The 135,951-nt window shown below is 42.7% G+C and overlaps 1 protein-coding gene across 7 annotated transcripts; it reads left to right on the top strand.

Annotated features, from left to right (window-relative positions):
- Positions 1-16,289: 16,289 nt before the first annotated feature.
- Positions 16,290-95,908, top strand: FAXC (failed axon connections homolog, metaxin like GST domain containing). 7 transcript variants are annotated; one of them, XM_044924334.2, is made up of 7 exons: positions 16,347-16,365; positions 17,361-17,482; positions 22,860-22,995; positions 32,994-33,190; positions 42,941-43,164; positions 68,228-68,344; positions 87,321-95,908. In XM_044924334.2, exons 2-7 carry the CDS (start codon positions 17,376-17,378, stop codon positions 87,608-87,610), a joined length of 1,071 nt encoding a protein of 356 aa, XP_044780269.2. In that variant the 5' UTR covers positions 16,347-16,365; positions 17,361-17,375; the 3' UTR covers positions 87,611-95,908. The 7 variants fall into 7 exon arrangements, with proteins under 7 accessions (XP_025150411.3, XP_044780269.2, XP_025150412.3 ...); XM_025294624.3 differs by lacking the exon at positions 16,347-16,365 and adding an exon at positions 16,663-16,882; XM_025294626.3 differs by lacking the exon at positions 17,361-17,482 and having other exon boundaries at positions 16,290-16,365.
- Positions 95,909-135,951: the final 40,043 nt, after the last annotated feature.

Here is a 135,951-nt window from a genome sequence, read left to right as displayed (position 1 = left end):
TTGAAATATATTTTTATGCTTCTTGAAGTATGATTCTTTGGCTTTTTCTGAAAGCCCAGAATGTATAAGGACTTTGATAGAGGGTGTTGACCAAAAATGACGTAGACTGAATGCATGCTACTCATGTAGAAGTCAGCTTTTACTTTTCTAGCCTTTTTCACGTTCTTTTTTTTTTTTTGGTGTATGTGTTTTATTTATTTATTTATTGGCTGCACTGCACAACTTTCAGGAATCTTAATTCCCTGAATGGGGTTTAAACCTGGGCCCCATGAGTGAAAGTGCAAAGTCCTAACTGCTGGACCACCAGGCAATTCCCTAGCCTTTCTCACTTTTAAACTCATATGTCTTCTGTATTTCTTTGTCAGTGCCTGTTGTATTGGGCTTACCAGACAAACACTTCCCAGTCACCTTAGCTTATCATTTGCTTGTTCTCAGTGGCATTTCAGGGAGGAAACTGAAACTTAAAGTGTTAAAAGGAATTTTAACTTCAGTTGCTAATGTCTAATTAGGATACTAAAAATCAGGAGTGCCCATTGGATTTCATTTAAAAGTTTGACTCCTACTCTGAATTCTACTAGTTTTATTACTAAACAAAGTCATTCTGTGTGTCAGGGGAAAAAAAGTACGGGTATTAGAGATTAATTTAAATATAAAATCAATAACCCTGGAAGAAAACATAGGTGGAATACTCTTTGACATAAATTACAGCAGTGTTTTTTTTTTGGGGGGGGGGGTCTCCTAAAACAAAGAAAGCAAAAGCAAAAATGAATGAAACCCAATTAAACTTAAAAACTTTTGTGCAGCAAAACAAACCAACAACAAAACAAAAAGACAGTATACAGAATAGGAGACAGTATTTGCAAATGATATGACTGATAAGGGGTTAATATCCAAAATATATAAATAACTCATACACCTCAACATCAAAAAAAACAACCAGGTTAAAAAATAGGCAGATGACCTGAACAGACATTTTTCCAAAGAAGGTATGTAAATGGCCAACAGACACATGAAAAGATGCTCAACATCACTAATTACCAGGGAAATGAAATCAAAACTACTTGAGATACCATCTGACATCGGTCAGAATGGCTATCATCAAAAAGTCTACAAAGAAATGTTGGCAAGGATGTGGAGAAAAGGGAACCCTAGTATACCGTTGGTGGGAATGTGAATTGGTACAGTCAATATGGAAAATGGTATGGAGAGTCCTCAAAAAACTAGAAATAGAACTACCATGTGACCCAGTAGTTTTATGCCTGGGCATATATCCAGAGAAAATGAGAACACTCATTCTATAAGGTATAGGCCCCCCAATGTCAAAACAGCATTATTTACAATAGATACGGAAACCTCTAAGTGTCCATCAACAGATGAGTGGACAAAGATGTTTTTATACACACACACACACATGCACACACAGAGGAATACTACTCAGCCATAAAAAAGAATGAAAATTTGCCATTTGCAACACCATGGATGGTCTAAGTGAAATAAGTCAGAAAGGCAAATACTATACATCATATGTGGAATCTAAAAAATAAAATTATTGAATATAAGAACCATTTCCGATTCTAACTGTTGCTTCTTGACCTAAATATAGATTTCTCAGGAGACAGGTAAGGTGGTCTGATATTCCCATCTCTTTAAGAATTTTCCACAGTTTGTTGTGATCCACACAGTCAAAGGCTTTGGCATAGTCAATAAAGCAGAAATAGATGTTTTTCTGGAATTCCCTTACTTTTTCTATGATCCAGAGAATGTTGGCAACTTGATCTCTGGTTCTTCTGCCTTTTCTAAATCCAGCTTGTACATAAATGGAGTATAACCTGTAAAAACTGTGAATCACTGTGTTGTACACCTGAAAATTATTCGATTTAATATACTGTTACAATTAATATATATAATATAGTACATCAACTATACCTCAATAAAGTTTTTAAAAAAGATTAACCTAAAAGGCTAAAATCGATTAAAAAGCCTCCCCCAGAGGCTTCCCTGGTGGTCCAGTGGTTAAAGACTCTGTGCTCCCAGTGCAGGGGGCACAATTGAAGTCCTGGTCAGTGAACTAAGATCCCTTAGGCCACATGGCAGCGACTATGGGGAAAAAAAAAACAGCCCCCAAACAAAATGTATTTATTTTGGAAAAAACACTCTTAACTTTCAGATATTAAAAATATACATTGCAAAGTGATGGAAATTCAGGATGACTCAGTTAGCCCTGTGAGGTAGGGACTATCGTCCCCACTCCATTTCACAGAGATGTTAAGTGTGCTGAGCCTCACACAAGTAGTAAGATGCAGGTCCAGGCAGTCTGATCGCTGAGCCTGTGCACTTCACCACTTTGATACTTACACCTGTGCCATTGTATGGTCATCGTAGCATAATCACACATGACTGGACTATTATCACTTATTTGAATTGTCTGTATGCAAGGTAATACCTTCAGAAACATGTAAACCAACAGTGTTACAAAGTCTAGAGTCTAGGTTATTTGCTTAGAGCTTCAGTGCCTTTCTGTGAGTAAAACAACTATATGCCATTGATGGGAACTTAATGAAATGCTTTAATGACACAATAAATTTATAACCTTACTTTGTATAATATAGTTACATGTTTTACTATTGTATTAATGATAAATTGAAGAAAAGTGTTGATTTAAAGTACTACACAACAAAAATATCTCAGTCAAGCAAAAACGTTAAACATTTTGACATTATTTGAAACGTCTTTTTGATGTGCGCCAGGGACACACACACATGGGTTTCTATGCTACTGTTGACCTGGAAAACACAATGTTGCTGCGGCTGCTAAGTCACTTCAGTCCTGTCTAACTCTGTGCGACCCCAGAGACGGCAGCCCACCAGGCTCCCCGCTCCCTGGGATTCTCCAGGCGAGAATACTGGAGTGGGTTGCCATTTCCTTCTCCAAAACACACTGTTACGAGGCACCAAGTAAAGATTTAGAGAGACTGCTCAGTAACCAGGCACAGGGGTAAGTTATGCTTGCTGAAAATATTTTTAAAATCTGGATTGTCAAGAGTCCCTGCAATTCCTTAAAATGTATTTACATCATTACAGACTTACAGATGTAAATCCAAAAATCTAAGAATCCTGAGAAAATGTCAGTGGAGAAATAATAAAGATAGAAACAAAACCAAATGAAAGTGTTAGTATAGTCAAAACATAATTGCTTTTATTAACTTACAATGTGACTCTATTAGAAGGGAGATTCTTACTTGACTATTAGAGATGCAAATGACATGCAAGCCTTCTCTGTATCAAAAAAACCATCCTGACACTGATGGTTTGTATGCAAATCAAACAAGAGAATGTATTGTGAGATCAATAAACCTCTTGTATCTCAGCAAGAAAAGGATGCAGTTCATATAATGAACCACTGTATAGGAGCTAAAAGACACCAGTTGAAGCCAAATTTTAAAATATGTTCTCGAGATGATGTGAGCAGAGCTGAGAATTGGGGTGGAGAGTTACAAGGTAAGTATGGACACAAAAGGTTTCCGCTCTGATAGATTTCAAGCTTTGTTTCCTGTTGACAGGTGGGATGTAAGGATCATAAAAGTCACTGACATCATGTAAGATCTCCACTTGTTTTTCTGACTCTGAAACTGGCTCTGTATCTGGGGTCCTAATACAGGCTTCTGAGGTTCCAGGAACCCCCTGAAATAGGGAACAAAATTGTGACTGTGTGTGTATTTTTCTGCTGAGAATGTTCCATAGCTTTCATCAGAGTCTCAAGACCATTCACTTCGGTTCAGTCACTCAGTCGTATCTGACTCTTTGCAACCCCATGAATTGCAGCACGCCAGGCCTCCCTGTCCATCACCAACTCCTGGAGTTCACTCAAACTCATGTCCATCGAGTCGGTGATGCCATCCAGCCATCTCATCCTCTGTCGTCCCCCTCTCCTCCTGCCCCCAATCCCTCCCAGCATCAGAATCTTTTCCAATGAGTCAACTCTTCGCATGAGGTGGCCAAAGTACTGGAGTTTTAGCATCATCCCTTCTAAAGAACACCCAGGACTGATCTCCTCTAGAATGGACTGGTTGAATCTCCTTGCAGTCCAAGGGACTCTCAAGAGTCTTCTCCAACACCACAGAACAAAAGCATCAATTCTTTGGCGCTCAGCTTTCTTGACAGTCCAACTCTCACATCCATACATGACCACTGGAAAAACCATAGCCTTGACTAGACGGACCTTTGCTGACAAAGTAATGTCTCTGCTTTTGAATATGCTATCTAGGTTGGTCATAACTTTCCTTCCAAGGAGTAAGCATCTTTTAATTTCATGGCTGCAGTCACCATCTGCAGTGATTCTGGAGCCCCAAAATATAAAGTCTGACACTGTTCCCACTGTTTCCCCATCTATTTCCCATGAAGTGATGGGACCAGATGCCATGATCTTCGTTTCCTGAATGTTGAGCTTTAAGCCAACTTTTTCACTCTCCTCTTTCACTTTCATCAAAAGGCTCTTTAGTTTCTCTTCACTTTCTGCCATAATGGTGGTGTCATCTGCATATCTGATGTTATTGATATTTCTCCCAGCAATCTTGATTCTAGCTTGTGCTTCTTCCAGCCCAGTGTTTCTCATGATGTACTCTGCATATGAGTTAAATAAGCAGGGTGACAATATACAGCCTTGACGTACTCCTTTTCCTATTTGGAACCAGTCTGTTGTTCCATGTCCAGTTCTAACTGTTGCTTTCTGACCTGCATACAGGTTTCTCAAGAGGCAGGTCAAGTGGTCTGGTATTCCCATCTCTTTCAGAATTTTCCACAGTTTATTGTGATCCACACAGTCAAAGGCTTTGGCGTAGTCAATAAAGCAGAAATAGATGTTTTTCTGGAACTCTCTTGCTTTTTAGATGATCCAGCAGATGTTGGCAATTTGATCTCTGGTTCCTCTGCCTTTTCTAAAACCAGCTTGAACATCTGGAAGTTCACGGTTCACGTATTGCTGAAGCCTGGCTTGGAGAATTTCGAGCATTACTTGACTAGCGTGTGAGATGAGTGCAATTGTGTGGTAGTTTGAGCATTCTTTGGCATTGCCTTTCTTTGGGATTGGAATGAAAACTGACCTTTTCCAGTCCTGTGGCCACTGCTGATTTTCCCAAATTTGCTGGCATATTGAGTGTAGCACTTTCACAGCATCATCCTTCAGAATTTGAAATAGCTCAGCTGGAATTCCATCACCTCCACTAGCTTTGTTCGTAGTGATGCTTTCTAAGGCTCACTTGACTTCACATTCCAGGATGTCTGGCTCTAGGTGAGTGATCAAGAGCATTCATGACCCCCCAAAAAGGTTAAAGATGACTGTGCTAACATACTGCAGTAGGGAAATACATCCTTTACTTACAAAATATGTCAGGAAAAGAAAAAAATGATCATTCTATCTTTTGTTTATATTTTGTAAAAATGAACATGAAGGCTGTCAATAGTTGTGAAAGGCGAAAACCGGAATATGATTTAAGTTGTCTTTTTCTGGTCATTCTTTTGATATTAAATTGAAAAGACATTCTGAGATTGTTTTTAGACTTAGTTTATCAGAATGAGATGGTAGAAGACCAGACTGGATTAATTAACAATCAGATTTATCCAGTGGTTAAAGAATTTCAACTCACACGAAAAAAGATTTATTTTATTTATTTGTTTTTGGTCGTGCCATGCATCTTGCGGGATCTTAGTTCCCCAACCAGGGATTGAACCTGGGGCCTAAGCAATGAAACACAAAGTCCTAACCATTGGACTGCCAGGGTATTCCTAAAAGATTAATTTTTAAATAGAGATAAATAGTTGGATTAGTCACCTAAGTGGATGGCTAGGTGAATGAACAGAAATGGATGGATGAGAAATACTCAACCCAATGTTACTAGAGAGCCTATGGGAACTACAGTGGGCTATCCCAGCAGCTCTCCCCCTCACCCCATCCTCACACACGCCACCATGTGGCACCCAGACCCACCACATGTAACCAGGGCTTTGCCCTCTCAGGCCTCTGCTTATTTCCCTGAGCACCCACAGACCTGGCGGTTTTGTGCCCGTTTTTCCCTGAGAACCAATCAGTGGATGCTCTCTGTGTTCTTGAGATGACGTCTTCCTCTGAGGTCAATCATGCTAGTAAAGTAATGCTCAAAATTCTCCAAGCTGGGCTTCAGCAATACGGGAACTGTGAACTTCCAGATGGTCAAGCTGGTTTTAGAAAAGGCAGAGGAACCAGAGGTCAAATTGCCAACATCCGCTGGATCATTGAAAAAACGAGAGTTCCAGAAAAACATCTATTTCTGCTTTATTGACTACGCCAAAGCCTTTGACTGTGTGGGTCACAATAAACTGTGGAAAATTCTGAAAGAGATGGGAATACCAGACCACTTGACCTGCCTCTTGAGAAACCTGTATGCAGATCAGAAAGCAACAGTTAGAACTGGACATGGAACAACAGACTGGTTCCAAATAGGAAAAGGAGTACGTCAAGGCTGTATATTGTCACCCTGCTTATTTAACTCATATGCAGAGTACATCATGAGAAACGCTGGGCTGGAAGAAGCACAAGCTGGAATCAAGATTGCCGGGAGAAATATCAATAACCTCAGATATGCAGATGACACCATCCTTACGGCAGAAAGTGAAGAAGAGCTAAAGAGCCTTTTGATGAAAGTGAAAGTGGAGAGTGAAAAAGTTGGCTTAAAGCTCAACATTCAGAAAACGAAGATCATGGCATCTGGTCCCATCACTTCATGGGAAATAGATGGGGAAACAGTGTCAGACTTTTTATTTTTGGGCTCCAAAATCACTGCAGATGATGATTGCAGCCATGAAATTAAAAGATGCTTACTCCTTGGAAGGAAAGTTATGACCAACCTAGATAGCATATTCAAAAGCAGAGACATTACTTTGTCAACAAAGGTCCGTCTAGTCAAGACTATGGTTTTTCCAGTGGTCATGTATGGATGTGAGAGTTGGACTATAAAGAAAGCTGAGCGCTGAAGAATTGTTGCTTTTGAACTGTGGTGTTGGAGGAGACTCTTGAGAGTCCTTTGGACTGCAAGGAGATCCAACCAGTCCATCCTAAAGGAGATCAGTCCTGGGTGTTCATTGGAGGGACTGATGTTGAAGCTGAAACTCCAGTACTTTGTCCACCTGATGCGAAGAACTGACTCATTGGAAAAGACTCTGATGCTGGGAAAAATTGAGGGCAGGAGGAGAAGGGGATGACAGAGGATGAGATGGTTGGATGGCATCACCAACTCAATGGACATGGCTTTGGGTAGACTCTCGGAATTGGTGATGGACAGGGAGGTCTGGCATGCTGCGGTTCATGGGGTTTCAAAGAGTCAGACACAACTGAGTGACTGAACTGAACTGAACTCTGAGATCAATCAGCTCAGGCCTCAGCGACTGGTACTCCAGGGATCTGCTGTGGCCAAATGTTTCTGCCACTCTTGTAGCCTGAGAAGACCCTCACAACCCTGAATCGTTGCCCAAGATTCAGACACCTCATACCATTACTTTTCTACAGTCTCTCCCTGAGACTCTTTCTTGAATTGGTCTTCCCTGACTTTACCTTCCACCGCTCTCTTCTACACTTTTCTGTTGCATTTCATTATCTATCAATTCCCTACTTCTGAAGTCTGTGTCCAAGTTTCCTTTGCTTCCTACCTTACTTGAAACCTGGCTTTCCTCTGAGGATATGGTTTCACCTGGACCCATTTTGAGAGGAAGTTTCACATTTTCTATGAACCTCAGAGTTGGGAGATGGAATTTGCGTCCCTTTCACTCACCATCATTACTCTTGAACAAAAGCTCTGTGTCTCCAAGCCTCAAGTCCAGCTCTGCTGTCTTCTGCTTCCCCTTTATTGCCAAGCCCTGCTTCTGGCCACTCCCTTCAATCACAGGGTCTTTATTCTTGCCTACGTCCTCCCAGCTTCCCAAGTAACTCCACCGTCTATGTGGATGGCGTGTGTCCTACATCATCAGCAGATGGACCTTGTCTAAAGAGGCCTCTACCTTTATGGTCATCACTTGGAGTCACCTAACATCTGAAGCCATAGGCTGGAACATCCCACTCAGAAGAGAAGCCCTCTCTGAAACCACCATAGAGAACTAAGGAGCCATAGAAGAAAACGTTGAAAAATAGCAAGCTGGGGAAATACCTGCAAGTTAATTTACAGAAAAAGAATTACTTTCCTCAATTAGGACCTCATATAAATCAATAAGGGCTTCCCTGGTGGCTCAGACAGTAATGTATTAATGCAGGAGACACAAGTTCAATCCCTTGGTCGGGGAGATCCCACATGCTGTGGAGCAGCTAAGCCAGTCCACAACTATTGAGCCTGTGCTCTAGAGCTGAGAGCAACAACTCCTGAGCCCTCACACTGCAACTACTAAAGCCTGTGTGCCCTAGAGCCTGTGCTTGGCAACAAGAGAAGCTACAGCAATGAGAAGCCCTTGCACCACTAGAGAAAGCCCGAGTACAGCAATGAAGACCCAGCACAGCCAAAAAGAAAGCAAGAAAGAAAACTACAACGAGACCCTGCTTTCTCACTGACAATTAGGAAAGATCAAAATATTTAAGAATATGTGTGATTAGGCTAAGTATGAGGAAAGAGACACTTTCAAAACTATGCAGAGTGTGTATTGCCCCTTATGGAGAGCAATATGGCAACATCTATCACAATTACAATGCATGGCTCTTTTGACCTAGAAATTCCACTGTAAATATGTATATTTTTTTAATATATATATATTTATATATGTGTACATATGGTATTACATGAAGAATGATAGAAAACGAGAGGGACTTCTTTGGTGGTCCAGTGATTAAGACTGTGCTCCCACTGCAGGGTTTGATTCCTGGTTGGGGAAATAAGATGCTGCATGCAAAAAAAAGAAGTAAGATGCAGGACAGGCAGTTAATACAATTTGTATAAAAATAGCATAAAACAATATATATGCCCATATATATTAATACAAGTCCGTGTATATATAGAAGATGCTTTTATAATACATAGAATATCTCTGGGAATAAACACAGAAGCTGACAGTTGTATTTGTCCCTGGGGAGGGGGCTGGGGAGCAGAGTTTGGAGGAGATGGTATCCTTTAGAATCCCAGCAGGAAACTGAAGGCACATGCAAAGCAGATATTTTGAGGACCATTTAATAAAAGGACTATTTACAAAAGTGCAGAACCTTAGGGTTAGCTATGGCAGGAAGCCATTACCAGCCCTCCTGCAGAAGGAGAAATGGGAGCGTAGCTTCTGAAACCCACAAAGGGAGCCATGTAGAGAGAGACACAGTGTGGGGGGACTCTGCAGGAAAAGATACTAAAGGTTTGTCATTCCTTCCTTTCTCCCTCTGGTCCTCCCCTCTCCATCACCAGCAAGCCTCATGGGCAACTTGGGTGCCCACAGCCATGCTCTCCTTCAGGCAGGTCAGCCTCTGGGGCAGGGAGGAGGGTGTATCCGGATGTGAGGAAACTGAGTAGAGACACTTTTCATTGTACTCTCCTCTGTAACTTTTGAACTTTGTACTATGTTTGTGTATTGAACTGAAAATGAGACTTCCAAAATAGGAAAAAAAAAAAAAAAAAAAGGACTTTCCTGGCGGTCTAGTAATAAGACTCTGCTTCCAGTGCAGGGTGTGCCAGTTTGATCCTGGTTGGGAACTAAGATCCCACATGCCTCCCAGCATGGCCAAAAAAAAAATTACATATATGTATGTGATATATATATATATATTACATGTAATCCCTTTTTTAAAAAGATTAAAGAAATATTTATTCCCCTCTTCAACTATAAATAAAATGATCAACTTTTACTTCCTTCTTTCACACCCAAATTCATTTTGGGTGTTTTCTACTATCCTGCCTTCAGTTTTCAAGCCTCACTTCTGATCCCCTGACACTTAAATGTGCTTGTCTGCCAAGGTCACTAATGTCTGTGCTCTGAGCTGCTGCTAAATTTAATTTACTTGACTTGTTGGGAGCAGTTGATGCAATTGATCCCATCTCATTCTTTCTTGAGACACCCTCTTCCCCTGGCTCCTGTGGCCCTCCCCTCCGGCTCCTCTTTCCTTCTCAGTTTCCTGGAAGGGCCTCTCTTCCTCTGGCCATCCTCTCACTGTGGTGTTCTCAGGGCTCTGTCCCTGGCCCCATCTCTCCTCTCACTTAGCATTCACCCTCATCTTCTCATGTCTACCCCTTTCAACACCTTTAGTGATCCCCACCCATCTCAATCCCAGGCCCAAAGCTCTTTTCTAAACTCACACATTCAGTCACCACTGGTCATCTCCACTTAGACATTCAATAGGCCATCTGACTCAATGGACATGGGTTTGGGTGGACTCTGGGAGTTGGTGATGGATAGGAAGGCCTGGCGTGCTGCAGTCCATGGGGTCGCAAAGAGTCAGACACGACTGAGCGACTGAACGGAATTGAGGCCATCTGTTAGAGTTTGCATTGTGTCCCTCTAAAGTCCGTATGAGTTGAAGTCCTAATGTCTAGTGGGTAAAAATGTGATTGTATTTGGAGGCAGTGCTTGCAAAGGGTAAAAAGAGGTTACTAGAGTGGTTGCAGTCTAATGCCCTGGTGAGAAGAGGAGATTTTGGAAAGACCATGTAAAGACACAGGGAGAAGCTGGCCATTAATAAGCGAAGGAGAGAGGCCTCAGAAGAAATCAACCCTCCCAACAACTTGATCTCAGACATCTAGCCTCCAAATACTGTTAGGAAATAAATTTCTATTGTTTAAGCCACTCAGTCTGTGGTGCTTTGTTATAGTACCCCTAGCACGCTAATGCACCGCCCAAGCTAAAAACCTTCCAAACCCTTTCACAACCCATCTTCTCAATTGCCCCTCACTTATCTGAGCCTGGCTGTTATTTGCATATCCTTTCTCAGTATCAAGTCAATCTTGCAGGAAGTGTTTTCTTAGAGTTACATACTGAGTAATAAAATGCCCAAGTCCAGTGGATCTGAAAGTAGACAGGTAAAGTCAACCTGTGACAAGTGGCTTCCAGCTATAATGTTGGATACCTGGGTAGGGGAGTATTAGACCTCTTCTCCACAGGTCGAGGCAAGAAAGCAGAAGCTTTCTTGTTCTGTATCTGTCCCTCCTCAAGATTGAGGAGTATCAAAGAAAAGGGGGGGATTGAAATGGAGCAGGACCATACGGTCCTTGCCCTCCCCCCCTGCCACCCCACCGTGTCCTCTGCCTATCTGCTGCCTGCGGAAAACTTTAGTCAAAGAATAAGTTTAATCTGAGAAGTGAGATAATAATGTAGTCATTAAGCATAGTCAAGGACCTTCAGTTCTTTCTCAAGGTCTGTAGATAATTCTGAACCATATCCTATGAGCTATCTTATAGATACCAAAGCACCAGGTGATGTTAACTACATGATAACCAGACTAGTACCCAGGACTTGAGCTGCCACAATTCCGAGAACTGACCACAGAGAAATGGGAACAAGTGCACCCTGCAACTGAAGACTGCTGTTGCGGCTGCTGCTAAGCGCTCCAGTCGTGTCCGATTCTGTGCGACCCCAGAGACGGCAGCCCACCAGGCTCCCCCGTCCCTGGGATTCTCCAGGCAAGAACTCCGGAGTGGGTTGCCATTTCCTTCTCCAATGTATGAAAGTGAAAAGTGAAGTTGCTCAGTCGTGTCCAACTCTTAGCAACCCCATGGACTGCAGCCCACCAGGGTCCTCTGTCCATGGGATTTTCCAGGCAAGAGTACTGGAGTGGGGTGCCATTGCCTTCTCCACAACTGAAGATTAACTGTACCTAAAACAACCAAGATGATGCTAGTCAGACCACTGATGACCAATTTGAAGATGACTATTAGAGATGACTGTACTGTTTCTGCATGTTGCCCTCTCCCACCCCTCCCCCGCCGACTCTGCCTATAAATGCTCTCACCCTCTGCTTATCAGGGGGGAGTCGGCCTTTGGACGGATGTCTGCCACCCTCCCCCCACACAGTTGTCAGCATCTGAAATAAAGCAAACTTTCTTTTCCACCAACCTGGCCTGTTCACTGGCTTTTGAGTGGCGAGTAGCCGGAACCCCCATGCATACCTTTCGGTAACAGCTTTACAATAAAATACAATGTAACGTTATCCAGTAAACTATTTTTTTAAATAATACAGAGATAGTTAAAAAAATAGCATACTAAATTTCATTACGTAAACCCAGCAATAATGCTAACATCACATCCTACTCAACAGCAGGATCTTAAATCTTTTAAGCTATATTTTGAAGCGTGAAGTATAAAATCGTGTGAAAATGTTTTCAGGGACAAAAAAAAAAACTTATAAAATATTTTACTCATTTGTTTATGCTCTTTGTGTTGGTTCCTATAAAAAGGTGCCGTGATACCACTAGTCCCTCCAGGACACCCTGGTTTCTCCCTCTTCTCCTCCTAACACCTCACCCCCACCTCACCTTCCACTTGGCTTCCATCAGATTATCTTCTCACAAGGAATATGCATTTCTCACTGTTCTAAATGCTTTTCTTGAGTCTTGATTCATTTTCTTTCCATTTCTGATTCTACTACTCCACTAACCCTTTTATCTGTGTGTCTGGTGTCCAAACTCATCAAGAATGGTGACTTAATGGGTTGGTTAGGAACCATTCAATACGGGGTTCTGTCTCTTTGGGGCAGAGTTTTCAATGCTACTTGTAAGCTAGTGTTCCAGATGATTGATACAGTGTGGTCTGGCTTCACCTGGAAGCTTGTTAGAAATGCAGAATCTCAGACATCTCCCCAGAACTCCTGAGTCAGAATTTGCATGTTAACAAGATCCCCAGTGACTCATATACACGGTAATGTTTGAGAAACAATGACCTAATTGCCCCTTTTGATCACTGTGGCAGATACCCAGATGACACGTATACAAGGTTTGGGAAGCACTGATTGAGTTGTCCCTTGTCATATTGTTATGACCAGGCTGCAGAATTACATGACAGAGGCATAGCACTGACTGTGTAAGGAACTAAGTCTACCTTTCTCAAAAGGTGATAGCGCAACAGGAAGGCATGTTTGAGGCTTTGTAGCCATCGGATTTAGACGTGGTTCAGAAGACTGAGACACAGTTGCTAAGCTGCTGCTAAGTCACTTCAGTCATGTCCGACTCTGTGCGACCCCATAGATGGCAGCCCACCAGGCTCCCCCGTCCCTGGGATTCTCCAGGCAGGAACACTGGAGTGGGGTTGCCATTTCCTTCTCCAATGCATGAAAGTGAAAAGTGAAAGGGAAGTCGCCTAGTCGTGTCCGACTCTTAGCGACCCCCTGGACTGCAGCCTACCAGGCTCCTCTGTCCATGGGATTTTCTAGGCAAGAGTACTGGAGTGGGGTGCCATTGCCTTCTCCGACTGAGACACAGACTAATGTCTTAAAGAAGAAATACCATGGACAGCGCTCGACCACTGGTCCTTGGGATGAGAGTAGGTGGTGGAAAGCCCAAATAAAAGGCAGCTGGTGTGAGACATACTGGGTTTGTCTCACGCTATCATTACTGGGCTCTGGGAATTGAAATGGTTACTTTACCTCTCTGAGCCTCAGTTTTCTCATTTGTAAAACAGGGACGCCAGTACTCATTTAATACATAGTTTTGGCAAGTTACTGAAAAATGTATCATTAGACAAATAGGTGTTCAATAAATGTTAGCCCCTTCCTCTTTTTTTTTTTTTTTTTTTTTTTGTCTTGTAATAACTTAGTAGTTAGTAAAATAGGGTCTTTGAAAAAGTAAAAATAAAAAGATGCCTATAGCTTGGAGTTAATGTCCATAGTTATGATGCCAAGGCTGTCAGAATTGGTACTGGTGGTGGGGGTGTGGAGTAAAGAGTGTGCCCACTCTCGCTGCCAAGGTCTTCATACTGTCTCATTAGCTGAAGGAGCTCTGGAAGGGGAGCTGGAGGACAGATGTGCTCAGATCAGCTCTCTATATCTTCACCCTGCAGTGCGGGGGGTGGGAGGCTGCACAGGCACTTGGGCTTGAGCCTGGGATCTGGCTTCACACAGGGGCCTCTGAGGAGCCCTTGATTGGGAATCAGTCTCCTCAGTTAACCCAGATGTGTTCACTCCCCCTCTGGGTGTTAATTATACTACCACCCTGGGGGCTGAGGCATTGCCCCTGAGACACAGTCTCCCTTCTCTCTTTGACCGGATTGCACCCCTTTGTGGTGCAGCCTTTCCATCTACAGCCCTGTCTGATTTTGCACAAAGTGCTGGCTAAGACTTGCTTCACTGCTGAGACTTTAACTCTAGCGGGTTTTCTTGTTTCTTCAAGCTTTGTTCTACATATTCATGCCAAACTTTTGCTCAACTTAGGTCTGTTGACTTCTTAGATCCTACTCTACCTTCTTTCACCTTTATTTGAGCCTGAATTCCAATACTCTTCTCTTTTCTATGCCATGAATCTAAAAGCTAATTTTAATCTGCATCAGATCATTTAAGATTATATTTTAACTTCTCTTACAGGATTTTATTTTACCTACACTTGCTTTTAGTGGCTTCCCTAGTGGCTTAGTTGGTAAAGAGTCTGCTGTAGGAGACCTGGGTTTGATCCCTGGGTCAGGAAGATCCCCTGGACAAGGAAGTGGCAACCCACTCCTTGCCTGGAGAATTTCATGGACAGAGGAGCCTGGTGGGCTACACTCCATGGGGTCACAAAGAGTGACTAATTTTCACTTTCACACCTGCTTTTAAAGACATTCACCTCAGGGAATTCCCTGGTGGTCCAGTGCTTAGGAATCCACACTTCTACTGCTGAGGGCTCAGGTTCAACCTCTGGTTGGAGAACTAAGATCCCACAACCTATGCGACTCGGCACCCCCCACCCCCTCAAAAAAAAAGACATTTACTTCAGAGTAGCTCTGAAAATTTAAACCATATTTGAACCAAAGGCCAGATAATGCTCATAATTATCTGGTACTCCCAGGACCGCAGCAGTGGCCAGTGGCCTCCATGAGTGGGAGTGTAGGTCTGCTGACAAGAGCAGCTGTGAGAGTGCAATGCATTCTGTGGATCTCAATATTAAATTTCATCTAGTTTCTAACTTGCTTTCCGGGCACAGGGTTTGCCAGTGTTGATTCTCTCTTTTGCCTTCCATATTCCTCCCTTCAAGGTAATTTACCCCCATCCTTGTGGCTGGACCCAGACACTCAGGCGAATAATTAGGGGGATATTAAATATTGGCCCAACATGTAAAGAGAGCAAAGGCTGAGTGCCACGTGAGAAGGACGCAGAAGAACAATGGAGAATCCCTGATGCCAGAGCTCCTTGTCCCGTCTCTGCACCAGAGCTTTTCTGCCCTGATCCCACTCCTCCCCACTCTGCTTCCTAGGCAACCAGCCTCCTGGTCCTCTCCTAGAATGTGGTCTGGTGACAACTTCTGTCTCTCCAGCAGGCCCTTGACTTCCACTCCTTGCAACCTGTTCATGAAAGGTTCCACCTCCAACCACACATTCTGCTTCTGAGAGGTCACCTAAATGGCTACCTCGGTGATCTGTTCCAGTCCTTCCTGTGCAAGTGTGCTTGGGCCCCAGCCTGGCCAGCCCCTCCCCTTTTCTGGTTGGGACTGACAACACGCCGGGATTTTATTAGCTATATGGCAGCACTCACTTGGAGAAGGCAATGGCAACCCACTCCAGTACTCTTGCGTGGAAAACCCCATGGACGGAGGAGCCTGGTAGGCTGCAGTCCATGGGGTTGCTAGGAGTCGGATTCGACTGAGCGACTTCACTTTCACTTTTCACTTTCATGCATTGGAGAAGGAAATGGCAACCCACTCCAGTGTTCTTGCCTGGAGAATACCAGGGACGGGGGATCCTAGTGGGCTGCTGTCTCTGGGGTCGCACAGAGTCGGACATGACTGAGCGACTTAGCAGCAGCACTCACTGCCTATTCTAAGTGACTGGCGTGGTATGGGAAGTATCAACAGAAAGGGGGAGTCCCCCTTCACTCCAATCTCCCCTCCCTCATACAAAAGCTTAGATTCCTATATCCATCGTTTCATCTTAAGAGTGATAACCCCCACTACTTGAATTTTTTCAGTTCCTTTTAACAATTTTAAACTATCCATGCACTTGCTAAAATTTGTGTGTACATCCTACACTTCTATGAAGCACGACCCTGTTCTTAGCACGAATGAACTTTTAAAAATAAAGTTAAAGGCAAAAACAGTTGAACACACGCACACACACACGTTTCACAGATTTTCTGCACCAAAAAGGAAAACCACCACTCCCCCCGCCCACTGCCCCTCCCCGGGCCCACCCTGCTCCATCCCTAAGTTCCCTGATAATGATTTCCAAGGGGAAAGACTAGGACTTGGGCTGTGGCTCTCAGAGGGTAAGTCTCTCTAGGGTACACTTTTGCTGTTATTTGTTAAACCAGACATCTCTCCGGGGGCACATGGCCAAGACCCAGGTAACCGTGTACTGTGATAAGAGTGTTTTTATAAGTTCTGCAAAGACACGGCGCTTTCCCGATGGCCAGAACAATGTAATTCGCGACCTGGCCCGGGCCCTGGTCGCCGGCTCGCGCGGGGCGGTGTCTCGGGGGAGCTCCGCGCGGCCCCAGGTGAGTCCTGCGCGCGCCCCGCTCTCGCGCCCGCGGGAGGGGCTGGAGCGGAGGCGGAGGACGGGCCGCGGAGTGCGGGCGGGGCCGGAGATCCAGGCCCGACTGCAGCTTCCTCCGAGCGGAGCCGCATTTCCAGCCACCTCCGCAGCCCTGCCCTCGCGCGCCGAGCCGTTCGCGGCCGTGCCGCCTGGAGGCGCGGAGCCCGCCCGGCGCGCCCAGCCCTGCAGCTCCGGCCGGGGCGGAGGCCGCCGGACCGCGGAGATGCGGGGCGGGGGCAGGGCGCGGGGTAGGTGACTTTATCCCGCCTCTGTTTCCCTGCCCCGGGGAGCAATGACATCACGCGGCCTTCTCCCGGCGCCGACACAAAGAGCGGCGCGGAGAGGCCGCTGCGGGGGGAGCCGGCGGCCGCCGCTGCCGCCCAGGGCCCCCGGGCCCCGCCGGCCAGGCCCGCCGCCCGCGGCCCGAGCCCTCCCTCCTCTGCCGTCGCTGCCGCCTCGGTCACCGCTGCCCGCGCCGCCCGCGCCCCCAGCGCGCCGCTGAGCCCGCGCCCGGCCGCGCCGGCCCCTTCCCATGCGGGCGGCGCGGGCCCTGGGAGGGGCGCCCGCAGCCAGCCGCGCAGCATGCACTGGGGGGTTGGCTTTGCCTCGTCCAGGCCGTGCGTGGTGGATCTGAGCTGGAACCAGAGCGTCTCCTTCTTCGGCTGGTGGGCCGGGTCCGAGGAGCCCTTCTCCTTTTATGGGGACATCATCGCTTTCCCTTTGCAGGATTACGGTGGGATCATGGCAGGGCTGGGCTCCGATCCCTGGTGGAAGAAAACCCTTTACTTGACCGGGGGAGCTTTGCTGGCCGCAGCTGCGTATCTGCTCCACGAACTCCTGGTCATTAGGTGAGCCGGAGAGAGGGCCCCGCGCAGGGGCGCAGAGAGGGGCACCTGGCTAGGGCCGGGCCGGCGTGAGGGGGGACCCGTGCCGGCCCCTTGGTCACGCTGCCCAAATGCCCGAGTCCTGTCCTTCCGTTTCGCCAGAAGACAGTCCGTGGTCACCCGGCCATGAGGGGCAGTTTCGAGTTGACAGGAGAATTAACCTGGTACCGGGAGGGGAAAACACTTGAATCCCTATCGTTTGGTGCTTAAGCAAAAATTCTCTGGGTTGTTATGGAGCATACTAGTATGTTATGAAGATCCTAAGTGCAGTGTGTTTGCGACAATAGAAGTAGGCCCTGTAGAAGTACTAAGTTACATTTTTATGAAACGCCCTATTTGTTTATAGATGATCATGCTGGAATATTAACCACTCCTTAAAGGTTAGTTTTTCATTGTCCCTCCCCAAGTGTCACCATCATCAAAAGGCTGAAATTGCACAAGCTCCAGAGAGCTCTGGGTCCCTGTGAGGGATGCATAGCGGAGTGTGCGATTTTGATGCAGCCTTAGCCCGGTTATCTGCTAACCTGGTTAAAGCTAAGCACCATCTTCAGGTTTAAATGCCATTGTTGTGCGAACAGTAGGGGATCTGAGGACTGAACGAGCACATGGGCGTGCACAGGAGTTGCCCAGTGCCGTAAACACTTGCATCTGCTGCCTGCCGCAGAATGTTTACAGGATTGACACGGAAATATCAGAAAATGGAGGCCCCGGCTGTTGGTACATTCAGCCCGACGCCAGATCTTTGAGTAGAATAATACCGTAGGCTCCTGGGACTAGTGGTTTGGCTAATTGGTACAATTTATGGTTAAAATTTCCATGCGTTTTAGACCTCTGTCTCTGGGAGAGGACCAGGAAGAGCAGTTTTCAGTATCTCAAAATGTCCCTCTTGGCCAGTATTTTCTAAAAAGTGAGAAAATGTGTCTGCATGCCTTTTTCCCATGGGGAATCCTACACAATAGGTTTATAAACAAAGACAGTGATAGGTGACCTTTAAGGGGCCTGCAGGGATTCCAGGAGGACATTGTGACAGCCTAACAGGTATTTGGAAAATTTCTAGTCTTGGAGAGGGGAAATTATTTAGGTCTGGGGAAGTGTATTGGTTTGCATATTTAGCCATAATTGAGAAGTTTTACTTTAAGCTTATCATTGAATTCTCTGACTTAGCACAGTGTCTTGAATATCGTTGAACCAAATTTTTAAAAAATTACATGAATCGTTTCCCTAGATTATTTTATATACTTGCCAGTTTTAGGACTCAATTTCAAGTTAGGTTTCAAGCTATATGAAAAACGAAAACATCTGTGCAAGTAACTAAAATGTCACCCACTTGTTCTGAAATTAGATACCTGTCCAAAGCCTTTTGAGGATCCTGAACCATGTGGCCTCTCACCAGTCTTCCACTCTGAGGATGGAGTGAGGCACAGCTTCAGGGGACTGAGTCTAAAACTTGCTTAAACGACCTTGCAGAAATGGGGAGGCGGGTAGGAGAACTCAGAGTTGACCCTGGGAGCAGGCCATACCGTGGTAGGTGTGGTTGCAACTCTCAAGAGCCCTCTGCCCACTTGGATACTTATTTGAGAAAGTGTTTTTGGTCTTTGGTTTATTCACTTTTGTTTCTTGACAGATGTTTATATTGAGTAGGGAAGCCCTGTTGTAATGCAAATAATAAATAATTGCCCATTTTGAGCCCTTAGTAGCGGGCTTTGCTTAGAAGTGCTTTACCTTCCTGATTGTGTTTAGCCTCCTCCTCTGCCACTACCATTGACTGCTTGATCTCCACTTCATAGATGAGGACATTCCAGCTGAGGGAGGTTAAGCGATTTGTCTGAGAGCACGCAGTAAGAGTAGTGGGATCCAGGTTCAAATCTGAGAATGTGTGTCTCCGGCGCCCACACTGTTACCACTCTCCTAACAAGCACCGATTCGGGAGTAAGTTTTGATGGTAGAAAGAAAGGATAACTGGGGCAGTTCCCAGGGAAGACAAGCCTGTGGAAGCGACCTGAGTTTTTGACAACTGCTAAGGGCACGGAAGGGATAGGGAAAGAAGACCCAGGAAAGTGGGGCACTGAGATTCAGAGGTTACAGGATAGAGTTGATGTGAAATCCGAGTTTCAGTTGTCATTGTAGTTTAGGCAAAAACTCAGAACAGTCTGAAATACATGGGATGGAAAACCCATCTTGCAATGGCTACACTGTCTGAGTTTACTGGCAATCATAGTCTTCACCGCTGTACTTGGATTTCCTGCTGTGTTGACTTAACCATAATCTATGGGTACGTCTCCAGAGTGGGTAGTAAAGTTGACAGGTGAGAATTATTTAGGATGTTTACTTAATGAGTACCGTATAATAACTAAAGCACGTACTTTGGATTTTTCTCATATTTTTCCCATCATGGTATTTTTAAAGGAATATAGTCCCAGTCCTTTACTTTATTCTCTCCTAGTGGAAAGAGACTTGCAGTTCTCCTGAATTCAGTCCAGCATTTGGAAATGTGTTGTTTGTAAATTGTATGATACTGAAATGACTTGTTACCCACACAGCTTGTCTGCACTTTAGGCACAGGGGCTCAGCCTGCCCTAGAAAACTTAGAGAATCAGAGCAGCCCATGGGTCATGTGATCTCTGTAAACTAACAGCCCATCGACAGTACACAGAGGCATGGTCATCTGTGATACCCTTCACCGTGGGAGTAGGGCTAGTCTTGCTGCTCAACAAGTGTTCTCTTGTACAGTCCTTATCATAAGGCCACTTTATGTCTAGAGTACCTGCTCCTTTGATCCCATGTTAGAGAGTTTCCTGATGTTGAGGGAGGGCTCTGGAGCCAGACTGGGTTCAAATTCATTCTGCCTTAAGAGTAAACTTGGTTACCAAGTGTGAAATGGAAGTAATCTGTGAAGTGGGAATAAGAACACTAGCCTTCCTCACAGATGTGATTACATAAGTTAACATGTGACATGCTTAGCAGAATCAGTTAACTGTCAAATCTACAGAGTTCCGCCTTATAGTGAGCATTCGCTAAAAGTTGGCCATCATTAGTTATTATAGGCTTTCATCAGAAAGTTCCAGGCTTGAGTGGTCTGAGTCAAACTGGCTACTTTAATAAAATTAACTGGGAAATTGCCCATTTTGGTGTAGTCGAACTGCTTGTGAGTTTGGGAACTAGAGTTATTAACAATTTGATCTTAAACTGATACTCCTTGGGTAAATTACTTAACCTCTCTGAACTTCAGTTTCCTTGTCTTCTATAAAATATAAGTATGGTATAATATACTAAATTTAGGGACTTCCCTGTTGGTCCAGTGGTTAGGGCTCTGTGCTTCCAATGAAGGGGGCTTGGGTTCAGACCTTGGTCAGGGAACTAAAATCCCACATGCTGTGTGGCGTGGCCAAAATAAATTTTTTCTAAGTACTAAATTTAAGCTATAATGATATTCACTCTATGGTGTTACTGTCAGAATGAAATAATATATATAATGTACACAAAGTCATTGGCATATGCTAGTCGCATCCATTTTTATTATGATAGGGCCCAAGTTAACCATCAGAATTAGGTTGTTCTGGCCAATGGGGCAGGGAATTTTATGTTTATCTTTTCTTCTTTCAGTTCTTTAATTTTTGCCTGGCTGAATTTATATGAACTTACTCTGACTTGAATTACTTGACTGGACAAGATCAGTTAATTGTCAAATCTACAGTTTGCATTTTCTAGAAACATAGTCTAAATGGCTTCTTAACTTTAATATCTGACCTCCCAAACATCTCATCGAAATGAAAAAGTTCATTTTATAGCAAGTATTGTCAAGAGGCAGCAAATATTTTTATTCTTTTGACCAGTATTTTCAAAGTGAGTTGTTTTTAACTCTTTAAGCAGGAATGACACTCACATGCTAAACTTCTCCAAGACTGTTTTCCTGGAGATTCTGCAGGAAAGGGCATCCTTGTATAAAGCTGATATGAAGAGCCTGCCCTTGCTTACTTGGGGAGAAGGATGTGTGGGATTAAACTGGGAACAGTGTGAGAGAACCCGAGGCTCAGGGAATGCCAAGGAGGAAGAGTGAGGTTTATCTGACTCAGAAATGGTTGGGTAGAGTGAAAGATGGAGGTTGCAAAAGTTTCCGAATATGGTGTATGAGTGGCGCTGTGTGGAATGAGATTTTGTTCCTTAAGGGGATAAGACCATATCTCTTTGAATGAGAATGAAGTCCACGGCTGGTACATAGTGTTTGGTAGCCACCAAAGGTTTACAGATATTGTCTTATTTAGTCCTCACGATGAAGGAGGCAGAATTGGTATGGTCCTCACTTTCCACCTGAGAGTGTAGACGAGGTCTCAGGTGACATAGCTAGTAGGAAGTAGGGATTGCACTTGACCCCACGTGTCCAGAAGTAGAGTCCAGCATTCCTTCTACTACATGGCGGCTGTTGAAAAGCTGTACCAAGAAAGTCCTCTTCACCCAGAGAAGTAGCCAAAGGAAAAGATAGGTGTGTGGATGAGAAAGAAGAAAGGGAAAGGCGGAGGTTCAGGGGTATATGCTGTGTGGTGAAAGTGTGGAGCCTTGAAGGGAGAGAGGAGGAGAGAGCACCCAGAGGGTAGGTTCCTGGGCACTGCGGGTGAAAGGCCAGGGGAGGGCACTAATGGTTTGGAAGAGGGATCAGCAGAGTCAAGTCTCAGGTTCCCTGCAGACTTGAGTCATGGCAGAGCAGATCTGCACTGTTCCTCTGAGGTCCTGTGGGTGAAGAGACTGCTTCAAGGTACAGACTCATAGTCGAGAACATAGGTTCTGACTACACGGTTTAATCCAGGGTCTGCCATTTACTAGCAATGGGACTTTGGGTAAGTTTATCTTCTGTGCCTCAGTTTCCTCATCTACAAAACGTAGATCATAATAGTACTGACCTCATAAGGTTATTGTGAAGATTAAATGAGATAATACCTGTGAAGCCCTTAGAACAATGCCTGATGCACAGTAAGCACAGATTACCTTTTTTTTAATCATCCAGCTTGTCCCTGGCAGGTAGATGTAGCCAGGAGAAGAGGTGGACCTATCCCAGAAAGTACACCTCCCATAGGTTACAGGTGCTAGAGAGAGGGTGACATATAGTTACTCCCCTGAGCCCATGCCGTGAGCCTGTGCCGTCATGGTAACAGCAGCCTTTGTGGGGTTCTCTTGTGTTTTGACCAAGCTTTCCCTCTCAAAGTGCTTCTGGGTGAGGTAAGGCCCTGTGACAAACAGATGTATTTATTCCTTGAGGAGCTGCAGCCTAGCAGGGACCTCTGAGGAACTAAGGGAATCACATGTATAACACACGGATTGTTCTTTTTTTCTGTTTTGGTTTTGACAGGAAACAGCAAGAGATTGACTCCAAAGATGCTATTATTTTGCATCAGTTTGCAAGACCTAACAATGGTGTCCCCAGTTTATCTCCTTTCTGTTTGAAAATGGAAACTTATTTAAGGATGGCTGACTTACCCTATCAGGTACTTCCGTGCAAATATGTTTTATCCTCGTGGCAGCAATATTGGCTGGCAAGGCAGGGTGGTGGGTGATGGGGGGAGGGGAAGTACTTACTCTCACAGTGGGGCAAGGGTTCGCTCTTGGTGCCAGAGGAAGTGGGTATGAAGCAGCGGTACCCAGTTCTTAGTAGATGCTCAGGAAACTTAGTTCCAGTCTTTTGATTTTTATATCCAGTTTAATGAGTGATCTCATTAAATCCAGAAGGGTCTGGATTTTTCTTAGGTCTCAGGCAGGGACCATGTTATTTTTCTCCTGACAAAGAGTATTCTTTGGTTAATAGTGTGGATAGGCCTGCTGGGTGGCTGTAAATAAAGGTGGGCCTGACATGGTTCTTTCCTTTAGGTTTCTATTTATTGAAAAAATTGTATTTATCTCTCATGAATCTTGAGGGCAGAGGATCCAGCAGGCCACCAAGGAGATATTTGTAGATTTTGTGAGTTTTTCGCCTGGAACTTTTCGCATTCTGTTTGGGTGACTGTCAGCGAAACGCTTGCTTATTTCAGCCGTAGAGAGGGAACGGAGGAATGAATGCATTGAAAATATACATGTTTTTCTGAGTAAGGCTGGAACTGTCTCACAGATTTGACAGGTTGTGTTTTCATTGTTGTTCAGTCATATTTTTTAAGATTCCCTTATGTTTTTCTTTTTCGCTTAATTTCTAGCCGTAGGCATCAGGAAAAAACAAACTTCAATTTTGTTATTTTTTTAAAATTTTATGGTCAAAGCAGGTAATCTTTGTGATATTAATTCCTTGGAATTAACTGACACTTTAGCTTAGTGTATGGCTACTTGTTACAAACATTGAGAATAAAGACATCTCTGAGAGTAGAGCTCTTTTTATATACTTGTTTGAGCATGTTTAATATATCATTTAGAACTGTTATATCTGTTTATTTTTTGACTGCCTCCTCTAGCAGTTTCTGGAAGGACTGAGTTAAAATATTCAAGTATATTTTTTGATTTGTCTCTTTCTTGTCATTCTGTCTATTCTGCCTTTAGGTAAGAGTATGTATATATTCAAGGTTATATTGTTTAGGGCCATATGATATGAAAGATTACATCTTTTACTGTTTTCTTTCTTTTTCTGGTATATAGCACCCATCTCTGTCCCTTATGAATTTTTTAACCTTGAGTTATGTATAATCAGATATTCAGATTGAGTCTCCAGCTTATTTGCCTGGAATATCTTTCTTCATCCTCTTTCTCTATTTTTTTTTTTTTTTGTATTTGTCTCTTGTAGGCAATGTATTAGTTATAACCAATTGGAGAGTCCTTAATTGGTGAGTTTAATCCATTTTTACTTGTAATGATTATTTTATTAGGACATATTTCTAACATCTTTAATATTTTTCTCCTCCCTCTACTTTTTTTTTTTTTTTTCATTTCCTGCTGTCTAATAGATAAAATTTTTTTTCTTGTCATTTAAAATAAATCCTATTTTTGTTCTTATGGCAGTTGCTCTTAAGATTCAAATTCATGTTTATTTATCCATACTCACTTCTTGTACATGTCAGAATCTGTGTTTGCCCTCTAATGATACAAGTCTGCTAGTAGGTTCATGTTAGTCTTGGGCTTCTTTCTTTTCAGGGCTCATTCCAGGTGTGTTGCTATTACCTCATGTTTTAATTCTGGAATTCTGGAAATCCTTTCTCTCTTTATAGGCCTTTTCTTGGCTAAGAAAACTTACCAAGTTATTTGACTAGCCTTATTTCCCATATGTCTTATCCTACAAGATTTACTTATGTTTTTCTATAAGTACTTCTTTGATGAATATTTTGAGTGAGCCTTTATGGGGCAAACCTTCAGTGGATTTGCATGCCCCAGAACATCTTTATTATGCTGCACTTTTGATACATCTTTGTCCAAAGTTCTTTCCTTTCGTGCTTTAAAAATATTACTCCATTGTCTTTTTGCATTGATGTTGCTGCTGATAAGTCTGATGTTCATCTGGTTCTCTTTCTTTCTTTTTGGAAGTTTTTAGAACTTGCATTTACACTCGACTCTTTTTTTTTTTTTTTAATATCTATTTATTTGGCTGCACCATGTCTTAATTGTGGCAGATGAGACCTTTGAGTTGAGGCATGTGGGATCTAGTTCCCTGACCAGTGATCGAACCCCGGCCACCTGCATTGGGAACATGGAGTCTTAGCCACTGGACCACCAGGGAAATCCTTAATCTCAACATTCTGAACTATCATCATTCTCTGGCTTGGTGTGGATTTTTATGTATTTTCTTTGGTCCTTTATGTACGCTTTTCATCTGAAGTCTTTAATCTCTTTTTAATTCTGAGAAACTATCTATGTTCTTCACGTATTTCTTTTTCTTTTTTATTTGTTTGTTTCTCCTTCTTCTTTCCTGTTCCTGATTATCCTGGAATCTGGATCCTGGAATCTCTGCTTTTATTTTCTGTTTCTCTGAACCTATCCTTTATCCTTTATTCTTTTCCTCTTCCTCCTTGGAGAATTCACTTCTCTGAGCTTCCATTGCATCCCTCTATTCTCTTCTCGTAACCATCCTACTATTTATCTCATCCATTGTGTTCAACTTTGCGTTTTTCTTCTTACTATTTCCCCTTGGTTTGTATTACAATCCCTTCCTTTATCCCTTGGAGGATATTTCTTATGCTCATTAATTAAATTAAATTGGTATTTCGCAATCATTCTGCCTTATGTTGTATATATTCGGTGTGCTGCCCTTCTCTTAGTTACTGTACCCCTTAGATGTCTAGTTAATTTGGTTTGAGATCTCCTCTTTCCAGGGACGTTAGCTTCCCTGCCCAGGACTTTGCACTGGGAAAGGTCTAAAGCTTAAGATGCAGGCTGTGTGCCTCTGAAGGAATTTAAGTAAAGTAGGGAGGTGAGCCCCAGGTATCCCCACACCACTGAGATTCCTCCAGTTTGCTGCGTTTCCTTCAGATGATCAAGGTTCAACATTAAGCTCTTACAAAGTAGTAGCATTGGGAGGGGTGGTCTTAGCAGGAAGCAGAGCAGCTGGGAGGTTAGAGAAGAAGTCCCTCAACTAGCCAAGCTTTTGGTTGCCCTGCTAATGATATTACTCCTCCAAGTCCTACCTCCCAGTGGCCTATGCTTTCTGAGCTTGTTTCTCTACAGAGAAGGCATGTGGGGTGGAGGGGGTGTGGCACTGATCTTCCTAAGGCAGGGCTGGGAGAGTTGAATGAAATGCTCAGTTTGGTCACTGGTCCTCTGGGAATATGACACTGAACCTGGATTTCAGGCTGGGAGATCTGGGAGAGCAGAAGATGCTGGAAAAGATTGAAGGCAGGAGGAGAAGGGGATGACAGAGGATAAGATGGTTGGATGGCATTACCAAGTCGATGGTCATGAGTTTGAGCAAGCTCTGGGAGTCAGTGATGGACAGGGAAGCCTGGCATGCTGCAGTCCATGGGGTCGCAGAGTCGGACATGACTGAGCAACTGAACTGAAGGTGATCCAGGTCTTAGACTCACAGAGGGTCTTTGTGAGTGGAACTGGAATGCAAGGGATGAGTCTGGACAGAGAAACAGGGAGATTATTCAGGATTTTGGAAGCCAGCAATGGAGGAGAAAATAGCAAAGACCACAGGGGTTGAATTAATGTTCAGTTGGATTTGAAAGACCCTTGTTCAGCTCGGTGTAGACAGTCAGTGCTTGAAGGTGTGTGTCACTGAGGGACTCACATTGGAGGGAGAGACTGCTCCCCAGCCGCCGCTTGCCCCTGGTCCCTCATCACTCCCCACCACATCACTGCATTTAGCTGTGACCGCTTCTGGGAATGAGGGCCCAAACCTGAGTTTTCTGCTCTGTGGCCTCTCCTGGCTTTCTATATTTCCTGTGCCCCCCATCCTTGATGAAGTCATCCTGTGGACAGCGGTGTGGCAGCTGCCAGGCTGTGTTACCTTTTCCTTCCCTGGTGGCTCAGACAGTAAAGAATCCGCCTGCAATGCAGGAGACCTGGGTTTGATCCCTGGGTCGGGAAGATCTCTTGGAGAAGGGAATGGCAACCCACTCCAGTATTCTTGCCTGGAGAATCCCATGGACAGAGGAGCCTGGTGGGCTACAGTCTATGGGATCACAAAGAGTTGGACACTAACACTTTTCTTTTAAAAGAATGAAGGTAGATGATACCATTTTTTTAAAATTATTTATTTTTGCCTGCACTGGGTCTTCACTGCTGTACACGGGTTTTCTCTTGTTGTGGCTCCTGGGCTCTAGGGAGCAGGCTCAGTAGCTGTGGTGCATGGGCTTCATTGCTCCATGGCATGTGGGATCTTCCTGGATCGAATCTGTGTCCCTTGCATTGGCAGGAAGATTCTTAACCAGTGGACCACCAGGGAAGTCCTGCCCTTTCCTTGCTTGCCTTCAAGCCCTCAAGCTCTAAGTGCTTGTGCTCTACCAGCAGCCTAACCACCTCTGGTCATGTTTCAGGCTTCTGCTTTTCATTAGTATAGCTGGAGCAGCTGGACACACGCCTAGCTCTGAAGCCTGGAGAAACCTTCAAGAGGGGGACTGCTTACCCCTTCTAAAATTATTATTTCCTGTTAAGTTATATTTTTTATGAAAGGAGTGATATTGGAGTGTTTCTTCTGTGAGGTCTCTATGGAAAATAAATGAAGTGAGTGTTCATCGGGGTGGGTAACAGGAAGATGGTTTTATGATTTAGAAAGGGATGCTCTGATCCCATCTTGGGGGTGGGGGTGGGGATCCTTTGAGACCTTGTGCGTCCTCAGTGAGGGTTTGTGTTGTTGCTGGTGGTGCCTGGGAAGTACTATTTGGGCCTTTGCTTGGAGGATCAGGAGAGAGGTATTTTGTCATCAATCCAGGGAGCACTACCCTCTGCCCCTTCTTTGCCCTGTGCCTTTTAAAAAAAGATTAAAATGTCATGTTCCTAAGAGCATGACTTTATATTTGAAGCTTTTTTATTTTTTAATCGAAATGAGACAGGGATAAATATTTGATGACCATTAGTAGGAACTCACAAGGGTTTTCTTAAAAAGCCTGATGTATTAGTTGCAGTTGTTAGCTTTTTAAAATAAGAATATAAATATTGGTAGATGAATTTTTTAAACTTCATTTTGTTATAATTATAGATTCATAGGAAGTTACCAAAAAGATGTAAGGAGGTCCTGCAGATATGGTTATTTTTTTTTTCAAAATGAAAACAGCTTTACCATTTGTTTTTCTGATTACATTTGGATGACATGGCCCTTATAAGAATTTTAACAATTTCAACAAAGCATCAGTGGAAAATGAAAATCGATGATATCTTACTAGCTGGAGATTATCATCACAAATACTTCTGAGCATCTTTCCATACTTGTTTTTAGGCATACATACATATATAAAGGGCTTCCCTAGTGGCTCAGATGGTAAAGAATCTGCCTACAATGAGGGAGACCTGAGTTTGATCTCTGGGTCAGGAAGAGCCCCTGGAGAAGGGAATTGCTACCCACTTCAGTATTCTGGCTGGAGAATCCCATGGACAGAAGAGCCTGGTGGGCTACAGTCCACAGCGTCGCAAAGAGTTGGACACGACTGAGTGACTTTCACATAAAGATACCTGAATCATTTGCCAAACTGATTGTATAAGAAGCATGTATTTCACGCAATCCTTCTTTTTAAATCTGAGAAAGAAAAGAGAAGGAAATGGCTCTTTTTGAAACTCTCTGCTCTGGTTCTTAGCCCTAACTTCTAATGTTCTATTTGTTTGCTCTTTTTGTTTGTACACCACCCTCCTGCCCTATACCACCCCACCATCTTTTTGTTTTGGAAATTTTCAGAGCTACAGACAAGTTAAAAGAATAGTATATGAACATCCATATGCCCTTTCCCTAGACTCACCAATTGTTAACATGTTGCCTTCTTTCCTTTACTTCTTTTTATGTATACTTGACTTCTTTTTATGAAAAAAATTTTTAATGCAACATTTGAACATAAGCTGTAAGAATCTCAACACTTCACCCCTCCATACTTTAGGGTGCATCTTCAAAACAGAAAGACATTCTTCTACAAAACTATAGTGTGTAGTTATAAAGGGAAGTACTCAGATTTTTCCTTTCTGTGTAGGGGAAACCAATCCCTCCCTACTGTGTGTTTCTCCCCTTGAGTCTCCTTTGCGACTCACATGAAACACTTCATTTCTGACACTTCTGGCCAAACATGAGGCCCACAGCAGTCAGTCCTCCCTGACACCAGCTGGACGTTGTTATTCAGTTGCTCAGTCATGTCCGACTCTTTGCGACTTTGCGACCCCGTGGACTGCAACACACGAGGCTTCCCTGTGCATCACCATGTCCTGGAGCTTGCTCAAATTCATGTCCATTGAGTCGGTGATGCCATCCAACTGTCTCATCCTCTGTCGACCCTGCCTTCAGCTGGACAACCTACACTTTAGTTCAATCCTGACGCTACCCAGAGGCAGCATCAGATTCTCTGGGTTAAGTCCCACAAGACTGCCCCCTGCTTTAGATGCTAGTCGCAAGCCCAGATTGTCACCTGTGCTTCTGACCAACCGACTATAGATCAGAGGTTCTAATGACCCCTCCTTAGGTTTGATTACTAGGCTAGAGCAGCTCACAGGACTCAGGGAAACACTTATGTTTACCAACTTACTGAAGGATTTGATAAAGGATACAGATGAACAGCTAAATGAAGAGGGACATGTGGGAGGGTCCTGAGTAGGAACGTCTGTTCTTGCGTATTTGGGAGTATCACCCTCCCAGTTGGATGTGCTCACCAGCCTGGAGGCTCTTCAAGCCCCATACTTAGGGGATTTTGTGGAGGCTTCCTCAAGTAGTGTGCACATGTGTGCTAAGTCATTTCAGTCATGTCTGACTCTTTGTGACCCTGTGGCCCATATGACCCTATGACCCTGTGGCCTGTAGCCCACCAGGCTCCTCTGTCCATGGGATTCTCCAGGTAAGAATACTGGAGTGGGTTGCCATGCCCTCCTCCAGGGGATCTTCCTGACCCAGGATTGAACCCGCATCTCTTAACATCTCCTGCATTGGCAGGTGGGTTCTTTATCACTAGTGCCACCTGGGAAGTCCTCCTCAAGTATTTATGACCAGTTAATAACTCCATGTCCAACCCCTCTCTGCTCTCTGGAGGATGGGGGAGGAGGTTGAAAACGCTAAGCTTCTAATTGTGACTTGGTCTTTCTGGTGACCAGTTTATCCAGGAGCCCACTCAGAGTCACTGCCTCAGAACAAAAGGTTTTCCTCATGCTCTGAACACTTAGGGATTTATAAGGATTTTAGGAGCTCTGTGCTGGGAGCCAAGGGCAGAGACTAATGCATTTATTTCTTATTCACAATAATGGATGCATGAATTTTTTTTCAACGAGTTATATAATCCACAAAAGGTGCTCAAATTTAGCTCAAATTTACCCAGTGGGGGACCTTTCAAGATGGTTCCAGAGGTGCTGTGAATGTAATGGATATAAATTTAACTGAAAAGTTTGGGGCACTGTGGCCAGTGTAGCATGTCAAAGTTCCAAGATTGGGATTTCTCTGAAGGTTGCAAGTTCTCCATTTTGAAATGGGGATGGTGATGTCAATACTTCTGATAAAGGCACTCTGTCAAACACATTGTGTGCATTTTCTCATTTAATTTTAGCCACTGCTATTATCCTAATGGGCTGCCCAGGTGGCACTAGTGGTAAAGAACCTGCCTACTAATGCAGGAGGCATAAGAGACGTGGGTTCGATTCCTGGGTTGGGAAGATCCCCTGGAGGAGGACATGGCAACCTACTCCAGTGTTCTTGCCTGGAGAATCACATGGACAGAGGAGCCTGGTGAGCTACAGTCCATAGGGTCGCAAAGAGTCAGACACTACTGAAGCAACTTAGCGTGGCATAGCATATTATCCCAATAATATATAGATGAATCCAGGGGGATTAAGGGAGACCAGGGAGGTTCAAGGTCACACAGTGACTAAATGAGGGCACCAGAGTTTTAAACCCAAAGCCTATGGCTTTCACTGCTGTGCTAATAATGTAGCATAAATGTAGATGCATTAATCTCATCTAGGACAGACTTGCAGGTGGAGACATCAGCTTGGCAAAGATGAAGAGGATTTACTTCTTCATCATTCTTCTCAAAACTACTTTCAGAAACTATTGTTGGTGGGCCAGTCAGACTCCAATTGCCTAAACAAAATTAGACCAGGAGTTCTTTAATATGTTTAAGGAAGTTAAGGAATATTAAGTATTATTTAAAAATTATATAGATTTATTTTAAAAGGAATATAACATTCAGAAAAATTGAAATTCATGGAAAAAAGATTACCGTCATCTCACACTTAGTTTTGCCAGTTACTTTTGTGTTTCTTTTTAAAAATATTTTTTTAATTCATCTAATCTTTAGATATTTTCATAGTATCTCTAAAATGTTGTCTCCTGCTTCCTGGAGTAGGAAGTGGCAACCCGATCCAGTGTTCTTGCTGGAAAATTCCATGGACAGAGAAGCCTGGTGGGCACAGTCCACGTGGTCACAAAGAGTCAGACACAAACTGAGCATAGGAATGTGCGTGTGCGCGCGTACACACACACACACACACGCCACCACAAGAGAGCATATGTACAAGTCTTTACATGGACATATGCTTTCTTTTCTCTTAGATGAACACCTAGGAGGGAAATGATTGGATTGAGTGGCAGGTGTGTACTTAACCTTTTAAGAAATAAACAAATAATTTCAAAATGGTTGTACCATTTTACATTCCCATCAGCAATGTCTGAGAGTTCAGTTTCCTGCACAGGAACCAACATTTGGCTAATAGTCTATAGTATCTGAACTATTGACTTGTATGAAGTATGAGAAGTTTGTAATAATCTGATTAATTTAAGCTGTGTAGACCACCCAAAACTGAATTCAGATTTAAAAATCAACTTTGAGGTTCACACAGTCCAAATTTACTGAGAAAAGCAATTGAATAAATACTATCATTATCACAGAATCTGCTCCATCAGTGTGGTTAAGATCTTTTTATACAGGGATCAGAAGATGTTACCCTGTCATTCTCAATGCTTATAAACTCTGTGACTCCACCCCCACCTCCCACCAACCCCGTTTTGGGATCAGAATCTCCCCTGACACACTATAAACTTCTAGTGTGGGTATAAATCAAACGGAGGTTGTCAAATGTACAGATTTCTGGCCACCTTTCCCTGGATTCTGACTCAGTGATCTGGGCGTGGGCCTAGGAATCTGCATTTTCATAGGCACTGGACTTGAATGTGTTGGGCACACTTTGTTATATCCCGCTGTTATAATTTCTGGGACCACTTGTTTGCAATATAGTGGTATCATGATAAGCATTTTCAAGTGTAAGGTACTGTTCCAAGTGAGGTTTCTGATCGGTAGCCCAATCAGTATATGCCTCCTTTATTTTCACTTTCTGCATTTTTGGATTGTTTATACATTATAATTAGACTGACTCTGACCAGGATGAAAATGATTTCAGCTCTCATCTTCCTTTCTGCTCTTTAAAAAAACAAACAAACCAGTAAGCCAGAACAGTAAGGGCTTCCCTGGTGGCTCAGATGGTAAAGAATCTGCCTGCAATGTGGGAGACCTGGGCTCGATCCCTGGGTTGGGAAGATCCCCTGGAGAAGGGCATGGCAACCCACTTCAATATTCTGGCCTGGAGAATCACCATGGACAGAGGACCCGGCAGGCTACAGTCCACAGGGTCGCAAAGAGTCAGACACAACTGAACGACTAAGCGCACACAAGCCAGAACCCATGATAAAATGTATGGGAGTATAGTAATATTTTCATGTGAGATAAGCCTTTTTTCCCCCAGATTAACTGTTTATCCCCTTAAGAGTTTTTATTCTGATTTCATTCACTTGAATAGTGCAGTCACTATCAAATATACTGTTGGAATGTTTGTTTCTGTTAACCATACAGTGAAGTTTAAATAAAACTTTGCTTTTCTCTTTACAATTTACTCTGCTTAGAATTATTTTGGTGGAAAACTCTCTGCTCAAGGGAAAATGCCTTGGATTGAATATAATCATGAAAAAGTTTCCGGGACAGAATTCATAATTGACTTTCTGGAAGAGAAACTTGGAGTGAATTTAAACAAAAACCTTGGTCCTCATGAAAGAGCCATCTCCAGGGCAGTGACTAAGATGGTGGAGGAGCATTTCTACTGGTGAGTCCCCCCAGGGGCCTGGGTGGGTGTCTAGGGCACGTCCCCATCATGTGAAGCAAGCCAGTGGTTTCACGTTTCAGCTCCCCCGCCCCCCACCCCCCCAACTGCTGCACCTTTTCCAAAGTGTTCTACATTCTGACCGACTTAGGGGTCAAACTATGACTGTTAAGTCTCTAGGTATCTAGAGCAGAATTGACATTTTCTGTTGAGGCCCAGCTAGGACATATGTTAGGCTATTTGAACTACATTTGTCTGTGGCAACTACTTAATTCTGCGATTTTAGCGCAAAAGCAGCCATAGATGATACACACATGAATAAGCATCACTGTGTTTAAATAAAACAACAAAAGCACTGACATTTGAATTTCATTTAATATAAAATACTGTTCTTTTGATTTTTTCCCCCCTCAACCATTTACAAATATGAAAACTTCTTAGCCCATGAGGGAGATAGACTGGGCTTTTTACAAATACAAACTCCTGAATTAATGTTGCATCAGGTACTCAAAGGAGGGAACAGAAGACTAAGGCAGATAGAAGTCTCAGGTGAAATAAATTATGCAAGCTTTGGCAGAGTACTGTCAGTTTTCCCTGTATGACAAGAGCTTCTCCCTGATCCAGAAGTAAAGCTTACTACTGTTTTCTGAGTACCTTTGCCTTGGTTGGCTGACTCCTAGCTTGTACTTTATCCTGATTGGCTGACTCCTAGCTTCCATATTCCCTGAGTTTGAAGCATTGCAGACACTGTGTGGGTCAGGTGCCCCTGTTTTGCAGGTTACCACCTGCTGTGACGTTGCATGAGTTAGGCAGACTTGGTTCTTCTTGCTTTACAATCTCATTGAAATGTGGGTGGTTTTTTTTTTTTTTTTCCGTTTATCTTCTAGAGTTTTAGCCTTTCTGTACACTCCAATAGGTAAGAAATATTTTTTCCCTGATTTCTGCACTTCATCTTGTTCTAAAGATTTAATAAAGAATTGCTGAGTCCACTTTTTTGGGGCATTAATTGTTACTACTAGGTCATTGCTCGCTGAGTAGCTTTCACCTCTTCCACGGAGACTTACAGTCAATGTGGGGTTGACTAGAAAGTTCTTTGCCTTCACATTCCTATTTCATACATTCAGCTCTTTCTAAATGGAAAACTTGCCTCTTGAATTTTGTGACCTTCTGCTTTTTTTCTTTTTCTTTTTCCGCTTTCAGTTCTTGCCCACTTTATTCCAGGACTGACCTGAAGCATCACTTTCTTCTCTTTCTCACTGCATAGATGAAGGTGGTGGGAGGAAGGAGAGAGTCAGGCAGAGGAGGCAGGGCTGCAGATCAGTATGGGAATGATCACAGACTCAGTGTGGTCTGTTCCTTATAATACTTATGGAGAACTGCTTGTCCTTCCCTCTCAAAGAGTGCAGGGGTTACAGGGTGGACCAAAATGCATGAGTGCAGGTGATACGCTTAGCCTCACACAAAAGCCCTTGGGGGACAGAGTCGTCTCACTTGCTCGCCTGGGGTCGCAGGTCCTGCTCTGCAGTGATCAGGAAAATGAAGAACCAGCATAGGGCCACCCAGGATCTCTGTGCCTTCTCTTGCTAAGCCGCCACCCCCCACCCCTAAGTGCTACTTCATTTGATGGATGGGCCATTAATATGGAGAGCTAGCACTTTTTCAGCTGCCTGAAAAGCTGAAAGCCTTACAGTTAAGTTGGTACTTTTGCGACACTCTGATTTCTGTGTGTGCTATGTGTGCGTGCATAAAATTTATGTTCGGCTTAGAAAGACTTTGATCCAGCAAGATTTCCAAGTACCACCTGTCACTGCTTCTTGCTCTGGGTGTTAGTGACGTGTTATATATGTTTACTTCCTGATAGAAGTTCATCTTCTGTTCTTCCCTTCTCTTCTTTTCCTACTGATGTGATGAGGGGGCAGGGTGTGGTGGGCAGGGTTGGGAGGGAGCCTTGGGAGGTGGTACTCCAGTGGGTGAGAATCTTAATTTTACAGATCACAAACCCCCAAGTGCTTGGGAAGTTGCAAAGGTCATATGTAGATTCTTCTCTTTTTAATTAAAAAATAGTAATTTTAAATTAGTACTTAAAAATTTTTTTTATTCTTTTGGCTGTGCTGGGTCTTCATTGCTGTGTGGGTTTTTCTCTAGTTGCTGGGGGGGCTACTCTCTAGCTGCAGTGTGTGGGCTTCTCGTTGTGGTGGCATCTCTTGTTGCGGCACATGGGCTCTAAGTTGCCAGGGCTTCAGAAGGTGCAGCATGAGGGCTCAGTAGTTGCAGTTCCCAGGCTCCAGAGCATAGGCTCAATAATTGTGGCACATGGGCTTAACTGCTCTGTGGCATGTGGGATCTTCCCGGATCAAGAATCAAACCCGTGTCTCCTGCACCTGCAGGTGGACTCTTTACCACCGAGCCACCAGGAGAGCTCTTAATTAGTATTTTTAAATTAAAATACAAATAGCTTACTTTTGGGGGTTAGCTACTGTTTCTCATTTGTGTCTCCTCAAGCGTTTATTTGAGAAATGAATAGTGAAGGTGGGAGGTCAAGTCTTGATTGTGATACAAATATCCAGTGACCTTTCAAAAAAAAAAATCCTAGTTCCTCCAATTTCTTTTAGTCTTCAGTAGCAGAAGGAAAAACAAACTTTCTCTGTTTCTTTAACTTTCCAAACCTTTAGCTAACTTATTGCTTTGGGGAGATCCTGAACAGTCTTTCTTGAGAGCTCTAAATCCCAACACCCACCCCCTTTACCCGGCACAATCCATGGTAAGAAAGTGCATGCCTGTGGAAACTGGGGGCCAGCATAGGGAACTGACCACAGTATGTAGGAAAATATTACAAGTATGAGCTTTCCATGAGAGCTTGTTGAATTTTGATCATCGATGAGCTCTAAGGTTGTGTTTATACTTACAGAAGTGTAAGAGGGAGAATTAATTATTGGACTCAATTGATTCAGTTATCTGGAGTTTTCAGATATGTCTGTCTTGCTCTGAAACTTTGAAAATACTCTACTTCAGATATGGTTTTCTGAAAAACAAAGGCTCCTGATATTATATAATGAAAACATTATCTAACATCATATAATTCTGAAGCTCTGAATCAGGTCTGTACAAAAAGCACACTCAGCTATAAAGTGGTTTTTTCTTGCGCTTGAAATCTGTACAATTATATCCCACTTGCATTATAAATACTATTATTGAAGATGAAGGAGACAGGTTTTTTATCCCCTTTATTTCACTGGATGCTAAAGTTAAATGCAGGGAAGCCAGAATAAAGCAAAGTCTGAGAGACTTGGGGTCACATCACTGGAATGAAATTGTTTTGGTAACAGATGCTATAGTAGCTTCTAGGTGACATACTGTCCCCTTGTGGACACTACTGAGTGTTGTGTGTGTGTGTGTGTGTGTGTGTGTTAGAAGCTCAGTTGTGTCCGACTCTTTGTGACCCCATGGACTGTAGCCCGCCAGGCTCCACTGTTCATGGAATTCTCCAGGCAAGAGTACTGGAGTGGGTTGCCATTTCCTTCTCCAGGGAATCTTCCTAACCCAGGCAATGAACCTGGGTCTCCCATATTGCGGGCAGATTCTTTACTTTCTGAGTCACCAGGAGTGTCTTAAGCTCTTTTAATCTCAATTGTCAAACTCCCTATAGTCATAACAATTTCACCCATAAAAATATAGATGTTAGAAAAGAGGATTCAAATCACTTCTAGGTTGGCTATAATTGAATTTTTTTTTTGATGTGGACTATTTTTTAAAGTCTTTATTGAATTTTTTGCAATATTGTTTCTGTTTTATGTTTTGTTTTTTCCTCCCCTTGAGGCATGTGGCATCTTTGTTCCCTGACCAGTGATCAAACCTGCACCCCCTGAATTGGAAGGTCAAGTTTGAACCACTAGACCGCCAAGGAAGTCCCATTTTTTAAAATTTTGAGCTTGGCTTTTGGTGAGTTGGAGAGATGGGATGCTTTAATAAAAGGACTTACCTGAGATTTTCTCTAAAAGCCAGGAGACTCTCTCTCCTTGATTACAACTCGATTGAAATGGTCCCCTATCCTTTCTTTTTTGTATCCCTCCCCCCAGTTTTAGATGTAGTGAGGGCTCCGTTCAGAGAGGCATTTCTAATACTGTGAAAGGTGGTGAAATTGCAGAAGCATATCATATGCTCCTGCACTCTAGAGCATCTAGACTACAAGTGAAAGGTGGCAAGGAGGTAGTAGCATGACCAGGAAAAGGGCATTCTCATGGTTGGAAAGGCCACATGCTAAGATTCATTCAGCAGACAGTAGGTTTGCACTTTCTTCCATATGTGCTAATAGTCATTTCGGCCACAGCCCAGGCTTCATGGGAGGTTATAATGAGAGATATCCTTATTAAAGCATCAGAGATCTTCTTTCCTTCCTAGCTTCTTTAAAAATGTCTCAGCTGGGTTTACTCTTCAGTTCTAAGATCATTGATAGTGGGGGAAAAAAACAAGCCTCTTTGACGTCATTTTGTAGGAAAGACCAGATATATCAGTTGTGATATATAAAACAAAATGAGTATCAACTTCCTGACAGAGGCTCTCAGAATGAGAAATTATTTTAATTGCTCAGCCTGGCCCAGTTTCCAAATTGGCCCTCACCATCCTCTCTGGTTTATAATTCACAATTCCCTGAGTAGTGGCCTCTTCCCAGCAGAGAGTGAAGAGACAGATCCCAGAAGGAGAAAGGGGGCAGCCCTTTCTTCCTCAGTCTCCACAGGCCTCTCTCATTGCATTTTCCTGCATAAATATTGTCAGCCTTTAGAAACACTACTTTGCAGCAGCTGGCTCAGAACTTTCCATTCAGTCAACATTCAGTTCATCCTTTCAGCAGAGTTCCAGGATGAATGACCACTAGGTGCTGGATGTCAGGGAAGACAAGGTGCCTGTCCTCAGCTGGCTCACAGGGGAGGGCGCCATCCAGCCTGCATAGCCAGGCAGCGCTGGGCAAGAGTCTGAAGAGCACCTGCTGGAGCGATGTGATGCAGGCTTCTGGAGGAGATGATGTCAAACAGGATCTAGAGCCAGTCAGAGTGGTAGGGGAAGGGATCGGCTGAGAGCGTAAGATGAGGATGTCAGGGGGAGGGGGCAGCAGTCTGCAAAAGTCTAGAGGCAAGAAGGAGGCAGTCGGGGAGGCATGCATAATTCCATGGGGAAACAGTGCCATTTTGGGGTCAGGCTGTGGCGGGGAGGTTGGGATGGGGGAGGCTGAGGTGCCAGGTGAAGCAGCTATGGGGAGCAAATGCATGACTCCGAGAAGCAGTGTGATACCATGGGATTTGTGTTTTAGGAAGCTTTTTGTGGCTGACTAGGGGAAAATGGATTTCTAGAAGTCCTTAAGGGGCCGTTGGGAGACCTGTGAGGAGGCCACCGTCCTCAGGGTTGGGCAGTGCTGCAGCCTGAATGATAGTGTCAGTCGAATTGGTGACAAAGCCACAGGGTGACTGGCTATCAGGAGGGAGGAGTGGGGAGCGGTGAAGAGGACCTCCTGGGATTCCTTCTGGTTTCCGTGCAGAGTGGCAGATTTGCGAGGAAGAAAGAGGGTGAATCCAACTTTGGAAATGTTGGTTTGAGTGCCTGAGGCTCCCTCAGTGTATCTGTGGATCTCAGGACAGAGGTCTTGTGGGCTGTGATATGGAGTTAGGAGTCCTCACTTTGAAATCATGAATGTGAAACATAGAAACAGCCCACGAATGAGGTGTAAGAAGGTAGAAGTGATAAAGATAAAAGTCTTGGCAACATGTAAGAGATGAGAGGAAAGTGGTAGAGACGTAAGCCAAGAGAGAATTCTAAGAAAGAGGCTGATAGTGTTGGATGCTGCAAAGAGTTCAAGGAAGATAAAGATGAAAAGAAAATGTATTTGAACTTTGCAACAAGAAGGGATTGTTGACTTGGACAAGAGTGGTTTCGGTGGAGTGGTGGGTACGGAAGTCCCTTTCATGTGGAGATGTTCAGGAAGCTTTCATGTGGGAGGGTGTGGACTTGTGGTTGTCAGGATATGGCAGCATGTTTGAGGGATGTCTTTGATCTGTAGAAATTGACTTAGGGACCCTTGAAGCGCGCATTTTCATTGACATTGCATTTTATACCCACTTCACAGGACTTGGCCATAGAAGAGCCTGCCTGGCCCTCATTTGCTTCTCTTCCCTGATACTGGTCTACAGTTTTGGGCACAGGGAGTGAAAGAGAGGAAGGAAAACGAGAGCAGGGTGGGGAAGAGAAGGAAAGAAAGCCAAAAGCTGAGGTTACTTTCAGCTGCCACATTCTGAATCAACTCAGTGTTTCTCCTGTGCCCTGCATCTAACCTGCTAATGCAGGTGGAGAGCCTTACACCATAGCCTGGGGCTGGGGATGGTGTGTGTTTCTCTTCCCTGCTCAGCTGTGTGGCCCAGACAACAGCCGCTTCGTCTGTCCCTATGGCTCTTCTAACTCATTAGTGTTCCCAGACTCGCTTCCCACTGCTGCACCCTCATCTTCTGCTCATGCTCTCATTTCCTGCTCTCAGAGGAGACCGAGTTCATGGGGCGGAAGCTTGGGACCTCCTTGCAGCCCCTTCTCCATCTCACAGAGAGTGGTGTCCCTACTTCTCTCCATGCTGGCCCTTCCAGCCTGGCCCTCTAGTCTTCTCACTTGCCTTTGAACTAGGCTTCCCCCCAAACCACTCCTTATCCTAGAAACTTTCTTAGGCAACCTCAGCTCCTCTTGCATCTTTGAAACTGCCACCGCCATGCCCCTGCCTGTAGAACCTAAACCTTCGGGATCCTCCCTTGCAGGTTTTATGGAACTTTCAAATGCAACAGGTTAACTCATCTTTCATCACCTAAATCTGTCCACTATGTGTGTGCCAGGACTGGTTACCATCCACGCCAACCATCAGCCTGGGAGATCGTGTCCTCTATCATTTCTCTACTTCCGGTCCTTTCCTCACCTTGCCACACATCGGATTATGTGTCTTATCTGCTTAAAACCTTTTGGTGGTTAAACTTGGCTTTCAAAATAAGTCTTAGTCCCTTTTTAGCAGGTGCATCTTGACCCAGTTCTTGCCCATCCTTCTGGCTCCAGCCCTTCCAGGCTCCCTCAGGCATCCCAGGCCCCACCTGCCCATCCTGAAGTTCTTGCCATTCATGGAGCAGCTGGGATGCTTCATGCACACGCCTCTGCCTCTGGTCTACCTGGTGAACTGCTGCTCATTCTTCTAGATCAGTTGTGCTTGTGATCAAACCCATGTGATTTGCCTACAAACAATGAATTCTTTTTCATACCAATCTATCTGTTTAGAGCCACCCCAGTCCTCATTTTTACACTTTAGATGCTTCCTGGATGCTATTATTACCTGGTCATGCTTAACTTAGGGTAATTTAGTTTTATTTTCAGATCACTGACTACTTCCAGAATAATCAAGGATGGAATTGGCCTTTGTACTGTGAATTTAAGTCTATTACTAGAATCAAAGTGCTGATTAGTGGAATATGAAAAGTGACACCCTAATTATTGCAGGTATAAAAAGAAGAACAACTAGAAAAACATTTTATTTGCACATTTATAAAAAAATGCGAGAATAAATGAAATCTTTTATATCAGAAGTTTTATTGACTCTCTATATACTAAGTAGTTACCATTTCAGTGTACTTTTTCCTCTTTTCAGTCAAAATTTCTTGCCTCCTCAATACGTTATTTTGAGATCCTTACTAAAAGAGGTGCACAAATCTTTCTAATGAGATTTGTAAGCATCTTTTAAAAAGCTAATAAAAAAGAGTTATAGTTTTGGAATAGAGTATGTTGAAATTGGTTGTGAGACTTTTTAGTGAAAATCAGGAAGACTTTAAAAATTAGAGAAATCTGTTTTTTCCCCCTTATTTTCATACTTTAAAGAATAGAACTGCATAAAATGATCAAAATATCAGGATCTTATTTTCTGCTTTTGTTTCTTTTTCTTGAGATAGAAAGTAGCTACAATTAGCTATCACCCCTTGCGTTCTCTCTGTAAAAAGTATTTTCACTCCTCTGATATTTTCCAAGTGACCATTGCTGCTGTATCAACCAGCAGTGGGAGATGACTCCAGTACAGCTTTTATTGCTCACTGTGAGGAAGAGCTAAAATATCTCTTTTAATTTTTAACGCCCACAGCTCTGTTTTTCTTAGCCTCCAGTAGGAAAACCTTTTAATTTCTATCGACCAACACTAGGAACCATAAAAACAGTCTGGTGATCACCCCAGGTTCAGAGAACAAAATCAGCAAAGGCCTGAGTATTGCAGCCAGCACACCACACAAGCAGCTGTTAACCACTTAGCTGTGCACACAGATCACACAGGAGCTTCTGGACTTTCTGCCGCAACCATCACCTAGTTGGGAAGAGTGATCCAACAAGTTCCTTTGGTATTTCTATACTCGCTAGGGTCCTGGAGAACAAACTGAAGCAGAGAGCTGCCTTTCTGGAGAATGAATCATTTGTATATGATTTATAATTTATATAGTTCATAGTAAACATGGACAGCTATAACTATTCCGTGAAAGTGAAAGTGTTAGTCGCTCAGTTGTGTCTGACTTTTTTTGTAACCCCATGGACTGTAGCCCACAGAGGAGGCTCCTCCTCTGTCCATGGAATTCTCCAGGCAAGAATACTGGAATGGGTAGCCATTCCCTTCTCCAGGGGATCTTCCCAACCCAGAATCAAACCCGGGTCTCCTGCATTGCAGGCAGATTCTTTACCATCTGAGCCACCAGAGATTCTGTCAAAAAGGCAAAAAGATTTCTTTTTGGAAAAAAATCCTTTTATATCATGAAATATAAAATGTATACACAAAGAGTACAAAACAAAAAATGTGCAGCTTAATCAACATAGAGCATAAAAAAAATGAAATAATGCCATTTGCAGGAACATGGATGGACCTAGAGATTATCATACTAAGTAAAGTAAGCCAGACAAAGACAAATATCATATGATATTGTTTATATATGAAATCTAAAATAATGATACAAATGAATTTATTTACAAAGCAGAAATGGACTCACAAACATAGAAAACAAACTTATGATTACCATAGGTGGGAGGGGGACAAATTAGAAGTTTGGGATAAAAATATATATACTACTATATGTAAAATAGATAATCAACAAGGGCCTACTGTATAGCACAGGGAATTACATTCAATATCTTATAATTACCTATAATGGAAGAGAATGTAAAAGAGAATATAAATATGTGTGTATATATACGTGTGTGTCTGAATCACTTTGCTGTACACCTGAAACTAGCACAATATTGTAGATCAATTATATTTCAATAAAAATGAAAAACACAGAACAGGCTTGTGTAACCATCACTTTGATCAAAAAAGAATGAAACCAGCACCCCAGTCACTGCCACCTCCTTCCCATTGCTAATCCACCCACATAGGTACTCACTGTCCTTTTAAAACCCTTTTAAAGTGGGTTTCTACTTGTTTTCTGTGGGGCTGCCTGAGAGAGAGCATAAGCACGGCCTTGGGGGGTTGGGGGTCTCCGGGCAGGTTCAGAGGAGGTTTGGTGGATAGTAGCATGGCAAGCTATCTGACCCTAAGTCCAGGCATGGACTTGAGTCTATTGTAGTATCTGCCATGCAGACTGCTCTTTGTCAAAGCTGCCTTGATTCAGTCCTCTAGCATGTGCTGAATTCCCAACCCCTCACTGGAAATTGACTCTGTGGACCTGCTATGTATCTAACACACAGTAGTAACTTCTTTCCACGCAATTCCAGGACCTTAGCTTATTGCCAGTGGGTGGACAATCTCAATGAGACCCGGAAGATGCTCTCTCTTAGTGGTGGCGGTCCCTTCAGTAACCTGCTGAGGTGGGTCGTGTGCCACATAACGAAAGGAATCGTGAAACGCGAGATGCATGGCCACGGCATTGGCCGCTTCTCCGAGGAGGAGATTTACATGCTGATGGAGAAGGACATGCGGTCTTTAGCAGGGCTTCTGGGTAACGTACCACACCTTCTATTCTGTATTTTCTATCCTTACTTTTTGCATGATTAGTAAAGCACTGCTAGTTTACTGCTTTAAAGCTTTATTTTGGTTGATTTCTTTGCTTCTACATGTAGGTTGCAGTCCCACCTTTTAACCAAGTCCCCTAATTTTCAGGAACATGTGTCTGTCTTCTGAATCACTAGAGGGTGAGTGTTTCTAGTGTGGTGAAGCTCCTGGGTGAAGAGAACATAGAACGTAGCCTAGCATTACTAACTGGCTGTAAGTGATGGTATTTCTGAATGTGTTGTGAGCCAAGGAGGAATTTGAGTAAGGAAGCGCTTCTATTTATAAATGGGTCAGGGTGAAAGGCTATTTATAGACACGTCTGCTCAGAAGATTCGACTGGGTACTGTTGACCTCCAGCTAAATGCCAACCCAGCCCGAGAGAATGAGAAAATTTGACATTTTCTCACGTCTTTCATTTCTCTTTATAATCTGAGTCCTCTTCTTATTAGCACGTTTGAGCTCTTCTGATTTTGTATTTACTGCACCCAGTGGGTTTAACTGCACTTGGGAAGCCTCTCAAAGAGAAGCACCGAGGGGCCTCTCTCCATGGGTGCATGATGATGCTCAGTCGAGTGACCCACCTTTGCTCACCTGGTCGGCTGTGGCTGGGCTGATGTGACATTGTCCTGAGTGAGGCTTGAGCCTTAGCTCTGACAGTTCACAAACGGATCATTTGAATTCAACTTCGATGTGTGAAATAATGGCCTCTCCTGGGAACAGTTCGTGTATATGGAACCAAGGTCATAGGTCCTAGTCCTTCAGAGCTGCTGATTTTGTCCAGCAACTGTGGTTTTCCTTGGGCCTCCCTGGGTACCCTCATCTCTATTCTGGAGCACATTAAGTACCTCCTCCAGGAAGTGGAGTTTCGGATTTGTTTTGTTCAAACCTACCTGGTACCCAGGAACTGGGGGGTGTTCTGTCACCTATGCAGAGTGACCCACTCTGACTAGCTCCTTCCTGCTCCTCGCTGCAGATGCTTACTGGACCTGGAGTCCTCCCTGGAACCTGCAGAGGGAGATCCCAGCAGCACACCCAGCTCTTGGCCAGCTTTGTTGTGGGGGCAACAGCAAGGGTGGGTGGGCCTTGATGTGCTGGGTTCCTGCTCTAAACAGACACTCCGAAGCCCCGCCTGGCTTGGAGGTTGATGCTGTCTGGACCTGCTGGTGCTTCGTCTCCCTGGGCCCAGGTGGGCCTGCCTGATGTAGGTATGAGTGGAATTTGCCTCCAGTTTGTCTCGTTCCTTTGGAAACTCAGTGCTGGACTCTGGGCCACACAGAAGCCAGTGCAGAGAGGACCATTTCTTCTCAGCAGTGGCTCCATCTGCTCCTGGCTTCTTTCCCAGTTTTCACGTAGGGAGCCCCAGAAAGCCAGGAGTTGAGCTTCCAAAGTGAAGATAGTTCATCTCTAATGGTTTAACAGTGCTGGTTCCTTTACCAGAGTCGGGTGATCATCTCCCTTCTAGAGCATTTTTGGTTGGGGAACTTGGGATCAGGGTGGTAGTCATAGGATAACACCAGTGTCTCTTCCATGTTTGATTTCTCCCCACTGCTGGTGAGATGGGAGGCAGTTGCATCACTGATTGCTAGGCTGGGTCCCTGGCAAGTATCACAATGGCATTCTGAGTCCAGATGAGTTTCTAGGATGAGAAACTGAGTGGGTTATTTGAAAAGCTAAAGTTTGCTAGAGTTCTATTCTGAATGGGGGTCCAGGGAGCAGTCTGGTTTTGAATTCTATCATAAGAGAAGCACATTTTCTGTGTCTAGGGAAGAAAGGCTCTCTGGCTGAGCATCATAATTTTCTTACTAAATGAGGCAGAAAGCATCTACTTTTCCCTTCACCCAGGATATAGCTTACCTATAATATCCAGCTGTTTTATGATGTTGCTCTTGGAGGCTGAGGGCAGCATGGACTATGGAGTCTCATCATTGAAATCAGTTTCCTGGGCTTTGTGAGTTGAAGTCATACTCGTCTTTAGGAGGCTGGCTTCCAACAAGGAGATGTGTTAAAACTCCAAGCTGAAGTGCACAAGTACTTGAGGAGAAAAGGTCTTTTTCTTTTTTAGGAGCTGCTATTGAAAGAGCCCTGCTTCCCTGCTGGCTCAGTAGTAAAGAATGTTCCTGCCAATGCAGAAGATGCGAGTTTGATCCCTGATTCAGAAAAATCCTCTGGAGAAGGAAATGGCTAGCCACTCCAGTTATTTTTGCCTGGGAAATCCCATGGACAGAGGAGCCTGGCTGACTACAGTCCATGGCATTGTGAAAGAGTCAGACAGGACTTAGCAACTAAACAATAACAACAACAATGGAAAGAGTCAAATAATAAAGTGGAATTTGTAAATGAAAGTGAGAAAAACAAGCTGGTTTCCAGCCAACTGTATTAGGCTAAAGTGAAAGTGAAATGCACATTTCCCTCCTGGTCCGAGGCTTTATTGATTCATGAAAATGGCTCGGGGCATCTTTACTTTTCAGAGTCCTTGTTGCCATTGGGTTGGCACATGTCAAAAAGTCAGATCTATTGGTTATTTAAATAAACATCAGTGTGTAATCTTGGCTATTTAATAAAGAGTAATGGGATGTAATTCTTTGGAAGGAATGATGCTAAAGCTGAAACTCCAGTACTTTGGCCACCTCATGCGAAGAGTTGACTCATTGGAAAAGACTCTGATGCTGGGAGGGATTGGGGGCAGGAGGAGAAGGGGACGGCAGAGGATGAGATGGCTGGATGGCATCACCGACTCAATGGACATGAGTCTGAGTGAATTCCGGGAGTTGGTGATGGACAGGGAGGCCTGGCGTGCTGCGATTCATGGGGTCGCAAAGAGTCGGACAGGACTGAGCAACTGAACTGAACTGAATGGGATGTAAAGTAGTTCTTCTTTCAAAGGAAAGAAGCAAAATGAGTCACTTGCCATGTGTATGCTTCATGTCACTCTTATCAGCATGTAGAGTTACAATGTGGTATAGTTTTTCAGAACGATTGTATTTTGCTGTTGAACTAAAAAATAAAATCATTTAAAATTTGTTTATTTTTCAATTTGTAAATAACTTTGTTTTTCAAATATATAGATATTCAACTGATCACTTAGTTCTTAGATAAATATATGTGAAAGTGAAAGTTGCTCAGTTATGTCCGACTCTTTGTGACCCCATGGACTGTAGTCTGTGGAATTCTTCAGGCCAGAATACTGGAATGGGTAGCCTTTCCCTTCTCCAGGGGATCTTCCCAACCCAGGGATCAAACCCAGGTCTCCTGCATTGCAGGTGGATTCTTTACCAGCTGAGCCACAAGGGAAGCCCAAGAATACTGGAGTAGGTAGCCTATCCCTTCTCTGGCAGATCTTCCCAACCCAGGAATCGAACTGGGGTCTCCTGCATTGCAAGTGAATTCTTTACCAACTGGGCTATCAGGGAAGCCCATAAATAATATATAGAAGATTAATAATATATAGGCTTTGTGACTAGTAACAGAAAAATCTCTAACTCTTTTTTTAACCTGAAATACCTTTGGGGTCCCATCTGTCCAGACTGAAAAGGCTTGCTATGGAGCAGAAGTGGTGATGCAGTGTATTAATTTTGTATCCTGCAACTTCACCGAATTTATTGATGAGCTCTAGTAGTTTTCTGGTGGCATCTCTAGGATTTTCCACATATAGTATCATGTCATCTGCAAACAGTGACAGTTTTACTTCTTCCCTTCCAGTTTGGATTCCTTTTATTTCTTTTTCTTCTTTGATTGCTGTGGCTAGGACTTCCAATACTCTGTTGAGTAAAAATGGTAAGAGTGGTCATCCTTGCCTTTTTCCTGATCTTAGGGGAAATGCTTTCAGCTTTTCACTGTTGTGTATGATGTTAGCAATGCGTTTGTCACATATGGACTTTATTATAAGAGAACTGGTCTTAGAGTGTTGGGACTGCAGAGCAGGAAGCTGGGCTGGGTAAGAAATAGATTGGGGTGAGGATCTTGTAGCTGCAGTACAAGAACTTCCCTCTTTGGGGAATGTGCCTTAGGTTGTTGCCAGACTGCAGTTTTATAGTCCTTATTTTGTGGTTCTCAAGCGCCTGATTGCAATATGAAGCTTTTGGAAAGCAGCTTTTGTCAGGTGGACCGGAACTAAGGAAAGGTGAAGCGGTAGCTCCTCGAGTGTGGGCGTTGGGGGTGGATGAAGCTGGACCGAGTTTCTTCTCATATCTCTGACTGCCCCTCAAGTTCAGGCTGGGGAAACAGTCCGCAGGATGGGGGTGTAGGTGGTAGTTCATACTGTTATGAAGGGGTCTTCAGGGAACCGTGCATTTATCTGATGGTAATGAAGCAGCACAGATGACTGAACTCTAGTGTTTCTTTGCTTTTGATTGGACCTTCATAGACCCTGCATAGTGACACAGCACTTATGGGAAAAGCAAGTGCATAGTTGGCAAATAGAGTTGGTTTGGGAGACATAATCATATAGGGGATAGAATAATAAGAATACAATTTCAGTTATGAGGCTCAGCTGGGCACTGTTGGTGGGCAATAGATACCTGCTGGATGAATGAAGGAGAAAAATGAATGAATGTCTGGAGACGTTTAGCAGCCAGCCAATGAGGCACTCCAGGATCTGTGGATCTGAGGGTACTTTCTGAGCAAAATTTGAAATTTGTGAATGCTTTTAAGAGGCAGGATCAGAAATAAGCCTGGGCTCTCTAGGTGGAAACTGAAAAATCCTATGAAAGAATGTTCTTTTTAAAAAAATATATACATTTAGTTTATTTTAATTGGAGCCACGGCTGGAGACCTTACATGGGAGACTGTACTTGGAATGATTGGAATGCAGACAGAAGGGTAATGCCTTTGACTCAGGACTGTATGAGTCGGACTGTAGGAGTGTAGCTGCCTTCAGCTCTTTGTATGGGACTGTGAATGAGTTGGGAATATTTATTGATTTATTTTCGACTGCGCTGGGTCTTCCTTGCTGTGCATGGGCTTTCTCTAGTTGTGGCAAGTGGGAGCTACTCTTGATCACAATGCACGGGCATCTCACAGCAGTGGCTTCTCTTATGGGGCACAGGCTCTAGAGTACAGGGTCTTCCATAATTGTGGTGCAGAAGCTCAGTTGCTCCTCAGTGTGTGGAATCTTCCTTCACTGGCAGGCAGATTCTTTACTGCTGAGCCCCCAGCAAAACCAGATCCTCCTGATTTCTGCATCTGCAGTTCAGCCAAGCCTGGATCCTGTAGTACTATGTTTAGGACACGTGATTACCTGAATCTGTGGATGTGGAACCTGTGGATATGGAGGGCTGACTGAGGAACTTACTTGAGCATCTGCGGATTTTGGTATATGTGGGAATCCTGGAACTGATATCCTAAGGGACGACTGTAATTACTAGATAATTAAGCCTTTCAGGGTTTTTCCTAAAAAAAAAAAAAAATTACGAGAATTTTTATCTATAAAGAGGATTATAATGCTGAGACATTGATTATGATTATTAATAGTATGGATTTTTTTTGTCCAGAGTGCTTGGTTTTTGTTTGATATGGTAACAGGAAGCTTAAGTTACTAGGCGCTCACCACTCTCTTTTTCTTCATCCTTATCTACCCCCTTATATTGTCAGCTTTCCCTTCTCTTAGGGCAGCTAAAGGTTTAAGCGTGACAGAACACGTATAAATTGGCTTATCCTTAGGTGGCTACTTATGGATCGTTTGTAAGTAATTTGCATTTTTCTCCAGAAAGAATGATGCATTTCATCCGTTCTCTTTGATCACAGGCATACCCAATGAAATTGTTATTACTGCAAAGGGTGCTCTAAAGAGCTGAGCAGAGAGCTGTAATGTCAGGAGACTGAGGATTGTGGTTTGCAAGAGAGCTCAGAACATTTAAAGGATTTTTTTTTTCAAGGATGCAAACTTAAGTGACAGCAAGGATAAAATCAACTCTCAACTCATAATTTGCTTCTACATAAAAAGTTGAATTGAAATCTAAATTAAGTGAGAAGGTCAAAAGAGAGCATTTCAAGATTTTTAAACAACTAAAGACTAACAGGAAAATGACCTGAACATTATTTTTGTATCAATTATGCACTGGCTGCTATGCTAGGCTCTTGGGAAACAAAGATGAATAATAATGGTATAAGAGTGTCCACTTTCAGGAAGCTTATAGTATATTGGAGCTCATGTTTCTAGGCTGACAATATCCTAGGATGTGAAAAATTTCCCCATGTGATCTTAGAATTCTGACTGTACTCTTTCAGAAATGAGGAGGCTAGGAAAAATGTCAGAAGATGGAGATAGGAAATCATCCTTGTTTCCAAAAGGGGGAGAGAGAAAGTAGGTTCTCATAATGAAATAAAACACTAGAATGAATTATTGAATAGATGGCTGGTTTTCTTGAAGGACTATTATTGGTTCATTGTGAATGTCATATCAAAAAGTGATTGCAGTTGTCCCTCTGTGTCCACTGGGAATTGGTTCCGGGACCTGCTGTTAATACCAAAATCTGTGGATGCTCAAGCCCCATTGTTGGGTCTTTGTATCTGTGGGTTTCACATCAGCAAATTCAACCAGCCTAGGATCATATATGTGAACAGTGTATTTATTGAAAAAAAATCTGCATACAAGTGGACCTGCAGCAGTTAAAATTCATGTTGTTCAGGATCAGCTGTTTATTTTTCTTGACTTGCTGGGCCTACTGATTGGATAGACAATCTCTTGATTTCTTCAAGAAATTGGAGACCATCTCTCATGATATGCTTGTGGAAGATGGCTCATTTTCAAAGGTGGCTTCATGGATGCCTATTGTACCACCAAGGTTTCTTGAGTGGTTTGTTGTGGGGGAGAGTGATCCCTTGATGGCTGGATTCTTTCTACCCTTTCTTCACTTAGATCAGCTCCTCCGTTACCTCTCTGTGTATTGGGAATCTGTTTCATTTTGTTTGATAGAGAACTTCCCCTACCAAAGAAAAAAGTTGGAAACCCCCTGGATTAATTGGTGGTGGATATGCGCTTGGTTGAGTATCTGTGTCCTCACAACACCCATTAATGGACTGGTATCCCTGAATCTCCAGGGACACTGCTCTTGTCTTTTCTCATAGATCTATTGACAACTTCAAAGACAAACTTAATGGTTTTTAAATGACTCCGGGTGGAAGGATAACTAAAAATTGGATGGAAAAATCAGGAATCAAAGCTGTCAACCATAACAAGAAGAAACCCAGTAGGGATAAATGTCAAATTCTATACTTAGGACCTCAAATTGAATTGCACTAATACAGGGTGGGGAGAGATATATGATAAAAGATACGAGGATTTTAGTTGACTTCAATCTCAATATGTCACCAGCATGATGGACTTCCAAAGAAGCTAATAAAAACGTAGCCTGTTTAAACAAAGCATAATGTCTTGGATTAAGTTGTTTCCTCAAGGAAGCCTTTCTGGAACTTTCTCCCAGACTGTGTCAGGAAAACCTGTTCCCTGCTCCCAGGCCCCGGGTACTTTCTCCCCCAGAGCACTTCCTGTACTATCTCTGAATGGTAGGCTTGACTGTCTCCTCAGCTGGACTGGGTCCCAGGCCTGGTGGATATGTTTCTGTCTCTAGAGCCCGAACAAGGCCCTGGCATATATGAAGCTTTCAGCAAGTGTTTGTTGAACAAAGGATGCGATACTCAGTTCCGAGGTCCATCTTTAAAAAGAATGTGGCCAAACCTGGGTGCATCCAGAGAAGGGTGATTAGGAAGGTGGTTAGTCTCAAGATAATTTCCTGTGAGGAAGAAAGTGAGCATGGATAGTCTGGAGAAGTGCAGATATAAGGGTCATAAACTAGTTTTTTTCAGTTATTTAAAGAGGGTGCCTTAGGTGTTACTGCAGGTGATGGGCATGTTTGGGCAGAGGAAAGGAGGGCAGAGGGGGACTGGGGTGTGTATGAGGTGAAATGACAACAGATGGCAGCTCAGGTGTGACAGCACAGTAGAACAGACCCATTGAAAGTTAGAAGGGCTTGTGACAGGGAGGCCTGGTGGGCCACAGTCCATAGGGTTGCAAAGAGTCGGGCATGACTGAAGCGACACAGCACGCGTGCACGCGCACATCTTGTCATGTGGTCGGAGCCGCTGTTTTTTATTTGCTCCAAGAGGGTGACGACCACCATCCAGACGGCTGGGGAGTCTTTTCACAGGCAATATGAAGCTTAACTAGAAATTGTCGTGGGGATCCTTTCAGTTCTGATGGTTTGATAATTTTGTATTCATTCTCTAGAGAAAAGAGCAGAGGTGGGTTTCCATGTTATGAGACGAGGTAGATTTATTCACTCGTGTTCTGGTTCATCTCTTGGATTGAGATTTATGTTTGGGCTGCCACTCATGACTTCCAAAAGCAGGGTGCTTTAAATGATCTGCATTTACTCTGTGCCCCTTGTTTTTAAATCTACTTTTTGAACAAGGTTGATTTCCGATAAACCTCTCTTCTAACCTTCTACTTCTTTTGAAGTGATTTTTACTCCAAGGCTTTTGGACAGTAGCAAAATTGGTTTTTGTTTTTTAAGAGAGCTTGGGAATAGGCTGTTTTAATAGCTGCTCATCCTACCCTGTTTAATTGCATCATGTAAGCTGCACTGCCTTCTCATGAGGCGTTCAGGCCGAGGCTGGGAGCCTAGCTGGCACGCAGCAGCCACACGCCATGCCTCCCAGTGAAAGTGGCAGGGCAGAGTCTTCACAACTGGCAGCAGAAAAAGATGAGAAACATTAGGTTATATCTATGTACATATTAGCATATTTAGCATATGTTGAGTAACTGAACAGAGGGCAGAGGAGGAGAACAAAGACAGGAGTAATTATGCCTGTCAATCTAGCTCGAAAGAGAAAACCCACAGATAAAGAAGAATATAATAGACACTATAAGGTATGTTCTGGAACCTCAAAGCAGTGTTTCCTAATGTAGATTCTAAGCCCTTTGCAAATTACAGGGGCCTGTCTAGGACAGTGGTTCTCAGCCCTCATTGTTTATTAGGATCAGGGCTGGGAAAGGTATTTTTAAAATCCAGGAGGTGATTCAAATATGTTTGTCATTTACTATAGGGCAGAGAGAAGGGCGGGTGTGTGTTCTGGGAAGGGGCCACATGAGGGAGCTGTGTCTTGGTTAGGGTGACCCTGGTTGGGTCTGTCTGCATGGGCCTTGGCCTACTCCTTCCTTCTTTCCATGTCACAGACCTACTATGCAGACTTCAAGGGTTTTTTTGTGTGTGTGTGAATAAATTTTAGACAGTATTTTTAACAGCATCCTGAAGATGTTGTAGTCTTACAGCACCCGTGGGAGTTAGTTATTTCACAGATGAGAAAGCCCAATGGGAGTCAGAGAGGCTAGGGAGCCAGTCTTGGGCTGTGCAGCTAGCTAATGAAAATGCATTTCTGCTTCAGGACAACTTCTGTATGTGTGCATTGGTGGCTTGTTAAAGTCACCTGTAAGAATAGTAATAATTTGACTTGGAAACCATACATTTTATTTTTACCTGGATTGATGGGGTTCCTGTGAATACTTAAGCTTTGTACAGATTGATACTGGAATCTGATCTGACTGAAGGGAAGTGATCCATGTACTCTGAAAGATCTTTACATATTGTTGAGTAACTAAATTGCTGCAGCTTCTAATGGAGAGGGCCATTAGCTCCAGTCCTCAGAGAGCAGCAGCTCTTCTCTTCAGGCATCACATCCATTCCAGGCTTCCAGAAGGAGGGAGCAATGGGGGCCTGGGGGGCCTGGCCACCTTCAATAGCCAGGGATTGATTGGTGGGGCCAGGCCCTGCTCTGGTTAAAATCTTTATGCCCTTACGGGGACTGGGCAGTTGCGGCCTTGAGTTGTGGCTGATTTCTTTTCTGGTTTCATTGTTGCTATCTCAGTTGGTAAAAATGTGTTGATTATTAATGAAATAAAAAAGTTACTTAGCAGATTAAAATGAAATGCTAATCAGTGCTGAATTCTTAGAACCTTTATGGCTTATTTAGCGGCACAAATTGGTTGATGTCATTCTGACAGAAGCAGTCTGGTTTTTGCTTCATCCTGGGGGTCTTCTAATTGTTTCTTCCCTGAGAAAAGTCACTTTATGTTTCAATGTAGTATGTGTGTGTATCCAACTTTCTGCACCCCCGTAGACTGTAGCCTGCCAGGCTCCTCTGTCCATGGAATTTTCCAGGCAAGAATACTGGAGCGGGTCGCCACTTCCTACTCCAGAGAGTCTTCCTGACCCAGGGATTGAACCTGTGTTTCTTGCATCTCCTGCATTGGCAGGCAGATTCTTTACCACTAGCGCCACATGGCAGGCCCATGTATTTAAATGTTTCGGATTCCAATTCCTGAATGATTAAAAGAAAAGAAAAATATTCACAAGATAATGCCATGCAGACAGTAAATCTTTAAATCCCACTCCATACTGAATATTTTATAATAACCTATAAGCCTATAAGGGGCAAAAAAAAAAAAATATATATATATATATATATATATTTAACACTTTGCTGTAGACCTGCTGGGGTCCTGCCTTCTTTCCGATTTCACTTCTTTTTTTTTTTACTTTATGTTTTTATTGAAGGATAATCACTTTACAGAATTTTGTTGTTTTCTGTCAAACCTCAACATGAAACAGCCATAGGTATACATATATCCCCTCCCTTTTGAACCTCCCTCCCATCTCCTTCCCCATCCCACCACTCTAGATTGATACAGAGCCCCTGTTTCCTGAGCCACACAGCAAATTCCCCTTGGCTATCTATTTTGCATATGGTAATATAAGTTTCCATGTTACTCTTTCCATACATCTCACCCTCTCCTCCCCTCTCCCCATGTCCGTAAGTCTATTCTCCAATTTCATTTCTTAAACTTTGCCCACTCTGTGAAAACAACACTTGTCTTCTCTCTACTTCACAAACACACCATGCTTACCCTGACCTTGTGATACTTCTCTTAGCTGTTTTCCCTGACTAGAATTCCGTTCTCTGGATTTGGGCACCACTAGATCCTTCTTGACATTCATGTCTCTGGGTAACTAGCACCTCCACAGAGAGGCCTTCCTTGACCACCAGTCTAACCTAACTGTCAGTCACCCTCTATCACATCACCTTACTTTAATTCTCTGCATTGCACATATCACTGGCTTTCTTATTTATTGATTGATTTGTTTATCATCTCTCCATGGGATGTAGACTCCATGAGAGCAGTGACCTTGTCTGTTCTGTTAGTCACACAATCCCAAGTACCCAGAGCTGTGTCTTGCATATAATCAAAATAATATTAAGAGCTGACATTTATGGAACATTTCCAGTGTGCTTAGGCAAATAGTAATACAATACATAGTACTCACCCTCATATGGTAATATGTATATACTTTTATAATAATATACATGTGTATTTGAAAGAAACTAAAAGTCTCTCAGTTGTGTACAACTCTTTGTGACTCCATGGACTGACTGTACAGTCCATGGAATTCTCCAGTCCAGAATACTGGAGTGGATAGCCTTTCCCTTCTCCAGGGGATCTTCCCAACCCAGGGAATGAACTAGGATCTATCTCGTTGAAGGCGGATTCTTTACCAACTGAGCCACAGGGAAGCCCCACATGTGTATATACATTAATTATATAATATACAACATAATAAAACATAAAATATATTATACATATGATGTATGCATGATATGTAAAACACACAGAGAAGTAGAATAATATTTAATAGTCCAAATAATAGCTTTATAACCATCACCTCTATTTAATAATGTTTTGTCATACTTACCTCAACTATTTTTTCTTGATGTGGAAATGTTTTAAAGTTACAGATATCATAACATTTAACCTGTAAACACTTTTAAATGCTGTGCTTATATTTTTCTTCTGTGGTCGTCAGCCTCCAAGATGCCCCAGTGATCCTTGCCTCCCAGGATTCATCCTCTCGGGTAATCCCCTTCCCTTGAGCGCAGGCTGAACTTACTGCTTTGCTTCTGACAAACAGAATATGGCAGAAGCAATGGGATGTCCCTTCTAAGATTAGGTTTTAAGAAAAATGGTAGCTTCTGTCTTGCACAGCTTCTCTCTCCTGCCCTTGGTCTTTCACTTGCTCTGATGGAAGTCTCCACCACTGTGAGCAGCGCGGTGCAGAGGCCCACGTGGCAGGGAACTCATGGCCAGGATCCTGCAGTGCTATAGAGTCCTGTTAACAGCCTTATGGGTGAGTTGGGAAGCGTCTTCCCCCTGTCAAGCCTTGAGATAACTGCAGGCTGGCTGACATCTTTTTTTTTCCCTAATATTTGGGATTTTTTGTTTCAATTTATTTTTTTTTATTGAAGTACAGTTGATTTACAGAATTGTGTTAATTTCTTCTGTATAACATTGTGACTCAGTTATATATATATACACATTCCTTTTTATATTCTTTTCCATTATAATGTATCCCAGGATATTGAATATAGTTGCCTGTGCTATACAGTCGGATCTTGTTGCTTATGCATTCTATTTGTAATAGTTTCCATCTACTAACCTCAAAATCGCAGTCCACCCCTTCCCCACCTCTCCTCCCCCTTGACAACCACAAGTCTCTTGGCTGTATCTGTGAGTCTGTTTCTGTTTCGTGTGTGTGTGTGTGTTAGTTGCTCAGTCGTGTCCGACTCTTTGTGACCCTGTTGACTGTAGCTTGCCAGTCTTCTCTGTCTATGGAATTCTCTAGGCAAGAATACTGGAGTGGGTTGCCATTCCCTTCTCCAGGAGATCTTCCTGACCCAGTATCGAACCTAGGTATCCCACATTAGAGGCAGATTTTTTTCTTTTTTTTTTTTTACTGTCTGAGCCACCAGGGAAGCCCCTATAGATGAGTTCATTTGTGGTGTATTTTAGATTCCACATGTAAGTGATATTGTATGGTCTTTGTCTTTCTCTTTCTGACTTGCTTCACCTAGTGTGATAATTCTAGTTGCATCCCTGGCTGACTTCTTCATTGCAGCCTGTGAAAGACCCTGAGCCAGAGGCACCCAGTGAAAGCTGCCTGGATTCTTGACTCACAGAAACTGTGAGGTAATAAATATTTGGCCTTTTAAGCTGCTAAATTTTTGAGGAAATTTGTTATGTATGTAGCCATCAATAAAAAACGCACCTACATAGCCCCAATCCCATTAATCCCAGTAGGAGTCTCTTTGAGCACTGCTGAACCGTGAAGGGTACAGCTGGGTTGTCAAGAGTAAAGAGTGCTTATCCTGCTGTGATGGGCAACAGGCATCAAATCTCTGTTGCCTTAAGTTATGTGGATAAAAGATTTTACATCTTTTGGAAGTGGAATCTTATCTTTCAGTCTCTTCAGAGACACTTATTACCACTCATTCTGGTTTTAGCAGTGTTCTTGTCTTGGCTGTGAATAAACCCGGATTTCTTCCGAGATTATAGAGCTTGACTCACAGGAGGTTTCTGTCTCTGGATTCAGTGATCTTTGAGAAAGTGGTGTGCATTGGAGAGACAGTTCTGTGGGACATTCTTTTTTTTTTTTTTTTTTTTTTACTGAGTAAGTAATTTTATTGATATTTTCCCTTATCTTCTTTTTTTTTTAATTTTATTTTATTTTTAAACTTTACATAATTGTATTATTTTTGCCAAATATCAAAATGAATCCGCCACAGGTATACATGTGTTCCCCATCCTGAACCCTCCTCCCTCCTCCCTCCCCATTCCATCCCTCTGGGTCATCCCAGTGCACTGGCCCCAAGCATCCAGTATCGTGCATCGAACCTGGACTGGCGACTCGTTTCATACATGATATTTTACATGTTTCAATGCCATTCTCCCAAATTTTCCCACCCTCTCCCTCTCTCTCAGAGCCCATAAGACTGTTCTATACATCAGTGTCTCTTTTGCTGTCTCGTACACAGGGTTATTGTTACCATCTTTCTAAATTCCATATATATGCGTTAGTATACTGTATTGGTGTTTTTCTTTCTGGCTTACTTCACTCTGTATAATAGGCTCCAGTTTCATCCACCTCATTAGAACTGATTCAAATGTATTCTTTTTAATGGCTGAGTAATACTCCATTGTGTATATGTACCACAGCTTTCTTATCCATTCATCTGCTGATGGACATCTAGGTTGCTTCCATGTCCTGGCTATTATAAACAGTGCTGTGATGAACATTGGGGTACACGTGTCTCTTTCCCTTCTGGTTTCCTCAGTGTGTATGCCCAGCAGTGGGATTGCTGGATCATAAGGCAGTTCTATTTCCAGTTTTTTAAGGAATCTCCACACTGTTCTCCATAGTGGCTGTACTAGTTTGCATTCCCACCAACAGTGTAAGAGGGTTCCCTTTTCTCCACACCCTCTCCAGCATTTATTGCTTGTAGACTTTTGGATCGCAGCCATTCTGACTGGTGTGAAATGGTACCTCATAGTGGTTTTGATTTGCATTTCTCTGATAATGAGTGATGTTGAGCATCTTTTCATGTGTTTGTTAGCCATCTGTATGTCTTCTTTGGAGAAATGTCTATTTAGTTCTTTGGCCCATTTTTTGATTGGGTCATTTATTTTTCTGGAGTTGAGCTGTAGGAGTTGCTTGTATATTCTCGAGATTAGTTGTTTGTCAGTTGCTTCATTTGCTATTATCTTTTCCCATTCTGAAGGCTGTCTTTTCACCTTGCTAATAGTTTCCTTTGATGTGCAGAAGCTTTTAAGGTTAATTAGGTCCCATTTGTTTATTTTTGCTTTTATTTCCACTATTCTGGGAGGTGGGTCATAGAGGATCCTGCTGTGATGTATGTCAGAGAGTGTTTTGCCTATGTTCTCCTCTAGGAGTTTTATAGTTTCTGGTCTTACGTTTAGATCTTTAATCCATTTTGAGTTTATTTTTGTGTATGGTGTTAGAAAGTGTTCTAGTTTCATTCTTTTACAAGTGGTTGACCAGATTTCCCAGCACCACTTGTTAAAGAGATTGTCTTTAATTCATTGTATATTCTTGCCTCCTTTGTCAAAGATAAGGTGTGCATATGTGCGTGGATTTATCTCTGGGCTTTCTATTTTGTTCCATTGATCTATATTTCTGTCTTTGTGCCAGTACCATACTGTCTTGATAACTGTGGCTTTGTAATAGAGCCTGAAGTCAGGTAGGTTGATTCCTCCAGTTCCTTTCTTCTTTCTCAAGATCACTTTGGCTATTCGAGGTTTTTTGTATTTCCATACAAATTGTGAAATTATTTGTTCTAGCTCTGTGAAGAATGCTGTTGGTAGCTTGATAGGATTGCATTGAATCTATAGATTGCTTGGGTAGTATACTCATTTTCACTATATCTGTGGGACATTCTTAACCATCTAATGGTCAGGATACATGGACAAGAGGGTTCAGTAGGGGAGTAATAGATCTCCCACAGGGTAGGAGCTAAAGACTGAGTCCTATGCTTGAAAACACACAGCACACAGAATTCTGATGTGATACCCAGCATACTCATGGGTATATCATCTGAGAAGGAATCAGATTCCTTTTTTTTTTTTTTTTTTTTTGCCATTCCCAGACCAGGGATTGAACCCAGACCCCAGCAGTGAAAACACTGAGTCCTAATATTGGACTGCCAGGGAATTCCTCAGAAAGATGAGGTCGATAGCAGTTTGATTTCATCTCAAGGGACCTGTGCCTATTGTGCGAGTCAGGTCTACCACTCTGGCCAGATGCTAAACAGTTCTGGTGGTTAAAGATTTTCACCAATTTTTGGTGATTGCTCTGATGTTTGAGTGAAGAAGGAAATGGCAATGCATTCCAGTATTCTTACCTGGGAAATCCCTTGGATAGAGGAGCCTGGCTGGCTATAGTCCATGGAGTTGCAAAGAGTTGGACACGGGTTAGCAACTAAACAAATGTTTGAGAATGATTGAAGATCCTGGATTCCAGCTAACGTGAAACCTGGGGTCCATACCATGAAGAAAAATCCTCCAGGAATGTGGAGTCTGCTTGCAGGAGCCTGATGGCCAAACACAAAACCTGCCATTAGAACCTGCTTCTGTTCAACTTTCTTAGAAGAAGGATAAGTTCCTTACAACAGGATTTGATTTTAAACTTCAACATGACATTGAATTCAGTCTGATGTGTTATTTTATTAACTAAATCATATTTGAGGGCAACCAGATAGTCTTTATTGAATAAAGAGAACAGCTGCCTCCTCTGTTGCCCAAATACAGAACAGCCAGGACAGAAATGAAATTAAGGAGAAAGCCTCTTGGGAAGTGATTTGACTTCGGGTGCTCTATATTCTTTACCCTTAGAAGGTGTAGTTGGGAAAGTGAAACTGGGGCGATACATAGAGCTTTTATACTCCTCAAATCGCACTATTTCAGTTAAATGTCTAATCAGACCCCAAACCAGCAATATTGCAGCAACTTCAAGAAGAGAGATAAATAAGAAGGCCGATCATCAGTGAGTCAGTAACGCTGCGTCATTGTTAGAGATGTCAGCTGTGGTTCTTGAAAACTTCCAGAAGCTGCTGTTTAGTGATATTAAATTATAATAATAAGTGAAGCTAATCAGGTATTTGCCTCCTCCTGGGAAATGTTTTCCTACTCTAGATCTCCCATATATGAATTTTTTCTACAACTGCTGCAATTCCTTTGTCCCACTTCCTTAAAATTACAGTGTATGTGCATGAAGGCTTTGAGTGTGGAGTTCAGAAGGTGTTCAGACACATTAATAGGAGGACTGAAGTTCAGAAGAGCGAGTGCAATCCTGTCCTTATAGTGGAGAATGTATGTGCATCCTTGTTTGATCCACAGAAAATTTTAAGAGCAGGGACATTGACAAAGAGAAAATCGGGAGGAAGAGGTGAGATGGCAATTAGGGAAGGGGTCAAGATAATGCATGTACACTGAAAAAAATTCTCTTGTGTGTTCCTCTAGGGAATTTTGTAGAAGATTTATAGGAGTATCTAGTTGCCTTCCAGAATGCAATCTGAGGAGTGATTAAATTTAGGGGCTTCTTCTGGTGCCCGCCCCCCCCCTCCCCCACCACCTTAATTTTTTCCCAGAGTATAAGCCAATTGGTGCATTGCCATCTATGGGGTCACACAGAGTCGGACACGACTGAAGCGACTTAGCAGCAGCAGCAGCAGTAAATGTCAGAATGTTGTAAAAGTTAATGATTTTAATTCTGATATTTACCCATAAGGACTGTTAATAATCTCTTATATAAGATAGTACCCGCTGCAGTTGAAAGAATCACACATTCAGTGATTTTAGAGTATGCTGGGAATACGAACAAGAGCTTTTTAAGAAGTGGCCTGTCCTATTGTTTCTGACAAAGAGAAGTCTGACAAGAGTGTAAGAGAGACTAGAACATAGATTTCCTGCTGCTTTGCCCTCTGGGAGAGTCTCATGCAGAAAAAGAACTTCAAGTGTGTGTTCTTTGAAGGTTGGAAGGTTATTGGGATCTGTGCCATCCTTGGGGAAGGTACTCAAAATTTTCTTTCTCCATAGTCCTTGAAGTCTTAGTTAATTGAGAGAGGGACAGTTAGAAAAGGAATGATATCGACATTGACTTCATTGGAATTATCTGCTTATAAATCGTGTTGGTGCTCAAGTATAGGGAACACTAAGTAGGTGAAACATATAATTATCATTTATTCTTAGACTAATAGAAAAATGAGTGCTTGAAAGTCTTTTGACTATTAATCTTTAATTTCTCTCTAGAACAATATTTTCCTGCATAGCCAGTCTTTTTTGCCACTTACAGCACTTGGAAATTTAGCTAAATGGCAGAAATGGAGCTGATAGTGGCCAGTAAAAGCTGGGAACAGAATTAGTAAGGGAGTAAGTAGATGTAAGTCTGTGTTCATTTCTGTAGCTGCTTCCCAAACACTCTGCTCACTATCCTACAGTGATACGTGTGAAAACAAGTCATCAGTTTTTACCTAGAAGCATGTTAGTGGAGATTTAATTTTCCTAGGAGTGAGTGCTGTGCAGTTGTTGTTTAATGTCTAAGTCATGTTTGACTCTTTGCAACTCCATGGACTGTAGCCTGCCAGAATCTTCTGTTCTTGGTATTTCCTAGACAAGAATACTGGAGTGGGTTGCCATTTCCTTCTCCAGGGGATCTTCCCAACTCAGGAATCAAATATGCATCTCTTGCATCTCCAGCATTAGCAGATGGATTCTTTACCACTGAGCTACCAGAGAAGCCCGGCCATGTAGAGTAAATATGGCCATAAATACTTTGTGTGCTTCCAGAGGAAAGATCTGGAATCAATGGTAGATGTCCTGAGGAGACATATTTTGTCTCAGTATAAGGAACTGACTAACCATAAAATTGCCTGCCTTGCCCAGGAAATGATGGATAAGTTCCTGGAGGGCTTGGGTGTGGGAACTGTCTGGTCAGAAAGTGGGTGAAGGGCTTTCTATACTGGGAGGAAAGTTGGAGTGTTCTGTCCACAAATAGTACTTGTTCTATTATTGGTGATGAGTATAAAATAATTGCATATGTTAGAATAGCACCTTCTAGTTTGCAAAATGCTTTCACATTTTTACGTTTTAAAATCCTTACAGGAGTTCTCTATGCTAAGAAAGGACAGAGATCAAGCATACTTAAATCTAGTTGCTGTTGTTCTTGTTTAGTTATTCAGTCGTGTCCAACTCTTTTGTGACCCCACAGACTGTAGCCCGCCAGGCTCCTCTGTCCTCATGGGATTACTCAGGCAAGAATGCTGAAGTGAGTTGTCATTTCTACCTCCAGTGGAGATCTTCCAGACCCAGGGATCTAACCTATTGGCAGGTGTTGGCAGGTGGATTCTTTAGCACTAAGCCACTAGGGATAAAGGTGGTTAATACTTAAGGCTATCAGCACCTTATTTGATGATTTCTACTATGATAGATATCAGATGGACAGAAAAGTAAAAGAGGGTTACCTGCCCTCAAGGAGATTAAACACTACTTGAGGAGATAGGACACACACATAAATAAGACTATGAGATGACATATGTGAATTACCTAATGATTGATTTAGGTGAGTGTTTCCCAAAGTGTGGTTCCTGGACCAGCAGCCTTAGCACTACCTGAGCTCTTGTTAGAAAGGCAGAGTCTTGAGTCCCACCCATACCTACTGAATCCGAAACCTGGGGATTCGTGGGAGATAAATCAGTATTTTTAAAAAGCCCTCCAGAGGATTATGATGCATGCTTGAGTTTAAGAACACTGATATACTCTAGTCTAGACCAGCACTTCTCAAACTTCAGTGTACATGAGAATCATCTGGAACAGCACTGTTCAAAGTGTGGTCCGAGAATTGCTGGCTCTCTAAGAATCACTGACCCGAAAGCTTGTTAAAACACAGATTCTCTCCCAGTCTCACTCTCAGTCGTTTTGATTCAATAGGTAGCATTTGTGATGCTGATGCAGCTGGTCCCAAACTGCTCTTTGAGCAGCCCTGCTCTAAGCAGGTATGCCTCTGGGGGTTGGCAGAGGAGAGTTGCTCGAGCACTGGACAGAGCAGGTAACCTTTCTGGAGTGGAGGAGGGAGCATGTGATCTGAGCCTTAAGGAAGTGTTGAGTTAGGCCAGTGGAGGTTATCTGAGGAAGGATGAGATGGGAGGTGGTGATGGGAGTACTGTCAACTGCTTCTGTGCATCTCTACACATGAAAATGAAGCTCGAGTTGCCTCCTCACCCAAGCCTTCTCCCTCAGTGCCCTTCAGAAGGGCCCTTAATGTTCTATTTTTGCTGAAACCCTCCAGTAGTGAGAACTGGGCCCACTTGGGGAAGCCTGGGGATGCTACAGACTTGAGACTTTGACTTGGCCTTTTCATCTCGAACCAGAATCTAATCTAAATTCAGTCTTTTTCTTAAAAATACTTCCTGCTAAGCTCAAAAGACCAAATTTGGAACAATTTGAGCAACATAAGGAATAATGAGAGTACTGGATTACTCTTTACTGGAGTAAAAGAAATATCGACAAGTGCATGCTTATATAAATAAATAATTGAATATGTCAGTAAAAGGAGGATGAAAGGAATAGTAGTATTTGAATCAATACATGTAGAAGTAATAGAGAAATAGAAAATCCTGATTAGGCAAACTCCACAGTATTTCGTTGTTTCATTTGATGTCTACTGATGGATGCTAAAATTAGTGGGCCAAAGTTTGAGGAGAAACAGGATAGTGATACAGTCTCAAAGTTTCTCCCCCAAGGTTATTAACTGCAAAAGGAAAACTAGTGACATTACAGGGAAGAAACCTTATGGATACTACCTTTACCACGTGGTCATGGTTAATATCCCCAGTGATAAGACGTATGGACATTATGGACCTCCTGATATGATGCTCTGAGAAGGGGTATTGGGGGTCTCCAGAGAAATAAACCAATAGGAGATACAGATCTAGATATCTGGATCTATCAATGTCTGTTTCTCTCATATAATAAATTTATATGGGTTCATACAATTATGAAGGCTGACAGATACCAAGATCTGCAGAGGGGGTTGGCAAGCTGGAGACCAAGGAGGGCTGATGGTGTAGTTCCAGTCAGAACTGGCTCAAGACCCTGGAAAAGCCAGTGTTTCCATTTAAGTCTGAAGTCAGCAAAGGCCTCTGTCCTAGTTGAGAGGCAATTAGGCAGTAGGAATTTTCTCTTCCTCCGGGAAGAGTCCGCCCTCTTGTCATATGAAGGCCTTCAACTAACTGGAGGAGGCCCACCTGCACTAGGGAGAGTGTTCTACTTTACTCAGCCTATCACTTAAATGTTAATCTTGCCCTGCTGCTGCTGCTGCTAAGTCGCTCCAGTCATGTCTGACTCTGTGTGACCCCCATAGATGGCAGCCCACCAGGCTCCCCCGTCCCTGGGATTCTCCAGGCAAGAACACTGGAGTGGGTTGCCATTTCCTTCTCCAATGCATGAAAGTGAAAAGTGAAAGTGAAGTCACTCAGTCGTGTCTGACTCTTTGCGACCCCATGGACTGCAGCCCACCAGGCTCCTCCATCCATGGGATTTTCCAGGCAAGAGTACTGGAGTGGGGTGCCATTGCCTAAATCCCAGAATAATGTTTGACCACATCACTTAGCCCCCCATGCTGTAGTCAGGTTGACATATGAAATAACCATCACAGGAGCATTTGTAAATATGGATGACTACTCTAATGATTAATCACCTTGGACAAACCCAAGTTGATGACCATTTTGCAAAATAGCTCATCAGTATTCTTTAAAAATGTCAAGGTTATGAAAGACAAGGAGGGACTTTCCTGGTGGTCCAGTGGTTAAACCTCTGTGCTCACTATATGGGGTTCAATCCCTGGTCAGGGAACTATGATCTTGCAGGGCATGGCTGTGTGGTGGGGTAGGTGGGGGCGGGGGGTGACAAGGAAAGACTGAGGAACTAGGGCGACCTGACAACTACATGCAATGTGGGATCCTGAGGCAGAGAAGAACATTAGTTGAAAAACCACTAAAATTTTAACGAAGGGTACAGCACTGTTAATTGAATTATATTGATGTTAATTTCTTAGTTTTGGTAAATGTACTGAGGGACTTCCCTGGTGGTTCAGTGGTAAAAAATCTGCCAGCAAGGCTGGAGATGCAGGCAGGAGACATGGATTTGATCCTTGGGTTGGGAAGATCCCCTGGAGAAAGGAAATGGCAACTCACTCCAGTATTCTTGCCTGGAGAATCCCAATCCATGGGATTGCAAAAGGGTCCAACACGACTGGGCGACTAAACAACGACAGCAACAATAAATGTACTGTGAATTGTACATTGTGAACTGTAAATGTACTGTGAGTACATTTGTACTGTGTACAAAATGTACTGTGAACTGTAAAATGAATTACCTAGTTCAGTTCAGATCAGTCACTCAGTCATGTTGACTCTTGGCGGCCCCATGGACCACAGCACACCAGGCCTCCCTGTCCATCACCAACTCCTGGAGTTTACTCAAGCTCATCTCCATTGAGTCAGTGATGCCATCCAACCATCTCATCCTCTGTCATCCCCTTCTCCTCCTGCCCTCAATCTTCCCCAGCATCAGGGTCTTTTCCAATTAGTTACTTCTTTGTATCAGGTGGCCAAAGTATTGGAGTTTCAGCTTCAACATCAGTCCTTCCAATGAATACTCAGGACTGATCTCCTTTAGGATGGGCTGGTTGGATCTCCTTGCAGTCCCAGGGACTCTCAAGAGTCTTCTCCAACACCACATTTCAAAAGCATCAATTCTTTGGTGCTCAGCTTTCTTTATAGTCCAACTCTCATATCCATACATGACCACTGGAAAAACCATAGCCTTGACAAGATGGACCTTTGTTGGCAAAGTAATGTCTCTGCTTTTTAATATGCTGTCTATGTTGGTCATAACTTTCCTTCCAAGGAGTAAGTGTCTTTTAAAATTTCATGGTTTAGCCACCATCTGCAGTGATTTTGGAGCCCCCCCAAAATAAAGTCTGACACTGTTTCCCCATCTATTTGACATCAAGTGATGGGGCCAGATGCCATGATGTTAATTTCCTGAATGTTGAGCTTTAAGCCAACTTTTTCACTCTCCTCTTTCACTTTTATCAAGAGGCTCTTTAGTTCTTCTTCACTTTCTGCCATAAGGGTGGTGTCATCTGCATATCTGAGGTTATTGCTATTTCTCCCGGCAATCTTGATTCCAGCTTGTGCTTCCTCCAGCCCAGCGTTTCTCATAATGTACTCTGCATATAAGTTAAATAAGCAGGGTGACAATATACAGCCTTGACGTACTCCTTTTCCTATTTGGCACTAGTCTGTTGTTCCATGTCCACTTCTAACTGTTGCTTCCTGACCTGCGTACAGATTTCTCAAGAGGCAGATCAGGTGGTCGGGTATTCTTATCTCTTTCAGAATTTTCTACAGTTTATTGTGATCCACACAGTCAAAGGCTTTGGCATAGTCAATAAAGCAGATGTTTTTCTGGAACTCTCTTGCTTTTTCGATGGTTACCTAAGCTGTTCATATTAGCAGAAGCTAGTTGAAGGGTATACAGAAACTGCTATTTTTGTAACTTTTCTATAAGTCTAAAATTAACTAAAAAATTAATTAGGAAAGTTTTTTTAAAAAAGTTTCCTGCCATTGGGTACTCTGAGGACTTCTTAATAACAGAGTATTTTTATAATCTTTAAATTTATAACTGTAGTGTGTGTGTGTATACATATATAATTGTGTGTCTACCATGAATGCTAAATTCTATACATTTTTTGAGGGAGGGGGCAAGTACCTTTAAAAACCCTTAGACTTTTCTTCCTTTCTCCTTCTATATTCTGTATTCCCTCCTGATTAAAAGCATCCTTTTGTAAACATTCACGGCTTAGCCCTCCTGCTGTTCCTTGGGGTCTTTATCTCATAAATGAAGCTTTCTGTGGCAGCTTGTACAGAGCAGAGAGTATTAGGCTGGGAGTCAGGAGACTGGGTGCTGGCATTTTTAGTCTGTTTCTGTTGTTATTAATAACTCAGGGTCCTTCTAGCTTTAATGTTCTGAGCCAAAAAGCAAATTTGGGCTGAACGCTATATGTATTAGTTGATGTATGGATTCAAATGATTATATTTATGGTTATTATTTTTCTTTTTTTTTATCAAGGTCTTATGTGCTCTATTTTTAGGTTTCCTAAGTTTTTATAAAACTCATGTACATTTTTTCCTCTTGCTCCCCCACGTTTTTGGAGTCTATAACAGACTTCACATTGTACTCTAGCATTTCCCTTAGACTCTTTCCTTTTAGCAGTTTAAGGAAATCAACGTTTCTGGGGAGCCAGGAAGCCATTGTAGCTCTCCTTTAACCTGTTTTCTTCCCTTTGAATCTGGGTTGTATGTGTAAAAGTGAAATTTGAAAGAGAGCTGTCTGACTGAAAGCTTCCATTGCCATGAGAGGGCTTTGAAAGAAGGCTTGTGCTGGAAAGATGAGTATAGTTTATGAGATGGAGAGAAGTAGGGGGCACATACGGGTTTTGGGAGGGCAAGGAGATGTGTGGGTGCAGCATGAGCAGAGGTGTAGCAGTGGGAAGCATGAAGTGGGCTGGTGAACGGGGCTGTCCCAGGCCTGCTGGGTTAAAGAAGGGTGAGGGGCAAAGCCGGAATGTGGGTGGGAGCAGAATGTGATGAGTCTTGGACTACAGGTTGAGTTTGGACTGTATTTCATAGCCCATTTCATAAATCATTAAAAGTTGTGAAAGGCAGTGTCACTATGAAAAGAATGTCCTAGAGATTTAGCTTTGGGTGAGATATGGAATAGACTGGAAAAACAGAAGGGCTCTTATCATGAGTGCTGGTATTTGATGAGTTACCCAGATTTGGTGCTAAATGCTTTACATGTGTTATGAAATTTAATCCCCACAGTGGTCCTAGGAAATACCTTTAATATCATCTCATTTTCCAGATGGGAGAACCGAGGCTTGGAGAGGTTGATTAATGAGCAGGCTTTCATAGTGAATAACAGTGGGACCAGGATGTGAAGGAGGATGGATCCATTTCCTCCTGGGCCGCCTTTTTATCCTGAAGTTTTAAAGCTTCTCTTTATGTTTGTTTCCTGTTGGTGCTCAGTGATGAGAACCTTGCCAAGACCATGGAGACATCATACAGAGCCTTGCCTCCTCCAAACTTCCTAAGTAGCTTAGGGTTCTGGTTCTCCCCAAGGAAATGTATTAATTTAATAAAGTAAGTGCCGAGGCTGGCTGTGCTTGACTTGAGATGGTTTAAGCAAATGTCCAGATGTTCTTAAGCATTTCAAGCTTTAACAACTGGAGTTGGAGACAAGGAGGTGCCTCTGGGGTTCTGGGGGTGATCAGTTCTCCCTTTTCTCCATGAACCCCCTCCCTCATCTGCTTACCTTGGTATATTCCCAGTTACTTCCCTGCTGTGCTATCATATCAGTTGATATATCACAGAATTGTTTGTTTTACCTTTGTTTCTAGTTTTTGGTAAAAGAAGGTGCATGCATTTGGTTTTGCAAAGCTTCTGATGCTCTGTTAAGCAGATGTATGATGGACAATGCTGAATGCCATTGTGACTTAGCAGGACAGCAAGGGCCAGCCAGTGACCTCTCTCTTTCTCTGCTGTAGGTGACAAGAAGTACATCATGGGGCCCAAGCTCTCCACCCTCGATGCTACTGTCTTTGGACACTTGGCCCAGGCAATGTGGACCTTACCTGGGACGAGACCTGAACGGCTGATTAAAGGCAAGCCCTATGAAGCTCTCAGGTTTGGGGAGTTGCTGGGGGCCGGGGGTGGGGGCAGCACAGTGGAGACTTCTGGGCCCAAGCCTGTGAGCTTGGCTGTGCTTTGTGGAGACACCAGGCTGTGGTGTCCGGGGCCAAGGTTGGTTTTCTGTGTCAGGATCGGTAGAGGCAGAGGAGGAGAGATGGGGCTTCTCACCTGTCATCCTGCACAAACCATGTTCCTAGCAAAGCTGACACAAGTCCTGCCACGTTCTACACAAGGGCTTTTCTTCCAGCAGCCTACCTAGTGGATTTAATACTTGTCACCGAAACAGGACTTAAATTCCCCTAGTGTGCTTGTTTTGTCAGTCTGCCTTAATTTCGTTTGGTTGGTGGTGGCTTTCCAGTTTCTGGTTTATCCAGCGCTGCGGCACCTGAGGTTGGGTGGTCGTGATGGACTCACTGCCTATCTCGCATGCTCCTTTTGAGTACAGACTGGTCTCAGATAGTTCACATGTGGATATAGGTATATAGGATTCTGTGTCATAAGTTCAAAACATTCCCTTCAATTCTAGTTGGGTGTCTGTAGATCATACCTGGAGAGTAGTAGAGCTGGAAAATTCAAGAACTTTGTGGGAAAATGAGGAAAAAATGTCAACAGATTCTTTGTAAGTCTGGTGCTATGTGAGATATTATTATTGATATTATATGTACGTTTTGACCAAAGAAATACAATCTTGTATCTTTGTTGTGTGATCTTGATGTAGGCCTGTGAGAATTATAATTCTAAACTGGTGGAATAAAAGTGGGCTGAATGGGGCCAGAGCTAGAGGATGAACATATGTGTGGGGGTAGGGATGGGGATGGTTGCCAGGGGTCAAGTTCTTGTTGGCAGTGGGGCAGGGAAAGTCAACTCAACCTGGGTTGATGTTAAGGGACCAGATCGTCATGTGTGTTAGTTTGTGTGTGTGTGTTAGAGTGGAGTATTGGAATATGCATGGCTGCTGGGGCCTCTGAAAGGCTTCTTCTGCATGGATGAATGGAAACCACTTTGAGTCATCTCTGGTTTGAAACAGTACCTAAGCAGTACCTGGTGCTGGGAATGTGGGGATCAAGGTTCTATATTTTGGTTTGGGGAAGGGGAATGACAGAAGTTAATCAGGGCTTTGCTAGCTCAATCAGTAGAGCATGGGACTCTTAATTACAGGGTCATGCGGTCAAGCCCCATGTTGGGTGGTTACTCTTCAATATTTGGGCTTCCCTGGTGGTTCAGACAGTAAAGAATCTGCCTGCAATGCAGGAGACCTGGGTTCAATCCCTGGGTTGGGAAGATTCCCTGCAGAAGAGAATGGTAACCCACTTCAGTAGTCTTGCCTGGAGATTCTGATAGCTTATGGTGAATGGTACTGCCAGATTTGTGGTCTCTGAAGGAGAAGATTTAACTCTGGGACCAAAGACAACCTCAGTTACTCAAAGTTTTGTCAGTTCAGTTCAGTCGCCCAGTTGTGTCTGACTCCTTGCGACCCCATGAATTGCAGCATGCCAGGCCTCCCTGTCCATCACCAACTCCCGGAGTTCACTCAGACTCATGTCCATCGAGTCAGTGATGCCATCCAGCCATCTCATCCTCTGTCGTCCCCGTCTCCTCCTGCCCCCAATCCCTCCCAGCATCAGAGTCTTTTCCAATGAGTCAACTCTTCGCATCAGGTGGCCCAAGTATTGGTGTTTCAGCTTTACCATCATTCCTTCCAAAGAAATCCCAGGGCTGATCTCCTTCAGAATGGACTGGTTGGATCTCCTTGCAGTCCAAGGGACTCTCAAGAGTCTTCTCCAACACCACAGTTCAAAGGCATCAATTCTTCTGCACTCAGCCTTCTTCACAGTCCAACTCTCACATCCATACATGACCACAGGAAAAACCATAGCCTCGACTAGATGGACCTTTGTTGGCAAAGTAATGTCTCTGCTTTTGAATATGCTATCTAGGTTAGTCATAACTTTCCTTCCGAGGGGTAAGCGTCTTTTAATTTCATGGCTGCAGTCACCATCTGCAGTGATTTTGGAGCCCAAAAAATAAAGTCTGACACTGTTTCCACTGTTTCCCTTTATTAAAGTAACGGGGACAGAGAAAGCTTCCAACAAGAGGCACTGGAAGGGGTCAGAAGAGTACCTGCCTCACAGATTTAAGTGAGGCCTTATATATTTCTCCAGAGAAGATAATGGCAGCCCACTCCAGTACTCTTGCCTGGAAAATCCCATGGGCGGAGGAGCCTGGTAGGCTGCAGTCCATGGGGTCGCTGAGAGTCAAACACAACTGAGCGACTTCACTTTCACTTTTCACTTTCATGCATTGGAGAAGGGAATGGCAACCCACTCCAGTGTTCTTGCCTGGAGAATCTCAGGGATGGGGGAGCCTGATGGGCTGCTGTCTCTGGGGTCACCAGAGTCAAACATGACTGAAGTGACTTAGCAGCATATACTTCTCAACTAGCTGCTAAGAATAGATAAAAAGGATACCTCAAGATTGTAAGTTCCCCCAGACACTTTCCCAAGGCATACATCCTGAGATAACTTTGGCACAAGATTAGCCAGGGAGAACAGTTCCAGCAATGTCTCTGGATGAGATATACTGTTGCTGTTAATTAGTGATACAAGTCTTGAGAAACAGATTCCCAGCCAAGATCTGTTACAATTACAATCATTAACATAGAGTTTAAGAAAAGCATTTCCATGAGTAAGATGTTCTGTGTGATCATTAGCTACTATACCTAAAGAAAGGCCAGTTCTCAGGTAAGATACATTGTTGCATAAGGCTCAAGGAAAACATGAGCAGGGAATGTTCACATCCTCCTTAAAGGGCTTTGGACTGCCTGCCCAAGCTTTAATTCTTTTATTCCTCTCTTTTTCTTTTAGGAGAATATGGTTGCCAGGGAAAGGGGTGGAGAAATCTTTTGGTAACTTCTTCCTGCTAGTAAGGGGCACAGACCCTAAGTTGTTGAGGCAACATACTCTCCTTACCCTCATATTGAGGGTCTCTGATTCAGGGGCCCTGAGTCATAGCTAGAGGAGGCAGTAAAAACTAGAAGCATGAACAATCATTAGTAACTTAAATGTCTCAAGCTGCTTAGATACAAAATTCATTATACAGTTACAGATATAAGGAGCAAAGAGCAAGAATAAAATGATTACGATTATTACTTTCAAGATAGTTTACCACTAAGGAGAGCTTCTAAATCAAGATTGTATCTGTGAGAAGAGTGGAACATCAGGGGAGTCCATTTTGAAGAGTGACCAGAATCTCTGCATCACTGTTACTTTGGGAAGCTGTTGTATCCTTTAGAAAGAACAAACTAGACAAGTAGATTAAAAGGCAGAGATTAAATATCAGTAAAAGAATTACTGTAATCAGCAGCCCAAGCAAGAGTCAAAGAATCAGGTTACATTTGGTCTAGATAGAGTCAACACTTGGGCTGCCCTATTTATAAGAATGGAGCCATTTGGCATGTTCATATAGATTTTCAATGTAGGTATCCCAGACCCAGTTAGAAGTAGTTGGAAGAATGACAACCTGAATCTTAACAGACAAAATAAATGTTACCATTTCTTTTTAGAAGAATGAGTCTGAACCCCAACATAGACAGCTATTTTAGGGAGACTTGTAGCCGCTGGATCATTGAAAAAGCAAGAGGGTTCTAGAAAAACATCTATTTCTGCTTTATTGACTATGCCAAAGCCTTTGACTGTGTGGATCACAATAAACTGTGGAAAATTCTGAAAGAGATGGGAATACCAGACCACCTGACCTGCCTCTTGAGAAACCTATATGCAGTTTAGGAAGCAACAGTTAGAACTGGACATGGAACAACAGACTGGTTCCAAATAGGAAAAGGAGTACATCAAGGCTGTATATTGTCACCCTGCTTATTTAACTTATATGCAGAATACATCATGAGAAATGCAGGGCTGGAAGAAGCACAAGCTGGAATCAAGATTGCCAGAAGAAATATCAATAACTTCCAATATGCAGATGACACCACCCTTATGACAGAAAGTGAAGAAGAAAGAAATGATGAAAGTGAAAGAAGAGGGTGAAAAAGTTGGCTTAAAGCTCAACATTTAGAAAACTAAGATCATGGCATCTGGTCCCATCACTTCATGGCAAATAGATGGAGAAACAGGGGAAACAGTGTCAGACTTTATTTTTTTGGGCTCCAAAATTGCTGCAGATGGTGACTGGAGCCATGAAATTAAAAGACACTTACTCCTTGGAAGGAAAGTTATTACCAACCTAGACAGTATATTAAAAAGCAGAGACATTACTTCGCCAACAAAGGTCCATCTAGTCAAGGCTATGGTTTTTCCAGTGGTCATGTATGGATGTGAGAGTTGGACTGTGAAGAAAACTGAGCGCCGAAGAATTGTTGCTTTTGAACTGTGGTGTTGGAGAAGACTCTTGAGAGTCCCTTGGATGGCAAGGAGATCCAACCAGTCCATTCTAAAGGAGATCAGACCTGGGTGTTCATTGGAAAGACTGATGCTGAGGCTGAAACTCCAATACTTTGGCCACCTCATGCAAAGAGTTGACTCATTGAAAAAGACCCTGATGCTGGGAGGGATTGGGGGTGGGAGGACAAGGGGACGACAGAGGATGAGATGGCTGGATGGCATCACCAACTCGATGGACATGAGTTTGGGTGAACTCCGGGAGTTGGTAATGGACAGGGTGGCCTGGCATGCTGCGATTCATGGGGCCGCAAAGAGTCAGACATGACTGAGTGACTGAACTGACTGATAGCCAGGTAGCCAGTTGTCTAAGTTTGTCCAAGTAGGCTTTAGCCTCTTATTGTGGTATTAACATATTAGCCAAAGAAGTTGTCACCACTGACAATTTCAGCATTTTTTTAGGTATGAGAAGATGCAAGAATTTGGGCTCAAGAAAATCTTTACATGAAAATATCTAACTATCCAAAGGCCTGTTTTGTCCATTTTTCCAGAACACAGAGCGAGTGCCTAATTTCTGATTTCCACCCTGAATTCCATTCAGGAGATGTTGAAGGTCAACAGCTGTAGTGTCCATGATTTAATCTTTGTAGATGCCCATGGCAAGCGCCAGTTTCCAGTTGCAGGGCCCCTTTATGGCCCTGAGTTTGACCATAGTTTGGGGGGCATTTCATGACCACTTTGTCCCACAGTACTGGGAAGGCTCATTCCCAGATCTGTCGAAGATTTCACCGATGGGCCACTCAACGTGGTGTTACTGGATTAGGCCCTGTGAGTAGCAAAAGTCTCTAGACCTCACCTGTCTCACTAGTTTCTTGGTCCAGGAAAACATTCCTTCTTGTTGCTTCTTCTCATATACAGAGTCACACCATTATAACTATGGGTTTCATATGGAACTGTGACTCAGTCACACACTTGATAATGTAAGGGACAATACCTCTTGAAACAGGCAATATAGAAAGCAATATAGTTAGCAGTAATAGTAAAATCATAAGTAAGAACTTAAGTCAAGAACTTCCACTAGGTATAGCCCAGTGACATCTCCAGGAGGAGATGACTTAGTTTATTAAATGACTACAGCCTGTTGTTAATCCCCTGGTTGCATATCCTGGAGCATTTGATCATTATTCAAAGACTATCTACTGAGATAAGCTTTAGAGATAAGCTCAGAGTGTCCTTTTTAGAAACTTAATTAAACCTCTTAGCAATGTAACATAACCGCAGGGAACTATCTCAGAAGTGAGTTTTAGTAAATACAGACCTTAATTAACAAAACTAGAACTTAATATTTAGGGAAACATAATAGATGCTGTAGGCTTGACATCAGTTTGGTGGATTTTTTCTTTTAGAGCTCCCCAGTATACTTTGAGATTTCTGTATATATCCAGAAACAGTCTTTTTTTACCTTGATGAGGCTGTTCAGAACCCAAGTGTCTCCAGTTTCTTGAGGGACAAGGCAGAGAGAAAAGAAAGATGTTTTAATTTTACCCACAGGTGTAAATCACTAAATTGTTTTAAACCATCAGTAACTTAAAGAGAGAGCTTCTTTATATCTGAAAACAAAGATTAGAAGCCAGTAATATGTCAGACAAAAAGTCATAAAAATTGTAGTCATATTTAGCAGTCTATTCAATCTCATGTAACCTAGCCTTTGTTCTGTCATCCTTGCCCGACGACTGAGGACGTCAGTGAAAATGATAGTCTCCAAGAAGCTTGTGAAGTTTCTTGCCAATGTCTGTACTACCTGTCCAGCAAAGTGGGTGCCCCAGTCACTGGAGATTGTAGAAAACATATTTTAGGCATTTGTTCTCCATTGTGAGATACTAACCCTGAAGCCAGGAAAGGCTTTATCTTATCAAATAAAAGTGAGGTTTGTCGGGGAGCTAGGAAAAGCCAAGTAGCTGTCTTGGATTTCCCATAACCCCAACTATTTAGTTTCTAGCCATTGTTTATCTGTTTTAAGTTTCCCGCTGCTGCTGCTGCTAAGTCGCTTCAGTCATGTCTGACTGTGTGCGACCCCATAGACCGCAGCCCACCAGGCTCCCCCGTCCCTGGGATTCTCCAGGCAAGAACACTGGAGTGGGTTGCCATTTCCTTCTCCATAAGTTCCCTGATGAGGGGTTAATTTTTGTAGAAGCAGAATGAGCTTTGTCTATGTGTGCCATAGTCTGTCATCAAAGGCCACATTCAAAGAAAACTTTGTTCTTTTAATAGGAAGAGAAAACCAAATTCCAGATTGGTACCAGCTTTTATTCACTGTGAAACAATAGTTATTCACTTAGTCAAAGTAACAATAAAATGTTTCAAAGACAGTTTAATGTCTTAAGAAGCTTGCATCATGCACAAAACTCTCTTCCCCTTGCCACAAGCCTTTTTTATACTTCTGTGTGGTTATTTTATTTGCCCATTCAGAGAACAGCCACCTTTAAGTTCAGATTTACTTCCTTTCCCTTAATAGAATGTAATTCCATTCCTTATTCCTTGTTGTTGAAAACACACATCCTACTTTCTTTCAGCAACCATGACCTGTACTTTATATCATCATTTTGTAGAATGGTAAATATAAATCACCCAAAGCTATATCATTTGCAAAAGTATCTTCACAATGTCTGTGTTAATTAGATCAATAAACAAACATCAATACTAGGTATCAATTCAATAGTGAATATTTATCAGTTCACACAAGCCTGAAACTCATTTTAGTTTAATTTTCTTGAATTTAGAATTGTTTGATTCATAAGCACTTTTCTTTGGGCCAATTAAATAGAGCTCACCGACCAATTAGCCTTTAGCAATGTTGTCCAAGGACGGAGACACACACTGGGACCCACATATCTGGACAGACAGAAACCTCACAGTTTTCTGCTTGAAACTTAAAATGTCTATTGGCCTTTTTTTCCTTTGGCCTGAAGTTCTACCGATTTGCTCATGGCTGGAGTCCCAGATGGAATGGGCTGTGTATCTCAAGGACATGATAAGAGGTAACTTCAGAGTTTTTTCCCAGGCATGTTTTTTGTTTCTCAGGCAGGGTTGGAGCTCCAAAAAAAAAGTATTTTAATAAACCAGCTTTTTCCTAATTGCACAAGCAAAAAAAACTGGTTTTGCAATTTCAAAAAGATTTCATTTTAACCAGTGTTCTCCAGAGTCTAAAGAATATCATGGCCATTCAGTATCAAAAATGTCATCTCTCTTTTTTGTAGTCATAGTTTCATAGCTAAAATTTAAACCAGAGAGTGTTCAAATTGGCTTTGATGACAGGGGTAGCCTGATTGAGAAGGTGTTGTCCCAGCAGGGATTGTCTCTCTGGGAAGGTGAGGGCTTTTCTTAAAGTAAAGAAAGCCTGTTTAGAAGGGGCTTTTTAGGCTCTGGGGATCAAACTTATCCCAGTTTTTCAAGATACAATTCAAAGGGGTGGTTCTGGAACTGTTAGCTCCCATCTGTAAGAGAGAAAAAAGTGGCACCCAGTGCCGTGGCTTTTTTCTACCAGAGGCATCCCTCCCTGCTCTAGATGGGAGTGGAGACAGGTCTTCCACCTAAGCTTCCTTCCCTGGCCGAGTTAACCTGTCCTTACCAGCGCGGGCATCCCACTGTCGTCCATCCCAGTTCTACCACCAAGGAGGGGTGGAGATGTGCCAGGGGTAGAACTGATGGCATCCCAGATTGATGTCCAGTTCCTCGCCATTAAAACCTTTGCCTGATTTCTGCTCCTCCTCTGAGGTCACCTGAGGTAGAGCAGAGCCTTCCAGAATGTCTCCCAAGTTAAGACCACTAGGGGAAACACCCATCTTCCGTGTGCCTGTGCACACTCCTGAGCACATTCCTGACCGCAGTAGAAGCAGTAAGTTATAAAGGGCCGAACAGAAAAGCCAAGATGTCCCTTCTGAGAGCTTCCATATCCGCCTATGTGGTAACAAAGGAGGTGATGGAGGGCTGGCCTGCTAGGAAAAGAATAATCTTTCATGTTCATGGAGTGTCAAGGTCAACCTTTCTATTCCTGTCCAGCAGATTGTACAAAAAGAATATCTAAAGAGTTGAAATAAGGATCACTGGAGGGCTTTCTTTGGTCCACAAAGAGCTTGCATTACCAAGGGAATAAGCCTGCTGCGTTTCCAATCTGCCCAAATCTGGGGTTCCCTGATCTGAGTCCTCAGGAATCTCATGTTCACCAGTAATGCATCCATCCATATAGTCCGGAGGAATGGCCATAACAAGAACTCACCTCTGGGTCTCTGGGGTCAGGAAGGTGATTTTCAGTCTGAGAGATGTCCCTGGAGCTAGAGCTCCACTTAGCTCCCTAATGTGTTCCTGCCTGCAGTGTCCTGTCGGAATGATGGTCTGGCTAGAAAAACTCAATAACAGCATGGATTGTAAGTCTCCTCACAGTCTACAATCCAGCACACTAGGTTAGTACCTTGACTTCCTCAAGCAGTTATGAAAGCAATCAGAGAGACCAGGAAAGGCTGACCAGGGAAAAGAAGTTTGGTCCATACTCTTCATCCATTTTTGACCACTCCCCTCGTGAGGACATTGGTTCTTGACACTGGCAGGTCAGTATAAACCCCGACAGGCATACTGCCATATGAGGATCACCATGGAACCGTGGAGCAGGACACAGCTCTTGCTTCTTGCACATTCACGCAGACAGGCACACTGAGTTAGGAAAGTAGAAACTTTACATTAAAAGAGCAAAAGAGTCCCAGCTCTGAACGTTCTTATTTTGTCTTGAAGATCCCGGATGAAACCCCAAGATGATAGCTTACAGTGAACGGTGTTGCCAGATTCATGGTCTCTGAAGGAGAAGATTTAAGTCTGGGACCAAAGACAGTCTCAGTCACTTAGAGCTTTGCGTAGATTTTGTTAAAGTAACGGGAATAGAGAAAGCTTCCAGCAAGAGGCACAGGGAGTGGGTAGGAGAGTACCCACCTCACTAGTTTAAGCAGAGTCTTATATACTTCTCAACTAGCTGCTGAGAATAGATAAAAAGAATACCTCAAGGTTGTAAGAGTTCCACCAGACCCTTTCCCAAGGCATACATCCTGCTATAACTTTGGCACAAGATTAGCCAGAGAGCTCCTGCAATGTCTCTGGGTGAGATACACTGTTGCTGTGTAATCAGAGGTACAAGTCTTGAGAAACAGGTTTCCAGGCAAGATTTGTTATAATCATTAACATAGAGTCTGCTGCTGCTGCTGCTAAGTCGCTTCAGTCGTGTCTGGCTCTGTGCGACCCCATAGATGGCGGCCCACCAGGCTCCCCCGTCCCTGGGATTCTCCAGGCAAGAACACTGGAGTGGGTTGCCATTTCCTTCTCCAATACATGAAAGGGAAAAGTGAAAGTGAAGTCGCTCAGTCGTGTCCGACTCTTCGCGACCCCATGGTCTGCAGCCTATCAGGCTCCTCCGTCCATGGGATTTTCCAGGCAAGAGTACTGGAGTAGGGTGCCATTGCCTTCTCCAACATAGAGTCTAAGAAAAGCATTTCCATGAGTAAGACATTGTGCTGTGATTATTAGTTGGGATCTAAAGAAAGGCCAGTTCTCAGGTAAGATACATTGTTGCATAAGGCTCAAGGAAGGCATGAGCAGAGAATGTTCACCTCCTCCTTTTAGGGCCTTGGACTGCCTGCCTAAGCTTAGCTCTTTCAATTCCATGGGCAGAGGAGCCTGGTGGGCAACAGTCCATGGGGCTGCAAAGAGTTGGACATGACTGAAAAACTAAGGCTTTTCACTTTACATACCCTGGCTGAGGGACTGGGGGTGTACATGAGATCACCAGTGAATAACATATATGATACTCTTAATTAATGCTGGATGGATGGATGGGACCAAGCAAGGAAGATCATACAAGAAACTGAGGCAGCTGAGCAGTCATGTGTGGTAGTCACAGGTGGGTGGGTAGGGAGGACGGTGAAGGCTGTAACTGTGTGTGTGTGTGTGTGTACTCATGTGTATGTCCAGAGGTTCAGACCAGGCTAATGGCAGCAGGAGTATGCTCCAGATTGGTGGGGATAGGACTTCAGATAACATATTACCAGGCTTAGTTGGAAGGAATCAGGCATTTGTTGAAGGTCTTCTGAAACTACCACTGAATGGGGGTAAGGATAGTATGGGCTTATATTTAATTTCCTAGATAATCAGCATGAAGATATTCCTTGTCTTGTGTTGGGAATTATCTAAATTGAATATTCAATTCATAAATTGACTATCAGATTGGTGATGCTTGTAGCACTTAAAATAGTTTCCCTTTAATGTAATCAGATTTTCCATGGTGGTCTAAAAGATACTGATTACTTTTAGTTCATTTAGGGGTGTGTTTTGTATATATTCTCTCTTCCTGTTACTTCCTATTCTCTCCTTCCATTTCCCTGCACACCTGTGAATACAAACACACATTTACTCACATAGTTCTGTACATACTCACTTATTCACACACTTATACTTTTACCCAAGTGCGTACACATACCCTGTACACATACAGTCACATGCCCTATGCACACAGGCACTACAGTTGGCGCTTGAACAACACAAGTTTGAATTGCACGGGTCACTTATACGTGAATATTTTTCAATAGTAATGACTATAGTGCTACACCATCCATGGTTGGTTGAATCCATGAATGTGGAGGAACCTTGGATACAGAGGACTGACTATAAGTTCTATGTGAATTAACCCCCACTTTGTTCAAGGGTCAAATGTATGAGGTCATCTGTTATTTTAGAAGGATTTAGGTATCCAATATCAGTAAACTCTTAGATTGTACAGAATCCCTTCTTAAGGAAATGAGGCATCTTTTACTGATTTATTTATGACTTGGCACTTTCCTCTGTTACTTCCTGGAGGGACTTGAGGCATTTAGTATTCTTTTTAAAGAAATGATTGGTGGTTTTGGAGAATTGATTTTTGAGTCTCACTTGGAGATGCACACACTGGGAGAATCTGATGCCATCATCTGCAGGGCATTGTTGGCACATAGTTGCAGGCACTTTGATTCTTAAAACAAGTTAGTAGCTTCCAGCTCTCCTTGGGGACTGGAGGAGCACAAGTCATTCAAGTCCACAGTGACTCTTTAAAAGTCATTTCAGTCATTATTCCAGGCCCCTTCTAAGCCTTTGATCAGAGCTGCTAGTGCAGGCAAGCTACTAATCTGGTCTCAGCTTCTTTCTCTGCCTTTGCTTTTTCTGTGGTGGAGACTTTCCCAAGAAGTAACAAGAGGAAGGAGAAGTAGAAACAAACCACCGGGAGCCTGAATAGTGGAGACCTGGCTCATACCCAGGCATGCAAGTGGCTTGGATCTAGAAATTTTCTGCTGTAGCTTTGGGACAGCCAGGGCGACATTGTCCTTGCCACCTGTGTGAGGGCATGTGTATAAATATTAGCTTTTTGGGAGTTCCATGGTGGTCCAGTGGTTAAGACTCCATGCTTCCATTTCAGGGGGCAAGGGTTGGATCCCTAGTCAGGGAATTAAGATTTTGCATACCTCATGGTGCAGTCAAAAGTTTAAAAAAATTAGCTTTTTGATCCTAGATATTATTTACAATATCTAGTTACACAAACTACTCCAGGAAACATCCAGAATAGTGGGCAGTTTTCCTTAATTTCGGTGAGTATGAGGACAGACTTTGAACATTCGACAATTCTTAAAATATATATAATATGTTTGTGTATGATGTGAAATATTTCCTGACTGGAAAAATTTAGAAAAGATAGAGATTTTTTTAAAAAGATTATTAATAACTTGTGACCCTAACACCCACAGAGAGCTTCTGTTAATATTGTAGTATGTTTCTTCATCTTTTATCAACTACATGTATGCATATATGTTTCAAAATTGAGATCATGTTGAAATAGTTATATCCTGCAGTTTGCAGTTTTTGATTAACTGTATTATGGCCATTTCCTTTGTCATTAAATATTCTTCAAAACAATGTAGTCATTGCAAAATATCCTATCCTATAGCTACACTGTAATTTATGCGATTAATCTTTTTCTGGACTTGTGAGTGGTTTGTTTTATTTTTTCTTTAGTTTTGGCTGCACTAAGTCTTTGTTGCTACATGCCAGCTTCTCTGCTTTCAGTGGTCAGGCTTCTCATTGCAGTGGTTTCTCCTGTTGCAGAGCACGGGCTCGAGCGTGTGCAGGCTTTATTGGCTGTGGCTCAAGGGCTCCAGAGCACAGTCTCAGTAGCTGTGGCGCACAGACTTAGGTGCCCCAGGCATGTGGGATTTTCCTGGGCCAGGGACCGAACCCATGTCCCCTGCACTGGCAGGTGGATTCTTTACCACTGGACTACTGGGAACGTCTCTTGCTGGTGATTTTAAATAATTTTTACTAACATTCTATAGTGAATATTATGTATTTATTGTATACATACATATATATATATGCTTACCTCTGGTTGTTTACTTAAGCTAAATTTCTAGTTGGGGAATCACTGTCTCAAAGGGTGCAAACTCTTGGTCTACACAGCTAAATTGCTTTCTAGAAGGACTGTTTCAATTTATATTCTCATCAGCAGTGTCTGGAAGTACCTCAAATGGAATGGAATTGCTGTATCATATGGTAGTTTTATTTTTAATTTTTGAGTAACCTCCACATTGTTTTTCATAGTGGGGGCACCGATTTACATTCCCAATAGCAGTGAATGAGGGTTCCTTTTTCTCCACATGCTCACCTATACTTGTTATTTCTTATCTTTTTCAACAACCCTTTTAATGTGGAGTCACATTTGATATTTTGATCTGAGTATCCTTCCTAGACAATTGCATGTGGATGGCCCTCTTTAACACAGGCGTGGAACATGGAGAGCCTGGAAAGTAAAACAGCAAAAGGGAAAGGGTTTTGCCACTCCACTGCTCACCCTGGGAAGCCAGATCAAAATCAAGGAACCTAATGCTATTTTTCTGAATTTGTAAGAAACACAACCCTCCATTGTTTTTGTTGTTCGGTTGCGACCCCATGGGCTGCAGCACACCAGGCCTCCCTGTCCCTCACCATCTCCTGGAGTTTGCTCAAACTCATGTTCATTGAGTTGGTGATGCCATCCAACCATCTCATCCTCTGTCGTTCCCTTCTCCTCCTCCCTTCGATCTTGCCCAGCATCAGGGTCTTTTCCAATGAGTCAGTTCTTTGAATCAGGTTGTCACAGTGTTGGAATTTCAGCTTCACCATCAGTCCTTCCAGTGAATATTCAGGATTGATTTCCTTTAGGAATTTGCTGCTTTGATCTCCTTGCTGTCCAAGGTGGAGCTCTCAAGAATCTTCTCGAACACCACAGTTCGAAGGCATCAATTCTTCGGTGCTCAGCCTTTTTTATTGTCCAGTTCTCACATCCATACATGACTACTGGAGAAATCATAGCTTTGACTAGATGGACCTTTGTGTTTTAAGAAAAACCCTGTTCAGCAGATTTTCTATCAATAATTATTTATTGTACTTGGATGTATTCTTCACTTATTTTTTGATAGATTATAAGATAGAAAAAATGCTGGAATCCTTGAAAAACATGCACGTATATACTCACCCCATACTCTTACTGTTCTCTATTTGGAGGTGTTTAGGAAGAGGTCGTGGGGGAATTTGGGTCTTGGGAAAGGGTTGGCTTGAGTGACCTTTGCTAGTGTTTGTATTTTTAGATCTGTGAATTAGCTTCAGGGAGACTGGGAAAGGGGGTGGGGTGTCCTCATTGCCACGTTCAAGTTTGATAAGAACTTTTCTAAAGAGGAAATGTTCAGTGCCCTTGCTGCTTGTGTGACACAGGGTTAAAGGAAGCAACCACGGGCATAGCTGGCACCCCGCAGGAGCATGGAGCAGGGAGGTGCTGAGTGAACACCTTGAAAACAGAGTGTGTGCGGGCGCCAGCCCCGTTTTCTAGATATTGGCTGGTTAAGGGTCCAAGGCTGCAGCGGTGCTGGGAGGAGCTGGAGTGATACAGGAAAATGAAATGAGTCACTTTTTCCAAAGAGTGGGAAATATTTCCATTAGCGAAACTTCAAGAGAAAAGTTCTTTATCCTGTCTGGGAGTGTCCTCGGGGTGAAGGGCCATTTGTTTTTCTGATAAATAACCTCTCCAGTTTTCTGAAAATATTAATAACCACTCATTAGTCATTTTACTAATTTATTTTATTGGATTTTTAAAAAGTAATTGGATTTTTAAAAAGTAATACACAATTGTCACAATAAGTTGAATTAGGCAGGTGTGTTTTAAAAGATTTATCATCTCCTCACCTATATTGTGTGTGTGTGCTAAGATCGCTTCAGTCATGTCTGACTCTGTGCAACCCCATGGACTATAGCCCATGCCCTCCTTCAGGGGATTTTCTCCACCTAAGGATCAAACTCACGTCTCATGTCTCATGTCTCCTGCATTGGCAGGCAGATTCTCAACCATTAGCGCCACCTTCCTATAGAATATTGTGCAGCTATTAAAAAGACATAGTATTCTATTTAGTGAAAAGATTATAATGTGTATAGTGCAATTCCACTGTTTAATTTTAAAATAATAAAATAAAAAAGACAGTTATATACAGGTATGTAAATTTGTGTATGAAAAATAAAGGCACAAATGTCCAAAATCACTCCCATAGAAAACCAAGATTAGGGATTTGAAGTGAACCCTTCTGTACTTTTTATTTTTCATATACGAATTTACATACATATATATAGCTGTTTTTATATTATTTTAAAACCAAATGGAATTATGTTATACATATTACTTTATAATTTTTTTTTGCTAAATAGAATATTTATTGTTTTAATAGCTGTACAATATTCTATAGGATTGATATAACAAATATCAGTCAGTCCTTATTGGATATTCAGGCTGTTTCCATCTTTGTTTTCTTTCTCTTCTTTTCATTAACATAATACTACATTCAACATCCATGTGCATCTGTCTTTACATACTGATGCTTTTATTTTAGTAGAAACTGAAAGTGAAACGTGAAGTCGCTCAGTCGTGTCCGACTCTTTGCAACCCCATGGCCTGCAACCTTCCAGGCTCCTCTGTCCATGGGATTTTCCAGGCAAGAATAGAATAGAGTACTAAAAGCAGAGTCCTGAGCCAACACACAAGTGCATTTAAAATTTCTATAGGTAACATCACATTACTTTCCTGAAAAGCTTTTAACAATTTATACTTCCACCAACCATGTTGTATAATGTCTGACTCTCCACATTGGACGGTATCAGGCTTTAATTCTTACTAGCCTGATAGGTGACATTATCTGTTTGTTGAGTACTCTTTGAGAAAAAAACCTCCTGTTTTAAAAAATTATTTCACAAAGTTTACATCTTCAGTATAGGCATTTATGTTAACATGAGCATATCACACACCCACTACACACATAACCTGTTTATACTGCTGACTTTTTTCATTCTTTTTGGCTGGTAGCATGTTGAGTGGATCTGCTGGTAGAGGGTCTATGCATTAGAAGGGATTGGCAAATCCAGATAAAGGGAGAATTGAAGTGTAAATTTTCACTCTTTGCTTCACTCTTTTTATCAGGGCCAGGATATGAGGATGGGCATGTGAACTCCCAGTCCTTGCTTATCAAAGCAGACCGTTTCTTAACAGCATGATAGAATGATCTCTTCTTCATGACAACCCATTGTCTTTGAGTGACAACACCTGTCCTCTCATAATTCTTGAGACTCTAGAAAGAATTACTGAAAAATAATCTGTGACAGGTAGTTGGAAGCTATGAATTCCCAGGCCAGGTTGTCAACTCATCAGGAGAGAGGCAAGGTCAAGTCTTGGTGAAGGGCATGGAGTCTGGGGACTGCTTTTGTTTGAATCCTGGCTCTGCCACTGTCTAGCTGTGTGACTTTAGGCAAGTTAATTAATTTCTTTGTTGATTCAGTTTTCCTATCATAAATGCAGATAGTAATAGCTCCTCTCTCATAGGATTGGTGCCAGGACTAGGGATGGGAGTTAATATGAATTCAATAGTAAATAAAGCACTTCAAGTAGTGCCCGGTACACAGTAAGGCCTATATACATGTTTGCTATTTTTATTATTATTAATTTTTATTGTTCCTGATTGAAAAAGTTCTAATGACACATATTCATGAAGGGGGGGGCAACTCTCTTGGATGAAAGGTAAGGAAAAGGGCTGTAGAGAGGATAGCCACAGAAGGCGTGCAGACAGTCATTTATCATGTGGATCCTGTGCACTTTGTACCTAGGTTCTGGCTTTCTGGGAATGGACTTGACTGAGGCAAAGAGGGTGGTCCCCAGCTGTGAAGTGACCCCAGTTCATCTCTGATATCCTCCACCCCAGTGGCCCGTTGCTGCTGCTTCCTCATCTTAGTATCTAATTTTTGGTCACCAGCAATACCGGATAAAGCATTTTCACAACTGCTTCCCCAAGGGAGATAATAGGTGAAAATTTTGCATGTGTCTTCCCAAAAGGAGCAGTGATGTGGGCTTCTCGGTTTCTGGCTCCTGAGCTCATAGATCTTCAAGTTGGGGGAAATCAGAATGGACTCATAGAAGCGTGAGTCGAACTATTTTGATCTGAGAAGACCGAACATGGTGAACCATGTACAAATCCAATAGTTTACAGGATCCATGAGGTAGGGGCATTTGCCTTATGTTTTGTAGGGGATGGGTTTATTTAAGCAGAATAGCAATCAAAGTTTTGAAAAACTTTAGTGGGAAAATGTTTATAATGTTACAGGAAGTGACAACTAATGATAATAATGACAATACATAAATTGAAAAAATACTGAAAGAAACACACCAAAATGTTAATTGTCATTACCTTGGATTGGTGTGATTATTGATGCTTTTGTTTTCTTCTTTATGTGTGTGTGTGTGTGTGTGTGTGTGTGTGTATTATATATATTTATACCATTTCTATATACAGACTTAGGATTTTCCAAAATGAATATATATTATTTTCTTTGATAGAAAATGAGATAGAGTAGTTACAGACTGTAACCGATAAAGCTATTAATATAGATACAGCCTAAATGGCTGTAATAGAGAGCTGAAATAAAATGAAACTGTGGTACATCTATATAATGAAGTAGAATACAATTATCAAGGTGGTCATAGAGTAAAATTAAAAGGTTTTCATCATATGTTGTTAAGTGAAAAAAGTAGCATGGGAAACTAGGAAAAGCTCACGGGCAGTAGGGAAGACCCAGCACAGCCAAAAATAAATAAATAAAAATTTTTTAAAAAGTAGCATAGGAAACAATATATAGTAAATGCTACATTGCAAATGTAAATATATGTAAATATATATATGTAAAAAGTGAAAGTCGCTCACTCATGTCTGACTCTTTGTGACCCCATGGACTATAGAGTCCATGGAATTCTCCAGGCCAGAATACTGGAGTTGGGTAGCTTTTCCCTTCTCCAGGGTATCTTCCCAACCCAGGTCTCCTGCACTGCAGGCAGATTCTTTACAAGCTAAGCCACAGGGGAAGCCCAAATGTATATATAAATAAATATAAATTTCAAGAACAGCATAAATGAAAATGTTATGACAAATGGGATTATTGGTAATTCTTTTATTTTTTGCTTACCTGTATTTTCTAATTTTCTGAAATAAAACATGGATTACCTACACAGTAAGTGAGTGTTTATATAATTAAAAAAAATAAACATCCAAAGACTATTCTTAGGGCAATAAAATCCTGTATGAGTTAGTGACAAATCATATGCTTATTGAGCAGTTGTTGCCATCTGGTGGCTCAAAAGCAAAAACTCACTCTCTTTCTGCAGTTTGCATTTGGAATTAGGAAATGAAAGCCAAATACTGTGTCATGTTTCAGACGAATGCCTGGATAATTTTAGCAAGTTAATGAAAGTGTTCCTTTGATTCACAGTAAAAAGAAGTAACCTGGTGACCAAGCAAGAACCCGATCATGGGTGTAGTGTTGAATTTTACTTAAAAAATTAAACAATCTCTGTTTTACTAAATGTGTTTGCAGGCATGTTCATCCATAAAGACAGTTCTGAGTTACCTATTTTATGGATGATTCAGGGCAAAATTTCCTTCCTAACCTATTTTTTTTTTTTCAACTACTTGGCACAGCAGCCTGTAACAACACTACAAATATTTGTGGAATGAATGATCACTTCTGGCTGACTTAATCCAACTAACAGTTGGTGTGTTTTCATGGACTATAAATTAATTTAGAGATGAACCAGCTGAAGCACTAGTTTTCTTGACATGCAAACATAAAATAATAAAATGTTTCACAAAGCCAAACGATGGGTAGTTTAGCTGCCATTTTGAATCAGCTACCCTGCTCACTCCTCACCATCCTAGGACTCACCCCTGAATTTCATCCAGCCCACTCACTGAATTTATTTTTTCCCACTCACCTTTCTTCTGTGTATAAAATCTAAACGTTTGAAACAGTGCCTCTGTGGAAAAGCATTGTTCATGCCTACCCTACACTGTTCTTCTGAGTTGCCCAGAAGGCCAAGTGGCTGGTAGATGGTTGCTTCTGAGAACTAACCCTTGCTTTCCTTACCACCCTGCAGGTGAGCTGATCAATCTCGCTATGTACTGTGAGAGGATAAGGAGAAAATTCTGGCCTGAGTGGCACCACGATGATGACAACACCATCTATGAGTCAGAGGAGAGCAGTGAGGGGAGCAAAACACACACGCCCCTGCTGGATTTCAGCTTTTACTCAAGGACAGAGACCTTTGAAGACGAGGGAGCAGAGAACAGTTTTTCCAGAACCCCAGACACAGATTTCACGGGACACTCGCTCTTTGACTCTGATGTGGACATGGATGACTACACAGACCATGAACAGTGCAAGTGACGGGCAGCCTCGCTGACCCTCCTCTGTTGGAGCTGCCACTCCCTGGGGTCAGTCCAGTTTCCCAGGCAGAAATCCATTGATCTGGGAGGAGATCTTCGTGCTTGGCACAGTTCTCACAAGCTAACTGGAGTAGAGCAGCCTTATTTCTTTTTTGTACAAACAAGACACAGAACCATTCCTATGGCTCCATTTAAAACAGAGGCAAAAAAATAAAAAAAGTCAGCATGGTTCCTGAAATCCATTTTTTGTTTTCATTAGAAAACTAACATTGTGTGGTAGAGCAGTGCAAGAGCGGGTTGTCCACAGACTGCTTATACGTTGATCCCCTGCAACCTGAGGGCTTACATGTGAGATGGATCCTGGAACATCCTTCATCCAGTAGGATTCAAAGTCATGAGTGATGTCATCAGAAGGAATGCAGGAGATAAATGTTCTTTGGTGGCCACTTGTATTTTCTGTGTGTATATTGTATGTTGAAATATAAGTCAAATAAAATCCATAGATATTCAGTGAACACCTACTATGTGCAGAGCACTGTGCTAGGTGCTAGCCAGTATTGGTTTTATCCTAAGCCCTGCCAGTGACTAGCTGTGTGATTTTGGGCAAGTCCCTTAATTCTTGTGTGCCTCATTTCCCCCACCTGTAAAGTGGGGGTGACAATAGTCTCCACCTACCTACCTCACAGGGGTGTTGTGAGGATTCATGTGGTAACATTTGGCGCTTTCAACCTCTAGGAAGAGGTGTGACATAAACACATTTTATTCTTTAATGTGCTTCGTGCGTGTGAAGATCGGCGGGCGGAGGAATTCCACATTCAGGCAACAGCAGCCACGGTCACTCGCCCAAGCCGAGCCGATGGAATACACACCAAGGCACAGTTAGGACGCACTCATCATCCTCTTTGTGGTCTTGCTTGAGTTGAAACCTTTCGTTGAAAGAACCTTGGAAATATTTTTACAGATCATCAACAGCTACAAACAGTCTTCAACTCTACTGTATATTTGCAGAGACGTCTCTTTTGTTGCCTGAACTCACACTGGAAAGCTGTCCTTTGTTGATTCCGGAGTGTTAAGTTGCCTATGTTTAGTTTACCTGGAGGGTATAAAGCTCAGGAATAAGATCTATTTAATAGAAGTGAAGGGGAAAGGATTTGATTGATTTTTTTTTTTTAAGCAGAAGCTCGCCAACTTGTAATGTGTTTTTTGAAAACAAACTTTGCAAGATGTACTGAAAAGATGAAGCAGGAAGAGGATCGTTGTAAATGGTAGCAAAGCACTTTGTGCCGTGTAGACTCTATGCAGTTTTTATTAATGCAACTTTTCTGGTCTTCTCGGCCCTTGCCCACTGAGGGGAAGTCAATGCTGAGGAGAATCTTAATGTTTCTTAAGGATGTCCCCTCCCCTTCCTGTCCTCTCTTTCCCTCCCCATAGAGCACCTGAACTCTTGGGGTTACAGTGTTGACTAAGGCAATCTATCTCTGAAGACATGGTTTTGGTTGACTTAGAACATTTTCCAGTGAAATATGGGGTGAAGATCCTAGGGCGATGGCTGTGGATTTGGGCTTCTGACCACAACTGCCTGGGGAAGGGCTATTCCTAATGGGGTTAAAAAGGAACTTCTTAAAATACAGCAACTTCTGAGAAGTTCATATACTTTATTTGAAAAAGACTCTGAATATAGTTTTGGCAAAACAGTCCTAGAATGCTGTGGATTCACAAAGATGTAATGGGAGAGAGTTTTTGAGGTGATTTACCATTTAAGCAATGTATAACTGGGAAGAAGTGCTGAAACACTCTAAGCTAAAGATTTTTATTCCACATAAAACTCAGTTGTTAGTATCTTATCAAACCCTTCATCTTTGAGGGGACTGTTTGCTGTCTAATGAGAATGTGTTGGAAGATATATGAATGGATAAGCCTATCTTGTTTCCAGTATCATTTCCAGGATTACCCACCTCTTATCTCTCTTGCAAATGCATTCCAAGACCAACTGGTGGTAGTTCTGTGTGACAGGGAAAGTCCTGGCCTGAAAATGTGAATGGAGTCGACAGACTCTGGATCTAGCTCTGCTAAGACTGAGTTGCCCTTTCCCCACCTTCAAAGTGGTGTTTGAAATTTTGTCTATAATTTATTCTTCCTGTATAGCACAAAGTATACTGTATCTTCATGCCAAGAAGGTTTAAGTTATGAGTATGTGGGGTCACAGATATTTTTTATTGTGTATTACTTGGAGGGCACATCCATGGAGAACCAACATTAAATATGTGAAACCTTCATTCATTCTCTCCAGGTGCCTCCCACGGGGGCTGAGTCCTGGGTACTGCCCGACCCCTCATGCTTGGGTACTCAGCATTTTGTAGGTATAACTTGATTAGGAACCCCAGAATATACCCAGGTTTTACTTTCCCAAAGTGGGTTATGGAAAAATAATGACTAAGACAAAACCCACAGTGGTGTGGGCGACTTATGCAGTCTTGATTAGGTGGGCTTTAATTTTATATGTTTCGTTCTTAGGCTGCCCAGATTGAACTGTTCTCCTATTTGATGAACAGGTGCTACTTATAAGAAAAATAACAAGAAGTTAGGGGATGTTTTGGTCATCTGACTCTCTTGTTCAAGTTCTGTATTTCTTTTTTATTGGAAGATAAGGAAGTGTGATCTTTAATGCTAAGAGATGCTTTTGGATGGCCAGAAGACCTGTGGGCTACCTGTTCTTTTTAACCTTTCATTGTAAAATTAAATTCTGTCTTTTTCTCTACTTCCCTTTGCCCCACCCCACCCTCATCTCCACTTCTCTGGATGAAGGAGCAGCCGAATTATACTTTGCCTTGCATATGTCAGAGTAGATAACAAGGATGATTTAAATTTATGCAGAGATAAACCGTATTGCCAGAGGGTCCCATTTCTTTTATAACATCATCATTTGTGAATATTAATGCTACCAAGGTGATGGGCTGCCCAGCTGACTGATCACAGACTTAGAACAAATGGACTTGAACTAGAACTTGAGTCTCATCCTCACATGAGCCCTACTTGTGTGTACTGGGGTATGAGGATATGTGTTTGTGAAACAACTAGGGTTCAAGGAAAGGAGGTGTTAAGGATTGTAGCTGTGGGAGTCTTGCCCAGATTACTCGAGAGAAAGTATAGACTCATAGACATGGATAGCTGGGTGGTGGATTTGCTCTGGAAAGCCATATTTATTTGAAGGGCAGGCCCAGAACTGAGGTCTTTCACCTTGCCTTACAGAGTTCTTGCCATTACATCACCTTGACTTGGATTATTTTTAAAACCACCTCCCTGAGAACTCACTCCATGTTTGTAGAACCAGCTCATCCCAGCCTCTCAGAGAGTGCTCGAAATCTTTCAGTCTTGTCCCCTGTATCTCTTCACCCGGGTCAGTTCAAGGGATCTTTGTTTGGTATCTACTCTGTACAAAGTGCTGCTTGTGATCTGTGAATGTCACCAAGATGGACATTTAAGTTACCAAGACCCTTGTTCTTGGATTAGGTCTTTTAAGGAGTCCATGCCCATATGATCTCTCACTGGGTATTTAGTTACTCAGTGATGAGTTGATAGCCCTTACCCTAAGCCTGGCCCTGGAATGCACACTGGATATAGAGTGGTGAACAGATGTGGCGCCCTGGTTTTAGGTATTCTCTTTTGCCTAAGCTTCTGTGATAATCTCTTTTACGTGCATCGCCACTTCCCTGATCCATTCTACCCATCATCTTAGATTAATATTTCTCAAAACCCCCATAGGGCACTGTATTGCTCTAGGATGAGGTATTCCTTTGGGCCTGGTGTCCACACATTTTTATTCATCTTGTTTGCCAGGGCTCCTCCATGTAAGCCATCCAGTGCATCCAGGCTGGTCCATTTGCCGTTGCCTAGACATGCCTCACGTGCTCTGCTCTGTGCCTCCATTCATGCCAGCCCCTCTCCTGAAATGCCTGCCCTTCCTCTCCTTTGGCTCACACACCTCACATGGCCCAACCTTGTCAGTTCTGCAGGAAGAGGTCTCAGCTTATTGTAATCCTCGCTTCCTCTAGAAACACAGCTCCCATCACTTCCTTCCCTGAAGGCTGCATGGGGGGTGGATTCCTTCCACCAAGGAAGCCCAATATCTTTCTAGGGGAAGAGGGTCATACCCTAGAAAGATATTGGGCTTCCTTGGTGGCTCAGCAGTAAAGAGTCTTCCTGCAATGCAGGAGACCCAGGAGATGTGGATTCAATCCCTGGCTTGGGAAGATCCCCCGGAGGAGGAAATGGCAGCCCACTCCAGTATTCTTGCTGGGAAAGTTGCATGGACAGAGGAACCTGGTGGGCTAGAGTCCATGAGTTTGCAAAGAGTTGGATACAACTGAGCACACACACAGTGGTTTTTTAATCTTTGTGTCTCTATTGATAATCTAATGCAAGTCCTATGCCCTAGTCCCAGAAAAATATGGAGATATATGAAATTTTGCATATAAGTTCAGGAGATGTAGAAATGTCTTGAAATTACCTGTGGATTCCTTAGGGGGTTCATGGACCACAGCTGAAGAAACCTTGTTTGAAAAACAGCCTTTAAAATTTACTGCTGTTAGTGTTCATTCTTGCTTGATTTTATCCCAGCCAGACAGGAGACAAATTAGAATGGGAGGTGCAAGCACAAGTAATCTGTATCGTTATCCACATGGAGAGTGCTCTGTGACAGGGAAGGAAGAAGAGGCGCCTCACACTGATTGAGAAAATATCCTTTTTCTGACAAGTTTGGCATTTTGAAAGTGAAAGGATTTTGTTGTCATGATCATTGTCATCTACCTTCTGACCACCCAAAATGTTGATTTTGCAAAATCAGTTCAGGGACAGGGGCTTCACTTCAGCCCTGAAACGCACCACTTCTGCATGGATAAGCTGACTGGTCTGTGGCTTAAGGTGGGAGAGAAGAAGCTGGATTTTTCCTTATAGGAATAAGTTCTGCACAATCAGGTTTTTCTGCATTAATTAATTAATTGAACAATTGTTGAGTGTATTTTCAATAAAAGGATGGTGCCTTTTGTTGATAGGAAACAACTCAGGCTTTTCCTCCTCTTCTTTTTCTTTCCCTTCTCCTTCTTCATCTCCCCCATCCTCTCCCTCTTTCCTCTCCTCCTCTTCCTCTTTTTTTTTTTTTAAACGGGTGAGACTATTTTCATTGCTCCTGACTATTACCCAGGATTCTTTGTTCTCCTGTCTATGCAGTGCTATTTAAGAAGAACAAGGACTGATGAAAGTACATTCAATGACAAATATTTCTTGAGTCTAAATGCGGAACTCTGGCAACCCATTTCTAACAGGTCCAGGATCTATTGCCTGTGACTGTGGCATGCTTGACTTTTATTCATTTACTTTTGATGGTCTGGATGCAATTTGCAAAATTCAAAAGGACCCATTGGTGTGTGAGCAGGAGGATCCTCTGGATGGCAGAACCCTTGCTAATACCAGGAGTAAATGCTAATGGATGTGGGATTTTCTTCATTTTTTTTAGGTTTTTAGTCCCTGACTTTAAAGAATATCTTAAAGGTAATTAAGGCACTTTAATCTTTAAGATAACTGGAACCAGCAACACATTGGCCTTGCCCCTTAAAGAAGGTTACAGAGAATACTGAAAACAGTGTAAAAGGAAGCAACTCACTGTTTTGGGGCTGACAGTATGACCTCCTTAACCATTCTGGCTCTGGCCAAACAGGGACTTTGTCCCCAGACCAAAGCTCTCTGAAACTTCTGCTGCTGGCTAGACTATTTGCATGCTCAAATGTCAAGTGGATTATTGCCCCTAATTATCAAATTTGTAGACAAATAAAGGGGACCATTGCAATAATAAAACAGCTTATGAATATGGTCCAGCCAGCACCAACACTCTTGACCATTTCCATGGGGAAACAAGTTATCTAGAGCCAAACATTGGTACAGTACTTAGGTGTTCCATACACAAAGAATTTCAGCAATTAACTTGATTACTGTTATAATGTTCTTAAATATTTTTCAGCTGCTCTTGTCCCTAATTACAGCTTTAAATATTTTCAAACAATTCACTAGCTATAGAGTGATATATATTTATGATGCTATTTCATTTTATGAAAAGTAGTATTACTAAAAGTGACTAATTCACCTCCCATCCCCCATTGGCAAGCATCTTTCCCCTCCCTATTTTTTTACTTTTAGCTCTAGAATAGAGTAACTTTGATTGATTAGTATAATTTAGACCTTCTTTAGTATTAAAAAAAAGTTACCCCATGGGTTTGAAAACAGTAGGATTTAGCTCCTAAATTGTTAAGTTAATCAGCAGTGGCTAAACAGATAGCAGAGGGAATGTGATATAATTCGAGGCTAGAAAGGAGTAATGCTTTGGGTAGTTACTACCTCCCTCCCTTAAAAAATACTACAATCTATAGACTGTTCTCTTTAATAGTTGTTCAGAATTGGAAGTCTTCTCTCATACTTGTTTCTATCCCCTAATAAGAGATCATGTTTGGCTTATTAAAATATCAACCGTGTCCAGATGATTGTATTTTTATCTTTAACAAATTATATCTGATTTTTTTTGCAGCAATAAGACTAGAGATAATGTTCAAATTTTGGAGGGAATCTCTGCTTCAGTAGGAGCAACATGTTTGTGTGACTCCTGTCAAAATGACTTTACCTAAAGTAAGCAGTCTCGTGGGATCGTGCTTATCAGAAACATGTGTTTTTCCCAGCAATCTGTATCCTGCTGAGTGTCTGACAACTCCACCCTTGATGAGGGTGATGTTCCCCTGAAGGTGGTGGTTGAAAAGATGAGGATCCAAGTCCTTCCTCTGGTGGTGGTTGAATTTCACTGAGTGGGAGGAGAAAAGGAAAGATGAACAGATACAGGGCTTCAAGCAATTGTGTGGTGTGGCTGTGTTAGAGAAGTGTCAGGCACGTTGAGAGTGTTCTGAGTGGTGGCATCTTACTAAAGCAATCCGAAGGACTACGGGTTTAAATGAAAGACAAGTGCAATCTGTAGGGAAGGACTGTTGTGGTTATTCCAGTGGCCAGTGCAGCAAGCCCTGGAGTAACCTTGATCTTTGTCCTGGTTTCTGGCTTGTTCTCATCCCACCTGAGTCTGAGCCTGGGAACTGGAGGAGTGGCCCTGGTGTGTTCACTCCTTTGATTCTGGAACTTCCTTCTTGTCTCTCAAAAGTGTTTGTGACATAGAATTTCCATTTTCTAATATAAAAAATGTACAAGAGTATATTTGTATATTTGTTGTATAGAAGACCCTTAAATGTTTGGAGACACCCACCTCATCTCTATGTAGGCAGTGGTCTCCAAACCTCTGCGCTCATTGACCTCATCAGTAAGACTTTCTAAGCATGCCCCGCAAGGTATTTATTTAAACACACACACACACACACACACACACACACACACACACACACACACTGCTCCAATGATTTGTTATGTACATTAAAAACCATAGCAAACATAGAAATTTACAGGGAATAGTCTACTCGATAGAGTTTAGAGTATGGGGCAAGAAGGACTTAAAGATAGCACGTAGAAGGCAGCAGTTGGTTAGAGAGTATGTCTATATTGTTGGTGGGCAAGTAGATGTAAAATAGGCATGGAAGCATGATTTTAGATCAAGGTTATTCATTCTTAAGAGCCATTTTTGGCTAGAAGAAAAGAGTGAATAATTAGATGTTACCTTTATAAGAACTCTTTTAAATTCTGTTTTGGGGACCACTTGATATAGTACATCTCTTAAATTCCTGAAAGTTTCCTCAGTACACTGATTTAAGCAAAACAAGAAAGGAGGGAGGGAAAAACCTCAATTATGCAAATGCTGACTCTCATGCCTGAGAATTTCTGAATCTGAAAAGCACGTTTTGATAATTCCTGGTAATCATCACCTCACTGATTATTTGTCTTTCTTCTATTTGTTTATTACCCCGTGTCTCCAAATGTGTGGGAGATGTACAGATTTATTTTCAGATACCTGAGATAGGAGGGACCAATGTTGGTATAATTTGAACCTACATTTCAGCTGCTTGGGGGCTGATGGGTGGACACTGCCTGGAAACAATGACTTGCACCCTCTGTTTGGCAAACACAGTGGATAGCATCTTGCTGAACGAGGGCCTCGATATGGAGGCGGCATTCCAGTGTTTACTTCTGGACCTATGAGTTCCTTTAGCACAGTTATTGTTAGTAGTTTATAAAGCCATATTTAAACTTGTACACTTGATTGTAAGATAGATTTGAATTGTGCACTATGTTGATTACTGTATATAAATGTGGAGATTCTGTATATTTGGTCTCATTGCTGTATGTATTTGATGTGTAAATGATAACTAATGGATATGAAATAGCTGGCTGTGAATGTCTTTATTCCAGTTTGCTTCTCTTTTGCAAATTTGAATGTTTAAACTTTACACCCATGGGGAAAATCTGAGATATTTTTTGCATCTAATATACTGTTAAGTGGTGGTCTCTTAGATGGTTGGGAGAATATTTTAGTTTTAAGGCTCATGTATAATTAGAAGGGAGGTAATGAATTTTTTAGGCGTGTGACTTTCTGATAGAATTTTAAATGAATGTTTTTTAAGTAGAAAAACAGGTCTCTGGATTATGCGGTCTTTCCTCTCTTGCCCTTGTTTCGTGCCCAGTGTGCCCGTTCAGAGCTGTCAGGACTGATGTCCACTGGCAGAGAGGAGAGAAGGAGATGCAGAGAGGGGAACACGTGTGAAGACTGTCCCTGTGGCTGCTGGCCTGGTGGGTAGACCAAGTCCTCTCTGGATAAGTAAACACGCCTCAGTTGGTTTTCCCAGCTGTTCAGGGAAGTAATTCTGATTCCCATTTTATAGATGAGAAAAGAAGCTTGAAGTGGTAGATTAGGTAATGTGGCTAAGAGACGCTCAAGTCAAATATTGGGGTCAGAGATTCACAGTGAGGTTTTGGAAACACAAATCTTACTTTCACACACATGCCTGGCAAGGAACTGCGAAGGAGAGGTGGGCCTGTGGGCATTTCAGAATGGGTGGAGGCCTTCAGAATGTTTAAAATCTGTTCTACGAATTTGAGCAACTATTATTCAAATGTTAGCTTTTTACCTGTTAGAGCAAATTACAACAAGGTAGCATTCAATATCTCAAACTTGGGAGTTCCCTGGTGGTCAAGTGTTTAGGATTTTGGGCTTTCATTGCTGTGGCCCCAGTTCAACACTGGTCAGGGAACTGAGATCCCCAAAGTCATGCAGCATGGCTAAAATCACCCCCCACCCCTAAACAAAACAAAACAGGAAAAAACCCAAACCCCACAAAATCCCAAACTCTTCAAACCGTGGGACTATCTATTAGGTAAATAACGAGAGAACCCCCCCTTTCCACATTCAGAGATAATAATTTGCTTTTTATCATTTAGATCCCCTTTCTCTGGTAACCTGTAAAGCCTGACTATTCAGCCTTTATTATTTATTGTCTGTGTTATTAGTAACATAGACCTCCACTGGAAATGCTCTGGGGCAAATCTACAACTATTTCAACTTAAGTGGGTTCAAACCCTTCTAGAACCTGTGTGGGGGTCCTGGACTCAGGCTTGGTGTCTGTCCCTTCAGGGAAGCTTTGTGCTCCTTGCTTTTAGAATGAAGGGGGTGGTTTGCCTTTCCAAAACACTTTGCTCCCAGAAGTGTTAAGAGAAATATTTTGCAACCAGTTGTATCGAGTATTCCATGATGCCGTTTTTCACATTTTCGTCTTTTTCCTTCACGGGGGAGATGGCACAGTCGGTCTCCTTGTTCTCTCGGGGGCGGCCTGTGTGGTTTGCAGATGGTGCCACTGTTGGCACCTTCTAAACACTGCCCAGCCAGGTTGGTGCTCACTGGCCACAGAATTTCCTTTTAGTGGTAAAGAGTTCTCCTGCCGATGCAGGAGATGTGTGTTCGATCGATCCCCAACTCAGGAAGATCCCCTGGAGGAGGGCATGGCAACCGGCTCCAGTGTTCTTGCCTGGGAAATTCCATGGACAGAGGAGCCTGGCGGGCTACTGTCCATGGGGTTGCAATGTGTTGGACACGACTGATTGACTGAGCATGCATGGGTACAGGCAAGGTTAAAGTAGCTTGTCCTTTGGATGAAAGGGAACTTTGGAAAAGAGGAAAGAGAACCCACCTCCTTCATTATGGTAACGTCTGCATTGCTGCCCTGTGTGCCTAGTGGTACCTGGTCTATTTGCCTGATGGTGTTCTTGTGGTGAAGACTTGGGGGTCATCTCCAGGTAAGGGATGGGCAGGATTGGAGTTCCCCTCCCTGGACTGTTTGGTCTGGGGCGAGCTCATTGGGTCACTTGTGCTCCACACAGATCGGAAAACCCTGATTAAAACAGCATCCCAGGCAGCCTTGGAAGGGAGGGGACTTGAGGGAAGGGCTAAGTGTGGGAGGGAGCAGCCCCAGGCCTCTTCCCAACCCTACTGTGCCAAGGGTGTATTGTGGGGAAGCCTGGTGCTGCTTTTCCACTCTCACAAGCCTCCTCCAGCCTTAGCTGGTGCATTTCAAGGAAAATAGCAGAAATTCTAAAGACTACTCCGGGGTGTCAATAGTCTTGATTCGATAGTGGCACAAAAATGGGAAGAAGGGTAAGTGGGGAGAAAGGACCCGGGGGCCAACTGTTTGGAAAGTCATCCCTTTGCAGGTGAGGAGAGTTTCTGAGCTGGGGACTAATGTAAGGAATGAGTATTTAGACGAGATTCACTGATGACAGCCTGCATGCAGCACTGGTCAGAGAGCAGCTGGACCTGATCTCAGTGGCTTGGAGTGAAGTCAGAAGTGGGACATGAGGACAGGGATGGGACATGGGGAGAAGGGAGAGCAGCCACCGTGCACAAGGAGAACCCGAGACTCCGGGCAGTGGGGAGCCCGGGAGGGGGTGGGCTGGGGGGAGATGGTGCAGGCGGCGGTAATGCTGGAGACTGTGGCCTGCTGCTGCCAGTGCAGAGAAAGGGGAGGAGGGGGGACTGATACGGGGCCAGAGCGGTGCTTGATTTTAGCCGCCCTGAATTTGAGGAACCAGTCTCTACTGGACTGGAGCTTGTGAAGGGGTAGAAGTGAAGCCACCTCCCTGGAGGGATTGCTGAAGCAAATGGGCTGGAGAGATAATAAAAAATTATTGGCACCTTGTATTTGCATAATGTACATCTTTAAGGCACTGTTAGAGTCAGTAACACTGAGACCACATCACTTAGTGTCTTCATTTACAAAATGAGGCTTCTTACAGGTTGATCTTTTAGATAGCTTCTGGCTCAAACTTCCTTTTATCCTTCCCTGAGGCTGAAAGCCACTCCTCTGGCAACACTCCACCTCCTGCTCTGCTGATTCTTACAGTGCTGAAAGGAGGAGTTAGTTGACCAAATCAACTAGTAATAGCTAATTAATTAATATTAACTATAGTGATATAATAATGAAGCATTATACACAATTATTGTGTTATATATATTTTAATATTACTGATAGCTAATTAATTATTAGTACCATATTAATTGGACTTCCCAGGTGGCACACTAGTGGTAAACAGTCCACCTGTAATGCAGGAGACACAAGAGACATGGGTTCGATCCCTGGGTTGGGAAGATCCCCTGGAGAAGGAAATGGCAACCCACTCCAGTATTCTTGCCTGGAAAATTCCATGGATGGAGGAGCCTGGCAGGCTACAGATCATGGGGCTGCAAAGAGTCAGACATGACTGAGAACATACACACCATGTTACTCTGTGCCAAGCACTGTGTTCTTAGCAACCTCCTTCTGTTTATCATTTAATCCTCACCATAGCCCTGTGAGGTTTTATCATTCCTCATAATCACCCTCATCACCACACCTTGCCATCAGCATCATTGGTTTACAGATCAGGAAACTGAGAGAGAAGTTAAGTAACTTACTCCAATCTCTGTCAGATGATCAGCAGAGCTGCAGTGAGTCTGAGAGTTCAGCTTTTACACTACTGTCTAACACTACCTTAATACCACTGAAGAGATAAAGGAGGCAGAGGTATTATAGACAGGCTAAAATGGAACAAGCGTATCTGTGTTGCTCAGAGGCATCATGCCAGCTGCTTGGAGTCAGATGGTGGGGGCTGATTGGGTGTTTGTACCTATGTCTTAGCATCAGGGAAATAAACCCCCCTTTCCCTAAAAGGAGCTTTTCCCTGTAAGCAGAGCCTGCAAAACTGCTTAGACAGAGCCCCAAGGATGGAGTACTCAGGGAACCCCTCCCCCAAAAGCTTGTGGTTTTATCTTCCTTAAACACTTGTGTTACTTTTTCTTTGCTGTTGACTCCCCAGGCATGGGCCATGGAATGTCTCTCGGCCATGGAATGTCTGATTTCTTGTGTTGGATAACTTTAAGGGTTTAAAGCCTGCAGCAACTGGAGGCCCCCAGGGGAGAGGCACAAGGCAGCTCTCCGCATGGTACGGTGCACGTAGTAAATGATCAATGAAGGTTGGTTACAGGAATGGACGGATTCTCAGGTAAAAGACAAATCAAATTGCAAAGAAATATCCAAAGTTTAAGATTTGATAAGACATACTGTGCCAAGGCAGCCCATAAATTACTCATAGAACAAACCACAGGTGACTGAAATACGGGGTAGTAATTTCTGGAGGCTCAAGTGGCTTATGCAGTCCTCAGGATCCCTTGATGGAATTATAGCCCCATAATTCAAACAGCTCCCATTTCCTTGACACACACACACCACACATCTGAATCCCAAATCCTGCCCGTGGTTGGCACTGTCTTCATCTCTACCCTTGCACTCTTATGTTGCCCAATAAATTCTCTTGTTAGAGCCTCTGGTGTTAGGCACATTCGCCTACTCTTTGTCCTGTAGTGTTGCTATGTATTATAGGATATTTAACTTATTAAGGAGACTGCATACATGAAAACTCTGTGTATGGCTTTATTTGGGGGTTTTGGAAGTTTATTCCTTTTAGCTCTGGTTTTGCATCCTATAAGAACTAGAGCGCAGTTAGAGATGCTTTCTTTGGATTCAGCCTGAACTCTGTGCCTAAAGCTAGAGGCAGAAATTCCTAGTAGGGAGGAGTTGTCTTCCTCTTTTTTTTCTCCTCATGCTCTAACTCTTTCTCTGTATTAGGAATTTGAATTCGTAGTAATATGGAATTGTTCTTAGCCCTATTTCCTGTATCATTTTGTGAATATGCAACTAGTAGCTTAAAAGTAGACATGTCAGATACAGTCATAAATGACCTTTTTTTTATTATAACTTCCCCTGCAAAGCTGCTCTGTAGGGCTAGTTTTCTCCCTAATGTTGGATGAAATTTTAGGCAAGTCTCATCATTTATCTGCTCACTATTAGATGATTGAAAGATAGGGATCCCTTTAGTCCCTCAAGACAGTTGCAGTGCTGAACTTATGGTTACCAGGGGGAAGGTTTGGGGGAGGGATAGTTAGGGAGTTTGGGATTGACAGGTACACTCTGCTATATTTAAAATGGATGACCGACAAGGACCTACTATATAGTACAGGGAACTCCGCTCAACATTTTGTAACAACCTAATTGGGTAAAGAATTTGAAAAGAATAGATACATGCATGTATATAACTGAATCACTTTGTTGTACATTTGAAACTAACACAACTTTTTTGGTCATCTTTACTCCAATATAAAACAGGAAGTAAAAAATAAAAATGAACACGTGTATACCCATGGCAGATTCATGTTGATGTATGGCAAAACCAATACAATATTGTAAAGTAATTAGCCTCCAATTAAAATAAATAAATTTATATTAAAAAAAAAACCACAAGCAGACAAAAACCAGTTGTTGTCCAGTTGCTCAGTCATGTCCGACTCTTTGAAACCCCGTGGACTGCAGCATGCCAGGCTCTTCTGTCCTTTTTGTCCAGTTTTCTGTCCAATTATGGTTCTGATATTAATATGTAGAGTTAAGGGCAATAATACAGATTCTGAATTGTATTCAACACTGAAGCTGCTCCTCTGTTTTGCATTTGTCGCCATCAGAAGAAGGGCGAGTTTCTTTTATTATCTTTCTTCTGTCAGCTTCCTCTCCCTGCCTCCTTCTTTCCCACTCCACAGGTATTGGCTAGCCTCAGCTTCTGAGGCCACTAGGGATGAATCCGAGAAAGGCGGAGGAGTTTAGGGGGACGTGTCTAACTCAGCTGCTGCCAAAATGGTTGCCGGTATTTGCAGATGTTTGAAGATGATTCTCATGCGCACTTTCCCGGGCCATTTGGAGACCTCCCTAGTACCAGGAAATCTTCTACCTGGAAGTTCCCAGGATACAGGCGAGTGCTTCTCTGGCTGATCACTTATGATTCTGTTGTTGTCCCCTGGTTGGACTTCTAGCACTCTTCCAAAAGTCCTTGTAAGCAAAGCCTCTTATTTATTTATTTTAAAAAATATTTATTTATTTGGCTGTGCTGAGTCTTGGTTGTAGCACTTGGGGATCTTTAGTTGCAGCAAGTGAACTCTAGTTACACCATGGGGGATTCCTGTTCAGGGATCGAACTTGGTTCTGCCAGGGAAGACCCAGCAAAGTCTGTTTTAGATGGTACGTTATCTGTGTCTCTCTTTGTGCTAAAATGTAGACCTCTCCAGCAAAATGTCCAGCTCTCCACCAAGCCCCACTGGCTCACTGAGCCTGAGGCAACTGGAAATTTCCCCTACCTCTCATTTCTCCTTTTATGTCTAAGACCCCACTACAGAGTGGGATTAGTTGATGCTGACTGTCTCGGGGCCTCAGTGGAAGGTGAGGAAGCGATCCCGTAAAATGTAGCATATACCTGTGCTTGGGAACCAAAGGATATTTTAAGGTGAGTTTGATGGTCCTGAGTCTGTGAATGTCCTTCACTGTTCTTAAGTGGGCAGTATTCTGGCGTCTCTTCTCAGGCTGGTTATGGGAGGCTCTTATCACAAGGACTTTGCTCCAAGCATCCTCAGCTTTTCTGTTCCTTCTCCTGGGCTACTGCTTCTTCCTTTATCATTGCAAAATAAGAGAATGAAAAATGCTCCCTTAGTTCTACTAAACTGGCTATCTCCCCCTCTATTTTGTCTCTGAAGTGAGATTCTGAGAAACTCTGAAGTTGTCCCCTTGGTATGTAGGGATATTTCCAAATGTACTCCCCACTCCCCACACACACCATTTTTAGTAACCTAGAATGAAGCTGACACACACATATGAAAAATCAACCATATAATTAATCTACATTCATTGCTCGTCTGTGCTCTGTTTTCTGCTGGTGATTTGGAGGGACTAAATAAGACTGATTTTAAATATGGGAATATAAAATTATATGACTGTGAAAAGTCATCTGGCAAGTGGGTAAGAGGACTGTCAAGGGGCCTGGAGATGGACTCCTAAGAGCCTTGGCCTTATGGAAAGCAAGTGGACTTTGGTGGGAAAGATTAGTTAATAAAGTTTCTCGTCTAAAGCCAAAACTGAAGGGTAAATTGGTTATATAGGGGATTATTCCCAAATAATGATTCAGGGAAGTTATAATGATTTTTGTTTTTATTATGCCTATGTATACGATTTAGGGTTAATCTAAGATGTATGAAAAATAGAAATCCATGCTTTTCAAGTCCAGGTGTTAGGTGCTGTTGTCCACTCAGCACACTATTGCCCCCTGGTGTCAGCATGTGTAAGTTGCAGGGGCAGTTAGTAACCAAGAATAAAAACCCATCTTAAGTGCTGATTTTTTTTTTAAGTGAAAACTTTTTGACATGTTAAAATTATAAATGATGAATTATAATAATAGAATGAATGGAAAATATTATAAGCACATATGAATTCCCAGTAAGTGAAGCCAGCCTGGGCAAGAGTGATCATTGATGGCTGTGAGGAAAATGTGGACTTGAGCTTCTTCTGGATGAATAGCTAGGAGTGAGGCACAAAACAGTGGGAGGGGTGTTCCATTAGATTGTGGGTCTTCCCAAGAAGTGCTCTATTTTATGATCCTTTCACTCTCACATCTAGCACAGAACCGGGCACATCATGTGTAACCATGCTGCTAAGTCACTTCAGTTGTGTCGGACTCTGTGCGACCCCATAGACGGCAGCCCACCAGGCTCCCCCATCCCTGGGATTCTCCAGGCAAGAACACTGGAGTGGGTTGCCATTTCCTTCTCCAATGCATGAAAGTGAAAGTGAAGTTGCTCAGTCGTGTCCGAATCTTAGCGACCCCCTGGACTGCAGCCCACCAGGCTCCTCTGTCCATGGGATTTTCCAGGCAAGAGTACTGGAGTGGGGTGCCATTGCCTTCTCCGTGTATAACCATAAATGTTTGCTAATGCTTGCTAATAATGAACAGTGTGTATGTTGGAAATAGTAAGCAGACTGGTTAAAAGTGGAAAGGTCCTGTTTTCAGTAAGCGGCAAATGATAGATCTGTGAAACTCCATAACACACGGCAGGTGCCAAGAAGTGGACCTTGGACTTTGAGTGGGATGCAGTGAGGACTTCTGAATGGAAGGCTCATAAGATGATACAGGAAGATGGGTCCAGCAGCAGCGGGCATTAGAAGGGAGGAGCAGGACATTCTGTACATGTGTTCTTTCCTTTCTGTTCACATTGTTGTTCTCAACTGAAGTCTTTTTTTGCTCTTGCTCAAACATCTCTGGTGACTTTCCCCTTTTACACAAGAGTCTCAACTTTCAGCCTGCTTGCCAAGCACTTCCAACACAGATGTCCCTAGCTATCAGAAAGTATGAAAACTCTCCTGAGCTGAAATGATGTAAAGTGAAGAAGCAATTACCCTAGGACACATCTTGATAATGAATGCACAAAGCAAACTGAGATAAAGCCCAGATACTCACAGACAGTTCAAAGTGGTGGTGGCTTGAGGCTGTGATGCTGAGTGTAGTTCCCAGAGAGGAACCTGGGGGAACCGCTCTCCCTGCCTCTGTAACAGCTTACTGAAAAACAACCACTTTTCTTTTCTCCCTTTTTTTTTGTAAAAGTGAAAACCCTTTTTGGATTTCTTTTGGTTAGTGGAAACAGGTACTAATGTAGGTCTTTCTTAAAAGTGAAATCACACAAAGCAGACTTTCAAAAAGTGGGGGATACCTGTATTTTGTTCCTAACAGCTTCATTTTCCTCTTCTATGTGAAGTTCCTCCTATGAACTCCATCCTTTATCCAGACAGATGATTCATTCAAAATTGTGTCAAACCCTTGGCCACTTCCATGCATTGACTCTTGGGATTTTCATCGTTTGCTTATCCATGCCATGATTCCATGCATAATGCCCATGTCACGTTCATCCTTCTCTGCAAGTCTTCCTGCCTTCAGAAATGGCCCTTTCTTCTTAATTTCTGAAGCAATCCTTGTTCATCTGTTCACTGATCACCTAGCGTGTGCTTACATGCTCTCCTAGACACCTCTTGCTGTATACCATATCCCCCTTTCTAGATTATAAACTTTCAGAAATGACACCTGAGTTCTTGTGTTTTGTAAAAATTCCTCTGAGGCTTCAGTAAATGTATGTTGTCCAATATGGGGATAGTGGAAATAGAGAGGAAGAGACAGAAACATGAATGATTTTGAAAGAAGAATTCACAGAGTTTTGTGATTACTGACTTATCTAAATCTTTCGTGGGGACTTATTTTTATTTGTGTGCTGTTCAAACTCTTGGAACCTATTATCATAGGTTCCATATACATCCATACTCCTGTGCAAAGAAATTCTTCCTTTTATTTGTCCTAAATTGCCCTTTATACTGATGATCCTATTTAAAGCATAAGGGTCTATATGCCTTTTAAAGGTTAGGGCACTGTTTAGCCAGACGCCCAAATATTTATATACGGAGACCTACAGGAGTGTTGTCTGATTAATACCTGTCTTCTTGGGAAAGCTCTGAATAATGTCAACATGAACTACATTATTCCTGCTAAAAATTCATCCATTTAGTTTAACTTGCATGTAACGACACCTGAAAGTCAGGAGCTGTTTGCTGAGCGCTGTTGCAATACTGTTGTAGCTCATTCATAACCAATGGTGATGAAGTACCCTCAGCATACCAAATGGGAGTCTCAGCATAAATTGGAAATTTAGGGGCTCCTGGAAACCTTTAATATGTGATGAATATAAAAGGAAAATGCATCGTGTCTCAGAGAGATCCTTGTTTGGGAAAAAAAAGACGCCTTTAGTAATAAAATTGAATTGGGTGTTAAAACTATGGTATTAACCACATGGTTTATGTTAATGCCAGTTGAAATTTATCAAGATAGCTGAACAATAAAGAAGGTGGAGATGGGACTATTAAATAGATCTGGGAGGGGCTGGGTAAGGCAGAACCTCTCCATTGTCATTTCGTCTTTCTCTTTCCTGTTTTTTGATTTCTTCTTTTCTCTCCTGTTACATGACTCTCCATGCTTTTCCTCCCCTCCTGAAAGCTTTTATTTCTCTTCCTCTTTCATCAGCTTCTCCTCTTTCCCCTCACTGCAGCGTCCTTTCCCTGCTCCCACTTCTTTCCTGCTCTCTGGAAGTCCACCCTCCCTCCACCTCAAATGACCTGTTGCCCCTCTGTTGTAAATGATAGAGGTTTGCAATGAGAGGGGCCTTGAGACCATCTAATTTAGTTTTCTCTTACAGGTGAGGCTGAAGAGCTCAAGGGAAGTTAAGTTACTTGTCACCCGGATAGCGAGTGATAGGGTCTGCACAAGAGACACCACATCTGAGTGTTGAAAGGGACTGGAGTGTCATCCATGTCACCCTTCTAGCCAGTGGAGAAGCATCTGCTGAAATGTGTGGGCATATTTAGCCCGTTTGTGAATATTTCCAGGAAGAGTAGCTTACTTCTTGTTAGGTACCTTATTATATTGTTGGGAAATTCTGATAGAAAGCCATTGTTTTAGATTAAATTCTACCTCTCTTTAATTTTCTTTCCCTATTCCTACTTCTGTCTACTAGAATTACAACAGAGGCTTTCTTTCATGTGTTTGCTCTTCAAATATTTGATGAAGCAATTGGACTTTCTTAATCCTGTCCTTCCCAAACCAAACATCCCCAATTCTGTTAACGGTTCCTGGTGTCACATGGCTTACACATTTCTCGTCATTATAGAGCCCTTTCCTTGACCATCCTGATATGATGACAACAGATTTAGACACAATACTTCAGCTAGTATTTAATCCATGTCTCAGACTACAGAGTCATTATTACGTGTAGTAATAATAATCATTATTATCATGATTTGGGAGCTTTATTAGTGCTCATCATGTTGGGCTCATATAGTCTTAGGTAAGTCTGAGATTAGATTCAGCTGAAATCCTCAGGTCTCTTCCATTTACACTGCTGAGAAATTAGAGCTTTCCAGCTCCTCTTTTCTGATTATGTAGATGAGTATAGTGTTACTTTAGGTCTTAATTTCTACTCCTATAAAATTCGATCATGTTGGTTTTGTACCCTTTCCTAGTACAGACTCCTTCTAGGTTGGTAGCTTTCAGTCGTATTCTTGCACCTACAGTGGACTGACAGCTTCCAGCTGGTGAACAGCTTTGATCAATGTGTAAATTCACTTTAACTATAACTGAATAAAGTGTCCGTAGGTTATAGGGATACCTGCCAGAGAGAGCATTAAGTGACAGAGTTCTGTTACAGAATGGAATGGAGGACACTTTGGCTTGTATCGGTTAAAGTTCATTTGATTACAAGCAATAGAAATCGATTGGAAGAACCCTTGTATCTCACAAAGCTAAAGGAAGAATGGGACAGCTAAACCCCAGAATAGGCAATTCTACAGTAAGTGTTCAGGATGTTTTCCAGAAGTGGTGACTCTCAGTTTCTGGGTCTTTCTATACTACCTTTCAGAATTCATGGTGAAAAATATCTGACTGCTCCAACTGGGGCGCCACTGAGGTCTCTGGAGCAGTCTTTCTTTCTAACCCCTTGCCCTGGCCCCATTGTCTCATTCAGCTCTGTGACACGTAGCCAGAGGTACAAAATTTTGTTACATATATACAGAGCCAACACGAGCCAACTCCTGTGTCCTGACTTCCTAGTGAAGGGGAAATATTATAAGTTATTCTCCCAATGATGCCTGCTAGAGGCATAGCAAAGTATAAAGACAGTGCCAAAGGAAGAGAGTGTGCTTACTGGGACAGGAGAATGTAGCCTTTTTACTGTATAAGATAGCAAGGTCAAGGCAGTAAAGAGATCTTCTTTTTTTTTTTTTTTTTTGACAAAATATTGCACTTTATATCAAAGTATAAAATAGTTATATATCTGAAAAATATGTGTAGGCAATTTACATAGAAAAATGCAAAACACCGATGAGAAAGTAAAGCAGACTTAAACTACAGAGAGATAACCATGTGCACAGAGAGAACACTCAACATTAAAATGCCAGTTATCAATGCAATGTCAATCAAATCCCAGTAAGCCCTCTTTTATAAGTTAATAATATATGTTTTATATATATATGTATAGTTATAATTTTACCATATTATAATACGATAATTAAAGTTATTTATAAATTTTTCCTAAATAAGCTTTCCTTATTTATGCTGCTTCTAGTGATTTTTTTTAATTTTATTTTATTTTTAAACTTTACATAACTGTATTAGTTTTGCCAAATATCAAAATGAATCCACCACAGGTATACATGTGTTCCCCATCCTGAACCCTCCTCCCTCCTCCCTCCCCATTCCATCCCTCTGGGTCGTCCCAGTGCACCAGCCCCAAGCATCCAGTCTTAAATAGCTGCACAATGCTGAAGAGCAACCACAGAGACAGTGAGAGGTTTAAAGACACTGCAAAATGTAGCTATACTGTAGGAGTGATTCTGCCATAGTTTTGCTGACCTCATTTGCTCATCAGATAGTCCTCAAATACTTATTAGGTGCTTATCACATGCAAGCCATCATCATAGGGGCTTAAAACCACAATAAATAAGCTGGATAATTTTCCCCTGATGGGGCTTATATTTTAGTGAGTACTTGGGCACACAATCAATAAGGAAACAAATGAACAAGAAAGATAACTTCAGACGATGATAAGTGTTATAAAGAACATAGAAGGGAGCAGCGTGAAGGAGGATGTCAGGAGTGGGCCAGGTGCATCGTCAGGGAAAGGCTTTCTCAGCTGATGCTTGAGCTGAGCCCTGAACATCTCAGGAGACTGTGCATGTTAATTTGGGAGACCTAGAGATATCTGACTTGCTTTGTGTTATTTTGAGGTTTTTTTTTTTTTTTTTTAGCACTTTTAGCTATCCTGAATAATTCTAGTATTTGAAAGTTAATTATAAACACAAGACCAAGAGCCCAGCCCTACGTAGACTGACCCCTGACTTGTCTATAAGAATCTGGTGACTTGACTCCTGAGGTAATAGTCCTTGGAGTTATCCAGCTTGGTGTGAATGAGGGGAGAATAAGGAGAGGTTTAGATTTAGTTTCCAGAAGCTTCGTAATGAAGAAGGGGGCATTCTGATCCCCCAGTTTCACCAGCCTGTATTTCTACCATTTTCCCATTGGCTACCTGCTTAGATGTAGGCCCTGGATGAACTCAGATAGTTCTTAGGAATAACCAGACCCAAAGCTTCATTTGATAAATGAGAAAGCAGAGAGTTTTAGACCCTTGCCTAAGATCACACAGCTAGTGAGGATGGAACCAAGGATTTGACTCTGAGTTTCCTGTTTTCCAGTTCAATTCTTTTTCTCCAGAACATCCTAACCCTGAAGATAGAGGAGCTGTTTTTTTTTTTTTTTGAGAACTGTATTTCAAACTAGGGTGGGATCAGAGCTCACATTTATTTTTTAAAATAATTATTTCATAAAATTTCCAAAGATACAATGACTATTCTATAATAATAATGACTATTACTAAATAATAAAATATTACATCTTAGTAAAATATATTATTGAGCATAATTAATATCACACATATTTAATAAAGAAATAAACAGCTATGGAATTACTTATAAGAGGCCAACGAACCTCCTAGTTGTGGGATGGGGAAAAGTATATCTTGGAGAACTGCAGGGAGGAGGTGATATTTAACCTGGATTTGAAGAATTAGGAGCAATTCACAGGTAGTGAGGGTGGAAAGTACAGGGAAGACATTCCAGGGAGATCAGCAGAAGTGGTGGGCTAGAGGGCCAAATAATGGGATGTTTGGAGGAGAGGCCAGAGAAAATGGTAAGAAGGTGGACGGGACCCGGTTGTAAAGGGCCTTATTTGCTTTGCCAAAGATTTTCAACAATATCCTATAGAAAAGTACTGTTCAAGGGCCCCTTCTGTGGTCTTGGAAATGTTTGACATTTCTATTGTCCAATTTCTATTGAACACTTGAAATGTGGTTGATACAATGGAGGTACTTTAATTTTAATGCATTAAAATGTAAATTTAATAGACACAGGTGGTCAGTGGCTACCATATTGGGCAGTTCAACTCTACAACATGTGGGGGCTTCAGAGATGCCAGGTAAGTGAGTAGTGCAGCCAAACGTATGTCTAGTGATTCCTCCATTTGAAGAATCGTGACTATGAAGCTGAATCTATGTAATGCTATGACAGTCAATCAAGTAGGAAAAAATAAATTCATGGATCAATTTTTGCACAGACCAGCCTCAGAATGAAAACAACAGCTATCCTGGGATGGAGAATGCTCATGAAACAGGCTTTTCTAACATGAATTCTCCTGGGATCCAAATGCATGCTGCTTTAAAACCACGACTCCAGGAGTGCTATCAGTAGCCTTTGTATCATGAGACACCAATAAAGAAATAATAGCAAATAAAATACTGTTTTATTAAGTCTCTCCTCTTTCCTTAGATTATTAGACAGTGCTGCTGCATTTCTATAAGGTTTCTAAAATTTCATGTATATATTAAGAATGCAATAATTAAAAAAAAAAATCCATTCTGGTTCATTTATGTGTCGCTAGTTAAGTTACAGATGATGAGTTGGCTAACAGGGACATCAGTCTTTTGTTAGCACAGGGTACTCCCCAGAGAGACAGCAACTTCAACACACGTTTTGGATGTATTCCAAATTAGGGAGGATATCTTTCAACAATTCTAAAAACACAAACAATTTTTTAAGCTTGTGATGGGCTAAGGCCTCCTTTGGCCCAGTGGGGCTGGGACTAGGGGGCTGTGGTGGGTACAACACTTGCTCCCCAACCAGGCTGCCTTTGGTGGGATTGACCTCGCTTCCAGCTCCTTGGAGCCAGGTTTGGTTTCACTGTTGATTTAGTCCAGGATTTTGTAATGGGCCTCAACTGCTGACCTCAGTTGCTGAGAAGATGCAACCATCAGGACCGGTCCTGGGATTGCTTGCCTTCTTGGTTCTTCCCCATCTCCCATCACCCTGCTGGCCAGGGTTAGGCCAAGAGCCCTGATCCAGACTGTAGCACAGGAAAATGATAAAAACTATAAGCCAGACCTTTTATTCTTTGTCCTCCTTGCCCTTTTCCTCCAAGGCTAAAGGCACACTCAGACTTCCCTTAAGTACACTGATCATTGGCCAGAACTAGACCGATTTCCAGACATACATGGGATGGTCAGGAACAAGCAGAGGTGCAGTGTTTCCAGGTCCGTTGCAGAAGGGAGCAGAGCTTTTGGACACCAACTCTATGTTCCTCCTTTTGCTTGGGTATTATCTTGAAAACCAGCGGGACAGGATACCAAGTCGGCCACAAGAGGGCAGCAAATGATTTCTGTTCTAGCTTTGTTTCTTTTCCACAGAGCTGCTATTTAGTCAAGAAATAAAAATTTGATGTTGATGAGAGGAATGGGACCTGGGGCTCATTTCCCTTCGCAGCTTTTGCACATTTTCCCGGGTATCCTTGTTAGTGCAGCTTATCGCTGGAGTGTGGCAAGTTCTGGCTGGCGGTCCCCCAGCCCAGGCACGCAGCATGGGAGGCCTGTGGGGTGGGGCCTTCTCTCCGCTCAGCTCTCGAGGTCAGGGTTTATCCCCAAGGAAAGGAACATTACAGCCCTGCCTTTAGTAGAGTATTTATACATTGTCTTGTTTCAACTTCCCTTCTTCTGAAAGATCCCTCAGATTTGGATAATTTTTGGACCAAGTTATTAGATGCTGCTCAGTTCCCAATTTACCTACACAGGAGACTGAAGGCAGAGGTGATGCCTGGAGGGCAGAGATCTTTGCCTCACTGGTCATGGAGAGGATTGCTGCTTTGTTGGTCATGAGGTGTGATCATTCTTGTGTTCCCACCTCTGTGTCTGTGAGGTGCAGACCAGGCCTAGGCTGACTCGTGAGAGTGGCCCTAACCTGGCATCATTTGATTACCTCCTTCTCTATGTCCTTCTCTCATGGGAGGAGCTTTTTATACTCTCCAAATTCAAATCAACAAATATTTATTAAGCACCTCTGGTGCTGAGTCACTGAGTAGATGCTGAAATGGCTATCAAATGGCACTAATAATAACAACGTATTTATTAAGTATGTATGCTCAGCTCACTTCATGAATGTCCTAAACAACACTAGGAGGCAAGTATTATTCCCAGTTTGCAGATAAAGAAATTGAGGCTTGGAGAAGTGAAGCAGTTTGTCACTTAGCTGGTCAAGGGGAGGAACAGAAAGTTGAACCCAGGCTTGGCTGACTCCAGGACCCTAAGTACACTGCTATATTGGTTTTCTTCTTAGAAAGACCTGCACACTCAAAGACCTTATAATTTACTGCGGTGGGTTTATAGACTTGGGTCTACATCAGAAATCACCCAGGGAACTTTTAAAAATCCCAATGCCAGGGTCTTATCCCAGGCCAGTTAAAGCTCTCTCTCTCTCTCTCTCTCTCTCTCTCTCTCTCTCTCTCTCTGTGTGTGTGTGTGTGTGTGTGTGTGTGTGTGTGTGTCTGGGAGAGGGTGTAGTGCCAGCACTTAAAAAATCTCCCCCAGGTGATTTCCCTGTGCAACCTGATTTGAGAAGCCCTCCTTTTGTGGAGGGGAAATGATGGGTGATATAAAGGCCAGGGACCAAAATGAAGAACAGAGTATATTTGTTTTTGTTGAGATTGCCTGTCTGTGTTCCTGCAAAGACGGGTACCTGTGTCTAAAAGGAGCTCCTGGCTAGTAACAGTTATAATAACTAACATTGCTTTGAGTACTTGTTCCTTTTGAGGCAGTTTTTAAATTTTTACCTTTATTAACTCTTTTCATTCTCACGAAAGCCTATTCAGGAAGTCCTACCTTTTCATCAGGTCTAAGAGGGTTCCAAGATGGCATCATCATGGTATGTGCACTAAGAAATAAAGAAAAACACCACCAATTCATTTTAAGTCACCATAAATGATGATCGTTTCTTTCAGAGATGTTAAAATGTGAGAAAACATGCATCTTAAAATTAATGGATTGTGTTTTTTTTAAAGTGTATTTTTACTTATAGTTGAAGAAACAGAGGCACAGAAATCTTCAGTAAGGTGTCCAAGGTTTCTCGGGTAGGAAGCGCTGTAAGCATTTACCATGTCATCAGTATTCTTCCTAGACATAATTTCCCTCATTTTGGCCACACTGCATAGCAAGTGGGATCCTAGCTCCTTGACTAGGGATCGAACTGGTGCCCCCAGTAGTGGAAGCTCAGAGTCCTGACCACTGGACTGCAAGGGCTGTCTCTTCCAAGACATAATTTTTAATGGTGACAGTGAGTTTCATATACATAAACCCTAATTACTTTAATTATACCTCTAATTTTAGTTAATCGTATCTCAATGTAAGTTTTTATATGTCTTTTCCCGGGCTTGGTCAACCCCTCTTTGGGTACTATTTTACATATAATAATAATTCAGTTAAATTGTCCCCACTTGTATGAGATAGATGCTGGGACATTGCAGGCCTCCTGTAGAACTTTCTGGTTTTCAGCCCATTGGGTCACGGATTGGCTGGTTTCATCTGCTGGCTTCTGATTGGTCCTCCTCTCTGGACTCTGGAGGAAAGTTTGTTGTCATGTTTGCTCGTCTCTCGGTCAGTCCTTTGTGCCTTTGAAGAGCTCACGATGGAGCTGCTGTGGGGCTGAATGACAAGACAGAGTTGAGCTCTTCCCGTGTGGACTGTATCTCCTGGAGGACAGGCCAGTGTCTTGGCTCCGTTTGTAGCCTTAGTGCCTGGCACGGGGTACACAAGCAATAGACTTGTTTCAGTTGAGCTACAGATATAATAAAGGAGACTGGGCTCACCTAGGCCAGGTCAGATAATGGAAGCACAGGAGACAAAATAAAAGTACCGTCTTCCTACACGCAGCCTCGTATTTGGGGGGTGGGGGGTGGGCAGAGAACAATAAGGGAGAGACTTGAGGCTGAAATCAGGAGAAAAGCTTTAGGAATGTCAGTCAAAACAGGGAGGATTCAGAAGGTCCAAGTGGGTGGAGGAATAGAAAGAATGCAATGCAGACTAGGATTTTCAGACGTTTATGTGTGAGGAAAATCATGTGGAGGGAAGTCTTGATAAGAGGCAAATTCTTAATTAGTAGTCTGGATGGACTCTGAGAGTCTGTGTTCTTGACAACAGCCCAGGTATTGCTGATGTTGTCTTGTCTAAGGAAGATCAAGTGGAAAGGAGAAAAATGAGAAAAGTTTTCAGGATGAAGAAAAGTAGGTAAAGCTTGGAGGTGATGCCGAAGGGCATTGCTAAAGGAGTCCTCTTCTCTGGACAGCTCTTACCCCAGGAATATTTCTCTGGCAGGACTAATAAAGACAGTGACCTTCCAGAAGGCAGGTGTGTGGGAAGGAATGGAGGCAACTATCTCGGGTTTTTGTCTATTTATTTTGTGCAATTTCAGCAAGTTGAGTTCAGATATTTTCTTAAACATTTCTCGCTTCACACTGCCCACCACCCCCCTAGGCGTACTGGGATTCCATTTTTCTAGCATTTCCTGTAAAATGGTTTCAGAGATTCCTTTTTGGGGAAATAGGGAATTTGCTAATTTTGAAACCGCTTTGATATTGTGGACAGATGCCATGAGAGCCCCAAATTCATTTGAAGATGAAAATGATGTTTGAAGACCTCAGATGGTCAACAAAGATGAGAAATAGTTGAAAAACATATCTAAAGACCATTTGCCATTTAAGGATATTATTTATTTTCATTTTTCTTATCCACTAAGACTTTCATTTTGCCAGTTCAATATGGTAAACATTTTAAGTCATGTGGGGTCACTTTTACTTTTAAGAATATGCTTCTAGGCTCCCAATAAAGTCCTGTTCATCCTAAGAGAACTCCATACTGACTGATTAAAGGGGAGATTGTACCCAGGAAAGCACTGGCTTCCCCTGTAGCTTCATGGAGTTCAGTGTCTCTATTCCCTCAGAGATAGACAAGTCCAGAACCCCCATTCCTTCCATGGTGAGAGCTGTAATAAACTGTAACGAGAAGTGGACTCCGCTGCAGATTTATGATTCCCAACCACCTCCCAGTGACTATTCGGATAGACAATATCTCCTCTTATCCCTTCTGACATATGACATCCCTTCTATCATAACTTGGGAGATAGCTGTCAGGGACCAAGTAAATGGTAACACTGGAGTTCAGTTGGTGATTTTTTACATCAGAGTAGTGATTTCAGGTGTATACTCCCAAGCTCTATGACGTGCAGGCTCATGTCTTTCCTGTAGAAGAACTGTTGATTTGTAACACTCATTTTCCAGATAATTGTTTTCTTTGGTCTTGTGTTGCTGCAAACCACTCCCTAGAAAGCTACTATTGTATTTTCTTCTTTTCAAGTGGTCCAGTTTAGAGAAGGAAATGTGTTTCAGATTCTTATCCAAAGCCTATGCAAACCATTTCAGTTTAGAAAATTGGTCTGTAAATCTTAACAGGGCTTGGGATTTTCTCGGACACTTATGTGGTTTCAGGTGGATCAAAAATGGATGCAGTCTGCCCTGAGGACTACAGCATGGCTGTCTGAAGCCAGCCTGTAACTGCAATAATGGGCAGTGTTATGAATGGGAAAAGAGAGGTAACCAGATGTTTTGCAATCTGAAGAGAACGTCTGTTTTATTTCCAGTTTAGCTTGAAGTTCAGTCCTCTCCAAAGGCAAAGCTTGTCCTCTGGGGCTCACCTCACCTTGATGAGAACAGTTTGCCTGCTCTCCAGGGGTGCGAGCTGATGGCAGCCAGATTGGAGCGATGCTGCAACTGCCTTGTCTGGTGAGGTTGAGCTGTGTGTGGTACTTGTGGTAAACAGTGACAGAGGAGGTAACAATGGTGTGCAGGTTGCTGGTGTGCCTGGCTTGTCAGGGGAGAGAACAAAGCAATGGTGTGCAGGTTGCTGGTGTGCCTGGCTTGTCAGGGGAGAAAACAGTGTGATACCTGCCGACATGTACTGTATGCCTGCTGCATGCTGGGCTCTGCACATTCATTGTATCATCTAACTCTCTCAGCAGCTATGTGAGGTAGGTATTGTCATTCCCTTTTCCCTGTAGAGGTAACCACAGTTTGGGGAAGAGCGATTTTCAACTTTCTGCCAGGATGACACGGAAGAGTCCTGCCTCCCCAACCCTGCTTTACCCTTTAGGGAATTCAGGAAGGGCAAGAAAAGGAGGACCGTATTAGTGGTTCAAGCTAGGACAAGCTCTCAAAGGGAAGTGGAGGTGAATGGAATAAAGCTGCTCTGTTTTGAGTCTCTAGGCTCTGACACACATGAGCATTTTTCCCGCCATGGGAAGAAGACAAGAGCAGTCCAGCCAAATTCTTTGAAATATCATGGAGGGTCTGCATGGAGGAGGGGGTCTTTGGGGTGGGATCTCCTCACATCATTGCTGGCACTAAGGAAGCTGTGGTGTGAAGATCCAGGAGTCTTTCATTAGTGTGAGGGGTGCTCTCCTGTTCTTTAAAATCAGCCTGGTGGCTGTCTTCTTATTAACATTCAGATTTCAGATTTTTTTTTTTTCCACTTTTCTTAGCACAGGGAGCCAGACTTTTGCAAAAGTACTTCCTTTCCTCTGTTAGAGCCACATGGCCCCCAGGGGTGAGGATGCTGCCACATGGCGCTTCACAGAGCTGTGGGATGAGGTCCCCCAGACCCTGGTTCTCGAAAGTCGAGTCTCTGCAGTGGAATCCTCCATTGCGGCTCTGGTTTACAGGGCATCTTGTCTCTCTTCTTTGAAACCGGGGTTATTTGCTAAGCAAAGGCAGCACAATCACATCTTGCTGATGCTCCCAGCAAACATCAGTAGCAAATGATCCTCTTAAGCAAGTGTGCATGGCTGGAGGCAATGCTGGGGGCTAAGTATATGCAATGGACTCAGACCCAAACAACTGTTCTGTCTCAATGCCACTTCATCAGAGGACTCCTTCAGAATACAGATGTGGAGACGGCACCTCAGAACCGTAGGCAGAGGGAGTGGGAGGAGGGGCTTCTCTCCACATGAACAAACGGCTGTATCCTAGGGCACTGGGTCCATGACCTCAGCTCCTCTGCTTTGTCCTTCTGGCTGGATAGAGGCTCAGCCACTGAGGCCGACCTGGATGAGGGCATCACAGGACTGGACCTGGGCTGGAACGTGAAGTGCCTTCTGCACACTTTGGCCCTTTGATTGCAGCAAGTGGCATTCCTATGAGTCCAAATGGACCATTTCCCATCCATTTTATTAAGTGGCAGAAGTCCCTGCTACTTGAATGAATGGTCTTCTTTTTGATTTTGGAAGAGAAAATCCTTGGCTATTTTTCACATCATCACTGCTCAGTCTTACCATTCCTGTCATCAGTTTATTCTAAATAGAAGGAATTCCATTTTCTGATGGGAACCTGGGACAGGGCTCTTTGCACAGAAAGGAAGTCAGGGAATGTTGGTGGCTGGTGGTGCTGGTATTACCAGGTTACTAGTGTAACAGGTGATGGCACCCCACTCCAGTACTCTTGCCTGGAAAATCCCATGGACGGAGGAGCCTGGTAGGCTGCAGTCCATGAGGTTGCGAAGAGTCGGACACGACTGAGCGACTTCACTTTCACTTTTCACTTTCATGCATTGGAGAAGGACATGGCAACCCACTCCGGTGTTCTTGCCTGGAGAATCCCAGGGACGGGGAGCCTGGTGGGCTGCTGTCTATGGGGTCACACAGAGTTGGACACGACTGAAGCAACTTAGCAGCAGCAGTGTGACAGGGGCATGTAGAAGTGGGACTGCATGAGCTTTCAAGCTCTCAGCCACAGTGCTGTTTGTCTGTAGGGTGGATGTGCTTTCAGATGACTGTTGGAAAGGCCCTGGGATTTGATGTTTGTATTTTTTTCTGGACCTCCATCTCAGTGCTTTCCTTTTTTTGTTTGGTAGGGTTCTGTTTGCTTCCTAGGCTGTCTGATTTCCAGCCACTGTCTCCTCTCCCCAAGGCTGGATCTTCCTAAACACATTTTTAGGCTCAGCCCTGGGAATTCATTTGCAGGCAAGAGGGATTTAAGGAGTTTCAGATTTGAACATCAAGTGGCTATTGGTGCTGGTACAGCCTTCATCTCATGCCCTGATTCTAATAACTGAAGTTATGGGCCAGTCCTGAGACATCATCTCACCCTGTGCCTTACATCTGAGAACTGAGCTCTGTCTAGCTCTCAGGACCTAATTGTTCTTGCTTCCACTGGAGAGTTCAGTTTTTGTATTATTTGCCTGTTATAAATGATTGTTTCAACGGTCTTCCATATATTTTGCTTTCTCCAGGATGGAGATTCTGCCCTTATTAGATTCCTCTCCATTCTCTCTCCCTGAATACCTTCTATCTGTAGAAGGATCTTTCTGATGCTGCCTGCCTGTCAAGGCTGCTGGGGTTCTCCTGGGTCCCTTATATTCCCTGATGAACTGTCTTTTTAGGTAGCATGCTATCTCTTTTTGGACTCCGAGTCTGAATGCCCATTCATCCACCCATCCACCCCTCCACCCTCCTGTCCACCCTTTCATGAACTCATCTATTCACTCACCAACCCATCTACCCATTCAGCCACCCACCCATCCATCCATCTATCCATCTGTGCATCCAGGTGTACCTGCTGTGTGTCAGCCATCGTGTTCTCTGACTGTACCCTTTAGAGATGATGCTGCACCTGTCAGGCTGTGTTTCCTGCCAGTGCTGATAACTAGATCTCTCATTTGACTCCACTGAGTGGGTCCAGGTGTGGTCATCTTCCTTGTTATCAGTCCCTTCCAGCTACTCTGTCCAGTTGTACTTTACTGAAATTCTCATTTGCCCTCATATGACAGAGATTTCAAATCAGTTTTTATTCTTTCTTTTATGATTCTGATCACTGTTATGAAAAAAATACATAGTTTCACCTTTTTAATCCAATTACTATTAACTCCATAGTATTCCTTGAACTTTATTAAAACTCAGGGTCTGGTCAGAGTAAATATAATTCTAGTGGTTTAGATATGCTCACCTTCTTTGTAAGTTATACAATTTGTTCATATTAATTCCACTCCTACTTTTATCAGGATAAATTTTGATGTGTCCTTTTGAGAAATTTTGTATCATTTTGTTAAAATCTCTCATTTTTAATACACTAATGGAAAACACAGAAAAAACAAGGTGAAAAAGAATAGATACCTTGTACAACTCAGGCAACCTCAGAGAGGGAAAAGGCTAGGGAGAAAGCCATCCCATGCTTTTTTCAGATTCCTCAATGGAGTCAGCTTTGCAAATGAATTGTTTAAAGCTGTTTCCTTTGAAGTGACAGATTTGTTCTGCAAAACAGTAAAGTGGTAGAAATGAGTCAAAAAATTAAGAGGACATTATAAAATTATTAGGTTTAAGGGAATATGAAAAACATTTAATAGTTTGAAAATATGGTGCAGGAAAATACTTTTTAGCTTAAAAGTTAGTGGCATAGATCATAAGTGAGTCCAAAGGCAGGTGCTAAATGCAAATTAAGCGCGAAACTCAGTGAGTGGGTAGAATACAGGAATATCCCAGGGAGAGGAGATTGGTCCTTTTGGAGGAAGACTGTTGGAATCTGAGTGACATTCTCAGGAAGGTCAGAGGCTTCAGGGTTGGGTGGAGATATTTAAAGACAAGCAGAGCCCACTGGAGTCCTGGACACTTTCATTTACACTTCCAGACAGTGTGTTCTGAACGGGCACTTGAATACTACCTCTGGGCAAATTCCTTAGATGTGGTGGCTGAAAGCCAGTCCTATTATTTCCACAGTCCTTCTCACTCTTAACCTTATAACAATTCACTTGATTCCCAAATGAAATGTTGCTCGCCCGTCTGTCTTTGATCTGGCGTGTCAGCGTCACATCAGATTGCGTCACCTGCTCTCTTCTCTCATTGCTATATCGTCTTACTCCGTTCCTTCTGAGCTGCATGTCCCTTCACATTTGGATGATTATGTTTGAAAATGCTGCCTCGACATTTTCCCTATTGTATCGTGTATCTCGTGCTCCCACTCTCTGTTGGAAATGAGAATGCACAGTTAAAAGAAACCCAAACATTTCAGTTAACAAGATAGGATGAAAACCTCCCGATGTGTACCATGCATTTGAGTACATCTGATGAGAACACCCTTAAAAAAAAGCACTCTTTTGTGTGTATGTGTTTTTTTTTTTTAAAGCATTGCATAGAATTCACTTAAAGTAGTTAAAAGTTTAGCAAACTCTAAATTCCAACCAGACCAAACAAGCTCTGGTTGGTTCATTTTCTATTGCATCTTTAGCAAATTGAGACCTACCTGCTGAGTTATTTGGTTCTCTCTGCTCTTTATTACAGCCTGGTTCATATTATTTATTATAGAATAGTATTATAGTATGTTATATGTTACTTAAATGTGATTACAATCATCTGGACCCTCATCAAGTTTATAATTATGATAGGCCTTACTTATTAAGCACTTCCTATAGGGAGTAGTTCGAGAAGGCAATGGCACGCCACTCCAGTACTCTTGCCTGGAAAATCCCATGGGTGGAGGAGCCTGGTGGGCTGCAGTCCATGGGGTTGCTAAGAGTTGGACATGACTGAGCGACTTCACTTTCACTTTTCACTTTTCACTTTCATGCACTTGAGAAGGAAATGGCAACCCACTCCGGAGTTCTTGCCTGGAGAATCCCAGGGATGGGGGAGCCTGGTGGGCTGCTGTCTATGGGGTCGCCCAGAGTCGGACACGACTGAAGTGACTTAGCAGCAGCAGCAGCAGCATAGGAAGTAGTGGTTTTCAAACATGAGTATTCCTATTCTAGGGTGTACCTAGGATCACCTAGGGAGCCCTTAAAAATCTCAAAGCTCAGGTCACACCTCCAGATCAACTAAAAGTGGGACCCAGTCATCAGTATTTTTAAAACTTTCTTGACAAGGTGTAGCCATGTTTGAGAACCAGTGATGTAAAACCTTGCTACTCAAAGCGTGGTCTGTATGCCCACACCACTGGTGACACTGGAGAGCTTGTTAGAAATCTCTCCTCAGACTTAGTGAATCTCAATCTATATTTTTTCAGGATCTGAAGATGCTTCCTTATGCACTTTAATATTTGGGTACCACTGATAGACACAGAAGGGCAACTCTACTAAGTATTTTAAGGCCATTCATTTGCAAATAATTTATTATGTTGCCATAATACACTAGGCACCGGACAAGGCTTAAATTCATCACTGGAAAAGTGGTTCTTGAGCACTATTTTATAAGGAAATTGAGGCTTGGCCAGATTAAGTATCTCAGAAGACACTCAGCCAGAATTTGAATCCTGGCCTCTGTTACTCTAAAACATAGTGTTCTCCTCAGTACTAAGCAGCTTCTAAGTATAGTTCTTGGATATTTTTTTACAGTAAATCAAATAATAGAAACTTCCTAAATCTTTATTAATAGCATCTTTAATCTGTTTATCAAGAACTGAAATAAAGGTAAGATCACCTGGTGAAACATGTAGTTCCTGGCAGGGAAACAGTAAGGTGAGTTGTTTGTTAGTAACCAATGCAGAAGGCGGAAGGCAGGGACAGAAATATTCCCCTCTGGTTACGAGGGAGTCCCAGGGGACTCGCTGAATATTCATTTTACGGATGAAACATCCTCATTTAGTTATGTTGGGGCTCTAGTGCGCCAGACTTCGGGTAACAGGTCTGGAAGAACCAAAATTGCCTGTGGGGCAGCTTCACGGAATTCGACATACATTCTTGTCATCTCGCTCCTTTGTTTGCCTCAAGGGCATCATTCTGGGGCTACTTGTTCGAAGATTTTGTGTAAGCAATTCACAGGAATTCTAGAAGCTAGCATGTGAGGGATATTTGATATGACTGAAAATGTGCTCAGGGATGTATATTGTATGTACGAATATTATTTCAACTAAATAATAATAATGATCTGCCACCGTAGTTCTCTTCCACAGATCTAATTTTTGGCTATCTTGTGTCAGTTTCTCTCCCAAATTAGAGATGGTTTTAATGGGACATTTCTAAGATATATTAGATGTAATAAAATAGAATAGGTAAACCTACCTTTTCACTTCATCATAAGTATTTTTTTCTATTATTAAAAACCATAAATATGCAACTGCTTTTCAAAATTATTGTTTAATATTCTAATTTATTTGTTGTTGTTGTTTAGTTGCTAAAGCATGTCTGACTCTTTTGTGACCCCATGGATTGTAGCCTGCCAGGTTCCCCTGTCCATGGGATTTCCCAGGCAAGAATAATGGAGTGGGTTGCCATTTCCTTCTCCAGGGGATCTTCCTGACCCAGGGATTGAAGTCTCCTGCATTGCAGGCAGATTCTTTACCACTGAGCTGCCTGGAAAGCACATTCTAGTCTATGGATACATCATAATTTATTTCACCATCATCATACTTTGGCCATCTTAATTTTTTTTTGTTTTAAATAAACACTTTTCTCCATAAATTTTTGTTTCACAACTTAGTTCATTTCCTTAGGATGTGTTTCCTCAGTGAAGATAGTGAGTTAGAGAACACGAACAGTAAAATTAGAGAGGGAAGGTATTCATTTACAATGAAAAAGGTAATTATCAAAAAGAACACTCATCAACATATTCTTTCCTTGTCATAGGAAAGTACAAGAGTAAGCTCATGATCTGTATTATAAAGTTGCTTTCTATACGAGTGTGTGTCTGCACCAAAGAGTTGGCATTTGAATACCAGCTGCCCTTGCAGGACTTGTGACGGTGATCAGCATGGTGGAACAGCTATCAGGATGGGAACTGGTACAATGGGGAGCTAACCCACTGGAGATATATTGGAGACTTAAATTAGGTGGGGGCAGACTTTGTCTAGAGAATTAATTAAGCTTCTCCAGGAAAGTGATATTTCTACTGAAACCCAAAGGATGCGTTGGCTATATGAATGATGGCAGAGAATCTTTCAGGCAGAGGGACTAGCTTATGGGGAACATAGGAAGGGCTGGGGTTGAGAAAGAGTGTGGTCCATTTAAAGAAGCCCAAATTGGCTGGGACACAGAAAACAAGAGTGGTGCAGGCCATGACTGGACAGGTGAGTAAAGGCCAGATCATGGGAGTCTTAGAGGCTGTGGTGGAGCATTTGGGTCTTTTTCTAAAGGCTAACCTTAAAGTTTAAGCAGCAGAAGGACATGATTATATTTGCATTTAAAAAGATCACTCTAGCTCAAGTGGGGCTAATGGAGATGAGCAAGACTGGGGAGCCTGGGGCCAACAGGAGCTACTACAGAGGTCCAGGCAAGGCAGAGTAGTGTCTAGACCAGTATGGTGAAGGTAGAGGAAGGAGAAGAGGTATTGGAGACAGCAGGAGACAGAATTAATAGGATTTGGATGCAGGGGAGAGGGAGGAGAAAAGAATGCCTCTGCTAAAGGGTCGTGTAGAATCTTTTGCACCTCTGAGGTGATGAGCTGGGGCCAAGGTCACAACAATTTGAATTTTTTTTTTTTTAAAGAAACACACTTGGCTCTTGGGAGAAAAGGACAATCTTTAAATCCCAGGAGGAATTCTCAAAGCCAGGATAAAAATAAGCATAAGAATGATAATATTTTTTAATATTTTAGGCTTATTTATTTTCTTCTAAATAGCTTTATTAAGAGATAAATGACATTCAGTAAACTGCACATATTTAAAGACTACAATTTGATAAGTTTTGACATAAGACACCATCATTGCAATCAAGATAGTAAACATAACCATCACCACAAAATATCTCCCAGTACCATCCATCCCTAGGCAAACACTGATCTTTGCTTACTGTATATTAGTTTGTATTTTTTAGAGTTTCATATAAATGAAATCATATAATATTGTGCTCTTTTGAAGGGAAAGCTCTGGCATCTTTTACTCATGAAACTCTTTTATATACCTTATCTGATAATTTAAAAAATAACCCTTTATCTAAGGAACTGATATTCAGAGAGGCTAAGTCCCAAGTTTACCCAGTTGAACAGTGGTAGTCCTTGGTCTTGGAGGCCATGCATTCTCCATTGCCAACCACAGCCTGGCGAGGGCAACTCCTGCAGTATGCATAGTCTCTGAGATGCTTCGTCTTCATGGCATGAGTCTAAGGGGGTGCTTAGCCCACATCTCATGGGTTTGGAGGTTGGAATCAGGACCTGCAGAATCTGAAGATGAGCCCCTTACCTCCAGGACAGTGCACATGTGAAAAATTCCTGTGTCAGAGAAACAGACACGAATGACCTGAATTTTTGTAGGATGTTCATTTGTGAAGGCCACAGGAAGGCTAGTGGACATCGCAAGGATGAAAAGGGTGGGATAGATGGTGTGCTCCCTTGGTTTTTAAACAGAACTCAGTGCAGATTGGGTACAGCAGAAGATAGGGGGAGGGCTCTGGTGGCCCTCCTTTGCCTCTGCCATAGCTGCTTTGTTCTACCTATTCCATACATTGTGCTTCTGGTCAAGATTTTTTTTTTTGCCTATCAGTTCAGTTCAGTCGCTCAGTCATGTCCGACTCTTTGCGACCCCAAGAATCACAGCACGCCAGGCCTCCCTGTCCATCACAAACTCCTGGAGTTCACTCAGACTCACGTCCATCGAGTCAGTGATGCCATCCAGCCATCTCATCCTCTGTCGTCCCCTTCTCCTCCTGCCCCCAATCCCTCCCAGCATCAGAGTCTTTTCCAATGAGTCAACTCTTCACATGAGGTGGCCAAAGTACTGGAGTTTCAGCTTTAGCATGATTCCTTCCAAAGAAATCCCAGGGCTGATCTCCTTCAGAATAGACTGGTTGGATCTCCTTGCAGTCCAAGGGACTCTCAAGAGTCTTCTCCAACACCATAGTTCAAAAGCATCAATTCTTCGGAGATCAGCCTTCTTCACAGTCCAACTCTCACATCCATACATGACCACAGGAAAAACCATAGCCTTGACTAGACGGACCTTTGTTGGCAAAGTAATGTCTCTGCTTTTCAATATGCTATCTAGGTTGGTCAGCAAATTGGAACTTAGTTCCCTGACGATGACTCAAACTCGTGCTCCCTGCAGGGGAAGTATGGAGTCTTAACCACCGGACCGCCAGGGAAGTCCCCAAGAATTTTTTTTTTGACAAGAGAACTTCATCCTTCAAAATATCTGAAAATCACTGATCTAGTTTTAATATTCCATCTAGAGATAAGGAAACTGAGGTTTCCTCATCAGGTTGCCAGATGAATAGCAGGAGGCCCAATCAAATTTGAATTTCAAATGAACAAAGACAAAATTTTTAGTATAAGTATATAAAAAATATTGCATGGGAAGACTTAACATTAAAAGTATTCATTTTTGCTGACTCTGACAATCCTAAGCATATAGAGCATAATTTGCATGCCCTAGAGAGGGTCAGGGCTGGAGTGTAGGATCAGGCTATGTGCCTGATGCAGATGAAAAGCCTCTTGTGCAGATGTGGACCGTGGTCAGGCTATATAGTGTAAAAATTCAAGTCTTCCTTTGCTGGAAGCCTAAAAGTTTGTTTTCAGAGCCACACAGCTTTCAGGGCTGGAGAGAGACAGGCTCGTGAAGGCACAGCCCTGGGTGAGGCCGATGGCCCTGCTGGGATCCATCGTGCCAGGCTCTCCACTGTGTTTCTTCCCGTCCTCCCTCCACTATGTGCTCTGGCGTTTGGGGACAGAGCAGCCTGTGACACCTGGGGTCGTGGTGAGCCACCTAGGGTCCAGCCCTCGAGCCGGCTGAAGGGGGCGCGCTGGAGTCTTCGTGCAGAGAGCGCCCAGCTTCTCTCTGGAGCAGGGGAAGAGGAGAAAGGGTCGGGGTGGGGGGCAGAGAAGAGGCTGAAAGTTAACTAGCAAAATCACTCAAATGATCTCCTGTCTTCCTTTTCCCTGACTCGGCCTCATTAACACGAGGAGGCTAATATTTGACTCGGGAGCGAAGGCAGGACTGACGCGCTCTCCAGGGGCTCTGTTAAATGTCATAAATTGCAAAAGCGCAGCTTGAGGAGTTTGTGAATGGCATCTGAGCCCGAGGCCATCTAGTAATATTTATACTGTGGAAGTTCAGCCTTTCCCCACCTTTGGAAAAAGTTTCCGATTTGTTTCAGAGGATGTCCATCTTAATCACTGTTTCGGGCGCTCTAATGGGCAGGCTTCTCAGTTCCCTGCTGCCAGGGGAAGGGCCGGGAAAGATGCGAGACTCCATATTGCGGGGCATGCTCGCCCAGGCTCAGATTCCGGACTTTTACTCCACCCCATGCCTTCTTTCTCTTTGGGGTGCAGTTAGGAAACAGGTCTCCATCTGTCCTGGGCCAAGAGACTCATACTTATTTTTAGTCTATAAAATCCAAAGAATGAATTATATATTCCTGTTTAGTCATGTCCAAAGGGTGTGAAACTCTTCGGGGGGGTGGGGGGTGGGGTGGGGTGGATGAATGTCACCAGTAATAAGGAAATAATAACTTATACTGAAAACTTATTACTTGCCGGGCCCCCTGTTCTACTGCTACTGCTAAGTCACTTCAGTCGTGTCCAACTCTGTGCGACCACATAGACGGCAGCCCACCAGGCTCCCCCTGTCCCTGGGATTCTCCAGGCAAGAACACTGGAGTGGGTTGCCATTTCCTTCTCCGATGCATGAAAGTGAAAAGTGAAAGTGAAGTCACTCAGTCGTGTCCGACTCTTAGCGACCCCATGGACTGCAGCCTACCAGGCTCCTCCATCCATGGGATTTTCCAGGCAAGAGTACCGGAGTGGTGTGCCATTGCCTTCTCCGAGGCTATATGCTATTATATTATTTATGTTTATCATGCTATGTATTAGGTCTAAGCAGTCTGTGCTGTGTGTGCTGTCACTTCAGCCTTGTCTGACTCTTTGCTACCTCATGGACTATGGCCTGCCAGGCTCCTCTGGCCGTGGAATTCTCCAGGCGAGAATACTGGAGTGGATTGCCATGCCCTCCTCCATGTGATCTTCCCCACCCAGGGATTGAACCTGGGTCTCTTGCATTGCAGGTGGATTCTTTACCCACTGAGCCACTTGGGGAGCCCAATAAGCAGTATATGTACCTATATACTACATGTGTAATTTATCAGCTTAGATATATAAACTATATAAATGTATATATTTATTTTCATACACCCACATATATATAACAGTTCCATATATATATATATCTCAGATCAGATCATATAACTGTGAGGAGGTGGATATTGTTCTATCCCCGTTTAAAGGCTGAGAAACTGAGGCTGGCTCTTAACCGCTAATCTCTCTTGCAGATCCAAGTAAAGGGTTGCGCTAGCTGCTCACAGTTAGGTTAGCTTCTGAACCCCCAAAGTCTGGCCTTCTAGGCCGTTCACAGTTTGTCCCCAACTTGCCTTTTCAGACTTATTTTGCACAACTCATCCTTGGATACAACTCAGATGTGGCTCTACTTTCCCTGAAGTCACCAGGCACATTCCTCCTCTGAGACTCCGTCTGCTGGGCATGTTGTGAATGTTGTCTGCCCATCTCTTCATAAAGAAAAAAAAATTCCATCCACACAATTCCATCAGGTCCTACCTTCTACCCAGACACCCTCGTGGCCAATCCAGACCGTCGAGATTTCTCTCTTCCTCTGAATTAGTGGAAAACTGCTCCTCAGTCGGGTAAACCTGGACAGCCTTGAAGTTGCTTTGTGTGGCTGCTCAAGTCTGATGCTGTTTCTTGATGACTCATTTCTTTGTCTTGTTCCCAAACTAGATTATAAACTTCAGGAGGGAAGAGGCTTTGAATGAACATAAAGGCCCCTCAGTCAGAGATACTGGAGGATAAGGGGTAAGTGCTTTGTTTTATACTTACTGGCTCTTGAAAGAACCACAAAAGAGGTAAGTGGTTCTCTTCTTTGGCAATTGGGATGCTCCTGGTATCTCTTGGAATAGGTGAGGTCTGAGATTTAAGACTGAACATAAGCAGACACTCATACAATACCGGCCTTACCCAAATTCTATTTTCCTGAAATTATTCCATAAAAGCCATGATAAGATTGTAGCACTGCAGTGAGTTTGTGTTCTTACAGGAACACAGAGTCACTGGTTACAAGCAGCAGGCCACTCTGAGCTGGACTTTCCCTTTCTTTCTGGCATGACTTGGGTGACCACAGACTCAGGAGGCATTAGCCTGGGGTACGTCAGTGTTACTTGAGTCATTGTCCCATCAACTGTCGTGAGTTCCCACTAATTGCCTCCCCTTAAGTGCAAAGCAATGACTCGGAAAGGCCGGACGTCTGACTGAAGATGTAGGGCTGAAGTCTAGCGATGCCAGCACCAACTTGGTGTCCAGTCATGAATGGTTCACTAAATTGAGCTCATGCTTATTTTTTGATGTAAAAGTGAGCTAAGATGGGGGATTGAAAGGAAGAAAAATTATGCTGAAGTGTTTTTGGCTTTCACAAAATTTGGTGAGTTTTGCAGGACTTTTTCTAATTGAACACTTGGGTGTCTTAGGGAGCATTTGTTTTTTGTGGATGAGATAAACTAAAGGTGAACTCTTTCTGGAAATGTGTAAGCATTTTGTGCCTATGCCCTTGGTGAAGTATCCAAGCTTACACCCATGGTCCTCTGGTCTCCACCTTTCCTCAGCTTTCTTCACTGCCCTGAGAGGGCTGTTTGTTCTCATGGTAAGCAGAGGAGAACTTCTGGGGACAGAGAGTGATGACTGCTTTTCTTTTGTGTTCATCATAAAGATTGATAATCTGCATATAATTTCCATATTGGGCTGTAAGTAGGAGTAATTATAAAATAATTAAATGTGCTAAGAGTGGTCAGGTCTGTTAAAAGAACAATTATGTAGCTAATTCCTCTGTGTTGCCTTCACTTTGAGTTAAAATGAAATAATTTGAAATAGAATATCAGCTTTCAGAATGAACATTTCAGAGCCCTCTTTTGTTACACAGTTTACCTGTGATAGAATTTATTTTTTCTTTCTCAAAGCTTAATGAACAGATTCGGTCTTAGGACTTCCAACCAGTGCAGAGACAAAGAGAATTCAAGACTGTGCCATGGTTGAACTGTCCCCATTGCATTTGTTCATGCTTCTGTTAGAAGCCTGCCAGTCTTTCAGCATCTAGTTCAAATACCACCTTCTATTGAAGATATTCTGTTATCTGAATTATCTTGAGTTCCTCCCTGATCATGATACACACTACTTCTATAGTAGAACTTCAGTTCAGTTCAGTTCAGTCACTCAGTCATGTCTGACTCTTTGCGACCCCATGAATCTCAGCATGCCAGGCCTCCCTGTCCAACACCAACTCCCAGAGTTCACTCAAACTCACGTCCATTGAGTCGGTGATGCCATCTAGCCATCTCATCCTCTGTTGTCCCCTTCTCCTCCTGCCCCCAATACCTCCCAGCATCATAGTCTTTTCCAGTGAGTCAACTCTTTGCATGAGGTGGCCAAAGTACTGGAGCTTCAGCTTTAGCATCATTCCTTCCAAAGAACTCCCAGGACTGATCTCGTTTAGAATGGACTGGTTAGAACTCCTTGGAGTCTAAGGGACTCTCAAGAGTCTTCTCCAACACCACAGTTCAAAAGCATCAATTCTTCGGCCCTCGCTGGGAGGGATTGGGGGCAGGAGGAGAAGGGGACAACAGAGGATGAGATGGCTGGATGGCATCACTGATTCAATGGACATGAGTCTGGGTGAACTCCAGGAGTTGGTGATGGACAGGGAGGCCTGGCATGCTGCGATTCATGGGGTCGCAAAGAGTCAGACATGACTGAGCGACTGAACGGAACTGAACTGAACAGCTTTCTTCACAGTCCAACTCTCATATCCATACATGACTACTGGAAAAACCATAGCCTTGACTAGACGGACCTTTGTTGGCAAAGTAATGTCTCTGCTTTTGAATATGCTGTCTAGGTTGGTCATAACTTTCCTTCCAAGGAGTAAGCGTCTTGTAAAATTTCATGGTTTAGCCACCATCTGCAGTGATTTTGGAGCCCCCCCAAAATAAAGTCTGACACTGTTTCCCCTGTTTCCCCATCTATTTGACATCAAGTGATGGGGCCAGATGCCATGATGTTAATTTCCTGAATGCTGAGCTTTAAGCCAACTTTTTCACTCTCCTCTTTCACTTTCATCTAGAGGCTTTTGAGTTCCTCTTCACTTTCTGCCATAAGGGTGGTGTCATCTGCATATCTGAGGTTATTGATATTTCTCCCAGCAATCTTGATTCCAGCTTGTGCTTCATCCAGCCCAGCGTTTCTCATGATGTACTCTGCATATAAGTTAAATAAACAGGGTGACAATATACAGCCTTGACGTACTCCTTTTCCTATTTGGAACCAGTCTGTTGTTCCATGTCCAGTTCTAACTGTTGCTTCCTGACCTGCATACAGGTTTCTCAAGAGGCAGGTCAGGTGGTCTGGTATTCCCATCTCTTTCAGAATTTTCCACAGTTTATTGCGATCCACACAGTCAAAGCCTTTGGCGTAGTCAATAAAGCAGAAATAGATGTTTTTCTGGAACTCTCTTGCTTTTTTGATGATGCAGCAGATGTTGGCAATTCGATCTCTGGTTCCTCTGCCTTTTCTAAAACCAGCTTGAACATCTGGAAGTTCACAGTTCACCTATTGCTGAAGCCTGGCTTGGAGAATTTTGAGCATTACTTTACCAGTGTGTGAGATGAGTGCAATTGCGCAGTAGTTTGAGCATTCTTTGGCATTGCCTTTCTTTGGGATTAGAATGAAAACTGACCTTTTCCAGTCCTGTGGCCACTGCTGAATTTTCCAAATTTGCTGGCATATTGAGTGCAGCACTTTCACAGCATCATCTTTCAGGATTTGAAATAGCTCAACTGGAATTCCATCACCTCCACTAGCCTTGTTTGTAGTAATGCTTTCTAAGGCCCACTTGACTTCACATTCTAGAAAGCCTTTTATTATGTTTATCATCAAAAACCCATAAAATAAGACAGATTTTACAGAGTTCTAAGTTCTAAGTTCGACATTCTAGGAATCAGCGAACTAAAATGGACTGGAATGGGTGAATTTAACTCAGATGACCATTATATCTACTACTGTGGGCAGGAATCCCTTAGAAGAAATGGAGTAGCCATCATGGTCAACAAAACAATCCGAAATGCAGTACTTGGATGCAATCTCAAAAATGACAGGATGATCTCTATTCATTTCCAAGGCAAACCATTCAATATCACAGTAATCCAAGTCTATGCCCCAACCAGTAATGCTGAAGAAGCTGAAGTTGAATGGTTCTATGAAGACCTATAAGACCTTTTAGAACTAATACCCAAAAAAGATGTCCTTTTCATTATAGGGGACTGGAATGCAAAAGTAGGAAGTCAAGAAACACTTGGAGTAACAGGTAAATTTGGCCTTGGAATACGGAATGAAGCAGAGCAAAGGCTAATAGAGTTTTGCCAAGAGAACACACTGGTCATAGCAAACACCCTCTTCCAACAACACAAGAGAAGACTCTACACATGGACATCACCAGATGGTCAACACCAAAATCAGATTGATTATATTATTTGCAGCCCAAGATGGAGAAGCTCTATACAGTCAGCAAAAACAAGACTGGGAGCTGACTGTGGCTCAGATCATGAACTCCTTATTGCCAAATTCAGACTTAAATTAAAGAAAGTGGGGAAAACCACTAGACCATTCAGGTATGACCTAAATCAAATTCCTTATGATTATACAGTGGAAGTGAGAAATAGATTTAAGGGCCTACATCTGATACACAGAGTGCTTGATGAACTATGGACGGAGGTTTGTGACATTGTACAGGAGACAGGGATCAAGACCATCCCCATGGAAAAGAAATGCAAAAAAGCAAAATGGCTGTCTGGGGAGGCCTTGCAAATAGCTGTGAAAAGAAGAGAAGTGAAAAAGAAAGATACAAGCATCTGAATGCAGAGTTCCAAAGAATGGCAAGGAGAGATAAGAAAGCCTTCCTCAGGGATCAATGCAAAGAAATAGAGGAAAACAACAGAATGGGAAAGACTAGAGATCTCTTCAAGAAAATTAGAGATACCAAGGGAACATTTCATGCAAAGATGGGCTCAATAAAGGAGAGAAATGGTATGGACCTAACAGAAATAGAAGATATTAACAAGAGGTGGCAAGAATACACAGAAGAACTGTACAAAAAAGATCTTCATGACCCAGATAATCACAATGGTGTGATCACTCACCTAGAGCCAGACATCCTGGAATGTGAAGTCAAATGGGCCTTAGAAAGCATCACTACAAACAAAGCTAGTGGAGGTGATGGAATTCCAGTTGTGCTATTTCAAATCCTGAAAGATGATGCTGTGAAAGTGCTGCACTCAATATGCCAGCAAATTTGGAAAATTCAGCAGTGGCCACAGGACTGGAAAAGGTCAGTTTTCATTCTAATCCCAAAGAAAGGCAATGCCAAAGAATGCTCAAACTACTGCGCAATTGCACTCATCTCACACACTGGTAAAGTAATGCTCAAAATTCTCCAAGCCAGGCTTCAGCAATAGGTGAACTGTGAACTTCCAGATGTTCAAGCTGGTTTTAGAAAAGGCAGAGGAACCAGAGATCGAATTGCCAACATCTGCTGCATCATCAAAAAAGCAAGAGAGTTCCAGAAAAACATCTATTTCTGCTTTATTGACTACGCCAAAGGCTTTGACTGTGTGGATCGCAATAAACTGTGGAAAATTCTGAAAGAGATGGGAATACCAGACCACCTGACCTGCCTCTTGAGAAACCTGTATGCAGGTCAGGAAGCAACAGTTAGAACTGGACATGGAACAACAGACTGGTTCCAAATAGGAAAAGGAGTACGTCAAGGCTGTATATTGTCACCCTGTTTATTTAACTTATATGCAGAGTACATCATGAGAAACGCTGGGCTGGATGAAGCACAAGCTGGCGTCAAGATTGCTGGGAGAAATATCAATAACCTCAGATATGCAGATGACACCACCCTTATGGCAGAAAGTGAAGAGGAACTCAAAAGCCTCTAGATGAAAGTGAAAGAGGAGAGTGAAAAAGTTGGCTTAAAGCTCAACATTCAGGAAATTAACATCATGGCATCTGGCCCCATCACTTGATGTCAAATAGATGGGGAAACAGGGGAAACAGTGTCAGACTTTATTTTGGGGGGGCTCCAAAATCACTGCAGATGGTGGCTAAACCATGAAATTTTACAAGACGCTTACTCCTTGGAAGGAAAGTTATGACCAACCTAGACAGCATATTCAAAAGCAGAGACATTACTTTGCCAACAAAGGTCCGTCTAGTCAAGGCTATGGTTTTTCCAGTAGTCATGTATGGATATGAGAGTTGGACTGTGAAGAAGGCTGAGCGTCGAAAATTGATGCTTTTGAACTGTGGTGTTGGAGAAGACTCTTGAGAGTCCCTTGGACTGCAAGGAGATCCAACCAGTCCATTCTAGAGGAGATCAGTCCGGGTGTTCTTTGGAAGGAATGATGCTGAAGCTGAAACTCCAGTACTTTGGCCACCTCCTGCGAAGAGTTGACTCATTGGAAAAAATTCTGATGCTGGGAGGGATTGGGGGCAGGAGGAAAAGGGGACGACAGAGGATGAGATGGCTGGATGGCATCACCGACTCGATGGATGTGAGTTTGAGTGAACTCTGGGAGTTGGTGATGGACAAGGAGGCCTGGCATGCTGCGATTCATGGGATCACAAAGAGTCAGACACGACTGAGTGACTGAACTGAACTGAAGTGATAGTGCTTTTTAGTTTATGAAACATTTTCACATATCTCATTTTTATCCTCATAATAACCTTGTAAATACACACAGTATTGCAGATTTATAGCTTATGAAACAAAAGCTGACATGACTCAAATCAAGAGTTTTAAATTCAAATGCCCATAGGAGCTAAGCAAATATAAATACAAAGCAGTCTGTTCAGGTGTGTATCGGTCAGCATAAAGTATGGACAGTAACAAAATGATCCCCAAATCTTGGTGACTTGTATCAACAAAGGGTTATTAATATTTCTCAATCAGGTTTCATGTTCATTGCAGATGCACTGTGGTCCTGTTCGATCTATCCTCACTCTGGAATTCAGGCTGACAAGCAGGGACATTGCTGGGAGTGAGGCAAGAGAAAATATGGTACAGCCATGTGATGGCTTCTGAAGATCTTACCTGGAAGTGGTGCGCATCTCATTTGCTCACTAATTAAAACATGTCCTTTTCTTCAAGTTTCTCTAGTATTAATAGATCTGTTTGAAAAGGACAGGACTTCCCAGGTGGTGCTAGTGGTAAAGAACCTGCCTGCCAGTGCAGGAGACATAAGAGATGCAGGTTGAATCCCTAGGTTGGGAAGATCCCCTGGAGGAGGGCCTGGTAGCCCACTTTGTATTCTTGCCTGGAGAATGGAATGGACAGAGGAGCCTGGTGGGCTACCGTCCATAGAGTCACAGTGAGTCAGACATGACTAAAGTGACTTAGCATGCACACGCACACACACATGAACAAGACATCCATCCTGCATTCAGATCAGATCAGATCAGATCAGTCACTCAGTCGTGTCCGACTCTCTGCAACCCCAGGAATCGCAGCATGCCAGGCCTCCCTGTCCATCACCAACTCCCAGAGTTCACTCAGACTCACGTCCATCATGTCAGTGATGCCATCCAGCCATCTCATCCTCTATCGTCTCCTTCTCCTCCTGCCCCCAATCCCTCCAGCATCAGAGTCTTTTCCAATGAGTCAACTCTTCACATGAGGTGGCCAAAGTACTGGAGTTTCAGCTTTAGCATTATTCCTTCCAAAGAAATCCCAGGGCTGATCTTCTTCAGAATGGACTGGTTGGATCTCCTTGCAGTCCTAGGGACTCTCAAGAGTCTTCTCCAACACAACAGTTCAAAAGTATCAGTTCTTCGGCGCTCAGCCTTCTTCACAGTCCAACTCTCACATCCATACATGACCACAGGAAAAACCATAGCCTTGACTAGACGGACCTTTGTTGGCAAAGTAATGTCTCTGCTTTTGAATATGCTATCTAGGTTGGTCATAACTTTCCTTCCAAGGAGTAAGCGTCTTTTAATTTCATGGCTGCAGTCGGGGTTGGAAAACTGATTCATGTTCATGAGCTGGATCTGGCCCACTGCTTGTTTTTGTGTGGCTTGTGAACTAAGAATGATGTTTAGGTTTTTAAAAGATTGAAAAAAAGTCAAAAGAAAAATAATATTTTGTGAGATGTGAAACTTACATGAAATTAAGATTGTAGCATTTTTGTAAATAAAGTTTTACTTAGATGAAGCCACTCATTTGTGTGTTGTCTGTGGCTGCTGTCATGATGTAGTGACAGAGATGAGTAGTGGTGGCAGACTGTATGGCTCACACAGCCTCAAGTATTTGCTGTCTGGCTCTTTACAGGACCACTTTGTTGTACTCTGTCTTGTATCATTGGTCAGAAATCAACTTGGTCAGGTAGGAGTTCAGACGGTCTCAGCTGCTTTTTTTTTTTGGACAGTCTTTGTGGACAAAGTGTTTGGAATCTAGGACCACTGTAAGAGGTGGCGGGTGTGTGCTGTTCAAATCACTACCGGTATGACTGGAGCCCCTGAACTTGTGTGATGTGCTGCCTTGCTCACTCTAGCCGATGTTAGTTAGGGTCTATATGCAGAAAGTTTCTTATCTCTTACTTGGAACACTTTCAAAATGGCATATAAATTGTAACAAGTGTAAATAAGTGATATTATAAAGCAAATGTTAGGCCATGGAAAATCCTGGAAACAAATACAGTAGACAAAAGATGGATATTTTTGATGCATAAAGAGCTCTTAAAAATAAATAGGAAAAAGATAAATACCATAATATAAACAATGGATAAAAATTATAAATATTTAAGCAAATGTCCAAAAAGCATATGATAAAATGTTTAAGCTCGTGAGTAAACAAAGAAATGCTGATTAAAATAGCATGCTCTCAATTTCACCTATTAAATTTCCAAAAACTGGAAATGCCCTGTATTGGTAAAGATACAAGAAATAGAGCATATTCTACAAATATGTACAATTTTTGATGGGCGCTTGTTAATAT

Source organism: Bubalus bubalis, chromosome 10 (assembly GCF_019923935.1).
Source record: "Bubalus bubalis isolate 160015118507 breed Murrah chromosome 10, NDDB_SH_1, whole genome shotgun sequence".
NCBI classification, from domain to species: domain Eukaryota; kingdom Metazoa; phylum Chordata; class Mammalia; order Artiodactyla; family Bovidae; genus Bubalus; species Bubalus bubalis.
The sequence above is the reverse complement of the archived record's forward strand: the minus strand, read 5'-3'. Positions and strand labels throughout refer to the sequence as shown.

Bases quoted from the DNA above. Each gene is read 5' to 3' on its own strand.
- FAXC (XM_006052452.4), top strand. From the start codon at position 17,217: ATGCACTGGGGGGTTGGCTTTGCCTCGTCCAGGCCGTGCGTGGTGGAT. The intron at 33,191-42,940 runs GTGAGTCCCCCC...ACGCAATTCCAG, and splicing joins GTGGAGGAGCATTTCTACTG to GACCTTAGCTTATTGCCAGT. The intron at 68,345-87,320 runs GCAAGCCCTATG...ACCACCCTGCAG, and splicing joins ACCTGAACGGCTGATTAAAG to GTGAGCTGATCAATCTCGCT.